The 117,500-nt window shown below is 43.7% G+C and overlaps 3 protein-coding genes across 9 annotated transcripts; 2 read left to right on the plus strand and 1 right to left on the minus strand.

The window, feature by feature from the left end:
• Positions 1 to 20,128: 20,128 nt before the first annotated feature.
• LOC123758598 (uncharacterized) lies at positions 20,129 to 47,115 on the plus strand. 3 transcript variants are annotated; one of them, XM_045743043.2, is made up of 4 exons: positions 20,129 to 20,306; positions 26,158 to 26,242; positions 29,913 to 30,064; positions 34,024 to 47,115. In XM_045743043.2, exons 2-4 carry the CDS (start codon positions 26,158 to 26,160, stop codon positions 34,663 to 34,665), a joined length of 879 nt encoding a protein of 292 aa, XP_045598999.2. In that variant the 5' UTR covers positions 20,129 to 20,306; the 3' UTR covers positions 34,666 to 47,115. The 3 variants fall into 3 exon arrangements, with proteins under 3 accessions (XP_045598999.2, XP_045599009.2, XP_069184898.1); XM_045743053.2 differs by lacking the exon at positions 20,129 to 20,306 and adding an exon at positions 20,323 to 20,461; XM_069328797.1 differs by lacking the exon at positions 20,129 to 20,306 and adding an exon at positions 20,370 to 20,389.
• Positions 47,116 to 54,316: 7,201 nt separating this feature from the next.
• Positions 54,317 to 58,858, minus strand: LOC123758611 (uncharacterized). The gene is made up of 2 exons (XM_045743065.2): positions 57,780 to 58,858; positions 54,317 to 55,686 (listed from the first exon to the last, which is right to left on the minus strand). The coding sequence occupies exon 2, from the start codon at positions 55,673 to 55,675 to the stop codon at positions 54,794 to 54,796; it is 882 nt and encodes a 293-aa protein (XP_045599021.2). The 5' UTR covers positions 55,676 to 55,686; positions 57,780 to 58,858; the 3' UTR covers positions 54,317 to 54,793.
• Positions 58,859 to 59,050: 192 nt separating this feature from the next.
• Positions 59,051 to 72,842, plus strand: LOC123758616 (phytanoyl-CoA dioxygenase, peroxisomal). Of its 5 annotated transcripts, none has more exons than XM_045743087.2 (5): positions 59,051 to 59,269; positions 66,713 to 66,915; positions 68,957 to 69,133; positions 70,273 to 70,488; positions 72,554 to 72,842. In XM_045743087.2, the coding sequence occupies exons 2-5, from the start codon at positions 66,730 to 66,732 to the stop codon at positions 72,785 to 72,787; spliced, it is 813 nt and encodes a 270-aa protein (XP_045599043.2). In that variant the 5' UTR covers positions 59,051 to 59,269; positions 66,713 to 66,729; the 3' UTR covers positions 72,788 to 72,842. The 5 variants fall into 5 exon arrangements, with proteins under 5 accessions (XP_045599043.2, XP_045599061.2, XP_045599032.2 ...); XM_045743105.2 differs by having other exon boundaries at positions 66,719 to 66,915; XM_045743076.2 differs by lacking the exon at positions 59,051 to 59,269 and adding an exon at positions 59,333 to 59,490.
• Positions 72,843 to 117,500: the final 44,658 nt, after the last annotated feature.

Genomic DNA, 117,500 nt, shown 5'->3' on the forward strand with positions numbered 1-117,500 from the left:
CTAGCAGAATTAATAAAATAATAACAGATACATTGCAAGAAAAAAATGAAATGAGAGAGATTAGTAGGTATATTAAAGCACATTGGTATATTACAGCTCTGATTGATTACATTGACAGCTTGATTGGTAATTTAAAGAAAGATTAGTAGGCACCATACAGCAAATTCATAGCACATATAAGAAGACAGCAATGATCACAATGGTAAAGTTGTTTGGATTGGGTACATAAAGATTGGGAGATTGGGTAGCACTAGATACAGTGCAATTTTAAAGCAACACGATAGAAAACTATGAAGATGAAATTAGGTACTTTTAGTTTTGTTTTTGAATGACGCAAAAGTTGGACAGCTTTTCAATTAATTAGGGAGAGAGTTCCATAGACTGGGTCCCTTTATTTGCATAGAGTGTTTACACAGATTAAGTTTAACTCTGGGGATATCAAAGAGATATTTATTTCTGGTGTGGTGATAATGGGTCCTATTACATCTGTCCAGGGAGAGTTTCAGAGCAGGATTTGCATTTAAGAAGAGGGTTTTGTAAATGTAGTTGACACAAGAGAATGTGTGGAGTGAGATTATGTTTAGCATGTTTAGGGAGTTAAACAAGGGGGGCTGAGTGTTGTCTGAAAGCAGAATTTGTTATTATTCTGATAGCAGATTTTTGCTGGGTGATGATGGACCTGAGGTGGTTTGCAGTGGTTGAAACCTATGCACAGATACCATAATTAAGATATGGATAGATTAGTGTATAATATAGTGAGATGAGAGCATAGTTAGGCACATAATATCTGATTTTGGAGAGTATACCAACTGTTTTAGAGACTTTCTGAGTTATGTGTTGTATGTGGGTGCTGAAGTTGAGTCTCTTGTCTAGGAATAGGCCAAGAAACTTCCCATCATTTTTATTGCTAATGTTTACATTGTCTATCTGAAGCTGAATTGCATTTGTAGATTTGCCTCCAAATAAGATGCAGTAGGTCTTTCCTATGTTAAGTGTTAGTTTGTTGGTTGACATCCATAAGTGGAGTTTTTTTAGCTCATTATTAACAACATTATTTAGTGTATGTGGGTTGGGGGTTAGAGTAGATGAGGGTAGTATCATTAGCAAACAATATAGGTTTAAGAATATTAGAGACATTAGGCAGATCATTGATGTATATAAGAAATAGGAGAGGTCCCAAGATGCTGCCCTGTGGCACTCCAACGGTTATTGGTAGAAGGGGAGAGGTTATATCATTGATGGCTACACATTGGTGTCTGTCACTAAGATAAGATTGGATATAGTCCAGGGCATGGCCTCGGATTCCATAATGATGGAGTTTACGTAAGAGGTAATTGTGATTAACAGTATCAAAGCCCTTTCTCAGGTCAATGAAGAGTTCAATCGGAAACTCATTTTAGTCAAGGGCTGAGTAAATTATATCAAGGAGACTAATAATTGCATCGTTGGTACTCTTTTGGGAGCGGAAGTCAAACTGACAGGGGCTGAGTATGTCGAATTTTACGAGGTAGGAGTAGAGCTGCTTGTAGATATTTTTTTTCCAATGTTTTTGATAGCATGGGTAGGTTTGATATTGGTCTATAATTGTTTGTCTGCCGGATTGCTTCCTTTATGAACTGGCGTTACTCTTGCTTTTTTTTTAGGGATATCAGGGAAGGTATGACACTCTAGGGATTTGTTGAACAGCAGAGCTATGGGTGGCGCAAGGGCATTGGAGGCGCTCTTGTATACAATGGATGGGATTTCACTGATGTTCCCAGCTTTGGTTTTTAGTGAATGATGGACACAACATCTGCTGGGCTGACTGGTGAGAGGAGAAGAGAGTTTGGATAGCTGCCTGAGAGATATGTGTTGATATGTGTCTGAGTCTGTGGGATTTTACTGGCAAGGTTAGCACCAACCGATGAAAAGAAGCTATTAAATTCATTTGCCATTTCTAAATCAGTTGACGGTGTATAGCCATCCTTAGAGAGTGTTATCTGGTTGTGGGAGTGTTGTTTAGTTCCTAGGACATAAGAGATGGTTTTCCATGTGCTTTTCATGTTGCCTTTTACTTCTCTGAATTTAGTCTCATTATATGAAAGTTTAGCTTTTCTTATGATACTGGTAAGCACTGATGAGTACCTTTTAACTACTTCCTTCGTAATTAGACCAATCCTAAATTTCTTTTCATATTCATGTTTTTTGTTGATTGATTTGAGTATGCCACTTGTGAGCCACGGATTGTTTATTGTTTTGTCAGTTACTTGTTTGGTAAGGAGGGGACAATGAGTGTTGTAGAGGCTTAGAATTTTGGAGAGAAAGAGGTTAGTTAATGACTTTATATCCTGTGTATTATTGAATTCAGATTCCCAGTTAATATTGTGAAGTGCATTTGAGAGATTACCTAAAGCTGATTCACTGTGTAACCTAAATGAGAGTTTCTTGCTTTCTGGTGCTGTTATGTCCATGTTTGCTATGAGAAAGGTAGGATAGTGGTCAGTTGTTCTGTCATAGATTACCCCAGATGTAAGGGGAGCTGTTGTATTAGTCCATAAGTGGTCCAAGGTAGTGGCAGATGTTTGAGTGACTCGGGTGGGCTTGGTGATTGTGGGGATTAGCATACAGGAGTTCATGCTGTTACGGAAATAGTCAACTTGAGGGTTATTTTGTAGACCCAGGTCAATATTGAAATCACCTCCTAGAATGATGTGATTTTTGTTGAGATTGTTACTTATGGTAAGATTCCTTAGGTTATTTGGGAATGAAGCTATGTTGGTATTGGGAAATCTATAGATGGCACTGATAGTCAAGGAGGATTTAAGGGATTTACTGGAGAACTTGGCAAAGGTATATTCACATTAGTCGTCTCTATCACTAATGATATTACAGTTGTGAGTGGTTGTTGGAGTGTGGCGGCCGTGTGGGTGCTATAGTGCACTTGTTGTCGCGCTCTTCACTGTGGCAGCCGTGTGGGTGCTATAGTGCGCTTGTTGCCACACTCCTCTTCACTGTAGCGGCCGTGTGGGTGCTATAGTGCACTTGTTGCCGCGCTCTTCACTGTAGCGGCCGTGTGGGTGCTATAGTGCACTTGTTGCCGCGCTCTTCACTGTAGCGGCCGTGAGGGTGCTATAGTGCGCTTGTTGTCGCGCTCTTCACTGTAGCGGCCGTGTGGGTGCTATAGTGCGCTTGTTGCCACACTCCTCCTCACTGTGGCAGCCGTGTGGGTGCTATAGTGCACTTGTTGCCGCGCTCTTCACTGTAGCGGCCGTGTGGGTGCTATAGTGCGCTTGTTGCCACACTCCTCCTCACTGTGGCAGCCGTGTGGGTGCTATAGTGCGCTTGTTGTCGCGCTCTTCACTGTAGCGGCCGTGTGGGTGCTATAGTGCACTTGTTGCCGCGCTCTTCACTGTAGCGACCGTCATCGTCTCATCACTCAACAAAACACGACCGACATGCGTTCATATATGCTCCTGGTGACGTTTGTTCTGGGAAAATTTTATTTGACCACCACAACCTGTATATCCTGTTTGAATACCAGCTCTCCTGCCTGCCTGCCTGCCTGCCTGCCTGTCTGTCCTCCTCACTGCCTGCCTGCCTGCCTGTCTGTCCTCCTCACTGCCTGCCTGCCTGCCCTCCTCACTGCCTGCCTGAATGCCCTCCTCACTGCCTGCCGGCCTGCCCTTCTCACTGCCTGCCCTCCTCACTGCCTGCCTGCCCTCCTCACTGCCTGCCTGCCCTCCTCACTGCCTGCCTGCCTGCCTGTATGCCTGTCCTCCTCACTGTCTGCCCGCCAGTGTTGACCTTTGGCCAGGAAGGATCGCCAGGTCAATAACATGGCCGTGTAGGCTTTCTTCATTGTTCATAGACAGGAAGATTGACAGATAAATACAGAGATGGAGAGAGTGACAGAGAGAGACAGGTAGGCAGGCAGACTGATTGACTGACTGACTGACAGACAGACAGACAGACAGACAGACAGACAGACAGACAGACAGACAGACAGACAGACAGACAGACAGACAGACAGAACAATAGAGAAAGGCCCACCAGGCTGTCTTTACTACACTGACTCTGCCGACAAATCACACATCCTGGTTTTGGGACAAATGGGAGACCTTCCGGAAAGTTGGAAGACAGCTAATGTAGTCCCAATATACAAAAAGGGTGACAGACAAGAGGCACTGAACTACAGGCCAGTTTCCTTATCTTGTATACCATGCAAGGTGCTGGAGAAGATCGTGAGGAAAAGGCTCGTAGAGCATTTGGAGGGTAATAACTTTGTAACACACCACCAACATGGGTTCAGAGATGGTAAATCGTGCCTCACAGACCTAATAGAATTTTATGACCAAGCAACACAAATTAGGCAGGAAAGAGAAGGGCGGGCAGACTGCATTTTCTTGGACTGTCAGAAAGCCTTTGACACAGTACCTCACAAAAGGCTGTTACAAAAGTTGGAGCAGCAGGCAGGAGTAAAAGGTAAGATGCTCCAGTGGATAAGGGAGTATCTAAGCAATAGGAAACAGCGAGAGTAACGGTGAGGGGGGGGGAGGCATCAGAGTGGCGAAATGTCACCAGCGGAGTCCCACAGGGCTCTGTACTCGGACCCATCCTGTTTCTAGTATATGTAAACGACCTTCCAGAGGGTATAGACTCATTCCTCTCAATGTTTGCTGACGATGCAAAAATTATGAGAAGAATCAAAACAGATGAAGATAGACCGAAACTACAGGATGACCTGGACAAACTGGAGGAATGGTCTAGAAAATGGCTGCTAAAGTTCTACTCAGGAAAGTGTAAAGTAATGAAATTAGGCGAAGGGAGCAGAAGGCTGAACACAAGGTACCATCTGGGAGGTGAAATCCTACAAGAGTCAAATAGAGAGAAAGATATGGGGGTTGATATCACACAGAACCTGTCCGCAGAGGCCCACATCAAAAGGATATCATCAGCGGCATATGCTAGACTGGCCAATATAAGAATTGTCTTTAGAAACTTGTGTAAGGAATCGTTCAGGACCCTGTATACCACTTATGTAAGACCAATCGTGGAGTATGCAGCTCCAGCCTGGAGTCCATACCTAGTTAAACACAAGACAAAGTTAGAGAAGATTCAGAGGTATGCCACCAGATTGGTCCCGGAACTGAGAGGAATGAGTTACGAGGAAAGGCTAAGGGAGCTGAACCTCACAACCCTGGAAAACAGAAGAGTAAGGGGAGACATGATAACCACCTACAAAATTCTCAGGGGAATTAACAGGGTGGACAAAGACATACTCTTTAGCGCGGGTGGAACATGAACAAGGGGACACAGGTGGAAACTTAGTACCCAAATGAGCCACAGAGATGTTAGAAATAATTTTTTCAGTGTCAGAGTAGTTAACAAATGGAATGCATTAAGTAGTGATATGGTGGAGGGTGACTCCATACACCGTTTCAAATGTAGATATGATAGAGGCTCAGGATAGGCTCAGGAATCTGTACACCAGTTGATTGACAATTGAGAGGCGGGACCAAAGAGCCAGAGCTCAACCCCCGCAAACACAACTAGGTGAGTACAACTAGGGGAGTACAAGGGGAACTGGTCAGCCCTCCGCTCACAGCTATGAGCAACTGAATGGAATTCTTTGCTCCTGGGGGCTGAGGGTGCGGGGGAGGTCGTGTACAGCCAAAGTAAACCCCGTATCCAGCCGCTTACTGGACACCAGCATAAGTATATAACTTGATCGGCAGTGTGTGACCAAGCCTTCTGCTCCGTCGTCGTTTAGTTATCGTTGCCGAGTTTGAATTTAAATTTGAATTTGAAACATTTGAGTGGCAGTTGAAGCAGAACACAATAAATGAAAGACATTTAAAAGTCATCCTTCGGCTCAGAAGAGGGACACTCGGAGGCGGTCTTGTCATGACATGAAAGAGGTTCAGAAGTGGGTCATATCAAGATAGGGGAATCAGAAATTGGAAGAAGACTTGCACCAGGTACAACTGATCCAAGCTCTGGTGGTCTCTGGTTGATGATTGACAAGGATACTCACCTGAGGACACAATCCCACCACTAAACCAAGAAGATGGATCTGTTGCAACCACCAATCAGGAAACAGGCTGACGTACTGGAAACCATTTTGGTGTCAAGATGCTGGGCCCTGATCCCGAATGATGAGCTTCACATCTGTATTCGCTGACTGGATCGAATTTGTCTCACGTTGTTATTCAAGATGCTGCAGTTGTTATTCAAGATGCTGTAGTTGTTATTCAAGATGCTGCAGTTGTTATTCAAGATGCTGCAGTTGTTATTCAAGATGCTGCAGTTGTTATTCAAGATGCTGCAGATGTTATTCAAGATGCTGTAGTTGTTATTCAAGATGCTGCAGATGTTATTCAAGATGCTGCAGATGTTATTCAAGATGCTGCAGTTGTTATTCAAGATGCTGCAGTTGTTATTCAAGATGCTGCAGATGTTATTCAAGATGCTGTAGTTGTTATTCAAGATGCTGCAGATGTTATTCAAGATGCTGTAGTTGTTATTCAAGATGCTGTAGTTGTTATTCAAGATGCTGTAGTTGTTATTCAAGATACTGTAGTTGTTATTCAAGATGCTGTAGGTGTTATTCAAGATGCTGTAGTTGTTATTCAAGATGCTGTAGTTGTTATTCAAGATGCTGTAGTTGTTATTCAAGATGCTGTAGGTGTTATTCAAGATGCTGTAGGTGTTATTCAAGATGCTGTAGTTGTTATTCAAGATGCTGTAGTTGTTATTCAAGATGCTGTAGTTGTTATTCAAGATACTGTAGTTGTTATTCAACATGCAGCAGTTGACCATGTCCGTAAAACATTCAACAAAGGCACGGCTGTGGGGCCGGATAAGATATATTTATTCATTTATTTGATTTATTTATATACAATAAGATACATCAGGTTTGTGAGAGTACATAACACTGACGTTCTTACATTCTTGTCAAGCCACCAACACTCAAACAGAGCAACAGAATGACCAGTTCTAACAGTTCAGTTCACCAGTTAGGAAAGATGAGCCCAAGACTGTAACGTAGTTGTGCTGACGTGTTGGCTCCACCTCTCACGTGCCTCTACCATCCCTGCCTTGCTCCAGGAATGTGGCTCCTTATGGAAGAAGGCAGGTCTTAGTTCCGCAAAAACAAGAGCCGTTCAGTGGTTGGTAACTACAGACCAGTGTCGCTGCTCTCCAGTAACTGGTATAATTTCTATGACACTAATCCATCGGCAAATGATATATTTTTGACCATCATCGGCTACTCTGTGAGCTATAGTATGTTGTTAGTAAAGGCCGATCTGCTGCTGATCTCTGGCTAAACCTTTTCACTAAGAGGTATCAGTCATTGGATGAGTCCAAGATCAGCTGTGTTGTTATACTGGACTTTGCAGGCGCCTTTGATCGGGTCTGACACTCCGGAATACTAGCCAAGCTTCAAGCTACTAGGTATCTCAGGCTCTCTTGATATTGTAAGACCTATATGAAGTACAAGTTTGTTCCCATCTTGAGTATGCAGTCTTTTGGACTGCTTGCCCCCACAGTTCCACAGTTCATCAGAAGTTTGGACAACGTGAAGAACCATGCAAAAAGGCTCATCTCTAAGTCCCGAAACTATCTCAAGATAACCTCAATATCTAGTCTTGACCAAGTCTGGTTGGACTGATCTGAACATCAGAGCCTTCAACACCAGGGAGATGTTGGTGAACTTGCTGTAATTCATAAGGCTAAAATTCATAAAGTTTCTCACCTGGCCAAACTTCATGCACAAAAAGAAGTCCGCACCAATAACACAAGGCGCTCAACCATCAACAGCCTCATGCTGGTAATGCCTTTCTTAAGAAGATTATTATATCAGCGATCATTCATTCCTAGGCTGATGTGCACCTAGACTTTACCTGCTCAACACGTTGATACGCAAGAAATCCGGTGCAGCGACCATATGAAGGCTCTGGCACACACCTGGCTCCTGGCTCATCCTGCTCCTTATAATATAGTTGCTTAGCATTACCTTTAGATTATTCTAATGAATATAAATAGTAATCTCATCACATATATGATATCTAAGCGCAGGGGCGGGGGGGGGGGTACACCGGGGGGGGGGGGTTACACCGGGGGGGGGGGGGTAAACCGGGGGAGGGGGTACACCGGGGCGGGGTACACAGGAGCGGCGTACACCGGGGCGGCGTACACCGGGGCGGGGTACACCGGGGCGGGGTACACCGGGGCGGGGTACACCGGGGCGGGGTACACAGGGGCGGGGTACACCGGGGCGGGGTACACAGGGGCGGGGTACACAGGGGCGGGGTACACAGGGGCGGGGTACACCGGGGCGGGGTACACCGGGGCGGGGTACACAGGGGCGGGGTACACAGGGGCGGGGTACACCGGGGCGGGGTACACCGGGGCGGGGTACACCGGGGCGGCGTACACCGGGGGAGGGGTACACCGGGGCGGGGTACACCGGGGCGGGGTACACCGGGGCGGGGTACACCGGGGCGGGGTACACAGGGGCGGGGTACACCTGGGCGGGGTACACCGGGGCGGCGTACACCGGGGCGGGGTACACCGGGGGGGGGGTACACCGGGGCGGGGTACACCGGGGCGGCATACACCGGGGGAGGGGTACACCGGGGCGGGGTACACCGGGGCGGGGTACACCGGGGGGGGGGGGTACACCGGGGCGGGGTACACAGGGGCGGGGTACACCGGGGCGGGGTACACCGGGGCGGGGTACACAGGGGCGGGGTACACCGGGGCGGGGTACACCGGGGCGGCGTACACCGGGGCGGGGTACACCGGGGCGGGGTACACCGGGGCGGGGTACACAGGAGCGGGGTACACAGGGGCGGGGTACACCGGGGCGGGGTACACCGGGGCGGGGTACACAGGGGCGGGGTACACCGGGGCGGGGTACACCGGGGCGGGGTACACCGGGGCGGGGTACACCGGGGCGGGGTACACAGGAGCGGGGTACACAGGGGCGGGGTACACCGGGGCGGGGTACACCGGGGCGGGGTACACAGGGGCGGGGTACACAGGGGCGGGGTACACCGGGGCGGGGTACACCGGGGGGGGGGTACACCGGGGCGGGGTACACAGGGGCGGGGTACACAGGGGCGGGGTACACAGGGGCGGGGTACACCGGGGCGGGGTACACCGGGGCGGGGTACACCGGGGGGGGGGGGTACACCGGGGCGGGGTACACCGGGGCGGGGTACACCGGGGGGGGTACACCGGGGCGGGGTACACAGGGGCGGGGTACACAGGGGCGGGGTACACCGGGGCGGGGGTACACCGGGGGGGTACACCGGGGCGGGGTACACCGGGGCGGGGTACACCGGGGCGGGGTACACCGGGGCGGGGTACACCGGGGGGGGTACACCGGGGCGGGGTACACCGGGGGGGGGTACACCGGGGCGGGGTACACCGGGGCGGGGTACACCGGGGCGGGGTACACAGGGGCGGGGTACACAGGGGCGGGGTACACAGGGGCGGGGTACACAGGGGCGGGGTACACCGGGGCGGGGTACACCGGGGCGGGGTACACAGGGGGGGGGTACACCGGGGCGGCGTACACCGGGGGGGGTACACCGGGGCGGGGTACACAGGGGCGGGGTACACAGGGGCGGGGTACACCGGGGCGGGGTACACCGGGGCGGGGTACACAGGGGGGGGGTACACCGGGGCGGCGTACACCGGGGGGGGGTACACCGGGGCGGCGTACACCAGGGGGGGTACACCGGGGCGGCGTACACCGGGGGGGGGTACACCGGGGCGGGGTACACAGGGGCGGGGTACACCGGGGCGGGGTACACAGGGGCGGGGTACACCGGGGCGGGGTACACCGGGGCGGGGTACACAGGGGCGGGGTACACAGGAGCGGGGTACACCGGGGCGGCGTACACCGGGGCGGCGTACACCGGGGGGGGTACACCGGGGCGGCGTACACCGGGGGGGGGGGTACACCGGGGCGGCGTACACCGGGGCGGCGTACACCGGGGCGGGGTACACCGGGGCGGCGTACACCGGGGGGGGTACACCGGGGCGGCGTACACCGGGGGGGGGTACACCGGGGCGGCGTACACCGGGGGGGGTACACCGGGGCGGCGTACACCGGGGCGGCGTACACCGGGGGGGGTACACCGGGGCGGCGTACACCGGGGCGGGGTACACCGGGGGGGGTACACCGGGGGGGGTACACCGGGGCGGCGTACACCGGGGGGGGGGTACACCGGGGCGGCGTACACCGGGGGGGGTACACCGGGGCGGCGTACACCGGGGGGGGTACACCGGGGCGGCGTACACCGGGGGGGTACACCGGGGGGGTTACACCGGGGCGGCGTACACCGGGGCGGCGTACACCGGGGCGGCGTACACCGGGGCGGCGTACACCGGGGCGGCGTACACCGGGGCGGCGTACACCGGGGCGGGGTACACCGGGGGGGGTACACCGGGGCGGGGTGGGGGTACACCGGGGCGGGGGTACACCGGGGCGGGGTACACCGGGGGGGGGTACACCGGGGCGGGGTGGGGGTACACCGGGGCGGGGGTACACCGGGGCGGGGTACACCGGGGCGGCGTACACCGGGGCGGGGTACACCGGGGCGGGGTACACCGGGGCGGGGTACACCGGGGCGGGGTACACCGGGGGAGGGGTACACCGGGGCGGGGTACACCGGGGCGGGGTACACCGGGGCGGGGGTACACCGGGGCGGGGTACACCGGGGCGGCGTACACCGGGGCGGGGTACACCGGGGCGGGGTACACCGGGGCGGGGTACACCGGGGCAGGGTACACCGGGGGAGGGGTACACCGGGGCGGGGTACACCGGGGCGGGGTACACCGGGGCGGGGTACACCGGGGCGGGGTACATGATAACGTCAGTGGGACGGGACCGGAGGCCGGCCGCCCCACTTGGCCCTTGGTACCAAAACCTGTTCTCTGCCCTGCAAGACGGGTACGTGTTGAAGTACCGCGTCACAACATGCTCCATGCTGAGGCTGGGCTGGTGCAGGAGGTGGGGCTGGTGCAGGAGGTGGGGCTGGTGCAGGAGGCTGGGCTGGTGCAGGAGGTGGGGCTGGTGCAGGAGGTGGGGCTGGTGCAGGAGGCTGGGCTGGTGCAGGAGGTGGGGCTGGTGCAGGAGGCTGGGCTGGTGCAGGAGGTGGGGCTGGTGCAGGAGGTGGGGCTGGTGCAGGAGGCTGGGCTGGTGCAGGAGGTGGGGCTGGTGCAGGAGGTGGGGCTGGTGCAGGAGGTGGGGCTGGTGCAGGAGGTGGGGCTGGTGCAGGAGGCTGGGCTGGTGCAGGAGGCTGGGCTGGTGCAGGAGGTGGGGCTGGTGCAGGAGGTGGGGCTGGTACAGGAGGTGGGGCTGGTGCAGGAGGCTGGGCTGGTGCAGGAGGTGGGGCTGGTGCAGGAGGCTGGGCTGGTGCAGGAGGCTGGGCTGGTGCAGGAGGCTGGGCTGGTGCAGGAGGTGGGGCTGGTGCAGGAGGTGGGGCTGGTGCAGGAGGCTGGGCTGGTGCAGGAGGCTAGGCTGGTGCAGGAGGCTGGGCTGGTGCAGGAGGTGGGGCTGGTGCAGGAGGTGGGGCTGGTGCAGGAGGTGGGGCTGGTGCAGGAGGTGGGGCTGGTGCAGGAGGCTGGGCTGGTGCAGGAGGCTGGGCTGGTGCAGGAGGTGGGACTGGTGCAGGAGGTGGGGCTGGTGCAGGAGGTGGGGCTGGTGCAGGAGGCTGGGCTGGTGCAGGAGGCTGGGCTAGTGCAGGAGGTGGGGCTGGTGCAGGAGGTGGGGCTGGTGCAGGAGGTGGGGCTGGTGCAGGAGGTGGGGCTGGTGCAGGAGGTGGGGCTGGTGCAGGAGGCTGGGCTGGTGCAGGAGGTGGGGCTGGTGCAGGAGGCTGGGCTGGTGCAGGAGGTGGGGCTGGTGCAGGAGGCTGGGCTGGTGCAGGAGGCTGGGCTGGTGCAGGAGGTGGGGCTGGTGCAGGAGGTGGGGCTGGTGCAGGAGGTGGGGCTGGTGCAGGAGGCTGGGCTGGTGCAGGAGGTGGGGCTGGTGCAGGAGGCTGGGCTGGTGCAGGAGGCTGGGCTGGTGCAGGAGGTTGGGCTGGTGCAGGAGGCTGGGCTGGTGCAGGAGGTGGGGCTGGTGCAGGAGGTGGGGCTGGTGCAGGAGGTGGGGCTGGTGCAGGAGGCTGGGCTGGTGCAGGAGGTGGGGCTGGTGCAGGAGGTGGGGCTGGTGCAGGAGGCTGGGCTGGTGCAGGAGGTAGGGCTGGTGCAGGAGGCTGGGCTAGTGCAGGAGGTGGGGCTGGTGCAGGAGGTGGGGCTGGTGCAGGAGGCTGGGCTGGTGCAGGAGGTAGGGCTGGTGCAGGAGGCTGGGCTAGTGCAGGAGGTGGGGCTGGTGCAGGAGGCTGGGCTGGTGCAGGAGGCTGGGCTGGTGCAGGAGGCTGGGCTGGTGCAGGAGGTGGGGCTGGTGCAGGAGGTGGGGCTGGTGCAGGAGGTGGGGCTGGTGCAGGAGGCTGGGCTGGTGCAGGAGGTGGGGCTGGTGCAGGAGGTTGGGCTGGTGCAGGAGGCTGGGCTGGTGCAGGAGGCTGGGCTGGTGCAGGAGGCAGGGCTGGTGCAGGAGGTGGGGCTGGTGCAGGAGGTGGGGCTGGTGCAGGAGGTGGGGCTGGTGCAGGAGGCTGGGCTGGTGCAGGAGGCTGGGCTGGTGCAGGAGGTGGGGCTGGTGCAGGAGGTGGGGCTGGTGCAGGAGGCTGGGCTGGTGCAGGAGGTAGGGCTGGTGCAGGAGGTGGGGCTGGTGCAGGAGGCTGGGCTGGTGCAGGAGGCTGGGCTGGTGCAGGAGGTGGGGCTGGTGCAGGAGGTGGGGCTGGTGCAGGAGGCTGGGCTGGTGCAGGAGGCTGGGCTGGTGCAGGAGGTGGGGCTGGTGCAGGAGGCTGGGCTGGTGCAGGAGGCTGGGCTGGTGCAGGAGGCTGGGCTGGTGCAGGAGGTTGGGCTGGTGCAGGAGGTGGGGCTGGTGCAGGAGGTGGGGCTAGTGCAGGAGGCTGGGCTGGTACAGGAGGCTGGGCTGGTGCAGGAGGCTGGGCTGGTGCAGGAGGTTGGGCTGGTGCAGGAGGTGGGGCTGGTGCAGGAGGCTGGGCTGGTACAGGAGGCTGGGCTAGTGCAGGAGGTGGGGCTAGTGCAGGAGGCTGGGCTGGTACAGGAGGCTGGGCTAGTGCAGGAGGTGGGGCTGGTGCAGGAGGTGGGGCTGGTGCAGGAGGTGGGGCTGGTGCAGGAGGTGGGGCTGGTGCAGGAGGTGGGGCTGGTGCAGGAGGTGGGGCTGGTGCAGGAAGCTGGGCTGGTGCAGGAGGTGAGGCTGGTGCAGGAGGCTGGGCTGGTGCAGGAGGTGGGGCTGGTGCAGGAGGCTGGGCTGGTGCAGGAAGTGGGGCTGGTGCAGGAGGTGGGGCTGGTGCAGGAGGTGGGGCTGGTGCAGGAGGTGGGGCTGGTGCAGGAGGCTGGGCTGGTGCAGGAGGCTGGGCTGGTGCAGGAGGTGGGGCTGGTGCAGGAGGCTGGGCTGGTGCAGGAGGTGGGGCTGGTGCAGGAGGTGGGGCTGGTGCAGGAGGCTGGGCTGGTGCAGGAGGTGGGGCTGGTGCAGGAGGCTGGGCTGGTGCAGGAGGTGGGGCTGGTGCAGGAGGCTGGGCTGGTGCAGGATGCTGGGCTAGTGCAGGAGGCTGGGCTGGTGCAGGAGGCTGGGCTGGTGCAGGAGGCTGGGCTGGTGCAGGAGGCTGGGCTGGTGCAGGAGGCTGGGCTGGTGCAGGAGGCTGGGCTGGTGCTGGAGATGGGGCTGGTGCAGGAGGTGGGGCTGGTGCAGGAGGTGGGGCTGGTGCAGGAGGTGCGGCTGGTGCAGGAGGCTGGGTTGGTGCAGGAGGTGGGGCTGGTGCAGGAGGCTGGGCTGGTGCAGGAGGTGGGGCTGGTGCAGGAGGTGGGGCTGATGCAGGAGGTGGGGCTGGTGCAGGAGGTGGGGCTGGTGCAGGAGGTGGGGCTGGTGCAGGAGGTGGGGCTGGTGCAGGAGGCTGGGCTGGTGCAGGAGGTGGGGCTGGTGCAGGAGGTGGGGCTGGTGCAGGAGGCTGGGCTGGTGCAGGAGGTGGGGCTGGTGCAGGAGGTGGGGCTGGTGCATGAGGTGGGGCTGGTGCAGGAGGTGGGGCTGGTGCAGGAGGTGGGGCTGGTGCAGGAGGCTAGAAACAGTGGACGCAGGAGACTGTGCACGGTGGCACGGTGCATTAGAGCTACAAGGGTACAACTGTAATAAGGTTGTGGGATGTTTACATCACCTGGAAGAGAGCGGCAAGATCCGGTTATTGCGAGCGTCTGTCAGTCACCAGGCAGGAGGAGCTGCTTATTAAGGTCATAGAAATATAACACATTTGTATTTTGTTTATGTTAATTGACAGAATTTGTTGCCAATGTGAAGGACAAGGAACTTTCCTTCTGCTCTGCTCTCAATTTGAGTATTGTTTATTCTTAATTCAATTTGATTGGTTGACTTGTTTCCAAATACGTTTTTTTCAATTTATTTGGATTTTTTTTATTTGTTACTAATTACCTACATGTGGACTTTTTTGCAGTTAACTGTAGAAACAATAAGACAAAGAATTCTCACAGCGTCAGAATAAGAGGGTTAACATCTGAGAAAATGATGGTTGTGCCGTTAGCAAATGTTTCAGGTGTTGATTGTCATGTGGTGAACCAGGTATATGGTGCAACATACTAGCTGAAGATGGTAGCTAACTGACAGTAGGAGTATGCTACAGGGCTGACACAGCAGCAGCAGCACAGCAACCTGCACATCTTCATAATTTGAATTTTTTTATTAACAAGCTTAGGTATACACAGCAGTGTGCTTCTACCCTACTCTACGAGAAAGATTATACAGTGTATATAAAAAACTATCTGTAAGTTCATCTAATATTCTCATCTCGCAGGATGGTTCGTCATGCATGGAATTAGGGGAGAAAATACCAGCCTCAATACAAGAACAGATCAACTCTGCCTGAACAGCATCTTCACGATTTTCTGGATGAGCTACAACCTCGTCCAACTTCCCACCTCACAGGACGACCAGTCATACATGGAATCAGGAGAGAACAAGAAATGTGAGGCTGATCTATTAGCCTCCACTATCAACATCTGGGTACAGCACAAGAATATCTTCCAATATTCCTGACTGTATGAAGTAATTATAGAGCTCCAAGTGATCAGTGCTGGAGCTATAGGCGAATCTTTTATAATGGGGGACTTTAATCACGAAGAATAGATTGAGACTCTAACATCACAAGTGGAAGGAGAACAATATCTTGACTTACAACAAGACTTTTTCTCATGCATCAATGTGACAGAACCCACCCCTTGTAACATGAACCTAGATCACTCAAGATCTGGTTGTGGAGAACTGTCTCTGTCTGTCTGAGTGCAGAGGCAGGGATTATTAGGTGAAAGCACTAAGCCATTACGACTATATAAGACTTGGAAGGGGTCAGGATAAAGACTTGGGATGGTTGTGGAGAAGCTCACAACTTATGAGACCACAATATTCTAAGGTGGAATACAATTCCAGAAACACACATAAGGTCCAGGACGATAACTTTCCTGACTATCTTCAAGGAGACTATCATAGAATGAGAGAGGAGTTGCAAATTATCGTCTGGAGGGAGTTAATATGGAAGATGTTGGTCCAGAAAACTTCTTCAGAAGGTCATATTTATTTATTTATATATACAAGAGTTCTTACACTCCTACACAGAGGTGTTGTTGAGAGGCGGGACCAAAGAGCCAAAGCTCAACCCCCGCAAGCACAATTAGGTGAGTACAGCCCCCAGCACGCGTAGCGTTACGGGCAAGTCCTTAATCATATGGTCCCCGGAATACGACCCGCCAAATCATTTTAACAACCAGATACTCATTTTACTGCTGGGTAAACAGAGGCTAAAGTTAAGGACTGACGCTCAGTAAATCCTCCCCGGTCAGGATACGAACCCAGGGCAAAACGCTTGTGAAACGCCAGACGAGTGTCATACCACTACTCCACTTATCGGTACTATAACTTGCTCATGTGTCTCTATAACATTTTTAATTTACCGCCCACAGGATGGGTATGGGGTCCACTACCGCCCATATGATGGGTATGGGGTCCACTACCGCCCACATGATGGGTATGGGGTCCACTACCGCCCATATGATGGGTATGGGGTCCACTACCGCCCACACGATGGGTATGGGGACCACTACCTCTCACAGGATGGGTATGGGGTCCACTACCGCTCACAGGATGGGTATGGGGACCACTACCTCTCACAGGATGGGTATGGGGTCCACTACCGCTCACAGGATGGGTATGGGGACCACTACCTCTCACAGCATGGGTATGGGGTCCACTACCGCTCACAGGATGGGTATGGGCACCACTACCGCCCCCATGATGGGTATTGGGTCCAATACCGCCCACATGATGGATATGGGGTCAACTACCGCCCACACGATGGGTATGGGGTCCACTACCACCCACAGGATGGGTGTGGGGTCCACTACCGCCCACAGGATGGGTGTGGGGTCCACTGCCGCCCACAGTATGAGTATGGGGTCCACTACCGCCCACAGAATGAATATGGGGTCCACTACCGCCCACAGGATGGGTATGGGGTTCACTACCGCCCACAGTTTGAGTATGGGGTCCACTACCACCCACAGGAGAAGTATGGGGTCCACTACCGCCCACAGGAGAAGTATGGGGTCCACTACCGCCTACAGTATGAGTATGGGGTCCACTACCGCCCACAGGATGGGTGTGGGGTCAACTACCGCCCACGCGATGGGTATGGGGTCCACTACCGCCCACAGGATGAATATGGGGTCCACTACCGCCCACAGGATGGGTATGGGGTTCACTACCGCCCACAGTTTGAGTATGGGGTCCACTACCACCCACAGTTTGAGTATGGGGTCCACTACCACCCACAGGAGAAGTATGGGGTCCACTACCACCCACAGGAGAAGTATGGGGTCCACTACCGCCCACAGGAGAAGTATGGGGTCCACTACCGCCCACAGGAGAAGTATGGGGTCCACTACCACCCACAGGAGAAGTATGGGGTCCACTACCACCCACAGGAGAAGTATGGGGTCCACTACCGCCCACAGGAGAAGTATGGGGTCCACTACCGCCCATGGTCCAAGTAAGGACAGTAGACAGTAGAACTTCTGGTTACAATTATTTTACCATGTCGTAGCGCAGTCGATTAAGGCAGCGTCTGGGATGCTCTCGGACGTAAGTTCGAACCCTCATCACGGCCCTTGTGGATTTGTTCATAACTACCAAATTAACAACATTACCTTGCGGCAAAGTGATGAAGATAAGGACCTCGGAGTCAGAATCTGTCATTCACTGAAAGTCACACACGTGAACAGTAAAAGTGCCAAGCCCTAGGAAAACACTACATACCAGACATGACACGGCTAATTTCATCGAAACTTTTAAAATATTGAACAGTTTGGAGGATACTGACCCATGCAATTTCTTCAAAAGGTCAGATGTAACACAAACAAGGAGCAAAGGTTTCAAGTTCAACAAACCACAATGTAGGACTGAGAACAGGAGTTGCTTTTTCACCCACAGGGTCATAAAAATCCCAAACTCTGTTAAATTTTAAAATCCAGTTAGAAAACATCCTCAGGACAAATGGGGAGATCTTTGGCAAGCTGCTGGCGTCTTGTCCTCATCATAGCCATTAGTGTTAGTGGCTCTCAGGGAAATTCAGGTAAATAATCAAGTCCTCCGCCTGGAAAATTGGTGCTGTTAAATGGGTTTGTACCAAAACCTGTCATTCTGAGTTTTTTTTCTGAGGTATTTTACAAACATTGAACCATTTGTTTCGTTTATCAGCCCCTAAATTTTTCTTCAAAATAAATTTAAAAAATGGTATCTGCCCGAAACGGTATATGCGTGTTAGTTACTTTGCGTGAAAGTAAAATACCAGTCTTATGTAATCTCACCAACCCATATGTACCTTCTTGCAAATAGAAATTATTATTATTATTGTTGTTATTATTATTATTATTATTATTATTATTATTATTATTATTATTATTATTATTATTATTATTATAAATTAATTTGACATGCGTTGAAGTCACCCATTATGATGACTTCATTATAATAAAAAGTCGTTTCAGAGTCACGTTGATTTGGAGAAGAGATGTCTCCATCATTCTGTCGCACCTCACATAGGTGTTGCAGGGGAAGGAAGAGCCAGTCTCTGTGGACATCTGAAACTGCTGATAATAGCTAGCGTCTTTACTCTTATGATTTTGAATACAGTGTGTTTACAAACTAGATCCCATTGACATATGTCAGTATGCCTGGGGGAGGTATAAGAAGTATGGGGGGGGGTATAAGATACCCCAGGGGGTCTAGGTGGTGTCTTGGTTAAGGTGCAAGATGTATGTGGTTCTTGCAGGCGCACCCCATCAGAACCATCGTTACAAACATACATGAGAATATATGCGTCTCTTGCGCACACTACGCACATCCCAAGACAGGAATGTGAAGGTCGTTGTTGTGCTAGTCATGTTGGCCATTCTGCTTCTGAGTTCGGTCTCTGACTACACGTGTGAGACAGAGTAACTGGCTCCACACATACAGAAGTAGTTGCACTACAACTTGCCACTAACGCACTGAAGAACAGTGCAGGAGTAATTTTCTGTGATTCAAAGGCAGCTTTTCAAACACTTAAAAACCCAACTTACAAAATAGATACTAGGAACGTTGTAACATCCATTATAAACAACATTACTAATGCAAAGATAAAAAAGTTTCAGCGTCTCATTTGTATGGATACCATCTCACATAGATGTTGTCCAGCATGATGACACAAAGAACAGCTAAACTACATGTGATAAGCCTGAAATTGAGTTAGACCTGGGCATTCCAATCTCTCTTGTAAAAGCGGTAGTATTTCAGGAAATCAGGGATGACAGAAATGCAGTCACTGACATTCAAATGCCAGAAAGCACGAATATAAGAGCTATGATAGGTTTAGAACTGAGAATTATATGTATGGACGGCACAAAACATCCACTAGATTTAGACTTTGTAAATTACCAGAATTAGGCTAGGATATCGATATCCATGGCAGGAAGCTGCAGGTTCTCCAATGGTGAACATTTCAATTGTAAACTACGTGAACAAGAGCTGGAACATTCTCTCCAACACTATATCTAGGATTGCCTTGTTAGTAATGATTTCAGACCAAATAATTTGAGGTACTTTGAGCTCTGTAACTACTTCATTCACTCACGAACAGTGGAAGATATTCTTGTGCTCTTCACAAAGTTTGCTAGCGGAGGCTAATAGGAGACCTGACATTTCATGGGCTCTTCTGCATTCCATGTATGACTAATCATCCTGTGAGATGGGGGATATTAGATGAACTTTTTGTTCTAAGAGTTTATCGTATTATCGGCAGCAAACAAAAGGTCTTTATTGTTTCATCTCGTATTCTTCCAGACATCTTGCATATATTACTGTTATTATTATTATTTTTAAGGGTCCTAGCAGTACAGTCAGTTTCGTTCTCGACTTACAATCAAGAATTCTGGGTTCAATTTCCGGTCGGGACATAAATATGGTTGGGTGCATTTCCTATCACCTAATGCTCCTGTTTACCTGGCAGTAAATAGGTACCCAGGAGTTAGTCAACTTGTTGTGGGGGTTTCATCATGGGAAGGATCAGTAGCTCGACCCTGGTGGGGCCTTAATATAAGTTTTTTTAGGTTTAGTTCATTTATTATGCATCCCATACCCATAAGCCTAACATGCACATGTACTCAGGCTTCCTGTTCTCCGAGTCCAACCACTTGGGCTGGACGGTAGAGCGACGGTCTCGCTTCATGCAGGTCGGCGTTCAATCCCCGACCGTCCAAGTGGTTGGGCATAATTCCTTCCCTCCGTCCCATCCCAAATCCTTATCCTGACCCATTCCAAGTGCTATATAGTTGTAATGGCTTGGAGCTTTTCCCCTGATAATCCCCTTCCCTTCCTGTTCTCCGAAACCCTGATGTATTATTATTATTATTGTCTGCCTTAAGATGGGCGGGTTGGTCAGTTTTCTATGAGTGTAGACCAGTAGCAACATTGGCCCGAGTTTTTAGCCCAGTGTTAACGAGAACAACGACCACTGGCCCAGTGTTTACCCCAGTATTACCAAGGACGCCGACCACTGCCCCATGCATACCACACCAGCGAGCATGAGACAATTATCCCCTGGCAGTTAGCGCTCGCTGGAGCCTGTAACAACGGGCACTCCTCGTGCAAGGTTGTAATACTTCTTACTTGTGCTTCACAACCCTTTTCTCTTGGTACCATCGTCTCCGTCTTCACATACCTGGTCTCAAAATAGTAATGCCTCTGGTGTTATTTGATTCCACAACGATTGATGTTAATATCTGGATTCAGCTTTGTTAACTACTGGTAATGTATGGTATTGTGAGGGAGGGCATGGAGGTGTGTGTGCCCCTCGGGGTCAATGGTGGAGAGAAGCTAGTCCAGACAGACGGGCCGCGTCGTACCCAAAACAGCTACCCAATGGATTTTAAAGTCTACCTAACCTTTCCCAGCCTATCAAATTGAATTTAAACCAACCTAACCCAACTGAGCTTAACAGACCCACATAAACTAATACATCCTAACCTAGCTATACCGTTTTAAGAAACAAAATGAACTTTGTTGACTTTTGTGCGATTTGACCGTATCCGTCCCGATTGGCACGAGTCACTTTGTACCGGAGACGATTTGTCAACAGATTTTAAAACCTACCTAGCCTTACCCAAACCAATCTGACCCAATCCACCCTAGCCCAACATAACCCTACCTAACAATGCCTAACCCAATCATACATTTTTTTTACGATTATAAAGAAAACTGCGAAATATGTGCATGACTTAACTGTACCCCTGTCTAGTCAAGTTGTATTTGGGCATTTTGACGAAGCTCATTTTCCAATCTTAAAACTTATAAATTTCATGTTAGGCTGTGTATTTCTGGGTTTACCTGCAGAGGGTTTCGAGAGTTCTTCTACTCTCCGAGCCAGGCCTCAGGCCAGGTTCGGGTTTGGTTGGGTTGATTTTAAAATGTGTTTGCTAACCATCATGGATTATAGTTTTCTGATGTCCAGGACAAGATTCCTGTACTTAGGCTTATCAAGTTCCTCCTAGGCCAACAACTGACCTTCCTCTGGGATAAAAACCCAAATTCCAAGATATCGGTTTACAGCTACGTGAATAGAAGCATCAGGCGAGAGAGAACACTGCCCATAGGCTTCTGGTCTGCTATGGGAAGTGAACCCACGACCCTTAGTTATGAGCATTGATGCGGATCTTTATTTTAAAGTGATGTATGAACCTAAGTAATTCTGTCTAATCTAAGGGTTATAAGGATATTAAGGACTATCAGAACTATAAAAAACTGTCTTCACTTCAGACAGTACACAGCCCCCTGTTTAAATCCCTAAACATGATGAGCATACACTCCACACATTTTTAGTTCTTTTATTTTATTTGTTTTATTTATATATATATATAAAGAGTTCTTACGTTCTTGCAAAGCCACTATCACACATAGCATTTCGAGCAGGTCCTGAATCTTAATTTTCCATGAAATACGACCCGCCCAATCATTTAACAACCAGGTACCCATACCTCTCCCTGCCCCTAGTACTGTAATTGCATTTTTCTCATTTATCCATATGTCACCTGTGGTATCTGTGCCTGGGGATGTACCACTCTTAATCACCTCTGACTGCTAATTGCCCATCATTAATCAGCAATTAGAACAATGACAAAATCCAGTCCCCACACAGCATTATACTCAATTACTGAAATCTTTGAACATGTTAGATATCATCAACTTTCACAAAACTCTGTTCTTCTTTAATATCCATTGTCCAACGCTAACTAAACCAGTCAAAACTAAAAGGTTAAACAAGCCATGACTTACTAAGGGTATACTTAAATCTAATAATAAAAAATATGACCATGAGAAGAAGTATAGGTTAGGGGTAATCTCTAAAGAAGTTTCAAGGAGATACTGTACTTATCAATGCTGTTCAAAGGGAAGGAGGGTGCCAGGGAGCTTCCGGGGCTCACCCAGAAAATGTGTTTCATTGCATTCAGTGCTGCTTTTCTGTGGGAAGCCCCTTTGGCACCCTTGAGCTACATCAACAAAGATAAGTAGAAGAAGGACTTACCCGCGAGGCGGCCACAGTGCGTGCATCAACTTGAAGACAAGACAACTGGCTACATCCTGTGACCCAAAGCCACACACGAATTACTGGGACCAGGAACATTCACCAAATAATGGGCAGCCAGGAACCCTGTTCAGCCTCCACAACCACCATGCCCGAATGTCAGCCCAAGCTGTGATTCTTCCCCTGCTGTGATTCATTCTCGTCCCCCCCCCCCTTCCCTTGCTTCCAGGGTTTAGAGGATTCTGAGACTTGGGCAATTTCGGGGGTTGCCCCTTCTGGGGTGGCGACAGAGGCATTCGAGTCAGTTCCTACGGCTGTGGTGACAGGGTCTGCCCAGTGGGCCCCTTTTCTTCCTGCCTTTCCGGCTGCCCCGGCTTTTTCTTGTGAGGCCGGGACTTTGGAGGATGACTCTTCCCTGGGGCCTGATGTGGAAGGTCCCAGGGTTGGGAAGGGGCTGACTTGTGGGCCTTGGGCCCTGCTAAACCTTGTCTTGAGTTTTCCAACCCTCAGAGCAGGACTTTTTGTTACATGGAGTGGGGTTTTCCTTTCCCCCCTTCTGCGCACAAGTTGGATTTGGATTCAGCCCCTCCATGGGTTCAGTTCCTTATCCCTTCGGGTCCTTCGGTTCTGTCCTTCAGGAGGTTTTCGACTTCCCGTGTCTCTCCTACTGAGGTGCGGGCGGCCATTGCGGTTTACCTCCTGCGCGACCCAGAATTTGCCTCTATAATGGATCCGTTATCCTTCATGTTTGGCTCTTCGTCTCCATACTCGGTTCGTTTATGAGGTTCCGGAGTCGTCCTAACAATGTATGCCTTTGTTCATCATGTCATCTAATTAATGTGTCTTTTTGTGTAAAATTATTTACACATTCATGTATGTTATCTTACTTTTAAAGTGTTTACCCCATTAAACCTTTCAATTTTAATAATTTGCTCTGTTATTCTGTGTTCAATAAATTTAACTAAATACACCTGTATATTTCCTTGCTGCTATTAATATTGCTCCAATCATGTTTTTGATGATTTTTATAGATGGCATTACAAGTTGCAGCCTTGGGGAAGCTACTGAGGTTATTTAAAACCAAATCTTATGATTTGTTTTCATTTTGAGTTGGCAAGGTTTTCATTTGGTCAGGTATGGCACTGCTACTTTTGAAAATGAGTTTTGAGGTCGAGGATGTGAGAAATACGCTAGGTGTGTTTACATTTTTTTGCAGACATGTCCATTTGGTAGTTGTCAATTAAAATATATTTTGAAATTAAAATTTTGCTTAGTGAAATTAGCCCATAAGGTATGGAAAATGCATCCTGGAGGCATCTTTAGTTACAAGGATTCCCTCACTGGAACAAATTGATGTTGGTCTCGTATAGTTATAAATAAATAAATAAAATAAAATGTTTATTCAGGTAAGGTACATACATACAAGAGATTTTACATAATTTGATCGATTTATAGATGGAGTTAGTACATACAATGCCTAAAGCCACTATTACGCAAAGCGTTTCGGGCAGGAAAAACATTAATGACTAAAACTTAATACTAATTGAGTATAAAGAATAAAATGTGTTGAGAACAAATAAAAATAAAGATAAAAAAGGGGGAAAACATGGCTGAAAACGCAGCACAAATACAATTAGGTCGACAAACAGCGTTGTTTAAGAAAACAGACATGGGTTGACAATAGGGGGGTAAGGTAGGTTACAGGGAATTTATTAGGTAGTGCTTCGTTTTTATCTTAAACTGGTTGAGAGAGGTACAGTCTTTAACATGGTTGGGAAGGTCATTCCACATTCTGGGTCCCTTGATTTGTAGAGCATTTCTAGTTTGGTTAAGTTGTACTCTTGGAATATCAAAACTGAATTTATTTCTGGTGTGGTGCTCATGGGATCTGTTACAACCTTCAATGAAGCTTTTGAGGTCAGGATTGGCATTTCAGTTCAGCATTTTATATATGTATAATACACATGTGAGAATGTGCAGTGACTTAATATCTAACATATTCAGAGATTTGAGTAGGGGTACCCAGTGATGTCTGGGGCCAGAGTTGGATATTGTCCTAATAGCAGCTTTGTGTTGAGTAATTAGAGGACGTAAATGATTTTGGGTAGTAGAACCCCAAGCACAAATACCATAGTTGAGATATGGATAGATGAGGGAGTAATAGAGCGTAACCAGGGCATGGCGGGGGACATAATATCTGATCTTAGAAAGAATGCCAACAGTTTTTTAAACTTTTTTTGATATACAGGCATACCTCAGAATAAGAGTTTAATCCGTTCCTGGAGACGCCTCGCCTTCCGAAATTAATTTCCCCATAAGAAATAAAGGGAAATGAATTAATCCGTTCCTGACTACCCCAAAAACCCCACATCAAACTAAATTTTTATACCTAATTTACCTAATTCATCTAAATAAACCTACAAAACTGTGTTCCAGTTATTACTTACCTTGCTGTCGAGTGCTGTAGGCGTATGGAAGATGGTGAGGAGGGGGGAGGAGGAGAGGAGTTACTGTTTGGAAGGGGAGTTCCCTTCCATAATCACATCACATAACCCCATGCCTTGTAACACTATGGATACCACTTCTCTTTCTAAATTTTTCAAACCAGCCCCTGCTTGCCTTAAACTCTTTCTTATCTGCATCACTCGTTGCAGGGGTATTCTTTAGAAGGTCTTCGTGCAACACCCTGGCTTTCTCACAAATAATGGCCTCCGAAACACTATCACCCCTCAACTCCTTGTCGTGTATCCAAATTAATAACAACTTTTCCACTTCTTCAAGTATTTGTGGTCTTTGTGCCGTTAATGTTCTTACTCCTTTTGCCACTTTAGCACCCATAATCTTATTTTTCTTCTTAAGTATAGTGCATATTGTTGATGTGGCTTTGTTGTACTGCCTACAAAGTTCAACAACACGTGTACCGTTCTCATGCTTCCGAATGATCTCTTGTTTCTCCTCTATTGTCATCCTCACATGAGCTTTCTGGCCTTTATCCTTACCACTGGCTTTCTTGGGACCCATGGTGAGATATATAATAACAAATTGTATAGACAAATCACCAAAAATCCAACAAAACACAAAAATCCGCGAGAAGAATTGATGTGGGGGTAGTCACTGAGCGCGAGACAATGGTAAACTGAGGGGCGGAGGGGCGACGATCGCCGAACCACCACGCGCTAGGTCGGCCTGTACGCGTATCAACAAACTCGCGTCCCGAAGTAACCCTCGCCTTCTGAGACAAATTTTTGGAGTAAATACTGCTCGTCTTCCGAAAACCTCGCATACAGGGACAATCGCATTCCGAGGTACCACTGTATTTAGAATGTGTCCCTGGAAATTCAGCTTGTGGTCAATGAGAACGCCAAGGAATTTGCCATCTAATTTGTTACAAATTTGGGTATTGTTTATTCAGAGATTTATTTGATTAGAGGATTTATTGCCAAACAGAATATAGAAAGTTTTGTCAATATTAAGGGCGAGTTTGTTGGCCGTTAGCCAAAGATGGACTTTATTTAGCTCAGTATTTACTGTGGCATTTAGAGCAAGGGGGTCTGGACTGGAGTAAATGAAGGTTGTGTCATCAGCAAATAGAATTGGTTTGAGGTGTTGGGAGGCATTTGGAAGGTCATTAATGTAGATGAGAAAGAGGAGAGGGCCAAGTATGCTGCCTTGAGGAACACCGATGTTCATTGAACTGATGTTGTACTACTACTGTTGTTTGCTTATTTTTCTGCTGAAGAAGCTTGACACTGTCAAGCCGTCAATAGACAAATTATAATTTTTCGGGAATAGCCTAGTAGCTCTAATTATTATTTGTTTTATCTTTCAATTATGATATTTGCTTGAGGTTAGAAATTGCCTGTGCTATGTTTTCTTTAAAATTCCATGGATATTGCCATACTAATATTGTATGTTATTTCAGATGTCCACACCAATGCAACGCATCTGCAACTTTCCAAATTTTACACAACATGCCTATAGATATGGAATTGCACTTTCCTGCATTGGTAAGTTAATTCATAAATTGTTGATGTAGTCATTTTTGTTATTATGTATAGTTATCAACGTATATTGCAGCTGTCATGTTTTTCTACTCAACCCATTACCTCTAAACCAGCTCTCCCCCCCCCCCCCCCCCCTTCACTTACACACACACACACACACACACACACACATACATGGCAGTGAGAAGAGAAGCAAAAAGAAAGGATAAAATTCAGAGGTTGAAAATGAGGAAAAAGATTCAAGGAGAATGAAAAGGAAATTTGTGAAACACTTAATGAACAGTTCCAAAGTGTGCTTGTGCAAAATAAAGTCTTCAGATAACTGGACACAATACAAATTTCAGAAAATAATGTAAAGTAAAGATGTCTCAAGACAAAGTGGGTAAAATGCTCAGGTAGCTAAGTAGGAACAAAGCAGTTGGCCCAGATGAAGCTTCACCTTGGGTTCCGAGAGAATGCGCTTCTGATCTCGGCACTCCACTTGGATTGATTTTTCAGTCATTTTTCAGTTTATCCCATTATTTTCCATCATATGTCTTGGCAGATATATGGAAAATGGCTAACTTAGTTCCAATCTACATAAATGGTATCAGGGAATACCTTTTTAATTATAGTCCTGTATCATGACAAGCAAAGTAATCAAAACATTAGGAAAAATAATTAAAGCCAAATGGGCAGAACACCTGGAGAGAAATAATATAATAAGACAGTATGGTTTTCGATCAGGAAGATACTGTGTAACATGTCGACTCTGTTTCTATGATAAAGCCAGAGATTTTATAGGAAAGATTTGGTTAGTTGACTGCATTTATATGGGCCAAAAAAAAGGCTTTCAACAGAGTCCCACATAAGAGGTTGTTTTAGAAATTGAAACATATTGAAGTAATGACAGGGGGAGGCTTCTGACATCGATGAAAAATTTTCTGACAGAAAATAAGGGCAGTAATCAGAAGTCATGTATTAGACTGTAGAAATGTTACTAGTAGAGTACCACAAGATTCAGTTGTAGCACCAGTTATGTTTGTCTATATAAACAATCTACCAGAAAGAATACAGAATTATATGAACATGTGTGCTAATGCCAAGCTACTAGGGAAGATAAGAAACTTGGATGATTGTCATGTCCTTCAAGAAGATCTGGACTAAAGTGTATGGAGCAACATTTGGCAAATAGAATTTAATGTGAATAAGTGTCATTATAGAATGTGAAAAGGAGAAAATAAGCCATACACAACCTACAAATTATGTGAAAATGTTTAAGGAACTATGATAAAGAAAGAGATCTAGGGGTGGGCTTGGACAGAAAACTGTCACCTGAGGATGATATAAAGATCATTGTGTGAAGAGTTTATGCTCTGCTTTCCAGCTTCAGAATCACTTTTAAATATATGGATGATGAAATATTAAAGAGATTCTTCTTGATCTTTGTGAAACCAAAATTGGAATATGTAGCAATTGTATAGTGCCTATAAAATTGTGGTGCTTGCCACCCAGAGATCTCCAAAGTTGGCTAGGCATTGCCTCTGAGCGTTCCACCACACTTCAATGTTTATACTCTTTTCAGTTTTCTGACCTTTTTTTTTGTGCTATGTTGTTTATTTTAGTATCAAGTTGTTCGCGATAGAATGGTGTGCATTTTGAAACAAGTCCCATAATAATCGGACAATAAATGGATTTTTGGCATAATTTTATTTCAATGATGGCGGTAACCTCATTGGTCAGAATACTTGAGTTTTTTAAATGACTGTGAGAATCTCATTGACCTGAGAAAGTACTTTGACCTGCCTATCGAGCCCATCATTACTTACTCCTGTGTACCTGGGAACCATTTAAACTGATCACCACTTGAGCTGTCACCACTTTGTTGTTATTACAGGCTTCAGGAATGCTATACTGTATGTGACACTTGTGGATTTAGTTTTTAATAAATTCTATTGTGCCATTAAGCTGGGGAACTAGTTAGGCTTGTGTTTTGGCTTCAACCATCATTTACACCAGACTTAATATGGCACCTCACCATTTACTACCACTTACCGAGGAGTTACAACTTCACCTCTAGTTGCTGGACACTCGTGCAGCAGTTGACTACCTCAGTTATTTTGGAACAGTAACATATAACTCAGGGAGGAGGATTTGACAATTAAACCAAACAATAAGATAACAGAATGATAATTGGTTATAGCTAGCATATATGTTTTCCAAATAGGGTGGTAATTAATACAGTAATTAATTTGCTCTCACAAGTCAAGCCTGGCCTCGGCCCGGGCTTGGGGAGTAGAAGAACTCTCAGAACCCCATCAAGCAAGTACTCTTATGTACAAGTTTATTTACTAATATGAATTTTATTAATCAAATTTAAAACATCCTGGGTATATGTCCCTACCAAGGCAATGATTGCAATATGTCAATGAATCTATGTCAACTTGAAATTTATGTCAATTATCCGAGATCATTTTTTTATTTTTTGACAAGCTATACACTATTATTGGGGGAGATCACTCATGAGCATTACATTCCTGGGCTGACCTCGGCCTCTCTTGGCTAGAGAGCTTGGCTTGCACAAACAATTTTAATGACTATTATCTAGAGCCAACTTATTCACCAGGACAGTGATGAATACATTAACCATTGTCATAATTAAACTGTTTCAACAATAGCTCTATGTGGATGTGCAGTAATGAAGTTAAGAGAAGTTACCATAATGTATACTAGTTAGGTATGTAGTAAGAGTTTACAGTTAGCAATTCCATAATAGTTTCCAGTTTGCAGACGATGAGTCACGTTAACGTGGCTGAAGAAATGACGACCAAACCACAACTCATAAGATGGATGAGCGACAATGTTAGGTTATCAGCATCGTCGTTTCGCCATCTTCTGAGTTGTGGTTTGGTCATCAGTTTTCAGTTTTATGTAGTAAAAGTTTCCTAAAAGTGGAAAAAAAGTCTTTTAGTCTCCTAAGTTTCCTAAATGTTAGGCATACCTAAATGTTAGGCATACCTAAATATTAGGCATACCTAAATGTTAGGCATACCTAATTGTTAGGCATACCTAATTGTTAGGCATACCTAAATGTTACGCATACCTAAATGTTTGGCATACCTAAAATTAGGCATACCTAAAGGTTAGGCATACCTAAAAATTAGGCATACCTAAAGGTTAGGCATACCTAAAGGTTAGGCATACCTAAGTGTTAGGCATACCTAAATGTTAGGCATACCTAAATGTTAGGCATACCAAAACATTAGGCATACCTAAATGTTAGGCATACCTAAAGGTTGGGCATACCTAAAGGTTAGGCATACCTAAAGGTTGGGCATACCTAAAAGTTGGGCATACCTAAAAATTAGGCATACTTAAAGGTTAGGCATACCTAAAGGTTAGGCATACCTAAGTGTTAGGCATACCTAAGTGTTAGGCATACCTAAATGTTAGGCATACCTAAATGTTAGGCATACCTAAATGTTAGGCATACCTAAACGTTAGGCATACCTAAATGTTAGGCATACCTAAATGTTGGGCATACCTAAAAGTTGGGCATACCTAAAAATTAGGCATACCTAAAGGTTAGGCATACCTAAAAGTTAGGTAAGCAGTAATAGTTTCCAGATAAGTATGTAGTTTCCAAACTGATATAATGACATTATCTGATTGTGGGTATTGTATGTTGCGACAGGTGTTTTATTAAACTGGCTGGGTGTTGCCCAGGCACATATCGAGTCTGTCCGATACTTAGGGGTTGGATTAGTAATCATCGGATCCTTCCTTATCATTGCCGCTATGTGCCGCTGGATGTTCCTCTTACCTCAACCTAGTGCCGTCCATGAGGTAAGGAAGTTTGAAGTACTTTATCACATTTTATGTGCATAGGGGTTATATGGGGAATTGTAGAACAGTGGAAGAAAGTATAAAACATGCCTAAGTTATCCTAATGTATCCTTATGTCAAGACTTTAGATTTTGAATTTAGTGTTTAAGGTTTGTTAAGGAAATGTTGTTGAGCAAATTTGCATCCAAACAAACTACTTTTCTAGTTCGGGTGCCCCGACCCCCTGGTGACTTCCTGAAGCTATCTTACTGAGATTGCTCCATACTAAGGGTTCACATCAATCATAGAAGTTCTGTTGGCCTACCAGGGACCAGAGCCAGATCCTAGCAACCCCCTCCCCTCACAGAGGTGCAGGTGGCTTGTGACAATCTGCTACCTCCACTGGAAAAAAGCCTCCAGAAAGTCGGCAAAGCATTGTAGACAACTGGAGAGTTCACAAAAAATGAAACCTTGAATCGCCAAACAACTCCAGTGGTAGCACACTTGCCTCGTGCTTCACAAGCAATTTTGCCCAGGTTCCTATCCTGGCTGGGGAGGATTCATTAGGCACCAACACTTAATTTTATACCGCTGTTCATCCAGCAGTGATTGGGTACCTGGTTGTTAAACGATTGGCAGGTCATACTCCAGGGAAACTGTTGGGTAAGACTTACCATAAGGTTCGGGAAGGGAAGGCTCTAAAGACCTGCTAACAAGAGTCAGCAGTTGTGCAGTCATCTGTTCTTGCACCCACCTGTGAAAAAAAAGGGATTCACTTAAACTAGCTAGTTAACAAAGTAACTAATCGTTAGTACTGTATTGATTACTGCCACTAGATGCCCTGGCCCCAGCCTTCAATCGACTCCCCACCTTGAATTATGTTGCAGGTGCTGTGCCGACTGTTGGTGCTAATAGTGCTTCCAGTCCATCAGAGACAAGCCCCGCTGCTTCAAGCTATGTGTTGACCATCCATGGATACTCTTATCCTGCGGGGATCATTTGCTTTGTGTATTGTTTTTTACTTTAGTATAAGTTTCACATGAGTGTTTTGGTTCCAGCTTGTAGTGTGGGCTTGGCTCTTCTGGTATGTAGGGTTGCATGTGCTCAGGGTTTTCTTCCTTGTGTGCCTGCTAATCCTGCACTTGCACAGTCGGTTCCCTTCTCTGGTGTGTTCGGGAGTTTGCCCCTGAGAGGCCTGACCACTGTGATGGAGAGTCTCATCCTGGGTTATTTAAGGGGTCTTTGATTCATTTGTTTTGGCCCTTGGCTGGGAGTGTTTTGGTTGTACTGGGGGTGCATTAAGGTTTGTGCACTTGTTTATGCTGCACACCACAGTTGCAGCCTAGTAGTTTTGGTTGCAGTTAGTGTTTGTTCTTCTGGAGAGTGGCCCTAGTGCCTGGGGTGTCTGTTTGGTTAACATCCTTCAGGCCCTGGAAGTCCCCAGTAGATCTCGGGTGTGGTCTGTATGGATCAGCTTGTCGGGCCTGCTCTCACTGAGTGTGAGTTTAAGGGGTGTTAATCTTTGCTACTTGACGATCATTATTTCTGCCCCTGCCATGCTACTTGTTGGATCAGTGGCACATACGACCCCGAGTCCTGTAAGGTGTGCTCTTACTGGGTCTCTGCATTCATGGATTCCACTGCCCAGTTGGATACATTTCAGGCAGCTGCCACTTTGTGAGCTAGGTTTGCTGGAGATAGGCATTCATGGCATGTTGATTGGCTGGATGCCCCAGAATTGAAAGTGTTGGTAAACTTCACCTGGACTAAGTCGAGGCCTCTTTTTCCTTTCTCTGTGGGTGTGGTTCACCTTGTTTTGGCTCCGAAGCATCTGAAGGTTTTGGAGTTGGGTCAGATTTAGTTTGGAGTGTACTTTGGTCTTCTCCAAGTGTGGTCCTGTCAACGATGGAGGTAGTCAAGCCTTCTAGTACCACCGGGGTTTTGTGGTGCTCGCCTTTACAACCACCCCCTTGCCCCAAGCCTTCTCCATGGGAGGACACCTTTCTGTCTGAGGTGTTGAGTAAGGACTTCAGTTCTGCCCCAGAGCCTTTGTGGCAGGTTTCTGGGGTTGAGGGGGAGCCCAAGGAGTGTTCTTGGGCAACTTTCTGCCCTTTGTGGAACTTGGTCCCCTCCACGGAAGATCTTTTGTTGTAGGGGGGAATAATTTTTCATATCCTCTATGTACGAGTTGGATCGCTCGGCTGCTCCCTTTTAGATTTGTCATTTATCCGGAGGGTTCTGTCCTCCCATGCTGCATCAGCTGTGGTCTTATGTGGATTTGCTTCAGTATCCTCTGAGGACCTCTTCTCCATGATGGACCCAGCCTCTTCTAAATACGGATCTGTCTTTGTTTATTGGTTGTAGTATGAGGTCTAGGGTTCATCCAGGCTAACTGACAACTCTCTCTTTTCCTAAAGCTTGGCTGGGTTTCTGTCAGACCTGCATGCATGATTAGCAGGAGGTGAGTTCTGTCTTTCAGGTGTTACTGGCTAAGGATGCCTTTGCTCCACTCCTGAGCTGTGTGTTTGCTCCAGGACTTTCCGAAGATGTGTGCATCTGGTTGTGCTGTCCAGGGGCCCCGTATTACAACGTACCCCAAGGAACAGAGCCGGCCGCTGTGATAGGTGATAACTAGCTGCACAGCACCCTACCAGTGCGAAAACTGCCTCTTACCCTAAGGTTAACTAGGGAAGACAAAACTCCCAATTACCCAAAGAGCGGCCGAGAAACTGAGCAGTAAAACGGACACATGGAGGCAGACCCTGAGGAACTTGTGGAAGGTAACCCCAAGCTCCAAGGGCAGTACTTACAAGGCACCAAGGGAAGGGAACCCTAGGCGCATGCAGCCTGATTACTGAGGAATAACTCCTGGCTCTCGCACCCCTGGAGAACAGCAGCCACACACAAGGCACAGTGCCGCAAAAAGACTGGAGCCAGAGCACACAACTGAGCCGATAGCATCAGCCTCAAGAACTGGAGTGTGGATCGCCGGCGCGGTAGGTCTGAGGCTGCCCCTTCCCCCTCCCGGGGAGGGGGGCTGTGCAGACAGCAGCGCGATGACGTGTGACGTCATACTAATTTGCTCGTTTTTGTTTGGGGAGTTCTATCCACTCGTTCGACTTTTGGTTGCAATTTTCACCAGAAGAGGGGTTTGTTTTGGGACGCCTACCTTTCTGGGTGCCTAACCCGATCGATGGCAGACATAAAATGCTTCCAATTACACAGCGGTTTCTATAGGCCTTTGCTCCCCTTGCCTCTCTAGATGGGGCCAGGTTCTGGCTCGTGGTCCCCGGTAGGCCCATTAGAACTCCATACACATGACTGATGCCAAAGTCTGACATTAGCATATCAGCCTAGTAAGCTCCAGGGAGCCCCCGGGACTCGCCCAGAAAATGGCGTTTCATTACATTCAACGCTGTTTTTCTTTTTGGTGGGGTGGTGGATTGTCACCCCACTCCCTGCACCTGTGTTCGTTTAATGTAACGAAATGCCCTTTTTCTGGTGGGTCCCCAAGCTTCTCATTCATTCCCTGTTCCTTTATTACCTGTGGAGTTGTTGAGTTGAATGAGGGGGCAGGCTGGCTGAAACCCCAGGGTTTTCTGGGCTACCATCTGCTGGCAGACAAGGGCATCACAGTTAATGAATGTTCCCTACAACACTGATCATAGGCTTTGTTTATGTAGTGGTACCTAATTTTTTTCAGCAGCTGCTTCTTTTATTGTACCTATTCTCTCTGGTGGATTCTATGGAAAAATAATGTAAATTGGACATTTACAAAAATCAGGAATTTTGTAAAAGTTGAAAGTGGCCTAATGTTATACTATAGTTTGGAATTTTGAAGTTACACTGTATTCTTGAGAAGGTCAGATCCCAACAAAATTAAAAAAATAAGGTTTCTAACCTATATGAGGCCTTTTTATTCTATAAATTCAGTTGTATTAAAAAACATAAATTGTAACAGATGTATTTTATTCCATAAGGTAAACTCTGATAGAGTGAGTGACCTGCATGTGATCACCGTCCCCATGGGTCGCTCACAAGGCCGCTCTTGCACTCCAGGAACCTCAACAGCATCCCAGGGAAAACCACCAGACTATTTCTTAGTTACTGAAAAGCCGCCAAGCTATGAGGAAGCTATGTCCATGTTGCCCCCATACTCCACTGCACAAACGGGCTCTTTACAGTTGAATACAGAAGGTGGCTTGGGAGATTTTTTGGCTCCTCATCAAGTACCTGAAAGCCATCTTGAAGGTGCCACTGGTATATCTTTACAGCATTCAGATAACAGAGTGGAGACTGGTAGTTTTGAAGGGTCTGAATGCTCAGTTGGCCCAATACCACCACCTCCTGCATATTCCAGCCAAATGTCACTGTGTGCCTCGCTCTCCACAGGTGCAAGCAGTGATAACATGTGCCCACCCCTAGAAGACAATACATGCTGCCATGACATAAGCAACTACACACAGGTGCCCCCTACACAGGATCCTGGGCATTGCATGCTCTCGGTAGTTAATCCATCCATAAACACAAATGAACAAACTCCTGAATCTATTGAACCTCCTGAAAAATGTCAGAAGACTAGTCACACATCATCCTCAGTAGATGCTGGTGTTGAGAAATAGATCAACTGAATGTACATGCACTGAACACTTAATTCAAAAGATGCACATTACACAATGCAGTTGCAAAATTTTAGTGTGATTGTGAAGTGCAGAGAATAAGTCACAGTATCATGGGTGAAACAAGTAACTTGACCCCACAAATATGAAATGTAATGAAAGTAGCAATATTTCAGTCTGACCTCTGATAAAGGTCCAGGACGGACTGAAACTTTGTCACATTTATTTAATTTCATATGTGGAATGTGTTATTTGTTTGTGAAATGTTTAAAAGTAGGTTCACAGGGGGAAGTATTCCAAACAAACTACAGCATACACTTTTCTCAAGAATACGAAATAGGTTAGTTAATACATGCAGAAATCACAATAGCATGATAGTTTGAGTTATCGATATCGAATAGCGGTAATATTAAGTTCAAACTTTCATCACAGCCCTTGTGGATTTGTTCATTTACTAGTTAATGTAAATTTAATTTATAGTTTATTTTGTTTAAAGATTTCATATATGTAGCCATTATATATCTGAAAATATATCTTAATATATTAGGTTTTCATTAAGTTTAAATATTAAGCTTTATGATTTTGGTGCTAATTATACCATAGTATATTTCGGTTCTGAGTAGGATACAAACACGTAGCCAACTCTTATAAATATATCTTATATTTTTATTATAGAATACCTCAGGAAAATATATTGTTTCCTTAAGTCAGCATTTAACAAAAGGTTTATTTTGAAATTTAGGCCTAAAATTCATCTTCACTTAGTCAGATTTGTTATGGAATTATGCTAAATAGCATCATAACCTCTGTTGCTTAAAGTTTATTGTTTGAAGGCTTTGGTTCAGCCTGGTGACCCCTGAGCTGGTTAAGGGTCCTTGTTCATCCTGGTGACCCCAGCCCTGAGCTGGTTAAGGGTCCTTGTTCATCCTGGTGACCCCAGCCCTGAGCTGGTTGAAAGTCAGTGACCAGCCCTAAGGGATTGGGGGTCGTGGTTCAACAGTGACCAGCCCTGACCTGGTTGAGGGTCAGTAACCAGCTCTGGGCTGGTCCTAAAACAGCAACTAATCCTGCAAACTAATTCACTGCCAATTATTCTCCTCAACTAAATCAATCCTGTTCCTGAAAGTAGAAAATAAACACAGTGCCCTTAATTTATGGTCTCTTAGTTACTGTATTTAGTGTTAAAAAGAATCATATTTGTTTAATAAATCACTTTGAAATCTGTTAAAAGTTCACCATTACATATCAGGCGATGAACAGCCAAATACACTTATTCACACTCATCTCTCACTTACATGTTTCGTAATTTTGTTACATTTGCTATATCACATCCATTGCATACCCACTAATACCACCGCACCATCATGCCACCTCATCATTGCATGTTCTTTCGAGTGTGTTGCAACTGCATGAATGCTTCTCATCTACTCATTTCTCTCTGAGTTTTGTGATTATTATTGATGGAGTATTATATTCCTTGTGTATTATTATTATCCCTCTGATATTTTATCCCTGTCTCTATCTGTCTGTCTCTCTCTCAGACCACGAAACCTTCGGACTGATGAGTGTGGCTCCCACGGGCCACACGAAACAGCTGTATCCGAGTTTTTTTTTTAAATACTGTAGGTACTTCGTAGAAAAGTGATACAAAAAACCACGGGAATAGTGTTCAGTTACTTGCGTGTGTTGGAGAAAAACTCAGTCCACGAGTGAGACGACCCACTCCCTAAAGTGTTGTGATCGAAACCTAAAAAAACCGCCACCCCGAGTTTTATAAAAAAAGCTGTTTCCTTCACCCATACTGACATACATTTTCTCCAGAACCCACCGCATCGGCAACAAGAACTAACCCACGGAATAAACCTAACTTCTCCAATACCAGAAAAAACCGTGTACAACAAAAAACTGAGGTAAGTCAAGGGGGACATGCAAGGTCACAATAGGGCAAGTGAACATAACACACACACCCCAGAACAAACAGACCAAGTGCAAAATTCCCAGGGTTTCTCATTGGGTATAGACATGAACCCTTACCCGAATCCACAACGCCCAGTCACACAGGCAACAAGCAGGGAACCAGCGGGACAAACCCCCCCCCCCCTAGACTCATCCCTCTCCTCCCTACAAATAATCCCCTCACTCACTCCATTTCTCCCCCCCCCCCCCCCTCACACCAGGGACAAATCCAGGTCCAAACCCAAATGCAAACTGAGCCCCATGCCTGCCAGGATACCATCTCACCCAATGGCCTGGTTGACGACCTGACGGCATAATCAGCAGACGCATGGGCAGACCTGATAAAAGACCTGCAGAGGAACCCCACAGTCGGCCCACCATTGGCAGCACTACCTAGCCTATGGGCGGAGGCTCGAGTATGAGGAGGAGCAGGGGGAAAAATCCTACAATCCCTCCCATTTACCAGATCCGCACCAGACATTTTGCCTGAGTGTCAAACATTAAGGAAATGGTTGAGAACTCTTCCTTTCGGAATGACCCTTTGTAGACATTGAACTGTCGGGGAAGGAACAGGGGGTGACGGAAATCCTGCGTCCAGTCTTCTCTACGCTTGACCACCTGAGAGAAAGACTGTGCCAGATACAGAGAACGGCCATTAGGAACAAAGCCCCGGTCTTCCTGACTCCGGCACACACTTTTCCTTTTTTCTCAGTGGACATGCCCCTTCCCCCCGCCTTGGAAAAATACATAGAGATTTTCTTTGACAGGCACGCAAGGGAATCGGCAGCCCTGTTTACCCTTATTTTAAAAGCATCCATAACAAGGGAGCATACCAGAAAAGAGGAGATAGTCATGTGCCTCCTAGAGGAAGGGTATCCTCAAGAGAGGATAGGGGCAATTCTCTGGTCAGCATACAATAGGTGTACAAAAGCTACCTGCACAGCACCCCCAGACCCTTTCTCAGGGAAAATGCTGGTAAAAACTAACAAACGTACGGTGCCATACAGTGAGTTTAGGAAAATCCCCCAGACTGACACGCATCTAACCCTAAGGGAATCAGTGTTCAAAATAATTGCACCAGGGGTTCCCAAGATTGGAGAGGGGATGTCGAACCCCTCAGTCTGGGATCTGACCCTAGACACTGACGAATCCATAATAAACCCACAAATACCCCAACCACAAACCGTGAAAACACAAGGGCAAGGGCACCGACAACGGTCAAAAAGCCGGAGTAGGAAACCCCACAACCCGCCACCACAAGCAAAACGGCCAGGTAAAAAAACGAAAAAGGTAAGCATCCCCGAAGACGACTCCCCTACCAGACGGGACGCAAACCCAGCACCACCCAAGAAACCAAAAAACAGGGAACACACTCCTAATAATAGGAGCAACACACCCACAAGCAGGGGGACATCACACAGCCCCCACAGACAGAAACCCCCGTCCTCAAAAGAGCGTCCCCGGACATCCAGCAGGGGGCGCCCCTGATCCAACACCAGGGGTAAGCGAGGTTCGGGCGACATGAACTCCCGGACACCCCCCCCCCCCCCCCCGATCAAACAGGGGAAAACAGAAAGCGACTCGCTCACCTGACAGGCGTCCTCAAAAAAACGGAGGAAAAGGGAAAGGGTGGAAAGATGGTGGAAGAAGCAGGTCGAGAAACGGAAAAAAAAAAAGGAAACGGAAGGAGCTGGTAAGACGCTCAGTAGTTTCCGAGGTCCACATCTCAGACCACGAAAGAGAACTTCTGGGCAAAGGCCTTACCTTTGTCCCGGGCTCTCTGCCCAGGCACAAACGCTTAGGGTTCGTGAGAGCCGCCATGGGATCCCTAGAGGACCAGATCAATGAAACCTGGTCCATGCTCAGAGTGACAGAACAAAGGGTAAATACACCTATCACCCCACGGACACACCGTTCTAGGACACCTAGGTCACTCTCAGTAAGGTACATGAACCCTCCCCTCCAAAAAACCCAAACCCTATTCAAACTGAATGGCCTGAGTGATTGCATGGACCACTTGACTTCTTCCCTCATAAAACAGGTAGACGAAAGACGACAATATAACCTCCAACCGGAGCTTCGTTCAGCCCTGCGCCATCTGGAAGAAAGGCGAGATGTCGTCATCAAACCGGCCGACAAGGGTGGAACAGTAGTGCTCTGGGAAAAAGAAAACTACTGTCGCGAAATGGGTAGATACCTGATGGACGAAACAACCTACCAACAGGTGTCAAACAGAGAAACGGCACTCAGGAACGCCCAAACAAGAAGCAAATCCCTCTTGCTCTCATTTTTCAGGAACGAAGGCAAAGGGGGCATCCTGAGAGCGTCAGCCAGAGACATTTTTCTGGCCTTCCAATCGGAGCTCCCAAAGATCTATCTGCTTCCTAAAATACATAAAGGAGTAGACCCGATAACAGGAACCTGGCCGGGGCGCCCAGTCCTGAGCAGCTGCAGAGCCCCAACCAGACCTATAGACAGGATATGCACGGCCCTTCTTAACCCGCTTCTCCGCCTTCTAGAGGAGCGGTTAGTGGACACCACAGACCTCCTGATTAAGCTAAACAAAGTAGACAAGGAATGGGGTCCAGTCCCGGAAGGAGCGACACTTTTCTCCTTGGACATAGTGTCATTATACCTGAGCATACCCCAACATCACAGAGGGAGGCGGCTACATAACCTAACTACATAACCTAAGCTACAGCATAGGATCAGTAGAGACCTGAGAGATGCAGGAATCTACACACCTCCATCAAGAGATCTCCTCATCGAAGCAATCCTCCATGTCATGAGGGACACCATCCTAACGTTCAATAATAAAACCTATAGACAGATAAGGGGACAGCGATAGGAGCCTCCAGCAGCGTGGCCATCGCAGAGATCTTCGTCCATGAGGTTTTCGAATCCAGGAGAATAAACCTTCAGATGAAACCAAGAATCTACTACAGGTACATCAACGATATCTTCGGCATCATGCTGGGACTAAAAGAAAACCTGGACGCCTTCCATACATGGGCGAACTCGGTCCATCCCAACTTGAGATTTACGACAGAAAGAAGCACAAAGGAACTTAACTTCCTCAACACAACTATCTACGTAAACCCGGAGACAAAGGCCTTCTATAAACCAACAAATCTCCATACGTATCTACAGTACGATTCGAGCCACCCAAAACCTCTTAAAGAATTTGCTCCCGTACTCTTTGGGCCTGAGACTGAAGAGGATTAACAGTAATCCCAGGTCCCTACACTCACAATTAGAAGACCTCTGGGATTTCTTCAGGAACAGGGACTACCCGGAAGAAGTACTTGAGGCAGCAGCACAGAAACTGAAGCAGAAAACGAGGGAAGAACTTCTGGCACAACCAACAGAGAAGAACCAGGACAGAGATATCCTGATAGCAACATTTTTCGAAGGCTTCAAAAAGCCTCTAAAAAACACAATGAGACAACTATGGAATTGGTTAGAGGACAGGTTCGGGGACCACCCCTCATGGGAGAGTTTCCCCAAAAACCCGCCAATGCTAGCCTGGAAGAGGAACAAATCCCTAAAGGATAAATTAGTCTCGGCAGCACTTAGAGACAATTGACCCATAAGGGAATACTAGGAAACCCACTTGTACACTAAGGAACCCAGTAGCCGGAGTCATTACAAAGCAATTAAAAAGACATTACCCGCACACTTGCTGGGGATAAGAATCCAGCGGTTAAACGAATAAACAGGAAGACTAAAGGGAACAAAATGGCAACATGACACGAGGTTGGGTTGAGGCTCATCAATGTAAAGTGTCTGTCTCTCTCTCTCTGCCTGCTCAATTAAAAATCCATTAATATTAATCAGGGCATCAGCCTTTGAAGTACCCATAGCCTGTGCAATGTTACACTACACACACATGCCAGTATTCTGAGTGAAGGACAGTAATGACAATATTACACTGAAATGTTCATAAAACATGAGGGAACGATTCAAATTCGGGTATACCAAAATCTCATATTTTTATTTCGTTTAGGGATTTCATCCTATTTATCAATTCCTCAGGGCATCGGATGCCTTAGCTTCTCAGTCTCCCCATCCACTTAACTTTTATTGTTGCCACCTGCAATTTCCTAATTTGTTTGCAACTAAACATAATTGCAATCCAAACTGCCTAATCATCTCTAGAGTTGGAGAAGATACAGTACTTTACTCCCATCTTTCATATTTGCCTTAGGTGCCCATTTCAAAATGGTATAATCAAATTCTCGTAACATTTAGTCCTATTGGGTACATTGCCAAGATTTTATCTTGTGTTTTGTTAGACATATTCATCTACATGTGACCAAATGAAAGATGCTCAGTTTTTTGCATGTTGTTTAGGTAAAGTATGTTAGAGTAGCAGAGTTTGTGTTCATGGTGCATGTCATCTTACTCTCTAGAAATGTACCTGGTTAGCTCATATTATATATTGCTTACTTGGAAAATATTTATGTATGTATGCTTGTGTGTGTTTTCATTAGTTGAATGGTTGAGACCATTTCTTGTACGTTTCTAATTATATTTTTTTATAGAAAACTATTTGTTTTGAAGTGAAGTGCTAACAGTTTTCAGGAAGGGTATCATGCATCTAAGTTTTGGAAGAATAGCAGGGCAGGACAGGGCAGGGCAAGGCATGGCACAGGAGAGGACAGGGCAAGGCACAGCACAGCAGAGGACAGGGCAAGGCACAGCACAGCAGAGGACAGGGCAAGGCACAGCACAGCAGAGGGCAGGGCAGGGCACAGCAGAGGGCAGGACAGGGCACAGCAGAGGGCAGGACAGGGCACAGCAAAGGGCAGGACAGGGGCACAGCAGAGGGCAGGGCAGGGCACAGCAGAGGGCAGGACAGGGCACAGCAGAGGGCAGGACAGGGCACAGCAAAGGGCAGGACAGGGGCACAGCAGAGGGCAGGGCAGGGCACAGCAGAAGCCAGGGCAGGACAGGGCAAAGCAGAGGGCAGGAAAGGGCACAGCAGAGGGCAGGGCACAACAGAGGGCAGGATAGGGCACAGCAGAGGGCATGGCACGGCACAACAGAGGGCAGGATGGCACAGCAGAGGGCAGGACGGCACAGCAGAGGGCGGGACAGGGCACAGCAGAGGTGAGGGTAAATACAGTACAACTGTACATCACTTGGAAGGGATATGAGGAAAAGGAGCTGGGATATGAAGACAGTGTAAAAGAATGCTACCCAACCACTTGGACCATCAAGGATGAATATTAACCCTGCAAAAAAACAAGAATGGTGCACTATCAATCTGTTCAAGTAGCAGCTCCGTGCAAAGCAGGGTGGCGTGTCATATCTTCTTGAGACAGTGGCATTATCATTGACAAAGTCTTAGCATCCAGGTTCTCAGAACCCTGGATTATACTATGAACCTATACTATTTTCCACTACTTCCTTATACTGTGCTGTGGTTTACTTTGATCGAAGACTGTTTTTGCAGTTATGATAATTTTGTTTCCACATTCAATACACTAGCATATTGTTGTTTATATTTTAACATGTAGGTACAGCATATCAAAATTTATACAAGGTTGTGCATACTTTATGCAATATTTATTTAAAAACAGTTACTTGTCATCTGTAATACTGTATCTTGTCTTTCATGGACTAAATAATCATGGATATTGTTTTCTCTTCCTTACCTCTCCCTAATATACTCCATAGTTTTAGTCACTTCATACTAACTAACCTTGTTCCATGTATACCCCAGACTTTACCTCCCATTCACATTTGTTCTTGTCCACAGCTTTGTAAATACTGTATGCATTGTGTCTGTATTTAGTCCCATTATTCCATCCAGCTGCCCAAGCCATACATATACATATTCCATCCTTTAATTGATTAATTATTTTTTGACATTTATATTTGCTTACTGTTCCTCACCCAACATGTAGTCATTTCGTTGTGAAACTATTTGCTTGCTGTATGGAAGCTGTCATATACACCACTGATACGTGTTTGGCGAATCACATTCTGTAATTAGCATGGCTGAATTTTGCCAAGATCTGCATCTTAAATATTTTATAATTCCTTACTCTGCTTCATATTCTCTGAAAATTTTCTTTCAGTTACATTCATTTAAACTGACAGTGCCATTATTAAGTACTGTATTAATAATATAAATGTACTTAAAAATATCCAGCAATAACTTATCCTGTCATGGAGTGTTTACTAAACCCTTGCTATCCATGCAAGTCCAATGCTCTTGTCTGACTTTGTACTGCTGTAAAACATTTGTGTATGTAATTAGTGAATGCATTTTGCACAATTTAATTACAATTGTGTGTAATGAATGCAAGCAGTGTAATACTATTCTGCTTTGCACCTTGATTCAATTTCACTGAGAGTTGGAATTGATGCAGCAAATGCCAGATGATCAGATACTTTAAGAATATTCTTTTGTAGTTTAACATAAAACTGCACCTCTACATATGCAGTATAATTATAATAACAAATTTAATAAAAGATGCATAATGGATGTACAGACTTTTTAGAACTTTCTTTTTAAATGTTACTAAAATGTTACTGTTAGGCCTGCAAACATAATTAATTCATGGATCTGCAACAAAGATTTTTTTTTGTTCTAATACATGGTTTTATTCATTCAAAGATGCAATGCACCTTGTGTGTGCAGAGCAAAAATATCAAACCAAGGTAATTATTAGGCGTGCTAAACCAGTATGACTATAGCAGGGGCAGCAAAACTTGCTTACTGTAAGAGCCACAAGTAGTAAGCTCAGGTGTTTGAGAGCCTCACGACATGAACAAAATTTACACTTACGGTATGTTTTTATTGTTATATACATGTTTTGTTACAAAAATTGTATATAAATTAAAAAAATGCATATTAAATGTAATAATATTTATTCATGCTTGCAGTTTTTAAACTGTTGCTGGTATTCCATCTGTTGTAGCACTGACGAGTTTATTCAGTTGAATATTGGCATTTTTTAAGGTTCTGTCAAGTGCATTTTTAATGTCTTTAGCACCAGTTTCTTCTTGTAATGCCACTAAGTCCAACATCTCTTCTTTCACATTTACTTCAGAGGAAACGACAAACAAATATTGCCAGTTGCAGTTTGTCTTGTATGACTGTTGATTCCTCAAGACCTAAGCTGAATGCAAGATAATTTTTTTAATAATTTTGCTTCCAACATGAGCACCGAGAGATACGCTTCTCTGTAGTGTGGCGTGAAGCTGGGGTTTGTGCTGTCCTCTGTAGTGTGGCGTGAAGCTGGGGTTTGTGCTGTCCTCTGTAGTGTGGCGTGAAACTGGCATTTGTGCTATTAGTTGCTGAAGTTTTGTGTTATTTAGGTCTAACACTGTCTGCTGGCTATTTATTGATGATTTTAAATCATTTAACTGATTTTTTCCTTAGTCTGATTTAGGCAAGTAATAATATTAACATTTTTTGTGATTACTTTCATAGTGGCATTTCAAGTTACTGGCTTTGTAATGACTGAGTGGCACTTGGTAGAGAACGCACAAAGATTTAGGCTTACCTCGTTTAACTGTGAATGCAAACTCTTCCTCCCACTCTGGCTGAAAATTTATGTTTTCATCTTCAAATTTTAATTTCTTACAATTTATTGAAGAACGTTTTCTTCCTTCACAAAGTTTTCAGAGACAATTTAAATAAGATTTATATATGAAGTGTACCAGCTAGGTCTGCACAGTTAACGTCTGCACTTGTACTGTACTCCCTCCCATAGATATCACAACTCTTTATATTACCACACGTTTCTTGCTCTGGATTCGAGTTATAATTTCTAGAATATTCGAATTCCCTAGACTTTTTCATGAGCTGCATATTGTGAGAAATATCAGGTCAAAGAGCCACATGCAGTTCGCAAGATGCGGTTTGGCCACCCCTACTATGTAGCATTTGGAAGGGCTGTAAGACAAGGAGCTAAAGTAGGAGAAAGGAGTGAAGGAACTGTGCCAACCACTTGGACCATCAGGGATCAGATGCTGCCCTTCAAGCAGCAATGCTGTCGCTGTACCATCCGGTCCAAGTGGATGGATTTTATCATACCAAATAAATAAATTATTGCTTTCTGGAGAATGTCACAATGTGGATGAAATAAACAACCCAACCCCTGCAAACATGAAATGAAAGTGATGACATCACAGCCAGTCTTGAATTCTTGTCATGTTATGTCATGTCATGACTTGATAAAGGCCCAAGACAGACCACACATCATTATTTCCATTTCATATGTGTGGGCTGCATTATTTATAAGTCATGATTCCATACAATAAATTTAGCTGCATATACCATCACACAGGCACTTGCCCTATCCTAGGAACATCATTGAATGGCCTGTTTACTCAGTGTCTATATCCATGTATTAATGAAAGTGAATTTTCCATTTGATGTATTAAACCTTTGCTGCAAGGATATTGTAAATCTTCAGTGAAGATGTTACTGATTGTTGTTCGAGTTGGCTCGAATTAATAAGTAACAAATGGCAACAAAGTTTAGATATGTATCATAATGTACTAGTTACTCTAGAAAAATGTAGATGCAGTTTGGTGAAATGGAACAAAAGACATTTTTGTTGACTGAAAGACTTCGAGTGCCATTGTTGCCTAGAACACTATTAATCAAACTTTTAATAAGTCTGAAGTAGCATCTTGCTTGTATATATTGATTCTAATCATTGTGATAATGATGTCACTTTACTAACATTAGATGTAGGGTTGAAAATACCAAGATAGACATCAACTGGTTTCAAGATGACAATTTTTGCTAGTAAACTTTTTTTCAACCATTAGCAGCAAGCCGACTTGTTAAGATTTTTAAAACTCTCATGTGCACACTATTACCTTGACATTGTCTTATTCTCAGCTTAGTGTTTTCAAGCCTAACATACATAACAAACATGTTGTGGTCAGCTAGAGGTGATACACAGCTTAGCTATGTAAGTATTGATTAGTGTTTGCAATATGCATTGCTTAAGATGGTCATTAATGCAATAATCAAATAATTAGCATCGAAGAATGCTATTTGTATCACAGTTTTAATATAAAAATGTAAGTGATAATTAGACAAGCTTTTGATGTGTAGCATTGTTGAGATCAAATGTTATATGCAGTACTGTATACTTTTGTGCAGAATAACCACAGCCTTGGCTTAACATGTACGAACTCTAATTGCTTCTTTTACTTGATTATAATGTACTACACAAACTCATGTTGAAATTTCCTACATCGTTGTTCTGCATCTTGAAGGTCATATATTTTGTGATTTCCCTGCACAATTGATATATTATACAATGTGTGTGTATATAATAATAATTTTATAGTGTATTGCTTTGTAAATACACTATACTGCATCATAAATTATTTGTGATGTTGCTAAGTAGATATGCTAAAGTGAGCAAATTAAATACTGGTTTAAAAAATCTTTGAATTGTGGCTGTTTTATATTGTATTTTATCCGAGTTCTCCAGAACTTTTAATAATATCAGGAGTCATAATACTGTTCAATCTAAGTTGTATCAATATTTGCTCTAATCACATTACAAACCCCAAATCTAACAAGACAATTATTTTTGTTTAATAAAATAGTTTTTTTAATTATGGATGGCATCTTGGTGCCTTTTGATCCTTTAACTGTGAATCCAATTTGTTGATATATTAGTTAGTGTTAAACAAGAAATGACCCACCGGTTTGAATAATGAAAAGTGTTCTTTAAAGTAGATTAGTATAGAAGTGTTAAGGTTTAGCACAATCAGTGTACTTGTTACACTTAGATACCTTCAGCAATGATGCAATATGTCTTCCTTCTCCTAGTGTCTCTGTTCTCTCTAGTGGGTGCCTGTAGGGCAGTAGTGTGAGCTTGTTGTGTGGACAGAGGTGGGGAAGCCTTAATCAATCATCGTTTGCTGTGCCTTCATTCCTAGTTAAGATTTTCTTGTTGTTTGCATCAGCAGTATTCCAAACCAACATTGTGCACCTCCTGTCTTATTTATTGTGCCTTTGACCCCACAAATCCTGCAGTTACTGCGAGTTTTTAACTGAAGAAGAGATATGTTCTATCTTCTCATAGATGTAGCACTTTCAAGACTTTTGTTTCAAGAATTCTTTATTATGTACTATACTAGGAATGGTTATTGTGTCAACCTGTTCTCTCGCCTAATATATCTCGGCTTTCACGGAATTGGCCTATCTGTTCAAAATGAGATGTATAGTATTACTATATTAGAACTCTGCAATATTAACATTATCTTTTTGTTGTGTGCATTGCCTCAATAGCTTAGGTTGGTTGCTTGGGTTCATATGTTTTTGGTTAGATAAAACGATTATATTTTTCAGAGTGGCAAATTAAGAGAACAGGCCAACTCTGTGCCATGAAATTAAGACTAGTTTCAGGTATATCTACTGAGTTCAAGAGAATTTGCACAAACTTCTTAATTATTTGTCTGCAAGTGTGTGTGTGCAGTATTACATATTGAAATAAATATCACATTACAGATAGTAGTTTTCTTGGATATACAGTATAATATGGTTTGTATTAAAAAAAAAAAAAAATTGTGTGTGCATGTAAAAATGGTATAACTCGAGGCTTAATCTTTTTCAACAATAATAGTGGAAGGATACACAGTACTCACCTAGATGTGCTTGCGAGGATTGAGCTTTGGCTCTTTGGTCCCGCCTCTCAACTGTCAGTCAACTGGGGTACAGATTTTTGAGCTTATTATTATTACTGTATAATCAAATCTACATTTGAAACTGTGTATGGAGTCTGCCTCAACCACATCACTGCTTAATGCATTCCATTTGTTAACTACTTTGTTGACAACACAACAGTGTGTGTTGTCATGTGGTGAAGGAAATATCCATCAAGGAGAAGCCTTTATTATATAACATGTTTTCTGTAATAAAACCCTACTTGGTGCATTACTTCAATACTTGTACAGCAGATGTTAATGATAAGATGAAATGAGAGGTCTCATTATTGTTCTAGCGAGTCCGAAATCTTAAGATAAATGTATATGTGCTCAAGTTATGACTAAAAACACAATAATGGCTTTAATGTTATTTAAGCTATATACAGGGTATATTGCTTAATATATTCTGACCCCAGCCCAATATTCTGACACCAGCGGTATAAACACCAGTGACATAACTAGTTGGAGAGAAGGGAATGTGAGTATGGGCATCTGCCCGACATTATCTCTTCCATTGCACCCCAGACTTCATTGCTAATATATAACTGATGATCTACCTACCTACCTGTTTTTGTTGGTAGGTAGACTTACCTGATAATTTCGAGGATCAAGAGAGACTGGACGTCCTGGTTGCTGGTCTGATCAACCAGGCTGTTTGATGCAGCTGCTCACAGTCTGATTGATCAGGTATTCTTTGAATGTGCTTGTCGAGTTCTCTTTTGAACACTGCAAGATGTCGGCCAGTTATACCCCCATATGTGTAGGGAAAGTGTGTTGAAAAAGTCTTGGGCCTTTGATGATGATTGAGTTCTCTCTCAGCATGCCTATTGTACCTCAGCTTTTTAGTGGGGCTATTTTACATATCCTGTCATGCTTTTTTTTTTTTTTTTTTTTTTTTTTTTTTTTGTAGATTTGGAACCAGTTCTCCTAATATTATTCAAGTGTAAATTATTATGTATTTCTCCCAGCTGCACTTTATGGAATACAAATTTAAAAATTTTAGTCCCAATAATTTAGATGTTTTATTGAGTGGATTTTAACAGTAAAAGATCACATCAATTTCTTCAGCTTTGAATGGGGTTGTTAGTGTGCAACAATATTCCACTGTAGAGAGCACTAATGTCTTAAAAAGTATAATTGGCATGGCATCTCTTGTTTGGAAGGTCCTTTGCCCTCCCTATCCAGCCCGTTGTCGTCGTGAGGGGGCCTGGTAGGCGGCTGCCGGAGTGTGATGCTCCATGGGTCAGTCCTCTGTCCTTTTGAGGCCTTATGCTCCTGCTGCTGTCTTCTCCAATTGTGCTGGATATCTTTTCCTTTTCCTTGTGTTTCACTTTTCTCCCCCCCCCCCCTTCTCTTCTCCTTTCTAATTGTCATTTCCCACCAACCTTTTGCCAGTCTTGATTATTCTTTCGGACTACTTCTGTTTTGACACCCGGGTGTTTGGGGAGGCATACTCTCACCCGTAGAATTGTGGTACCCAATGTCGCGAGCGAGGGGACCCTTTTATTGTCAATCCTCCTTTCGTCACTGAACCTAATCTCGATCTCGACATTGGCCGTTTCTTATCTCTAATAGATTTAAGACAGTTGAGTTTTGCTGGGTTCCCAGCCATATTGGTCTCTCTTTAAATGAGCGTGCGGATGCTGCTGCTAGGGAAGCTATCCACACTTATCCCATCTCCAGTAAAGGTATTCGTTATTCTGACTTTTACCCATTTATTCATTCCTCCATCCTTGTCCATTGGCAGGGTTGTTGGTCTTCAGTTACTGGTAACAAACTGCGTATTCTTAAAGAGTAGTGTGTCCCTGTGGCCTTCTTCCTACCACCATGACTGGTGGTGGGAAACGGCTTTGGCAATGTTGCGTATTGCCCACGCGCGCTTAACGCGCAAACGCTTAATGGAGCGCCATCCTGCTCCTTATTGTCCTAACTGCATTGTCCCTTTTACAGGTGTGCAATATCCTTGTTGAATAGCCTGACTTTTAGGACGAGCGTGTGTCTTACTTCCCGACCGCCCCTCGCGGCCACTTGTTCCTCAATAGAATTCTTGGTGAATCGGATACTTTTGATATCGTTCACTTTATGCGTTTCAGTTCTCATATTGGCATCCTCAGTGATATTTAGCGCCCTCTGATTATCCCGCACATTTGATGGCAGCTACATAGCCTTCCCGGCTTGGTGCCTTCTATCATAATTACTTACTTGGAAGGTCCTGTTTATTGAACCTGTAATTTTTGTGACAGTAACGTTGTTCTTTAAAAGTGAGGTCTTCTGACATGATTACTCCTTAATCTTTTACATTAGTTTTTATTTCAATGGTGTAGTTTGACTGTACAGTGGGGCCACGATTTACAATGGTAATCCATTCCCAGGCATATCGTAATTCAAAAAGATTTTTCCCATAAGAAATAAAAGTAATTGAATTCGTTCCACACCCTTAAAAATACATTTTATACTGAATACAATTTTTTCCCTAACTACAATACAGTACATATGTTTATCTTACCTTTATGGAGGACTCTTGATGGTGTATGGAAGATGGTGAGGAAGGGGAGGAGGAGAGGTGTTATTGTTTGGAAGGGGAGTCCCCTTCCATTATAACATCAGGCAGTGAGGACTTCTCTGGGGTACACACTCTGGCACGTTTTGCCTGCATACCACTAGGGCCTGCTTCTGGCTCACTGCTTGATTTTCTCGCTAGAAATCGTTCCATTGGAGATTGTTTTTCCCTTCTTTGCAACACTTGTCTGTAGTGAGACATTACATTGTCATTAAAAAGAGCAATGCAATGCAGGGGATGAGTCACAATAACGTGGCTGAAGAATGTTGACAAGACCACACACTAGAAGGTGAAGGGACGACGTTTCGGTCCGTCCTGGACCATTCTCAAGTCGATTGTGACTTGAGAATGGTCCAGGACGGACCGAAACGTCGTTGTCCCTTCACCTTCACCCTTGAATAGGATAATATTCAGAGATTGAAAATGGGAAATAGATTCACGGAAGATGAAAAGGAAATGTGTGAAACACTAAACGAAAAGTTCCAAAGTGTGTTTGTACAAAATGAAATCTTTAGGGAACCAGATACAATAAGAATTCCAGAGAACAACATAGAACACATAGAGGTGTCTAGAGACGAAGTGGAAAAAATGCTCAAGGAGCTCGGTAAGAACAAAGCAGCTGGCCCAGATGGCGTTTCACCATGGGTTCTGAGAGAATGTGCATCTGAGCTCAGCATTCCACTTCACCTGATCTTTCAGGCATCCCTGTGTACAGGAATCGTAGCAGACGGGTGGAAACAGGCTAACATAGTTCCAATCTACAAAAGTGGCAGCAGGGAAGACCCCCTCAATTATAGACCTGTATCATTGACAAGTGTAATAGTGAAAGTATTGGAAAAACTAATCAAAACTAAATGGGTAGAACACCTAGAGAGAAATGATATAATATCAGACAGACAGTATGGTTTTCGATCTGGAAGATCCTGTGTATCGAATTTACTCAGTTTCTATGATCGAGCCACAGAGATATTACAAGAAAGAGATGGTTGGGTTGACTGCATCTATCTGGACCTAAAAAAGGCTTTCGACAGAGTTCCACATAAGAGGTTGTTCTGGAAACTGGAAAATATTGGAGGGGTGACAGGTAAGCTTCTATCATGGATGAAAAATTTTCTGACTGATAGAAAAATGAGGGCAGTAATCAGAGGCAATGTATCAGAATGGAGAAATGTCACAAGTGGAGTACCACAGGGTTCAGTTCTTGCACCAGTGATGTTTATTGTGTACATAAATGATCTACCAGTTGGTATACAGAATTATATGAACATGTTTGCTGATGATGCTAAGATAATAGGAAGGATAAGAAATTTAGATGACTGTCATGCCCTTCAAAAAGACCTGGACAAAATAAGTATATGGAGCACCACTTGGCAAATGGAATTTAATGTTAATAAATGTCATGTTATGGAATGTGGAATAGGAGAACATAGACCCCACACAACCTATATATTATGTGAGAAATCTTTAAAGAATTCTGATAAAGAAAGAGATCTAGGAGTGGTTCTAGGTAGAAAACTATCACCTGAGGACCACATAAAGAATATTGTGCAAGGAGCCTATGCTATGCTTTCTAACTTCAGAATTGCATTTAAATACATGGATGGCGATATACTAAAGAAATTGTTCATGACTTTTGTTAGGCCAAAGCTAGAATATGCAGCTGTTGTGTGGTGCCCATATCTTAAGAAGCACATCAACAAACTGGAAAAGGTGCAAAGACATGCTACTAAGTGGCTCCCAGAACTGAAGGGCAAGAGCTACGAGGAGAGGTTAGAAGCATTAAATATGCCAAAACTAGAAGACAGAAGAAAAAGAGGTGATATGATCACTACATACAAAATAGTAACAGGAATTGACAAAATCGACAGGGAAGACTTCCTGAGACCTGGAACTTCAAGAACAAGAGGTCATAGATTTAAACTAGCTAAACACAGATGCCGAAGAAATATAAGAAAATTCACCTTCGCAAATAGAGTGGTAGACGGTTGGAACAAGTTAAGTGAGAAGGTGGTGGAGGCCAAGACCGTCAGTAGTTTCAAAGCGTTATATGACAAAGAGTGCTGGGAAGACGGGACACCACGAGCGTAGCTCTCATCCTGTAACTACACTTAGGTAATTACACTTAGGTAATTACCTAGTGTGTGGTCTAGTCAACATCAATGCAATGGCCTGTTACAGCTTTATCTGGGTGATTCTTTTCAGCAAAACTTTGCAGTTCTTCCCGTACTGCACACATTTTCTCAATTAACGAGGAAGAGATATCCTCTAATGCCGCCGCCGCCTCCTCCTCTGAAGATTTGTTGTACTGCCTAGCTTGTTCAACAACACGAGTATCATTTTCATGTTTACGAATTTGACATTTGAAACTGACATTTGCTAAAGACAGGTCCAAATAGGGAGGTACTGTACTGGACAGTGATCTTGCCAAACAGACCTGAAACCCAAACAACTTCCGACTTCTCAGCTAGCTAAGCTTTCTTTCATAGATCATGTTATTCCCAACTGGTATATATATCCCATTGTTCTGGATAAAGTAAAAGAATGATATAGCAATGTTTACAAAAACAACATTCTGGAACAGTTATTATGAAGAAGTGTAGTATGTCATCATCTGCTGGAAAAGCAAGTTCATCTACTACAGTCCCAGCTGAAAGATGTAGCTGCCCTAAGCGTGTACCTTATAATAAAGATGTCTGCATCTTTTGCCAGGAAACAAAATCAAAGATCCTTCATGAAGTTTGGACATTAATGCAGTAGCATATGATATGAAGTATCATCTTTCATGTTGGGTTCTGCTACAGTAAGGAGCTGAAAATGTAAGGAGAAATTTGAAAGTTCCTCACGTGAACTTGGCAGGGTAATTGCAGAATATAATGCAAAACTTCTCTACATTATTCAGAATCAGGAATTATGGACATGAAACGGTTAAACAAACCATGATACACTTATACCACACACATCAAGAGCACATTATGTGAATGATATGAGTTTATGCTGATGCTCCAGCCAGAATATAAGTTCCCAACCAAGTATGGGTGGAAGGAGGAAGAGTGAAGGCTGTCACCCATATAGTGCCTTGATCCTCCTACACTACAACCTATCCTATTGCTGATAAAATGCTCATGTCAGAAGGGAAGCACCACTGGGAGATGTAGCTGCCTCAGTGGAAATTTACCATACCTTGAGGTGCTTCCGGGGCTTAGCATCCCCGCGGCCCGGTCGACGCCCATGCCCACAACCTGTGTCGTTGTGGTGAATGTGGTAACAGCAGAGGATATAAAACGCCAGACAGTGTAGGTACAGACTAAGAGAATGTGTCTGATGAAAACAGTCACTAGTAATATGTTAAAGGCATTCTTACAAAGAAAGCAATCTTCATAATTAACATGTATGTTATTCTACTTTCATAATGTTCTGAACTGCTGTATTTTTTAATGTGGCCACATATGTTCTTTTTGGTGCAAATGAAGACCAAAAGAATGACTTAAAAGTATAATTAAAATTTTGCTTCCATATTATCATAAAAATCGGCATTAATTTAAATGAAAAATTCTGTTAAAGGTCCACAATTCATATAAATACTCATGTTTCATAAAAAAATGCTACCTGCATATGGATCCTTTGGATGCCTAAAATAATACTACATATTGTAACTTCCTTTGTTGTCATTTTTGTGCCTATACTTAGCCATATTTGATGCTTTTTGGCAAAAATCTAATTTATTATTACATAAAAATCTTACAAAAAAAAATGCCAAACCCATTGGTCCTCTTTAGAACATCATTCTCTACAACACCAAAACAATAGTGTAACTTTTAACGCTTTGTGCGCACAGAATTACATATCGACCCCCACTATCTTCCCTGCCAAGGAACTGACTGGAAAATAGAGATCAGCAGCAGGGTGAACCAAAGATGATGGGTGTGGGGCCCACCACAGCTGGAGCTATGGACCACAATCTTCCATCACACTGACTCAAGGACATGGTCAAACATGGACCCAAGTTTTAGAAATGAGTTCATTTACAATATGCATTGTCCATTAATGATTGGGGGCCCTGGAGCAAAGGAATACCACCTACCAGGGCAATGAGACAGGCTGAGTGCTAGCCGGTTCAGGTAAGGGTGTGTCGTTCCAAGTGGGGCTCCCTCTTTTCAGCAGGGAAGTCCTGTATTAATCATTCTCCAACACTGGTGCAAATACCTTTTCCTCCCTTGTCCCAACCAGGCCACCCAAACCTATCTTTGAGATCAGCCCCACATGGGATACCCCTCCAGTAGGTAGTCCTATGTCCAAAACAGATACCTTATATGGTTTATTTGCAATGTAAATTGCAGAGAGGGGGCCAAGGTAACCCCACCAACCCCCAGGGAGTTGTGTGTGAGCTCCCTCCCAACAAGGTGAAACCCTTAAGGGAGCAACTCCACCAAGGTAAGTTAAAAATTTTCTTAACCTTTCTATTTTATTTCTGTGAAGATGCTGTCATAAGGAATTTTTTTATTGTATGTGGAAATATGAATTAGGTTACTTGTGGTACAAGAAAATGGTAAGTTTTTAAAACAAAATTGTCATGAATTATAAGAAATTTAGCTAATTCAAATGTCCACATGATTAAGGTTACTTGAATTAGCAAGTTGCAACACAATTTACAGTAAAGTGCATTTCCACCAATGCCTATTTGATTCCTCACATTTAGTGATATGCTCAAGGCCACTGTTATTCTTTCCCTCTAAATACTTGTGCTCTCACATTACAATTCAAATAAATAACCCAACCCATACGTCACATTCCTGAACTATTAAGCTGTGACTTGGTAAGGGTCCAGGATGGGACAAAATGATGTAATTTTCATTTCTTTTCATAGTTTGGATTGGTTTATTTATTTTCAGCCATGTTATTATGATATTCTCTGCCTACAGTTTAATCTTCACTAGAGGTGTCATTTTGCTCCATTCTCTTCCAAACGGTGACATGAGCATTTCCAATTTCTGCAAATCGGCGACACCGTGGAACATAATATGACATATTTCTTTCTTCTTCTAGTGTCCAAAATGGTTCCAAGCATTTTTTTAATAAAGAAGGAGTCAAACATTCTCCCTCTCCTCCCAGGAATTCTTCTGGCCCATTCCTCCAATTATATACATCTGATATTACCAATAACCCTCCACTGCCTACATAATGTCCAATTTCTTCCAAAAATCTTTTTGGGTTATGCATGTCTGTAAGAACATTTGAGACTACAACACAATTAAATTGGCCACAGTTATATGAGAGAGTACAAGCATCCTCATCCCAGAATATTACACGTTCCCTAGAAGCCGTGTCTGGCACTCTTATGCAGTGGAAAGAGATGTGTTTTCCGCCTTCACTTGGGAATGGAGACCCAATCTCTCCGAACTGCTTCAACTGTTGCGCAGCTATAGTCATGGAATAGCTCACATCTGTTCCCACCACTTCCCTGAAATGGCTACTGAGGTGAAATGAGAGGGCACCCGGCCCACTGCCAACATCCATGACACGTCCTTTTGTCACTTGGTACTTGTCACATACATCACTGCAGAAATGAGCCAACCGCAGGTGGTAGTTCTCGGCATCCTTTGAAATAATTTCCTTTAGCAACGGTAATTCTTCTAAGCTTTCATAATGATGAATCAGTTGTTGCTGAACTTCCTTTAGTTGATTGTATCGATCTGTGTAGGTCTTCATGATTTCTTGAGCATGATGCCATTTGTACAAGGCCCAAACAGCAATGCCAGAAGTGATTACCGCTGCACCTGACAGCATGCCCAGTGTTAGTGCCATCGCTGATGATTCTGAAATAAGTTCAGATACAACTACCTGTTCATTATGTTTGTAAAGCTGCCTACAAACTACAGTACTTGCTAATGAATGCAATATTTTTGGTATGAAATTTATGAACAAAAATTGCCATGCCTCTAATACAGTATATCAAGATTGGAGCTAGTGTCATAGATGTGAAGTCCCTAGTTAGTACTGTACTGTATAATGAAACACTCAAATTTTTCTTCACAAAATATTCATGTAATTAGGTAATTATCAGGAGAAAGCACTAAGCCATTATGACTATATTAGAAATACTGTATTCTTGTAAAATAGGGGTGTCTTTTGTAAAGGTTCATTTTATATTACAGCAAATATGGTACTGTATGTGGAATTCAAAATATGAAATGCTTTTTAAATATTAACAATATATTTTAATGCGTATTAAAAACAAATAAATCCATCACCATAAAAAAGTCATAAACCAAAGTTGTTCTTTAAGACATTTTCTTACATCTCGTGCCTCTGTTCATCTTACAGTAAATAAGTGCCTGGGAGTCGGGGGCAACTGTGGTAGCTTGGGCCTAGTGGCGATGTTTTTAAACCTAACAGGCTACATGTCCTTGACTATGGGAAATCATTACAGGCATTTCTGGATGTGGTAGCTGGATACCAGTGACTACCCTATTAGGTTAACTGACTCTACCCTACTCGGTTAGATAAGCTTAGAATGTGGGGCAAGGATTGATTAGGTTAAATAGATTAAACTATTTCTATAAAATATAAAAATGACAAGATCTTAACAGAAGCTGGAAGGTGTACATTTTCCTTAAATTTGTGGAAGAAAACATATACAGTACACTATTACTATAAGCCCATAGCAGGCCAGTTAATCCAGAAATTGGTAATAACTATACCCACTGGTTTCTCAAATCAACCATTTTTAAGTGACAACTCTGAGGAAGCACTTTAGTCACACAAATTAGTAGATAGGTAAGGTTGATAATTAGGAGAACACATTAAGCTAGTGTGACAGCATTGGAAAGGATATGAGGATAATGAGCTGGGATATGAAGACGGAGTCAAGAAATAGTGCTCAACCACTTGGGCCATTTAGAGATTGAGTGCTAACCCTGCAAGAAGTGAGTCTATTCCTCTACTGATCAAAGTAAACAGTGGGACACTAATGTGGATGTTTCCCTTTTATTTTAGTGCCAATTGTAATACATGATATTTGGCAGTAAGAAGTGGTGAATAGGCAAGTGTCTTTTTAATATCCTTTGTGGGGGAACAGGATTAACACTATCACAAACCAGATATGATGGGGCTCATCTCATTGAGACCTTTAAAATACTGTACTGAAATTTGATGATATTAATCCAGACTACTTTAAAAGGTCAAAAGTAATACATACAAGGGGTAATAGCTTAAAGCTCAACAAGCCACAATGTAAGACAAAACAGGAATTGCTTTTTCACTAATAGAATATTATATCTGGATTCTACTACCTGCCAAAGCTATAAATACTAAGACATTACTTCAGTTAAATATTAAAGTAGAAAAAATCCTTTGGAAACAATGAAGTGATCTTTGACAAGTCATCAGCTTCCTATCACCACCGAAGCCACTAAAAATTATAGCCCTCGGTAAATTCGCGTAAGAGTAACTAACGTTCTTTCACTATACTGTATTGCTCTTATATTTTCTCCAGGCTCCAGCCTCCAACACCATGAAAGCAGAAAATCTGTTAATAATGACTATCAAATGTTTTTATTTAAATTATGTTATTCAGTAATAGGATATCCCCATTTGTTTTTTAGGGAGAACAGTGAAACTCTGTAATACAGTAATAGGGAAATCTTTGACAAGCTGAAAGCTTACTGTCCTTGCTGAGACCACTAGAGATGGTGATCCTCAGGTAAATTTAAGTAAGTAATTTGTTAAAATTGCATTGGTAGGATAAAAATAAAACATACAAAATAATTATAATATCAATTATTTTAGTATGTTCTTTACTGGTATTCAATATATTTACCTAAGGATTGACGGGTTCTTTTGAATCAAGATTAATTTATGCAAATCTACTAAAATTTGGATAATTTATGACATATACAGACAAACTTACACTTCTTCGCAAAATGATGTGTAGCGTAGCTTAATTGATGTTCTTATGCTTTATTCTTCTCAATGGTACAATATATGCAATTTCTATCATCAGCTCCTTTATGATTATGCTCACACATACAACAGGAAAGTCTTTTTTCTTATGATGAACCCATATGTGCAGCTGGAAGGTTCACTTCCTGATGGAGTGACACAAGCCAGCTGATTATGTGAACATTTAGCAGTGATGGATGGACATTGTGCTGATGATGGCTAACAATCAATGGCAGGAGTTGATTGATAGCAGTTAATAATCTCACCAACCCATTATACCTTCTTGCAAATAAATTATTTATTATTATTCTACATTGGCAGTAGTTGGTCACGTTTTAGTGGATGTTTGGAGTTGACAACTGACAGTTGATAATTCTTGTTTGTAAGGACTAATGGAGTTTGTTGATTTAGAGGCTTGTTGTAGGCGGTATTGATTTAACAAGTACTGGATGTGCCCCGGTGTTCCCTTGTAGGGTCAAATTCAAACACTTGCATTTACATACTTGTCACCTATCGATATATACTTAACGTGTCATATGACAGATAAACACTTGTAGGCAGATGCTTAGTGAGCTAATGGCGTCGCCTGTGAAGGCGAGCAACACAAAGCCACCCCGCACACAAAACTAACGCAGGTGTCTAATGATGTCCAATTGGAAAACAATTTTTTTTTCCGACAAAGCAGGAACCAGAGGCCCGCCACGCCCTGAGAGTACAACAGTTCACCAAGACCTTCCAACTTCCGGTACCCTTCGGCCAACCTGGCGCCGTACACAATCTCAGCCCAAAAATACAGTTATCGCTTCCCAGTGATCTCGGGCGATAAATGTACCAGGCGTCGTATCAATCCGGCCCTTTAAAAAGGAATATTTGACGACAGTATCGAGACCCACTGGTCTAAATCGCATCACTTGTTCTGGTGGTCCCAAGCTCAGCAGGCGTCCAGACACCCGCACGTCGTCAAGGTTGTATTCAGCTGAGGGGCGCCGCGACGGCTGCAGTGTTGATAGTCACTTCAACTCCCGGGTCTGGCGTCCCGGTTTCTATGATGTCTGACGGTTCAAAAAAAATAAAAATGTGTAAATTTATTTAAATATATTGACAAATATGAACATTATATAATTATAATGATATTATATACCAAAACACATAATACAACTTCACCTATTAACATTTTTAGAGTTTGCAAAATAGACAATAACAAATGTGTCGCCACCTGACTGACGCCCCTAAATCAACACAACAATTTTAGTTGGATGGAATATTGATTTACATCTTTTTTAACATTAGTAATAGAATTGTCACTAATTTCTGAAGAGTAGCAAATAATGTTATTTTAGCGTCACAAAATCTCATCGTACATAACTAATTTATTCGGCCTTAGGATGGGTATTTATTCATCTGTGGTCCGAACTCCGCCCCTAAAAGATTGAAGAATTATTTCATCATGTGTCCAAGGTATTTTAAGTTCTGTATATTTACTCAAATGACTACTCAAGTGTGTAGTCTGTTATAGTAATACTTTAAATTACAAGGATAATGGTAAACTTTATCCTCTGACAAGAATTGGTAATTAAGAGAAGCAGTAAATGGCATCTCACCAGTACGAAGGTCACCAATATAATGGCTGATTATATTCTGGCTCTCCACCACTCCTGGCACTCATACTGCACTTACAAGTGAGATATTACATATTACTAATTATATATTACGATAATTAACATACTCTTGTTCAACACAATCTGACAACACAGGACCTCTCGGTCAACTATATTGTCCAGCCTGTCTCTTAGCATACATGATAGAAGCTCAATAATTACCCTTTTGGGGAAAGCAAGCCTGTCAGGCCTAGCGAGGTACCCTTAAGCGAACCACCCCAAGCTGCAACCCACAGCAGTTGCCCAACTCCCAGGTATCTATTTACTGATAGGTAAACAGTGTCATTAGGTGCAAGGTCTTCCCTATGCTAACTACTGACCTTTCCCAGGACGCCACCCACAGCAGTTGCCTAATTCATGGTCTCCAATTTTTCTGCTTTGTGACAGGAAATGTGCACAACCATTTCTGGCTTGCCTTGGGACAGAACCCGGGTACCTGGGTTGTGAACCGAGGATGCAGTCACCATGGCGCAGTGGTAAAACACTTGCCCGGCACTTTGCAAATGCTTTGGCCTGGGTTCATATCGTGACCGGGGAGGATTAACAGGTGTCAATCTTAACTGTAGCCTCTGTTTACTCGGCAGTGAATGAGTACCTGGTTGTTAAATTATTTGGCGGGTCATATTCCAGGGAAAATGTGGATTAAAAACCTGCCTGAAATACTATGCGTGCTAGTGGTTGTAGAAGAATGCAACAACTCTTGTATATAAGAATAAATAAATATACTGTATGTAGAGCAGTGAGTTGCAGGCAGCACAGATACAGTATTTGCCACATATTTTAAATATACTGTAGTGACCATTTTAGGAAATATGCAATGCTTACCGAGGAATACCTCAAGAATCAATAATGAACCTCGTGTTATTTATATAAATTACATTGTATACCTATGAATACTCCACTGTATCATATTTCAAATGTATTTAATATAAAATTAAAATTGTATTTAATGTAAAAATTATTAGTATTGATTTTATTATATTACATGCAAGCACATAAGGAATTTTACAATAATTTTATTCCATTTCCAAAATACTTAGTGACCCAAAGTCCTATATCAAACATATATGCACAGTCCTTAAAGTTTGGTAATAGTAATTCATTACTCAAAGGCTTCTCCTCTTACTGTTGAAGACCTGACAAAAGCTTGACCTGTCTATAATAATATTTCATTTTGTCAGGGAACAGGTAGCCAGTGTATAATTATACATAATGTTAGGATTATATCGAGGACCTCCCCCATCCCCCCTCCCGGGTCAAACTACTGATCCTTCCCAGGATGCAACCCCACAAAAAGCTGACTAACTCCTGGGTACCTATTTACTGCTAGGTGAACAGATGCATTAGTTGATTGGAAACATGCCCAACAATTTCTCCCCTGCTCAGGATTTGATCTTGGAATTCCTGATTGTGAGTCGTGAGTCAAGATTGAACCTGACTGTACTACCATGATCCAAATGTCATCACTACTCTTTAAACAATCCTAACCTAATGCAACCTATCCCAATCAAACCAAACCAAACTTTACCTAGCAAAAATAAGAGATAACATTTTGTATTTTATATATAGTATGTATTAAATGGGTGACTATCACAATGACATCATAATTTTAATACGGCATATGTTTTGGATACTTCTAAATTAGACTAAAACTGTAAAAGTGCTGCATTTTCTATGATATGATCTGCTCTCCAAGATGCACAGAGCAGGTACCCTCCATCTTAGGCAAAGATCCAATTGTGAGGCACTGACCTATTAGGATACAAGTCACACAAGTTGTACAGTTGCACAACAGGTATGAGCAGCAGTCAAGAAAGCTAACCAAACAGTTGGAATGATCAAGCATACCTTTGCCTTTAAGGAAAAGAAGGTAGTGATTCAATTGTTTAAATCTCTGGTGTACCCTCATTTGAATTACTGTATCCAAGCCTAGAGACCACATCTTCAGAAGAACATAGATACTCTGGAGAAAGTGCAGCACCAGGCAACAAAAATCATTCCAGAGCTGAGTCAACTCACATATTAGGAACAGTTGACAGTCACAGGGCTAACAACACTGCAAACCAGGCATGACAGGGCAGATCTTATTGAAACTTTTAAAATACTGAGCAATTTGGAGGATATTGGTCCAGATTTTTGTTTCAAATGGTCAGATGTAATACAAACAAGGAGCAATGGTTGCAAGTTCAACAAGCAACAATGTAGGACTGAGGATAGGAGATGCTTTTTAACACACAGGAATATAAACCCATGGAACTGCTTACCTGCTAAAGCCATAAATGCCAAAATGCTGTTAAATTTTAAAATCCAGCTGGAAAAGATCATCAGGGCAAGTGGGGGGACCTTTGACAAATTGCCAGCTTCCTGTCATCGAAGCCACTTGTGTTAGTGGCCCTCTGGTAAGTTTAGGTAAGTCCAAGGGAAGCTGTTCTATTTGGATACTTAACTTTACTGAATAGACTTGTTTCATAGAACTCCATATACAGTAATGTAATGTTGATTTAGTTGAAAAATTATGTAATAAGAAAGACCTCTGTAATTATAAAATGGTTAGTTTTTATGTAACTACTTTATTCACTAACATTCCAGTTGATGACTTACTAAGATTTTCATCTGATGAGCTGTTAACATATAAGGCCTTCCAGTTCCTATATTAATAGAATTGATAAAACTGTGTGTTATTAGCTCTAATTATTATTTTAAAAATTAATTCTATTGTAAAAAAATTGTAGTGGCTACGGGTAACCATCTTTCTCCAGTTTTAAGCAATGTATACTGGTATATGGAATTCTATTAAATTAAGACTTAGGTAAAAATTTTGCCTCCTAATGTTACATGGTTCCATTATATTGATGATGTGTTTTGCTTATGACCTAAGAATAGAAACCTGGACACATTTTTATTATAATTTAATAATGTAGCCCCATCCATTAAGTGTACAATGGAAATGGAACAAGACAACTCTTTACCATTCTTAAGTGTGCTAACTTATGAATGTAAAATAATTTCAACTTTTCTGTATATAGAAAACCAACAACTGTTGGGTCTTATGTACAATTTTACTCATCATCAAAGAGTAAAACAAGCCTTATTTTCTTCTATGTTCTTGAGGGCTCTAAGGATATGTAATCAGTCAATTGATGATGAAATTAGTGCAAATATAGTCTAGGTTTCAATTTAAAATACTCTTAAGTCATTTACTGCTATGCCTGTTAGTGGCTTAGCTAGCATGTAAGAACACCAATGTTATGTACTCTCAAACCCAGTGTACCTTCTTGTACTGTATATAAAGAAATAAATAAACAAAATATTGTTAAAGCCAGCCAAATTGCTCATAACACTTTTTTTTTAGTTTAAAAAGGAAAGAAGAATTCAGTCTTAAGGATACAATAATTCTGCCATTTCATGATAATTTAAATGAAATCTCTAAATTACTAAACCTATTTAATATCAGTGTAGCATTTAGGAATCTTGATATAATAAAAAACACTTATTAAAAATTCCCTGGCAAGGTTGGTGAAACCATGGGTTTATTACCCAGTGGGTGTATAAGCATCTGTTTTCTGCCTTATATTGTGGCTTGTTAAACTTGAAGCTGTTACCCCTTGTGAGAGTTACATTGCAACTGAGTTAAGCTTGAAGTTGTTGCCCCCCCTGTGTGAATTACATTGTGGCTTATTTAAGCTAGAAGCTGATACCCCTTGCATGAGTTACATTGTATCTTGTTAAGCTTAATGCTGTTGCCCTTTTTTGTGAGTTACATTGTATCTTCTTAAGCTTAATGCTGTTGCCTCTTGTGTGAGTTACATTGTATCTTGTTGAGGTTAATGCTGTTGCCCCTTGTGATAGTTACAATGTGGCTTGTTGAGCTTAATGCTGTTGCCCCGTGTGTGAGTTACAATGTGGCTTGTTGAGCTTAATGCTGTTGCCCCGTGTGTGAGTTACAATGTATCTTGTTGAGCTTAATGCTGTTGCCCCTTGTGTGAGTTACAATGTGGCTTGTTGAACTTAATGCTGTTGCCCCTTGTGTGAATTACAATGTGGCTTGTTGAGCTTTGTTACCGTTGCCCCCCTTGTGTGAAATACAGTAATCATGATGCAATTCCCTATCTTTGTTGCCTCTCATTGACTGTTTACCCCTCAAATTTCTCCCAATAATATTGCATATATCATATCTTCTCTCTTTTTTTTATACTAATTATCTATAAATTTAATACATAGTTTGGATTTTTCAACTTTTTGGCTATGCCTCAGCATGTTGCCAATCAAACTTGTAAAACAATCATAACCTTTTTATATATTTTAAATTTGTGATTTTTGTAAATGTAATTTTTCACATACACAACACCAAGTCTTTTGTTTCCTTTGGTCCATGTATATTTTGGTGGGAAAACAGTGAATGATTTTCCCATTGTGTGACAGTTGTTTTGTTATCAGAAAGATGCACTTGCCCATGACACATGCTGCTGTAGTTTCAATTCTCACTACATATACTTTATGAGCTGCACTTGGCTTTCCATTTGTTCAGTTTTTTAACATTCACTCAGTACTTCCAACTTTATTAGTACTGTAGTGGTGTTCATTCTCAACTCACAGTTTCGGATCATGGGCTCGATCCCCAGATAGGACAGAAATAATTGGGCACGTTTCTTTTCACCTGAGGCTTTTGTTCACCTAGCCATGTATCCAGGCGTTAGGCAATAGCTGTGGGTTGCATCCTGGGGAAGGTTATTAATAATAATTCATTGTGTCGGGGGACAGGCATCTAGTTTATACTCACAGTATTTGTTAGGCTTATATCGAGGTACCCCTCCCCCAGGGTTGAATTACTGACCCTCCCCAGAATGCAACCCCTCAACAAGCTGACTTATTTCTGGGTACCTATTTACTTCTAGGTGGACAGGGACATTAGGTGATAGATAACGCGTCCAACCATTTCTGTCCTGCCCAGGATTCAAATTTGGAATTCTTGATTGTGAGTCAAAAATGAACCCGATTGTACTACCAGGACCCTTAATTCTACCTAGGAGGGGGTTCCTCCTAGGTACAATACAAGCCTAACTGCTGTTCACGCTTCCTATCCCGAACAACTTGAATTACTGTACCATAAGTGCTCTAACTAAAGTGCTGAAATTATTAACAGTGAAGCATTACAAGGTTCAGTGCATCCTGTGTTTCTCTATAGTTTGTATAATAATATGTATGAATGGTAAAATTAAGAAAATTAATGGAATTAAGAATAACGAATGGGATTAAGAATAAAGAATGGAATAAATAACAACTAATGTAGTTAAGAACAACTAATAATTAAGAATAATTAATATTTAAGAACATCTAATTGAATTAAGAAGATCTAATGGAATTATGTGTAAGAGAAATAAGTAAAACAGAAAAAAATGTATAACTGATAGAACTACATAAGACTGTTGGTGTTAATGATGTAAATGCTGCATTAAACTGTACGACCAGAGCTTTCTAGAAAATGTTGTCAGCTGTGGAGATGAGCACAATATTCCCATCATTATACAGTATCTGTTTCAAGGCCAAACTGCTACACTACTATCTTATCAATGGCAAATATGCATTTTCTACTCTGGCTCCTCAGTAGCTCCAGTTAACCATCGAGGGGTCTCACCAGAATGAGACGTATCATTACATTCAATGCTGGATTTTTCTCAAACTGGTTCTCGGAGATGCTGCAAATCATCTTCCAGGGAAACCTAGTAGGGTAGGGCCTAAAATAATCTGTGTAAAGGAGAGCATCAAGCCTGCTAATAATGGTCAATCTTGTCCCCAACTTTGTTAAAAGAAGGTATCATATCATCATCTGAAATCTTAACAATACAGTACCTGCAAAATTAGGTCAATACAACCCATACTTATAATTGCAAAAAACAAGTCGATACCACTCATACCAATAACTGAAAAAACAGGTTGATACCACTTATACCAATACTGTAACTGGAAAAATTGGTCAATACCAGTACTGTAACAAACTGCAAAACAGGTCAATACTACCAATACTGATAACTGCAAAAAATAGGGCAATACTACTAATATTGATAACAATAAAGATAAGTTGATACCACTGATACAGTACCAATAACTGCAAATGTAGGCTGATACCACCAATGACAATAATTGTAAAAGTAGGTCAATACCACTAATGCTGATATAGTAACTGCCATTCTAGGTCGATACTACCAATATCTCTTAAGTGCAAATAAGTTGATACCACCATAACAGTGCAGTACAGTACAGTAATTGCAAAAATAGGTCAATAACACTGATACTAATAACTGCAAAGATATATCAGTACCATTGATACTGATAAAGTAACTGTAAAAAGAGGTCTATAATTATACCAATACCACAACATCAGTACACCTCTACACTGCACTCCCTTAAGTTATTACACTTTCTGCACCTTCAGTAGGGACTCGGAAGTACATATTTTGAACATATTTTGTTGAAAACGACAAAGTTTTAGATTTAAGATTCTGGCACGAATCTTCTTGATATTACTTATGTTTTTCTTCACTGAAGCAGGAAGTTGAAAAATTAACTCTCCAAAGTTCATTTTTACCTGCTATTTGGGCCTGACGCCTAATGATGCGTTTCGTAAGGTCTCACCTCACATTCTCAAAGACAAATTCTACTGTGTTAGCACCTGGTTATATACTCTTATGGTGAGGTGGCAAGGTGACATATGGATGAATGACAGTACATGGGTATTAATAAGGTATTCACTGTATCAGCATAGAGTGTGACATGTTGGCAGCTTATGTTCTTCTGGTTGTTACGTTCCTGTTGCAGGGTCATTCGGTTCAGCTTCTATATTAGTATAATATCTAGCAGTATTATAAAGACTGCTAGAACAGTTTAGAAGACTACTAGGATGACTTAAGAGGAAGACCAAGAGCATGGCTAAAATAAGAAGAGGGTGTTTAACGGAGTAGTCATAATTTTAACCCTTACACTACTCCAATCATCTGCAATTACCTCCTGTGCACACTTCACCATATGTGAATTTTTACACTTGATTTGTTGACTATTTTTTGTCATGTGTGCCATAATATAGTACAGTACTGTACTGTACTGTACTTTTAAGCAGCTGAGCAATTAGCTGTTTAAAAGAACAGTATTGTACAGTATTTCAAACAGTACTATTTGAAAGAACAGAACAGTATACTGTTCTGTATGGAATGAACAGTTTTGCATGATTGATGACAACTTTTATTAGTTTCAGAGCAGGCAGCTATGAAGTTCTTAACTCCTGAACAAAAAAAGTTTTATGATGACAATGGGTATGTGGTAATAAATGTTTTATCCGAAGAGGAAAAAGATGAGCTTAGTACGGAATATGACAGACTTTTCGAGTCAAAAAGGGAATATGAGTTGGAAGCTTCATGGCAGGGGGACTGGAACACCAAGAAAGAAAAAATGGTAAGTAAAGATTTTAAAAGTTGTTTTCTGGGTAGATCAACACATCTAGTATGCCAGAGACCATCATGTTACTTACATAAGTCAGAGTTTTCAAGTGTTGCTTCTTGGTTGTTTTTTTTCTGTAGCAACTACAGTACATTAGAAATAATGTAGTAGCTACTTAAACATTCAAGGACTCCTACATACTACAAATAACATCAGCATTTATTCCCCAAGAATTCCACGTGATACAAATGACATTTCCAAAGAATTCCATGTGCTACAAATGAAATCAAGGACTTTCCCATCAACCAATTAACCCCCAAGCTGCTAAGGGCTATTTGGCCTTTGTCACCCACAGGTGCATAAAAAGAAAAAAGAAAAAAAAATTCTTCTCTTATAAACCTGTTAATTTGTGTTCCCTGATCATGGGATAAATAATAAAAAAATCGTAAATGGTATATTTTGGCTGCAATAGGGCAGGGAAGTCTGGCAAAAAAGAGGCGCTGACAGATCATGCATCGGAGGCGGTCTGATCAACCCCAGCTGTCAGGCGGGTGTTGCCACAAAGATATAATTACCTAATTATTTCAATGTCTCTGATTAATTTTTTTCTAAATTTTTTGCTGTAATATTATTCAATAGTGTGTAGTGTGATATATTTATATAATAAAATGTGTGAATCATCACTGTACTCAAAATTATGGTGTGCATATTATTGTGTTCATAAAACAATAAACAAATACAGTACTTTGTCGGTTATTACACAATATACACAGGTTATATATAAGTATCTGCATGTTTTTTTCACCATAACGAACCACTAAGTTCATATTGCGAGTCAAAAAGCAACGAGGAGTGGCCACCATATCTGCCAGCCAACCTCTCACCGCCACTCCCTCCCCTCAATGACTCCTCACTCGCCCACATCCCCCTCCCACCATACTGGTTTTTCTTTTATTCACTATATACAGACGTTATATATAAGTATCTACATGTTCTGTTCACCATAACTGTTCATCTAAGCTGGTATAGTGCACAAAGAGCATAGTGGCCACCCTTACACAGCATGACAAGTCAGGAAGATGATGCCGCCTCCCTCACCAAAATGGCTTCTCCCAACACTCCTTTTGCTGTTATTACACTATATGTACATGTTATATATAAGTATCTACATTTGTGTTCACCATAGCGAACCACTATCTTGTATAGTGACGGCAGACAGTAACAGGTGGCCACACACAATTAATGCTCCCTCCCTCCCTCCCTCCCTGGTTCAAAGCCAGAGGCACTAACATTCCTCCTTCAAGTATACTGTTTGTGGTGTTATTACCCTATATACAGATGTTATATATAAGTATCTACATGTGCTGTTCACCATAACTGTTCATCTAAGCTGGTATAGTGCCCAAAGAGCATAGTGGCCACCCTTACTCAGCATGACAAATCATGCAGATGTTGCCACCTCCCTCACCAAAATGGCTTCTCCCAACACTCCTTTTGCTGTTATTATACTATATATACACACGTTATATATAAGTATCTACATTTGTGTTCACCATAACGAACCACTAAGTTGGTATGCTGAGTGGCAGTGGCAGTCAGTGGCAGTGGCAGTCTGTGGCAGCTCGCCACAGGAGTCCATGTACACTACATCTACTGGCAGTCCTTTGTCTGTAGTTGGTTACTGTTTCTAAAAACATGGGCAGGTTAGGCAGGATTTGTTTATTCCAAGATTGTGCAATGTCAGATAGCGACTGGTTTCCTCCCTTAGGATTTTCTCCATGAGCCTGTAATACATGAGCTCAGTAGTCCTGTATGTTTTGAGTCTGAAATTTTAGTATCAGCACATCTTTACTTTGGCCATCAGATTTCCATATCAGTCTTGATTTGGGTTTTAAAGATAACTGTTTATGCTTATATTGGTATCAGGTTTTATTGGTGTTGAATAAATTTAGGCTTATTTTGTGTCATATTAATGAATTTGTAGCCATTTAGTACATATGGTTCTATAAGTACTTTTAAACGGAATTATATTAAAATGATTTCATATTTTAAATAGGAAGTGAAGTCTATCCATGGACTTCAGATGCACTCAAGTGTCTTTACACATTTGCTACTGAACAAGAAAATGTTGGATGCCTGTGAAGATTTGATGGAAACTCCAAATATTTTGTTGCACCATACCAAGGCTCATACCAAGCCACCTGGTACTGGCTCACCCTTTCCCATGCATCAGGTAAGCCCATTTTAAGCTTACATCAAGCTTCTTGTCTCCAGCTACCCTTCCCTGCAAATCCAATAGGTCTTAACTATGCCCCCTCTAGCACTAACTTTCTCAATTTACCTTTCTCAATGATCTAAATAAACAAATATGCACAGAGTGAATTGCCATATGTTTATTAATTCATCATCCACAGATTTGCACTTTTGCTCTCAAAGTATATTGGCTATTTGGTCTATTGATATACCAGATCTCAAAATTGTGTTACTGCTTGCCTATATACAGGATTATGTAGCAGAAATACAATGAAAAAATTAAAATATTTGCCCGAAATGCTATGCGTACTAGTGGCTTTAGGTATTGTATGTACTACCTCTATCTTTAAATCTAACAGAATGTTTGTACTGTAACTCTGCAACTATGTATGTACTGTTCCTAAATAAATTATTATTATTATTATTATTATAAAATTAATTAAAGGCTAATTGTAAGCATAAACACAATACATTACATAATTTTTAGTTCCTTAGTGTAGTTTAGTGTAAGGTTTCCTTAGGCTAACTGCTGATCTAACACAAGATGCAACCCACAACAATTGTCTATCTCCTGGATACCTAGTTGCTGCTAGGTGAAAGGAAAGTCTTCGTGGCGTAGTGTTAAGACACTCGCCTGGCGTTCCGCAAGCGCTTTGTCCTGGGTTCGTATACTGGCCGGGGAGGATTTACTGGGTGCAAATCCTTAACTGTAGCCTCTGTTTAACTCAACAGTAAAATAGGTGCTTGGTTGTAAAAACGATTCTTCGCGGGGGTCGTATTCTAGGGAACATAGGATTAAGTAATTGCCCAAAACGCTATGCGTACTAGTGGCTGTACAAAAATGTAACAACTCTTGTATATGTAAATAAAAAAAAAAAAGTCATACTGACAAGAGCTAAGCATATCATGTTTAATTAGGCAGGAGAAATTGTCTTTTTACATCAGTTTCTTAAATATTTTAGATAATACTGTATGTGGTTGTTTGAATTTTGTCTATAAGGTACTGTATTGTAATTACACTTAGGTAACTATATCTAGGTAATCACATGTACACAATTAGTTGTTTTATCGTGTACTGTATTACTATATACATGAAACCGTTTTATGGTTTCGTTGCAGGATTACCATTATTTTCCCTTTGAGAAGGACTCTATGATAGCAGTATTCATCAGCTTGGATGCAGCAGATCCGGACAATGGTGGTCTGTGCGTGTACCCTGGTTCTCACAAGCTAGGACCCCAGGAGGACATTAGCACTGCTCCAGGATATCATTACCTGAACCAGGACAAATTCTCCATCGACAAGGCCACCCCACTCACACTAGAGAGAGGACAAGTACTTCATATTCTCATGTTCTTTATTTAAGAGGGCATATTTTTGTTGCAGATGATAGCAACATTACTGGGAGGGATACTAATTAGTATTTAAAGGGTGCTATTTTTTGTCAGGTACCTATTTACTGCTATGTAGACAGAAGAATTAGGTGAAAGGAAAAATGCTCCCAAAGGGGCTGAGCTAGCCCCTTTAGAAGCTTCTCATTGTCTCCTTCCTGCAGTGCTTTACTGTACACAGATATACATATTGGATGACTTATCCAAGGAAGCAGCAGCCAGAAGAGTTGGACCCAGGACAGCAGATTCCAATCGGAAGTTATACATCCAAAAGCCACACATTGCAATAGGAATGAAGAAGGTCTGGATAATAGCTAGAGGTAAAAGTATGATTTGACCTCCACAAACCTCTGGCCTAAATGTTGGCCATTGGCATAGCATAAAGAAGGCCAACAAAGCTGCATTCTACCTTATAACATTAATATAATTATTATTTAATTATTATGATTAATAAATATTGATCATTATATATATTTTTTGTATTCAGTGGTGACACTGAAAAAAATCAGACAATTTTCTTAATACGGGTGTAAAGAAAATTATGAAAATAAAATAAAAAAAATTTAGGCCCATATACAGTATTATACTGTAGATAGAAAATAAAGATACTGTATAGAGCTATAATGGAAGTGTTGCAGTGAACTGCTTAATCACTTGATGAACGATGTGAGATTGTCTAGTCTTAATGTTGGTAGCAATGTCTAAGGATTAATAACTAGAACAGGCTAGTTACAACACTTGTTAGCCCATGCATAACAGTGGACTGCAGCAACTGAAGATTGGGTTACAGATGTTAGGACAAGCAAACAAGACCTCCACTAAAAAAGAACCTTGGCAGAAAGCTGATGACTCGTTCTTAACCCTGTCCACCTCTCAGTCCATCAAAATTTGACAGAAATGGGAGATATACTCCAAATGTGAATGGCATTAAAGATTAAACCTTTAGAAAACAGAATCCAACACCAAAGAGGAAAAGAATAAGTGAAACCTTCCCTGTTCAGGCAGTGAACATTGGGAATTAGTCTAATTGGAGACATTGCTAAGCCCCATGAAACTGGGGCCTGGCACAACTGCTACTCAACTTCACAACTGAAAAGCAGTTGTGTATTCTCAGACACAACTGCTTCTGTGCAATTCTGTGTCTGAGAACTACACAGAAGCACCATCCAGGCTTCCACCAACTCCCTCACAATACTATGGGCACACCACAGTGTCGGAGACCCCATTGACCATGTCCGGCACAGCCCAGGGCCAACATGTCCATGACCAGCTCAAAGGACATATCTAAGGAACCACCACATACCCGAACCCCCAAAAAAATCTGAAGAAAATGCCAAAACAAGAGAGCCTGAAAAAGGATCATTACTCACACATGACACTGATACATCAGCACCACTTCCTCCTGTAGCCCCAGAATCCTCTAAGAGACCATACTCGATGGAGACCAGGCAAGTTGGGTTAATCAAAGTGACATTATGTAGTTATTTATCTACTATACCAAGTACAAGTGTAGTATTAATCTCACATATTTCTTCATACTAATTAAGCCAATCATGTATGTTGTCATCGTTAGTATCGAGTATTGTGAATGATTCTATTTATTTTATTTATGTATAATAGTTGTCAGTAAAGCTACAGAATCTAAAATAAAGTAGTTTACACCTTTAGCATTATCTCTCTAGAGATGTTAACATATTCTCATAATATTAAGTACTGTACTGTATTACTCTAAATCTGTAATATTTAATGCATATTAATCATAAGGTGTGCCCAAAATGCTATACATAATTAGTGGCTTAATTAAATATATAAATATCTACTAATTATTGTAACCTGATCCTTTGTAATTTTTTAAAAATAATATTTTTATTATTAGAGAAATTATTATTTGTATATTGCAAACAATTGAATCATCTTTGCAGTGTTTGGATACAATGTCATATGTACTCTTATTATATCAAATATAAACAAGTCCTTACATTAGATGCAGTATTCTTTCTCTGTAATAGGTTGTGATCTTCTCGTACCTTCTGGTGCATGGCTCATATAACAATACAAGTGACCGAGTCCGGCGGATGTTCCTCATACAGTTAATGTCTGCTGATGATGTTCCTTCAAAACAAGTTCACCTTTCTGACTGTCAGGGAATGGTCCTTCGTGGACGATGCTCATCCAGGGAGGCAGACATCAAGAGTCGTCACAGGAAGTATATGGAGCAAGAAGAAAAAGCTAATAAGATGTAAATAAACAACTTGCATTGTTTTCTTCAGAATATTACATATTATAATTTTAAAACTTTATTGACTATTATTTACCTGAATTTATATGAGAGCCATCACCTCTTAGTGCCCTCAAGGATGAAGAAAAGGACCTTTGAGTGAGAATCCATAAATCACTGAAAGTTTCACAAGTGGGAGCTGCCTTAAAAATAGCCAACCAAATCCTAGAGATTTGGTTGCCTAGAGAACAAGATTCAAATCTAAAGGATAGTCAAATCCTTTGATTTCAGGGAAAAGAGGGTAATTATTCAACTGTATAAATTTCTTGTGAACCTATTCCACATGATTTACCTGAGGGGCCACTAACCCTAGTAGTCTCAATGAGGACAGGAAGCCAGTGGCTTGTCAAAGGTCCTTCCATTTGCCTTGATGATCTTTTCCAGGTATATTTTGAAATTCAACATAGTTTTGGCAGGTAGGCCGTTCCATGGGTTAATAACCCTGTGAGTGAAAAAGCATCTCCTGTTTTCTGTCCTACATTGCGGCTTGTTGAGCTTAAACCCGTTGCTCCTAGTTTGTGTTACATTTGACCTGAAGAAAATATCTGGATCAACATCATCTAACTTGTTCAGTATTTTAAAAGTTTCAATGAGATCCACCCTATCATGCAGTGTTGTTAAGCCCTAGTGTAGTTTAGTGTAAGGTCCCCCTAGGCTAACTGCTGATCTAACATAAGATGCAACCCACAACAAGGCTGTGGCCTTTAAGCGTTCCTGATACGAGAGATGACTTAGCTCTGGAATGACTTGTTGCCCCGGTGTTGCACCTTCTCCAGAGCAGCTATGTCCTGAAAATGAGGTCTCTATGCTTGGATACAGTAATCTAAGTGAAAAAGCACCAGAGATTTATACAGTTAAACCATTACCTTCATTTCCTTATGGTCAAAAGTACGCTTGATTATCCCAAGAGTTTCGTTAGCTTTTCTGACTGCTGCACCCACCTGTTGTGTAACTTTTAATGAGTGGTGGATCATGACTCAAGGTCCCTTTCTTCATCAATCTTTAATGTAATGCTATTAATTAGGTAGTCATGGCATGGGTTGTTATGCCCCACATGGAGGGGTCTTGCATTTGCTGATATTAAAAATCATTTGCCAGTCTTCTGACCATTTGTGGAGTTCATGTGGATCTCTTTGTAAGGCTTCAGTATTGTTATCACTTCCTACATTACCATAAATCTTTGTGTCATCTGCAAATTTGATGATGTGGTTTGTAATATTCCCGTTTATGTTATTATTATACAAATGACAAAAATGGTAGGTCCCAAAATGGACCCTTGTGGCACCTCACTTAACACATTTTTCCATTCCGATTCGTTTACATTTAGCAGCCCCCTTTTTCTTCTTTCCTTCAACCACGGTTTTATCCATTCTAACATTTTACCATTTTTTTACCATTTTTACCATGGGCCTGTAATTTCCTTGCCAGTCTTTCATATGGTACCTTATCAAAAGCTTTAGCAAAATCCATGGATACGATACTACATCCACCAGAAGGGCTTTGAGTAGGAGATTACCTTTTCCAAAAATGTAAGCAAATTTGTTAGGATGATCTGTTTTTAATAAATTCACGTTGTGATGATTGTACAAGGTTGTTCACTGAAAGATGGTGAATGACTCCCTCCCTGAGGATTCTCTCTATGAGCTTGCAGATGTGGGATGTCAAGCTGATCGGCCGGTAGTTTTCTGCTGAACTCTTTCTGCCTTTTTTGAAGACGGGTAACATTTGCATATTTCCAATCTAGAGGCATTACCCCTTGGTCCAGGGATTTTGTGAAAAGTAGTTTCTGTGGTAGTAATAGTTCTTCTGCCAATTCCTTTAAGACTTTGGTCTTAAAGAATTGGATTCCATCCACACCTGGGGCTTTAGAGTCTTTTAGTTTGTCAATGCTCTTTCTTATTATTTTGCAAGTTACAGGTATATCCCTAAATTCATTCTCCTCCCCTCCTTCAATTTTTTTTTTTTTTTTTTAGATATATGCTAGAGTTGTTACATTTTTGTACAGCCACTAGTACGCATAGAGTTTCAGGCAAGTCCCTGGAATACGATCCCCGCCGTGAAGAATAGTTTTTACAACCAAGTACACCTTTTACTGTTGAGTTAAACAGGCTACAGCTAAGGATTTGCGCCCAGTAAATTCTCCCCGGCCTGGATACGAACCCATGACAAAGCGCTCGAGGAACGCCAGGCGAGTGTCTTACCACTACATCACGGAGACTGAAGACATCAAATTTGCATTATTATATCCAAGCATGGAGACTTCATCTTCATAAGTCATATATGCTTTAGAGAAAGTCCAACACCAGGTGACATGAATCATTCCTGAACAAAGTCAACTCCCATACCAGGAGCGATTAAGGGCCTCAGGACTAACAACACTGCAAATCAGACATGACAAGGATGATTACATCAAAAATTTTAAAATATTGAATAACTTACAATAATAATTTTTATTTGCAAGAAGTATAATGGGTTGGTGAGATTACATAAGACTGGTATATTTACACTCATGAAATTAGGTACTTTTTGGTTTTACCTTTGAACAGTGGATGGGTTGTACAATGTTTTAATTCATCAGGGAGTGAGTTCCAAAGACTGGGCCCTTTTATTTGCAGGGAGTGTTTGCACAGATTTAGTCTGACTGGGGATATCAAAGAAATATTTATTTCTGGTGTGGTGCACATGAGTTCTGTTACACCTATGAAGGAAAAGTTTCAGTTCAAGATTAGCATTTAGGAACAAGGTTTTGTACATGTAGATAGCACATAAGAATATGTGGAGCGAGTGTATATTTAGCATGTTAACCCTTTAACTGCGCGGCCTATAAATATGACCCCCCCCCCCCCCCCAGTGCGCAGGAAATGAAACCTCGGGAAAAAATTATTTTTTCTTCTGAAAGTGTCAAAAACCCCTCCCTGTATATGGGTATAGCAACGGAAGTTCGAAATTCTACTTACTTTGGCTGCTATGGGGTCCGAAAGGTGGGGCGTGACCTCATCATTCCCCGTGCGCCAGAGCAGTATGCTCCCGGGGCCGGTGGGGCGCGCGAGTTGCCGCAAATATATTTTTGTTCATTTTTTGTGCACAGTTCCAAATACATTTTATTTGTTTTTACGTGCTAATCCTATGTATAATGAACACGTACACTACATGCAGTAAAACATCCGTACTGTCTGAGGACACTGTTACATGCATGACACTTGTATACACATATGTTGCACATATTTACCATGAATCATGCTAATTTATGTATATATACAATCTATTTACAGACTATACACTGTCACACACTATATATATTCACCATCAACACACTCAGAACACCGCGAGTGTGAGCAGCCACACCCAGACAGCCCTCCCTCACTCCAACATCTTATACTCGCCAAAATTGCTCCTCCCACCATTCTGTTATTGTTCTTATTACACTAATTACACATGTTTTATATACCTATCTACATGTTCTATTTACCAGAACTATGCAAGTAAGCCAGTATTATGTCCAAACAGTACAGTGGCCACCATACACTGCATGACAAATCACACAGCAGACAGCAGACGACGCCACAATTACGACGTCACCTCTCTCACCAAAATAGCTCCTCACAACATACTCCTGGTGCTGTTATTACACTATTCACATACACTGTATATACCCATGTACATGTGTGTTCCCCATAGCGAACCACGAAGCTAGTACGGTGAGCAAAACAAGAGTTACTGCCACACAGTGAGGCTACCTCAATTCAGATTCAGATTCAGATTCAGATGTTTATTCAGGTAAGGTATATACATACAAGTGATGTTACATTAATGGATTGATATATAGATAGAGCTAGTACATACAATGCCTAAATTCTCTCCCTTCCTCCCTCCCTCACCAAAATTCCTCCTTCCTATACGCACAACGCTAATTATAACCACAATTCTGGTCACTAATACCTGTAAATGAATAATTGACCACAAGTTTATTTTGAAAAGGAACCTAAAAAGTCGTTTGAAGATTCCTAGATGGACGAAATAATGCTGTGGCGCTGTGAACTTCGTGAACAGCATTGAATCACTGATATTTGAACATTGTACCCAGTCATTATCACACTCGGGCTCTTATATAATATTATCATGGCTAAATAAAACAGATTATATATATATTTTGACAATATTAGGCGATGCTGTGGTCACACGCTCAACAGCAGTGCTGTGCGCTCATGCTGTGAGCGCCAGCCTTGGTTGCTCACTCACTACTTGAGGCTCTGACACCCTGCAATGTGGACCATGATTTTTTTTTAAGATGGCGTCTGTTGTTGTTGTGTTGATTTAGGGGCGACGACGATCGAATGGCGTCTGTTTACAAGAGCCCTGAGGAAGCTGATGTGAACTCCATGTAGCCGCGGGAGATTTGAATGGAACGTGAAAAATAAAAACACCCGGAGGCGCGTTGCGCACCCGAAGCCTGGGCCTGCAGGCGCATTGCCCAGTTAAAGGGTTAAGGGACTTAACAGAGAGGCTGTGTGTTGTCTGAAGACAGAGATTGTTATACTGTAGTTCTGATAGATTTTTTGCTGAGTGATGAGAGGCTTGAGGTAATTTGCAGTGATTGAACCCCCTGCACAGATACCGTATGTAAGATAAGAGGATATTAATCTTGGATATTGATATTGAAAACTTGGAGGAAATTGATCCAGATCACTTATTCAAAAGTTCAGATGTAACAAGGACAAGGGGCAATGGATTTAAGTTCAACAAGCCACAATGTTGGACAGAAAATGGGAGATCCTTTTTGTTATGTAGTTCAGGCTAAAGGGACCCCATATGTAGCCTGGTGGAACGAGTCTACCCAGTGAGAATTATTCTGCTTTCCGGACCCAAGATTGAAAAGTCAGAGTAAAGATGTATATATTAAATAATTGAATAAACGTCATTGAGTAATCTAAGAATACGAGCAGAGGATGAGCGTCTGATTAAAAATGACATGAAATGACATCTCGATACTTTATGACGTTACATGATGCTAGCAGGACATCGTGACCTTACTCGAGTTACAGCAGTCGTCAGAGATAGTCGTATTTGTTGATCTCCTGGAAGAAGGAAGAATAGTGCCCTGTGTTAGAGGTGAAGTGAAGGCTACTTGTTTGCAAGTGTGATGAAGCTGTTGGGGACATAGTGCATCATTTCTCTGTGATTTGGATATATTAGTGGCGGCCTGGAAGTGAGTGTTTGGTCATGCCTTTGTGGAACTCTAATTGTGTGTTTCTTCAAGAAGAAGGAAATATGCAGGCGTTTATGTATGGAGCCTGCCGGACGACTCCGTGTACTCAAGTCAGGACTGGAGGAAGCCTTGTGAAACAGTCCTATAGCGATTCTTGTGGGCGGTCTGAGCGCCATGTTGAGTGCAAGGAGAGAGCACCCCACGTCATAGACTCTTGCGGTAAGCTTGTTTAATCAGTTGTTAGATTAGCTACCAGTGTTTGATCGTGTGCACAGTGATCATAGTGAACATATGTATATGTGTATATATATATATATATATATATATATTATATATATATATATACACATATATAATATACATATATATATACATAAGAATAGAGCGACCTACCATGAACACCCAAATCACGGAACTATTTACTCTACCCACCATGAGAGTAAGGACAAGACAAGAACATATCGATGCCAACACAGAAGACAATATTATATATATATATATATATATATATATATATATATATATATATATATATATATATATATATATATATATATATATATATATATATATAGAGAGAGAGAGAGAGAGAGAGAGAGAGAGAGAGAGAGAGAGAGAGAGAGAGAGAGAGAGAGAGAGAGAGAGAGAGGGGTAGAGATTTTATTGAGCCATTGAGCTGAAATAAGGAGTTAAAGTTAAGAGGACATGCTGGAGGGAGCAGTGATACGTCTACTCTCGATGGAGGTCAAGGGGTGACTTAGGAGCGGCTGACACCAGCGGCGCGGATGGGGCGGAAGGTATATGTTCCCAGCTTGGACTCATCCAGGATGGGGGAATACCCACCACAGTTGGACGGTGCAGTGCAGCGTTGGGGGGCGAAATTTAATGCTAGGATATAGGTTTATTACTTATGTTTTGTTGGGAAAACATTTTTATTGGTATGGTAATGAAATTGCAGGTTTGTTTGGGAAGAAGTTAATGGAGGAACTTCGAGGCTGGAGAAGAAGGTAATGGAGGAACTTCAAGGCTGGAGAAGAAGGTAATGGAGGAACTTCAAGGCTGGAGAAGGTAATGGAGGAACTTCAAGGCTGGAGAAGAAGGTAATGGAGGAACTTCAAGGCTGGAGAAGAAGGTAATGGAGTAACTTCAAGGCTGGAGAAGAAGGTAATGGAGGAACTTCAAGGCTGGAGAAGGTAATGGAGGAACTTCAAGGCTGGAGAAGAAGGTAATGGAGGAACTTCAAGGCTGGAGAAGAAGGTAATGGAGTAACTTCAAGGCTGGAGAAGAAGGTAATGGAGTAACTTCGAGGCTGGAGAAGAAGGTAATGGAGGAACTTCAAGGCTGGAGAAAAGGTATAATGGAGGAACTTCGAGGCTGGAGAAGAAGGTAATGGAGGAACTTCAAGGCTGGAGAAGAAGACGTGCATGCTAAACGCTGAGGTAGAGTTGGACTCCAGGTGTGGAGTTGAACTTCAAGCAGTCTAGGGGAGCTACATGTTTCTTTGTGGAACCAGTGAGGGAGCGTCACTGATGTTGGAGTAGGACTTCGTTGTGCAGCAGATTGGGAGAACCGCAGAAGTGCCTTTCCTGATTTTTGGAGGACCCAGATATATGCATTGATAATGAGCCTCTAGGAGCAGAACAGAGGATCTTTGTGAACTCATTATTGTATAAGGGGGGGGTGCTTGAATGCTTATTGGCATGTAAGACGCATTGTAAGGTGAGAGATCGATTTCTTCTTTTGTTGGGGGATACCTATGTAGATGTTCCAGGTATTTCAGGCCCCCAGCAGAGTTTCATATATACTTTTATGGTCGGGTACCTTGGGGGTACCTTGACACACATGACTAAGGCCTTTTACCTCTCCTACAGTTCTGAAACGTCTTTTCCTTGCTCACGTTTCTTCACACTCCCGCTCCATCTTTGTCTGCACGGATGGGTTTAAGTCTGCTGACGGTGTAGGCTATTCCGTTGTGTTTCCTGGCTGCACCTATGTGTGTCGCCTGCCTCCAGAAACTAGCATCTTCACGGCTGAACTTTATGCAATTTTGTTTGCTCTTCATCAACTGCTTCCTCGATGTAATTCTTCCTTGGTTGTTATAGTTGATTCTCGCAGTACCCTCGTGGCTCTGGAGTCCTTTAATCCTGTCCCTCCTGTGGTCGTTGAAATTCAGTATTGGCTTATCTCCAGCAGATTTTAGACAGTCGAGTTTTGCTGGGTTTCCAGCCATATTAGTGTTAACTTAAATTTAACAAGCGTGCGGATGCTGCCGTGAAGGAGGCTATCCCCACTTGTCCCATTTCCCGCAAAGGTGTTCCTTATTTCGACTTCATTCCTCGATGGATCCATGCCCATTGGCAAGATCGCTGGTCTTCTGTTACTGGTAACAAGCTGCGTGCTCTTGAGGCTAGTGTGTCCCCATGGCCTTCCTCCTACCACCGTAACTGGCGGTGGGAAACGGCTCTGGTGAGGTTACGTATTGGCCATATACGTTTAACTCACAGGCATTTAATGAAGCGCGGATCTGCTCCTTATTGTCCGAACTACATTGTCCCTGTTTCGGTCGTTGAGTGATGTGAGGTGTCGACTATGTTAGACGTTTCTGGGAGGCTCTTCTTTTCTGTCCCTCAATGAATACTGCTCTTTCTCAAGACGTGGGTTTCGTGCACCTCCATGCCAGTGTTCCCTTATTGTCGGCAGCACTTTTGGCAAATGACCTTCAGGTCAGTCTGTATTTGGGTTCCATCGTGCGTTTCCTAGCTGAAACCTGGAGCTTCATTCTGACTGTGCGAGAACGGTTTCTTTCAGCTAAACTTGCATCCATGGCTGCTGAGAAACTTTGCACAGGCCGTGCATTGAGCATTGGTTTCGCCTATCTATGGATACATACCGTCGTGTTGGGTGTCTATGGATCGGGAATTGTGCCAGCAGTTTAGAATTCATGTGCTTGTTGACACGCAATGCCTGCTTATACTAGGAAGGTAGTTGTACAACTAGCCTGAATGTTTATGGATGCGGGAATCCCCCTCCCCCCCCCCCAAGTGTCGCTGTGGATTCTAGCAGGCAACCCCTTCCTTGGGCTCCCGTGGGTTCAACCGCAAGGCAACTTTCGCTGTACGCCTGTTTCCCGTCTTCTGTCGTCCCCACTTGAGTAGCATTCAGCGCTCACCCAACCAGGAGGCCTATGGCAGGAATCCTTGACGGGTGACACTGGCACTGCAACAGAAAATTCGTGTTAATTTCGTCTCCACCCAACACTGCATGGCCTAACTGTTGCCAGCAAGAGCTAAAGTACATAGAGACTTAATATGCCATAACTCACAGCGAACCTCAACAGTAATCAACCACAATTAACCAATTTTCATTGTGCCTGCCTATCGACGACCCTGCTGCCAAACTCAAATTCAAAATTCAAATGTTTATTCAGGTAAAGTACATACATACAAGGTGTGATACAAACATTGATGGATTTATAGATAGAGTTAGTTCAGTTCATTTATTATGCACCCCATACCCATCTTGTGGGCGGTAGTGGAAAGGGTTACAGAGGCACATAATGGGCTCAGGGACTGAACCCCACAATTCATTTAGCTAAGCAAGTTACAATCTTGATGAGCTAGTTACAAAATTCAGTATAAGTCGTCAGATCAACAACGGGTTCGAGATCGACCACAAGTGCAGTTTCTAAATTAAGCAGCTGACATATGTGGAGAGATAGTGTCAAAATTGATATGTTTGTCCTGCACACCGCCCCCCATCCTGTGGGCAGCGGTGGATAGGTTACAATCAGTTCGTTACTACCTACAGTTAGCAAACTGGGGATATTTGGCTAGAATTTCTGGTAGCAGATCATTTTGAATGAAATATTTACACATCGTTGGAACATTGGTTATAGAATTGTCTCTAAATTCACGTACCTTCGCACTCCATCACATAGTGACGGAGTGCGTCACTCCATCACATAGTGACGGAGGGTGTGCGAATAACTTTATTGACACAGTTTACATTTGGTCAGGTCTACATCAGCAGATAATGAGAATTCCCAGAGATACTTGTAACCGAGTCTAAGCCGAGCAGTAGTAACATCTAGAAGTCGGCTGATTTTATTGGAAGAACCATAGATGTGTGGCTCCTCTTGCATGATAGTATGATGATAGATGGAATTACTGGTGTCAATTTCACTTTGATTCAGATCTACAAGATCTTGTTGAAGTTCTCGGTGTACTGCTGCTCTCAGATTGCTCATTGACAGTCCAAGGTTACACTAACGGCTCCTTTAAAGGCAGATTCTTTGGCTAACTTATCAGCTCTATCATGCATTCGGAGGCCAACATGAGATGGAGACCACATGAAATGGACTCTGTTACCATCCTTAATAATTTTGTTGTATTTGTGTCTAGCTTCGGACACGAGCATGTTACAGTTATGTCTTAAAGAGTTGAGAACAATTAAGGATGATAAGGAGTCACTTACAATTAATGTATCAAGTTTTAAGACTTGTACACATTTCAGTGCAAGGAGCGTGGCAAATAGTTCGGTCTGAAGGGTAGAGGCCCAGTTGTTTATACGGACTCCCCACTCAAAGTACAAGCCATCGCCCATTGTCAGGACAACTGCACTTCCAGCTGCACCCGTGGTGCGGTGTAGGGAACCATCAGTGTATATGATTTGAGAGAGATAATGTTCTGTGGACAGAGCATTAATATGGCTTAAGATGTTGAGCTTTGCCTCAAGACGAAGCTTGGGCTGATCTCTAATTTGCTTCTTGGGTGGAAAGGGAGGGATTATAACTGGAAAGGGTGTAATCTCCCACGGTGCAGGAAAGTGCCGTTGTTGTTTCTCTTACAAATACAAATATTTATTCAGGTAAAGTACATACATACAAGGTAAGATACAAAAGTTGATGGATTTACAGATAGAGTTAGTACATACAATGCCTAAAGCCACTATTACGCAAAGCGTTTCGGGCAGGAAAAACACTAAGACTAAAATTTAATACTAATTGAGATTAAAGTATAAATTGTGTTGAGAAAAAAAAAGAAAAAATGGAAAAAGGCGGGGGGGGGGGAACATGGCAGAAAAAGGCAAAAATACAATTTGGTCAACAAACAGCATTGTTTAAAATAGAAGACATAGGTTGACATTTTGGCGGTGAGGTAGGTTACATTGAATTAATTAGGTAGTACTTAGTTTTTATCTTGAACTGGTTGGGAGAGGTACAGTCTTTAACATAACTGGGAAGGTCATTCCACATTCGAGGTCCCTTGATTTGTAAAGCATTTCTAGTTTGACTAAGTCGTACACTTGGAATATCAAATAGGTATTTGTTTCTGGTGTGGTGCTCATGGGATCTGTTACAACCTTCTAGGAAGCTTTTGTGGTCAGGATTGACATTACAGTTCAGCGTTTTATATATATAAAATACACATGAGAGGATGTGCAGGGACTTAATATCTAACATATTCAGAGATTTGAGTAAGGGTACCGAGTGATGTCTGGGGCCAGAGTTAGATATTGTCCTAATAGCAGCTTTGTATTGAGTAATTAGAGGACGTAAATGATTTTGGGTAGTAGAAGAAATTCTGGAGGGCTTCTGTGCATGGTTTAGGATGAGTTAGCCTAAGCATTTTTATACCAATTTGACAGTTAATTTCAGTAACACGATCAACAACGCTTGGAATGTTAAGTTCCTTTCTCATATTAAGTATCTTTGTGTTGCGAGGGCACCCAAGGATTATCCTCAAGGCTTCGTTCTGCAATTTTTCAAGCCCTCCAAGCTTTCTTTCAGGCATCAAAACAAGCAGAGGTGCAGCATAATCCACTAAAGATCTGATGTATGCAAGGTACATTGTTTTGACAATTCTGACATTGGCACCATAGCCTGAGTGATAACCTGCAACAGCCTTGAGAGCTCGGAGCCTGTCTTTATACTGACGACAGAGTCTGAATACAACAGGACCATACAGTGGCACCTCAAGGCTTAAGGTATTTGAATCTGTTTACATAGTCAAGCTGGGAGCCATCAGACAGTTGCATCTTGCGAACAGCTCCTCCCTGCCTGGGTGGGCGCCGATTTAGTATCTGTTTTCTCTGCTGAGATAATTAAACCTAGGTCCTGACATGAGTCTAATACAGAGTTAAGAGCCTTCTGCGTGTTAGCATACCCAGTGGTGTGTGTCATTATATCATCAGCATAGCTAATGATGTGGACGTTGGGTTTGCTCGGTACTGAGTTTAACAGCGTGTTTATTAAGATATTAAATAAGGTAGGACTGAGGACACCTCCCTGCGGGGTACCTAGTTCAAAGTCTCTTGTTACACTCCTATGCCCCTGGAAAAATACAGATGACTTCCTGTTGGATAAGTAACCCCTGGTCCAAGAAAGAAGCCGACCACCAATATTCATTCTTGCAAGCTCACTCAAGATAACATGTCTATTTGCAATATCAAAGGCAGACTTGAGATCTAGGAAGGTGGTATATGATTTTTCAGTGTGCAGGGTAAGAAAGGTGGTGATGCAATGATGCACACTCCTTCCATGCATGAAGCCATATATCTGGGGGATAGCATAGTTCTGATTCTATGGAGGACACGGTTTAGGACCATTCTCTCGAATGTTTTTCAAATGCAGCTAGTAAGGGAAATTGGGCGGAAAGCATTCTCTTGATTTGGCTTAGGAATTGGAATGATTATACTGTTGGTCCAAGAGATAGGAAGTTCCCCAGTAACATAGCTCATATTATACAGCTCAAGCAGGGGATTCCCTGGTACTAAAGGGAGCAGACGCAATATGTCATAAGTGATACCATCTTCACCGGGAGATGTGGCTTTACCTTTGTTTAGGGCCGCGAGTAATTCATACTCAGTAAATGGCACGTTGCATTCATCTTCCTTGTGGAGCATGAAGTCAACGAGCCTTTTTCGATCTCCGTAACCAGCATTTAATCTGAACTGTATGTCTGGTGGAAGATTATTAAAGCTAGAGTTGGTTGCCCAAGTATCGACTAACTCGTTTGCTCTGTGTAGAGGGTGAGGGTGTGACACTTGGCCGATCTTATCGCCTTTAATTCTTTTAATATCCTTCCATGCCTGACTGACGGGGTGTGAGAGTTGAGACTTAACAAAAGTTTCCCAGTTATCTTGCCTGAGCTCTGTCATGCGCTCCCTCGCCTTGGCTAGGGCTTTCTGAAAGAGCTTGAGCATTGCTGGCGTACGTGTTTCCCTATATGCAAGCTCAACTCGTCTGGCAGTGCGTTTCAAAGTACGTAGTTTGGGGTCATTGTAATAGGCATGGTGTTTATTGCCTTTCATATCATTCCGACTATTGGATGGTGCAGGGGGGCCGACCTAAAGGGTCAGCAAACATCTGAATGCTCTGTACTAGACCGTCGTTAAATGTCTGGACTGTGGAGGAACCATAAGTACTGTACAACTCTGACACATGAGCAACAAAGTCTTCACGTCGAGCAGGAGGAACACTGAGCCGTTTGCGTTTGAAAGTTCCACCGGGCAGGATGGTATTTCCTAAACATAGAGTAGTCAATCTAGGGTGATGATCTGACAACAAATCTGTTACAATAGATGATGTGCACGAGACGTGAACATATAGGGAGCCGCCTAACGCAACACCACCACTCATATAACTACATATATTTCATATAAAGGAAGAAATGATTATACATTATAGAGCACTGACAAGGATAACCAAATTAATTCCAATGACATTGGGACCTCGTGTAGGGGAAGACTCGAACTCTGAGAGGGCAGAGGTCTAGAATACCTCCACAAATATGCGTGGGTTTAAGGTCACCCACAATAGAGGCTAAAGAAGCTAAGGATCACGAGGCTAAATAGGTTACACACAAAGATTAATCAAGCGTGGTGGGCGCTGTTTGTCGAGCAGTGTCTTCTATGTTGGCATCTTCACGTTCTGGTCTTGTTCTTACTCTCATGTTGGGTAGAGTGAATAGTTTCGTAATTTGAGTATTTATGGTAGGTTGTTCTATTTTTATGTCGATTGCTTCAAGAATTTGTAATCTTCTTACATCTTGGGTTTTGTCTATTATACAAGTGTTTTTATTCAACATTTCCTTTTTTTTTTTTTTTTTTTTTTTTTTTTTTAGATATATACAAGAGTTGTTACATTCTTGTACAGCCACTAGTACGCGTAGCGTTTCGGGCAGGTCCCTGGAATACGATCCCCTGCCGCGTAGAATCGTTTTTTCATCCAAGTACACATTTTACTGTTGCGTTAAACAGAGGCTACAGTTAAGGATTTGCGCCCAGTAAATCCTCCCCGGCCAGGATACGAACCCATGACATAGCGCTCGCGGAACGCCAGGCGAGTGTCTTACCACTACACCACGGAGACTGTAATTAATCTTGTTAGGGTGATGTCATGGGCTTGTCTCATGTGATTTTTGGGGGCACGAGATTGAAGATGACAGGTCAAACGCCTCGTCAGCTTGGTCGACGTCATACCTATGTACTTAGATTGAAGGTTACATCCTTCGTGGGGGCTGGTGTACATGTATACAACGCTTGACTGCTGTAAAGGGTTCTCCGTCGGCTTCGAGCTTGTGGGAACCGACCTGTGAGATTTATATTTATTTAATTTATATGAATTTATATTTACGTTAATTTGTATACTTCGATAGCAATTTGTATGATGTTAAGTGGACTGTATTTCTGCAATAATCTCATAATCTCACAAATCGATCCTCTACACATTAGGAGGGGTTTATATTAATTTATATATATGCAGCCAATCAAACTACAGTATTAACTACATACATTGAAATGGTTCCTTATCTTATAGTACAGCAGGTTAGTCCACCAGGTATAACTAGGGTGTAGACACCAAATTATCCTCTTTGAGGTAGCTTCCATCACTCAGTAACTGGTGCACAAAGTCTTGCTTCCTCGTCTTGACCTGTCAAAAGGGCGCTAGCTGTAAAGCCAGATTCCTATATATGACAGGTATATCAGAGAAAATAATGTACATGGAACAATGAAGACCTGGCTTAATTACCTTTAGTATGAGGCGATTTCGTGATCTAACCGGATCACCCTACCCAATGACATTAATGGCCACTAATGATAGATAAACGGGTTTCGGAAAGACGCTTAACTTGAATTTGTTGACAGCGTGTGATAATGGTGCACCTTTGGTTTCCATAACACTTCGTCCAAGTAAAATTAACAGGAGCCGAATTGCTCCCTGCGCCTCTGGTCTAGTATAAACAATGGCTGCCCCTCCTCCCTCACTGACGCCTGGCCTACATTGTCCAGATGTCAGAAAGTGATAGAAGGGTCACATTTACTCTACTTTAATATTGATAATTAAGTTAATTTATATGAGATGTTTTTATGATGGTAAAGTCCTAAGACTAATGTATTTAAGAATAATTCCCAGCAGAATAGCTGGTGAATTATAATAGTATGTGGTGATGATATCCCGTTTTCTTTAGACGGTAATTCCACTACAAGTTACGTTTTCTATGGGTTAACTTGTTTATACAACACAGCTATTATTATCTGTCTGTATGATATTAAATGCTGTCGGATTTTCCGACAGAGCTATTTTTGATAAGGAGGTCAGTAGTCTTCTTTGTTTTGTAGAATATGATCAGGTCTATATTTTGGTTAGGCGTAATGCTTTTTACTCCTTTACGGATTATTTCTTTCATTATTCTTTTTTTCTTTTTTATGTTCACTGTGCATAGTTGATTTATAATATAATTTTATTGGAGGTGTGGTAGTTTCTGTTCTAGGTTCAGGATTGTACCATCGGTCCAAGTGTCTGGTGTTATGTAAATAAGTTCGCCCCAATAAATTGGTGGATTTTATTTAGACTCACTTTACCCTAGACCTATTTACACTGAAATATGAGGTCAGGTGCCTCACTGAATATTGAAGGAAAGTTCTATTCCACGAGCCTTACTCTGGATCGTGACACGATAAACCACAGGGTTATAAATTCCATGGAACTGCCTACCCGCCGAAAATGCTAAAGCAATACTGCAATTTAATATCCAAACACTTAAAATCATCAGGACAAATAGGGGGACTTTCGACAAGCCGTCGGCTTCCTGTCCTCGCCGAGGCTACTAGTGATAGTCGTCATTAGGTAAATTTAGGCAAAAACGTCGTACTGCCCTTACAAGCAATGATTAATGAACCTGTCGTGTTTGTACTCAAAAACATTCATTCTAAATTCTTGGACTCCGTAGTACAGTTGGGTTCGTTGTTGACTCACAATCGCGAACCCCGGGTTCAAGTCCCAGGCGGGACAGAAACGGTTGGGCACGTTTCTTTTCCCCTGATGCCCCTTCGCCTAACAGTGAACTAGTATCCGGCAGTTAGCTTGTTGTGGGGTTGCATCATGGGGAGGGTCAGTAGTTAGACCTTAAGGAGGGAGGGAACTTCGATGTAAGCCTGAAGTATATATATACACAAGCTGCCTGTCCCCAACTATGAATTATATCAGTCAATTATAATAGTAATATAAAGTGTATAGCAAAGTTACAGGTGTGTGATCTATTTTTTTATTTATAATATTAAAATTTTATTTACAAGTACAATGGGTTGGTGAGATACGTTAGTGATATTTTTTATTCGTGCAAAGTTACTAACACGCTTGGCGTTGCGGACACGTCCTTAATCTAACACATCAGGTAAGATGAAAAGGTACTTTGTAGTAAGGGTTTATATCAACAAATAACAACAATGTAAGTTAACAGAAGTGATTACACTGGTAAGGATATTTGTCTTAAGTACTAATATTGGAGAAGTGGGTAGTACAAGATACAGTGTAAGTTTGAGGCACAAGGTAGGAAACTATGAAGATGAAATTAGGTACTTTTTGGTTTTACTTTTAAACAGAGCATGGGTTGGATAATGATTCATCAGGGAGAGTTCCAAAGACTGAGCCCTTTTATTTGCATGGAGTGTTTGCACAGATTTAGTCTGACAAAATCAAATATGAGATATTTATTTCTGGTATATTTAGTATATTAGCATTTGTAGTATATGTGTATCAGAATTTTTACATTCTTGTAAAACCACTAACACACATAATGTTTTGGTCAGGTCCTTAATCTTTATTTTCTATTTTGATGGGATGAGTAACAGTGTATACGATATATGGGGACGAGTGAAAGGAATATTTAATAAACCGGGTAAGGGGCCTATCGTTTTCTGACGTGTTGGAGGCAGTGAAGGGGTACCTACCTATATATATCAGTGTCTATATCTACAACTAGCCTTGTTATACCTGTTACATTGTAATGGAACTATTTTGACTTTCAAATTCTTTGTCCAATTTGGCCTTAAAGTTGTGGATAGAAGTGTGGTGGTGGTGGTGAAGGTGGATGTGGTGGTGGTGGGCGTTGGATCAATGGCTTCCTCCGCCAGTCGCCCCGCACCGCTAGACCGGCCCACACGCCGAACACAACTCTACGCACGTTACAACCCAATTTCTACGGTCGTCGACGTTGTCGTGCACCAGCCGTGATGGCAGCTGTGAGTACCCCATACCCAGCTGCTGCTGATGCCAGTGTGTGGCTCAAGGGATTCCGGGTGAGGGAGATACGGCGGTAATGAGGAGGAGTGTGTGAAGGATGTTGTGTTGGCCGAGGCTGTCAACACCACCTATAACCAAGTTATATCGGCGAGGGCACAGCTAAAGTGCTGCGGGTTCCTTGTGGGAAGTGTTGAGCTGAGTGAGGAGGTGGAGGGCGTGAGGGGTCGGGATGTGTGCGTGTTGTGGTGTCCATAGAGAGGTGGTAGCGAGCCCTGGCAAGTGGTTATCAGCGTGCGAGGGAGGCTGCATCACCACGGTGGCCCGCTGCGGTGCTCCCTGTGGCCGCACTCCTGTGGCACTGCTCACTCACCGACCCATTGTGGCCACCTAGTGGCCCATATACATTACTGACCAACCCATTGTGGCCACCTGGCCCATATACGTACACGAATTACAAGTATTGTCAACCACAAAATTCGTTCCAACTGATAATCGTCGTCGACTCACAATCAGGGATCCTGGGTTCAATCTCCTAAGCGGGACAGAAACGGTTGAGCAAATTTCTTTTCACCTGATGTTCACCTAGGCTGTAAATAGGTACCCGAGAGTTAGATAATTGTTGTAGGTTGTATCCTGGGAGAGACCATTGGCTGCCCTGGGAGTGGGGGGGAGCCTCGATAAGCCTAAGTACAGACGTCTTGTAACAGACAACGGAATTAAAGTTTTTAGTTGAGATTGACAAGGCGATTAAGGGTCATCCAGTGTAGTTCTTGCGGCGGCTCTATTGTCAACCCAACCCCAGGACCGGTCGAGGGCCACACTATGTAATATCTCCATTGGTCAAACTATTATGTATTAGCGATAAGACTTACCATTGATGTATAATGACTTACTGTAAATATATAGCTCTTGAAATAGCACTTTCACTGTAACTAGCTGACATTGTAGCTATAAGGTGTGAAGGATAGATGAAATTGTTTATGTAATAATCTAAGATGAGGTCTGATAAAGCCCTTTTGTGCCCTCTGTAATGTTTTTTTGCGCTACCGCTCACAGGATGAGTATGGGGTGCACAATAAACTAGTCGCCTCCGGCGACAACAATCAAAATCAAAACCACACCATTACCAGCACTGCAAACCGGACATGACAAGGCTGACCTCATAGTGATTTTCAAACACTTAAGTTGGAGAATATTAATCCAGTCCAAATCTTTAAAATGACATATACAATCAATACAAGGGGGCGACTGCGTCAAGCTCAACAAGTACCATAGCTTTATAAACACGTAGTACCTGAGGGCCGTTAAATCCACTTGGAAAAAATCCTCTAGATAATGGGGGACCTTTGGCAAGTCGCCGGCTTCCTGTCTCAATCGAGACCACTAGAGAGACGGTGGCCCTTGGATAAATTTAGGTAAAAGACAGTCAAGTCACTGCTCGACCCTACTATCGCCCCAAGGACAGGAAACAATACTTACCATCATTGTATAACGTAATTCATTCATCACACGATATATGGCGTCAAGTTCAAGTTTATTGTTCATTTATTATTAACCCTATACCCATCGTATGAGGGTGTACTGGACCCCCATACCCATCCTGTGGGAGGTACCATGACCGGTACATCCTATACCCATCCTGTGAATTGTAATCGACGCCGCTTAATTCAAAATGTGTAACTTAAAGGCCCGACCTCACGCACCGACCTCACACACCGACCTCACGCACCGACCTCACGCACCGACCTCACGCACCGACCTCACACACCGACCTCACGCACCGACCTCACGCCATAAACCCCTCAAGAAGTCGACATAATTCTTTGGTTACGTCGCTTAACACCAGATGGCGACCATTCCGGTGACAGGACGATGTTATGTAGACTCTATTGAATGTAACGTTATCGAGTAAGAACTTTATTTGAGGTAACGTTAGCTAATAAGGACTTTATTGAATGAAACATTACTTAGTAAGGACTTAATTCGACGTAACGTTTGCTAGTAAGGACTTTATTGGAGGTAACGTTAGCTAGTAAGGACTTAATTGGAGGTAACGTTAGCTAGTAAGGACTTAATTGGAGGTAACGTTTGTTAGTAAGGACTTAATTCGACGTAACGTTTGTTAGTAAGGACTTAATTCGACGTAACGTTTGCTAGTAAGGACTTTATTGGAGGTAACGTTTGTTAGTAAGGACTTTATTGGAGGTAACGTTTGTTAGTAAGGACTTTATTGGAGGTAACGTTTGTTAGTAAGGACTTAATTCGACGTAACGTTTGTTAGTAAGGACTTAATTCGACGTAACGTTTGCTAGTAAGGACTTTATTGGAGGTAACGTTAGCTAGTAAGGACTTAATTGGACGTAACGTTTGTTAGTAAGGACTTTATTGGAGGTAACGTTTGCTAGTAAGGACTTAATTGGACGTAACGTTTGCTAGTAAGGACTTTATTGGAGGTAACGTTTGTTAGTAAGGATTTTATTGGAGGTAACGTTTGTTAGTAAGGACTTAATTGGAGGTAACGTTTGTTAGTAAGGACTTTATTGGAGGTAACGTTTGTTAGTAAGGACTTTATTGGAGGTAACGTTTGTTAGTAAGGACTTTATTGGAGGTAACGTTTGTTAGTAAGGACTTTATTGGAGGTAACGTTTGTTAGTAAGGACTTTATTGGAGGTAACGTTTGTTAGTAAGGACTTTATTGGAGGTAACGTTTGCTAGTAAGGACTTAATTGGACGTAACGTTTGCTAGTAAGGACTTAATTGGACGTAACGTTTGCTAGTAAGGACTTTATTGGAGGTAACGTTTGTTAGTAAGGACTTTATTGGAGGTAACGTTTGTTAGTAAGGACTTTATTGGAGGTAACGTTTGTTAGTAAGGACTTTATTGGAGGTAACGTTTGTTAGTAAGGACTTTATTGGAGGTAACGTTTGCTAGTAAGGACTTAATTGGACGTAACGTTTGCTAGTAAGGACTTTATTGGAGGTAACGTTTGTTAGTAAGGACTTTATTGGAGGAAACGTTTGCTAGTAAAAACTTTATTGAATGTTATCTAGTAAGCACTTTATTGGAGATAACGTTAGCTAGTAAAAACTTTATTAAATGTAACGTTAGCTTGTAATGACTTTATTGAATGAAACGTTAGCTTGTAAGGACTTTATTGTACGTATCGTTAGCTAGTAAGGACTTTCTTGAATTAAACATTAGCTAGTAAGGACTTTATGGAATGTAACGTTAGCTAGTAAGGATTTTATTGGAAGTAACGTTAGCTAGTAAAGATTTATTAAAGGTAAAATATCTGCTGTACCTGACTCGGTCTAGTCTTAATTCAGAGTGTTCAACAGCATTATGGGCGAGGAGGGTGATCCACTCGACTGTGTGTGTAAGCAGTGTTGACTCCGGCCATACTGGCGGATGAATAGAGACAAACATGGTTATGTACACAGAGAAGTTTACTCTCTTTCTGGGCGTGTATACCTGAGTTTACTCCTGGACCGCCCTGAGGACTACAGTATACCTGCTGGCTGGTCGGTCAAGTCCTGCCGGCTGGTCGGTCAAGTCCTGTGGTGGACTTGGTGACCCTCCACAGGTGGCGACGCCTCAAGTCCAACAGCAGTGAGTGGAGCAGGTTAGGCATAGGAGCCAAGCCTGGAAATACTATAGGCTATCTCATATCTACATTTGAAATTGTGTATGGAGTCGGCCTCCACTACCATGTGTACTCACCTAGTTGTGCTTGCGGGGGTTGAGCTCTGGCTCTTTTGGGCCCGTCTCTCGGCTTTCAATCAAATGATTTTTTTTTCTGACACACACACACGCGCGCGCAAACACACACACACACACACACAGGTTTCTCAATGAAACTAAAATGTAAGGGAGGAGTTCTTATGGTGAAAATTCAAATTTTTCAGAGTTCAGTTTTAAGAAAATATTTTAGTTTCAAATAATCATAGAAGTTCATTTATATGTTTATGACCAAATTTTGTAAAAAGACCATTTTTAGAGAATATTGTCTTAGACATTTTGTTAAAGAAAACAGACATCTTAGTCGAGACTTTAAGTTTTATAACCATTTACGGCTGTTTCACCTGTAAAGACCCCGAAAAATAGCCAGAGACAGTTTAAAGCTCAAATTTCATCAGAGTCCAATTTATGCCTGAAAATATCAGTCAAGTTTTACCCTGATTTTTTTTTCGGGAAAAAGTGCCGCTGGAGCTTCAGGGGTTTCAGGGGAATTTGGGCAGTCACTGATTTGGAATTAAGGAATTCTTATGAGAAAATAATTTCTGATATTTTAGAAGTTTGTTAGGAGTTCTTATGATAAAAATAAGTTCATAGAAGTTTGTTAAGAGTTCTTATAGGAGAAATTCCAATTTTTCAGAGTTCTTACCAATAATAAACAGATATTTAGGCTGTATATGTTTAAGTAGAAATTCTTACTTAGACATGAGTACAACTATATAACTAAACTGATGTCTGGTTCCCTGAAGATTTCATTTTGTACAAACACACTTTGGAACTTTTTGTTTAATGTTTCACACATTTCCTTTTCATTTTCCGTGAATCTGTTTCCCATTTTCAACCTCTGAATATTATCCTTTACCTGCAATTTGTTGTTTATGAATTTATAGAATAGACCTGGTTCTGTTTTACATTTGTCCGCAATTCCTTTTTCAAAATTTCTTTCTGCCTCTCTCCTCACTGCCGTGTAGTTGTTTCTCGCATCTTTGTATCGCTGGTATGTTTGGGGGGTTCGGCCTCTTCCTGTATTGATTTCATTTTTTGTCTTTTGGTCTCTGGCCCTCTCGCACTTTCTGTTGAACCAATCCTGTTTCCTAGTTCTGTATCTCTGTTTTGGTATATTTTTTTTGTGCCTTTATCATATATTTCACAAAACTTGACATACATTTCATTTACTTCCTTGCCTAGCAACAAGTCTGTCCAATTATACTCATTAAAAAAATTCTAAGGTCGCCATAATGTCCTCTCCTGAATTCAGTTTTTTCAACTGCTTCAACCTCCTTATTTTCTTCCAGATTATAACGCATTATATACTTTATTCCCAAAAAGACATGGTCACTTTTACCTAAGGGAGGAAGGTACTGAATGTCAAATATTTCTTCCTCCTTCCTGGTAAATATCTAATCTAGCATGGAGGGAACGTCCCCTTCCCTCATCCTCGTAGCTTGTTTAACATGTTGATACAAGAATGTTTCCAGGATGAGGGCTACAAATTTACAGGTCCAGAAATCTTCTGTTTTAGCTTCACATGTTTCCCAGTCTATGGATTTCAAGTTGAAATCGCCGACTATCAACAGTCTTGATCTATCGTTATCCGCTCTCGCTATAATCTCTCTCATTATTGTTATAAGACCTTCTCGTTTACTGTCTAGCTCCTCCTTTGTCCATGTGTTGTTTGGCGGTGGACTATATGCATTTATGATCATTAGTTTATTATCCTCATGGCAGATCTCTGGTGCTATTACGTCAACTTCTCCTGGATTGGCAGTCATTATTTCGTTCACCTTTAGGTGTTCTTTCACCAGCACAGTAACGCCACCGCCTTTCCTAATTTTTCTCTCCCGTCTCCAAATTGAGTAGCCCCTTGGGAATATGACCTCATTTACAATAACATCTTCAAGTTTTGTCTCCGTGAGTGCAACAATGTCTGGTGTCTGCAGCTGTTTTACATCACTTAACTCCAGTATCTTCGATCTCACTCCATCTACATTGGTGTATACAATCTTCAGGAACATGTTCCCCCTCTCCTTATTCTTCACTACCCATCTCTTTAGCAATTTTGTTGGTTTGCCTTTTTGTACCATTTTACAGGCCTGCCTACCCCTATCACTTTGTAGAAAAAAGAATTGATTTCTTCTTCGTTTCTGCTCTCATTTAAATGTTATGCCTCTACGAGGTTTAGTTTTAGCTTCTCTCTGTCTTCTCTTGAAATATCTCGTCTTAACGACCACACTTTCCCATCCTCATCACTTTGTAATTTTCTAGCATTCCTTAGTACTTCTTCCATCTGTTTGGCACCGTTTAGGGTGATCCTCAAAGGTCGATCTTTCCCTTTTACGTACCTGCCTATTCTCCTGTAGTCGCACACATTCTCTATGGTTGTAAGACCTTCCACGAGGCCAACAATTTTATCTACTACTTTCGCTTCTTCTACAGCTCTTTCTGACCTAGATGTTATCGCCTTTTCTTTGCAGCCAAAAATGATCAGGGACTTACTCCGATTAACTGTGTTTTGCACTAACTTCGGGTTAGATGCCAATTCCTTTCTCACTTCCAGCCTAATGTTTGTTTTATCTTGGTTGCTGCAGTGTTTGACTTCCTTTACTGCTTCTTCAATTTTTTCCTTCTCCTTGGCCACTTGTGCATATCTTTCTTGCACTGTTCTATTCCCTGTGTAACTTTCTCCATCTGTGCTGACAAAATGTTTTTTCTCCTGTTGAATTTCCTTACCTAACCTATTGTAGTCATTTATGTTTAAATTTACTTTAACTTCTTCCAAAGCTATTCTTAAGAGTTTATTTTCTTCCATGGCTTTGCAATTTGTTTCCAATTGATTCTTGTCCTTGCACAAGTCTTTCACTAAACCCTCAAGACAAAACTTTGCTATACAAATGGTCATTACTTTCTTTCAATTTACTGATTATTTCTACATGAGAGTTCACTATAGTATCTAATTTTGCCAACTTGTTGTGCAGACTGCTTACATCAATGCTTTCTTCATTGAATCCACAAAAATCAAACTCTGTTTTGTTTTCCCTCTTGCCGGCGGCCATCTTGACTGTTCTTGTCTGCACTGGAACACTACCTTGAGGTTACCTTGAGGTGCTTCCGGGGCTTAGCGTCCCCGCGGCCCGGTCGTCGACCAGGCCTCCTGGTTGCCGGACTGATCAACCAGGCTGTTGGACGCGGCTGCTCGCAGCCTGACGTATGAGTCACAGCCTGGTTGATCAGGTATCCTTTGGAGGTGCTTATCCAGTTCTCTCTTGAACACTGTGAGGGGTCGGCCAGTTATGCCCCTTATGTGTAGCGGAAGCGTGTTGAACAGTCTCGGGCCTCTGATGTTGATAGAGTTCTCTCTCAGAGTACCTGTTGCACCTTTGCTTTTCAACGGGGGTATTCTGCACATCCTGCCATGTCTTCTGGTCTCTAGGGCAACTTTTTCTCATCCATTTTTTTTTCACTTCCCTTAGCACATTCCTGTTATCTCACCTATTTTTCAAAAGCCTTTATGTTCTCTGGGACACCGCTCACTATCATCATCCTGTACTACAATACTGTACTTAGGATTGTTGAAATATGCTGGAGCTCCTCTGATGCAAGTGTTGACCCTAGGGGTGTCACCTTTTGAATCAATCATCTTTTGTGTATGTGTGTGCGTGTGTGTGTGCGTGTGTGCGTGTGTGTGTGTGTGTGTGTGTGCGTGTGCGTGTGTGTGAGTGTGTCTGCGTGTGCATGTGCGCGTGTGTGTCTGCGTGTGCATGTGCGTGTTTGCGTGCGTGTGTGTGTGCGCGCACCAACAAGTTATAGGGTTTCACTACAGGTCGAAAATCTCCACCACCTCACCAGCTACAGTCCCAGCAAGGCTTACCCAGTTTACATGTCTGAATAAACTTACCCAGTTTACATATCTGAATAAACTTACCCAGTTTACATGTCTGAATAAACTTACCCAGTTTACATGTCTGAATAAACTTACCCAGTTTACATGTCTGAATAAACTTACCCAGTTTACATGTCTGAATAAACTTACCCAGATTACATGTCTGAATAAACTTACCCAGTTTACATGTCTGAATAAACTTACCCAGTTTACATGTCTGAATAAACTTACCCAGTTTACATGTCTGAATAAACTTACCCAGTTTACATGTCTGAATAAACTTACCCAGTTTACATGTCTGAATAAACTTACCCAGTTTACATGTCGGAGTAACCGTACCCAGTTTACATGTCTGAGTAAACTTACCCAGTTTACATGTCTGAATAACCTTACCAAGTTTACATGTCTGAATAACCTTACCCAGTTTACATGTCTGAGTAACCTTACCAAGTTTACATGTCTGAGTAACCTTACCAAGTTTACATGTCTGAGTAAACTTACCCAGTTTACATGTCAGAGTAACCTTACCCAGTTTACATATCTGAGTAAACTTACCCAGTTTACATGTCTGAGTAACTTTACCCAGTTTACATGTCTGAGTAACTTTACCCAGTTTACATGTCTGAGTAAACTTACCCCAATTTACATATTCGAGAACAGTTTATACATATGAACAAACCTCCACAGTCTTTAATTAACTCTACCCCGGTTTACACGTCTGAAGAAACCTGTACAGTTTAAACGGTTCCGTTTATCTATCCTAATCTAATCCTTATCTAATAATAATAATAATAATAACAACATCGGTAGGAGCCGTGGGGAGGATTCGAACCTGTGTTCTGGGTACTGACAAGTAAGCCCAGTACCCAGAGCCGAGGTTGGGATCCCGGTTACAGCCCGTACTGATTGTCTCATTGATGCCTCATGTTAATGGGATTTCTTTGTGCATTATTTTTTAATATAGATGAAGATTATAGCAATAAAATTTGTGAATAGCTCAATGGTTAACATTATTTATATATATGGTAATTAGAATGTTGTATAATCATAATTATTATATAGCATGAATATAATGGTTATATAATGATCATGTTGAGTAGTTATCATTCATATATATATATATATATATATATATATATATGTATATATATATATATATATATATATATATATATATATATATAAATATATATATATATATATATAAATATATATATATATATATATATATATATATATATATATATATATATATATATATATATATATATATATATATATATATATATAATGTGACAGGTGACGAACGCAGCCGTCAGGACCCTTGGGTAATGCGTATACTTGTGCGAGGTGTTCACTCTCTCTACTCCAGCCCAAGTGTATTGTTAGTGTATGTTACAATATTGACTCACGTATAATGTTTCTTGAGTCGTCTTGCTATGTGTGGGTGGTTGACACACACTTCTACCTGACGATGTTTTTCAAGGAGCGAAAGCACATATATTATTTTCACATTTGACTGTGTTGCCCCGAGGCCAGTTATACTGACCTTCTCCAGGATGCTACCCACAACAGTTGCCTTACTCCCGTGTGCCTGGTTAGTGCTGGGTGAACAGTGGGTGGGTGTGACCCCTGGGGTCCCCCCCCATCATACAGCCCCCCACGCCCCCTCCTACCAACCCTCTGCCTCCCCGCCAAGAATGACGTCAGGGCCAGAAGGTTCTAGGTCATCCCTGGCCAATAATGTGACAAGTAATATTGTCATGAGGTCTAAAACACTGCAACATTGTACTTGTTTATATTATGTCTTTAGTTTGGAGCGTACATCATAATTCTTAGTGTGTATTCTGAGGCTGCGAACTCCCTCCCATTGTCTATATTCAAGCCTTGCTTGTCCTAATATAAGAATATATACTATAATAGTGTATGTGTCGGTTTGTCCAACTTTGGGGTCAACCCTTACCCAACTTTGCAGGTGGAAAGGTCTGGGGTACGGGATGGACATAGGCTGGTTGTGGTTGGTGTAAGTTAAATACTTTAAAAAATATTAGCCTGTAACCTCCACCGCCATCCCCCCTCCCCCACCGCCACCACCTCCACCACTTCCTATGAGATTTTCATAATGTCTGAAATTAAATCGCTGATGCGTTCTCCGTAGAGTTTACCGCGCAGTTACATGATTTACTTGTAAACAATGAACTAAAATCATTCAGGTACCTTGCCAGGCTTACACCTCGACACCCGTTTGTGTCTATTAGTCATGTTACTGTCTCTCCCCGCCCCCCCCCCCCTTTTGCTGTGTGTAGGGGGGGAGGGGGGTAGTGTCATGATGAACACCCCAGCTGGTGTTCTTCCTGGTGTAGGGTGTTGAACAACCACAGCCGCCACACATATATGAACACTTACACTGTATGATACCAAGACACACTCAAGTGTCCCCACCATACACTCATTATAGACCACCAGGACACACTCAAGTGTCCCCACCATACACTCATTATAGACCACCAGGACACACTCAAGTGTCCCCACCATACACTCATTATAGACCACCAGGACACACTCAAGTGTCCCCACCATACACTCATTATAGACCACCAGGACACACTCAAGTGTCCCCACCATACACTTCCTCAAAGAACACTCATCTATAGGAAGCCCGAGGTGATCGACTGATAGAAATTAAGCCACCCAAGAGGTGGCACGGGCATGAATAGCCCGTAAGTGGTAGTTTTTTGGAGTGAATGTGGTCATAAAAGAACATACTGCGTGCTGTGATAGTATTTAGATCGTCAGTCCTTACCATGTGGCTGCTATGGTGGGGGAGGACACTGCTGGACAGTATTTATGACCTTTTTTGACCAGAAGAGTGGCAGTGTTGACGGCTTCAGGCTGGTTACTGCAACATTCAGGGACTCTTAAAGCTCTCCTAAGGTCGTTAGTTGTTCCACATTCCAGGAGATAGTGAAGTAGTGGCTTTTCTATGACAGTTTGGCAGATGATGCATTCTCTCTGTTGCGGTTCACCAATCTCCCAGTTGCATATGTAACCTATATATCCGAACTGCTATTTCTCTTTGGGATATTTAACCTGTCTAACTTGGTGGCCTGAAGATACCATATTGTAGAGGGCGAACCTTCAGTTACTCTCTGGTGTAGATGGGCTTTGTTGAGGTGTGAGAGGTTATTGGTGATGATGATGTTTATGTTCTCTAGGCTGGGGTGGCTTGTTTTGCGGGTCACTGGATGACGACTTGTCAATTTAGCAGTTTCATCTGCTTTCTGATTTATTGGGATTCCAACATGGGATGGGATCCAATTTAAGGTTATGTTGAGTCTTTTGCCTTTAACTACTGCTCCTAGTTACAAAATTGTGGTAATTATTTCCACGTTGTCTTTCCAAAGTTTTTTCCTAATATTTGAAGTGCAGCTTTTGAGTGTGTGTGTATGACTGCGTCGTCCGAGGTAGTGGTTCTGTTATAGATTCAGCCGCTCAGAACGAAGTGTCCATATAGCACGGGCTATAGTGAGCCCGTAATTGAGTTCGGTTATTCACGATAACCTTGTTACTGTGATATTTGGGTCAAAGTTTTAAATGGAGGTGGCGTGTACTCCCTTTTTCCCTTGTTTCTTTTTCGCTTTTGTTTTAGCACACTGGTTTTAGTCTGGTTTTAATAGCGTTATCTTGGTGGCGGATATAGATGCACAATGTTCACTAGTGTGTTCCATTCTTCAACTCCTTCTCTAATCATTGTAATCGCTGGGGACTTTACCTGTAATGCAGCTGTTCTCGTTGCATTATGAGGCATTGTTGTTATAGATTCAGCTACTGGGAACAGAACGGTCCAAGTAGCACCGGGTATGGTGAGCCCTAGAGGACTTAAACCTGTAGTGACAAAAAAAGAGGTACTGTGTACCAGTTGTTATATAACGCTTGTGTGCGGGTGTGAGGAGGTGGTGAGGCGTGAGGAGGTGGTGAGGCGTGAGGGACTAGTGAGGTGAGGAGATAATGAAGAAGGTAATCCAATAACAGCAGGTGAGGGAGGGAGGGAAGCCTTGGTGAGGCCTCAGTAACAGCCCAACCACCTCTACCAGCACCACTCATGGCCCTCGGTGTCCTCACAGGTCAGTCCTCACCACTCATGGCCCTCGGTGTCCTCACAGGTCAGTCCTCGTCACTCATGGCCCTCAGTGTCCTCACAGGTCAGTCCTCGTCACTCATGGCCCTCAGTGTCCTCACAGGTCAGTCCTCGTCACTCATGGCCCTCAGTGTCCTCACAGGTTAGTCCTCGTCACTCATGGCCCTCAGTGTCCTCACAGGTCAGTCCTCGTCACTCATGGCCCTCAGTGTCCTCACAGGTCAGTCCTCACCACTCATGGCCCTCACAGGTCAGTCCTCACCACTCATGGCCCTCACAGGTCAGTCCTCACCACTCATGGCCCTCGGTGTCCTCACAGGTCAGTCCTCGTCACTCATGGCCCTCAGTGTCCTCACAGGTCAGTCCTCACCACTCATGGCCCTCACAGGTCAGTCCTCTCCACTCATGCCCCTCAGTGTCCCTCACAGGTCAGTCCTCATCACTCATGGCCCTCAGTGTCCCTCACAGGTCAGTCCTCACCACTCATGCCCCTCAGTGTCCCTCACAGGTCAGTCCTCATCACTCATGGCCCTCAGTGTCCCTCACAGGTCAGTCCTCACCACTCATGGCCCTCAGCGTCCCTCACAGGTCAGTCCTCATCACTCATGGCCCTCAGTGTCCCTCACAGGTCAGTCCTCATCACTCATGGCCCTCAGTGTCCCTCACAGGTCAGTCCTCACCACTCATGGCCCTCAGTGTCCCTCACAGGTCAGTCCTCACCACTCATGCCCCTCAGTGTCCCTCACAGGTCAGTCCTCATCACTCATGGCCCTCAGTGTCCCTCACAGGTCAGTCCTCACCACTCATGCCCCTCAGTGTCCCTCACAGGTCAGTCCTCATCACTCATGGCCCTCAGTGTCCCTCACAGGTCAGTCCTCACCACTCATGCCCCTCAGTGTCCCTCACAGGTCAGTCCTCATCACTCATGGCCCTCAGTGTCCCTCACAGGTCAGTCCTCATCACTCATGGCCCTCAGTGTCCCTCACAAGTCAGTCCTCAACACTCATGGCCCTCAGTGTCCCTCACAGGTCAGTCCTCACCACTCATGCCCCTCAGTGTCCCTCACAGGTCAGTCCTCATCACTCATGGCCCTCAGTGTCCCTCACAGGTCAGTCCTCATCACTCATGGCCCTCAGTGTCCCTCACAGGTCAGTCCTCATCACTCATGGCCCTCAGTGTCCCTCACAGGTCAGTCCTCACCACTCATGCCCCTCAGTGTCCCTCACAGGTCAGTCCTCATCACTCATGCCCCTCAGTGTCCCTCACAGGTCAGTCCTCATCACTCATGGCCCTCAGTGTCCCTCACAGGTCAGTCCTCATCACTCATGGCCCTCAGTGTCCCTCACAGGTCAGTCCTCATCACTCATGGCCCTCAGTGTCCCTCACAGGTCAGTCCTCACCACTCATGGCCCTCAGTGTCCCTCACAGGTCAGTCCTCACCACTCATGGCCCTCACAGGTCAGTCCTCACCACTCATGGCCCTCAGTGTCCATCACAGGTCAGTCCTCATCACTCATGGCCCTCAGTGTCCCTCACAGGTCAGTCCTCATCACTCATGGCCCTCAGTGTCCCTCACAGGTCAGTCCTCACCGCTCATGGCCCTCAGTGTCCCTCGCAGGTCAGTCCTCACCACTCATGGCCCTCACAGGTCAGTCCTCACCACTCATGGCCCTCACAGGTCAGTCCTCATCACTCATGGCCCTCAGTGTCCCTCACAGGTCAGTCCTCATCACTCATGGCCCTCAGTGTCCCTCACAGGTCAGTCTTCACCACTCATGGCCCTCAGTGTCCCTCACAGGTCAGTCCTCACCACTCATGGCCCTCAGTGTCCCTCACAGGTCAGTCCTCACCACTCATGCCCCTCAGTGTCCCTCACAGGTCAGTCCTCACCACTCATGGCCCTCAGTGTCCCTCACAGGTCAGTCCTCACCACTCATGCCCCTCAGTGTCCCTCACAGGTCAGGCCTCACCACTCATGGCCCTCAGTGTCCCTCACAGGTCGGTCCTCACCACTCATGCCCCTCAGTGTCCTCACAGGGACACTGATTGACCCTCCAACTGGGAGAGGGTCAGCAGTTGACCTGAGGGGAGGGAATTCTTGTGAAAACCCATCAAGGTGTATTCAATTATACCTGGAGTATACCTGAAGTATACCTGGAGTATACCTGGAGTATCAGGTCAGAGAGTCCTGAGGTGGGTCAGAGTGTGTGTGTGTGTGTACTCACCTATTTGTACTCACCTAGTTGTGCTTGCGGGGGTTGAGCTTTGGCTCTTTGGTCCTGCCTCTCAACTGTCAATCAACAGGTGTACAGGTTCCTGAGCCTACTGGGCTCTATCATATCTACATTTGAAACTGTGTATGGAGTCAGCCTCCACTACATCACTTCCTAAGTGTGCGCAAGTGTGTGTGTGTGTGAGTGTCACTAAGCTGACCAGGCTGAGGTCTGAGGGATGAGGCTGTAACTACTGGCTTCCCGTGGCACATGTGAGGGGGGGGGGGGAGGTCTGGAGAGAATGGTGATAGAACATGAGACACGAGAGAAGAACCACAGGAGAGTGAAGGTGGAGAGTGACCAAATGACAGGAAGTTACCATCAATACTCTCTCTCTCTCTCTCTCTCTCTCTCTCTCTCTCTCTCTCTCTCTCTCTCTCTCTCTCTCTCTCTCTCTCTCTCTCTCTCTCTCTCTCTCTTTCTCTCTCTCTCTTTCTCTCTCTCTCTTTCTCTCTCTCTCTCTTTCTCTCTTTCTCTCTCTTTCTCTCTCTCTCTCTCTCTCTCTCTCTCTCTCTCTCTCTCTCTCTCTCTCTCTCTCTCTCTCTCTCTTTCTCTCTCTCTCTTTCTCTCTCTCTCTTTCTCTCTTTCTCTCTCTCTCTTTCTCTCTCTCTCTTTCTCTCTTTCTCTCTTTCTCTCTCTCTCTTTCTCTCTCTCTTTCTCTCTCTCTCTTTCTCTCTCTCTCTTTCTCTCTCTCTCTTTCTCTCTTTCTCTCTCTCTCTTTCTCTCTCTCTCTCTCTCTCTCTCTCTCTCTCTCTCTCTCTCTCTCTCTCTCTCTCTCTCTCTCTCTCTCTCTCTCTCTCTCTCTCTCTCTCTCTCTCTCTTTTCCATCTGTACTTCCATGCTCTCTTACTCTCCTACCTCCCTCTATATCCAATCTATCACAGTACCTAAACAATATGTCAGCGCAACAATGACGTATTCCCACTTGTCAGAACAGTGTACCACAAGACCAATACAGTGTGTCAATACAGCAGCTGAAATGGTCAATTTTGCAGTCCAGCTGCTAATCTATTTTAAATTGGTAATACCATGTTAAATTAGCGACGATGACATTTGTTTTGTAATGTGAATAGCGTGTGGCCGTGTGGTACCCTATGGTGTGGTCCGGGTCATGGTGTGGTCTCTATGGTCTGGTCCGAGTCATGTGGTGGTCTCTGTGGTCTGGTCTGGGTCATGGGGTGGTCCCTATGGTCTGGTCCGGGCCATGTGGTGGTCCCTATGGTCTGGTCCGGGTCATGGGGTGGTCCCTATTTGTTCTGGTCCGGGTCATGGGGTGGTCCCTATTTGTTCTGGTCCGGGTCATGGGGTGGTCCCTATGGTCTGGTCCGGGTCATGTGGTGGTCCCTATGGTCTGGTCCGGGTCGTGGGGTGGTCCCTATGGTGTGGTCCGGGTCATGGGGTGGTCCCTATGGTGTGGTCCGGGTCATGGGGTGGTCCCTATGGTCTGGTCCGGGTCATGTGGTGGTCCCTATGGTCTGGTCCGGGTCGTGGGGTGGTCCCTATGGTGTGGTCCGGGTCATGGGGTGGTCCCTATGGTGTGGTCCGGGTCGTGGGGTGGTCCCTATGGTGTGGTCCGGGTCATGGGGTGGTCCCTATGGTGTGGTCCGGGTCATGGGGTGGTCCCTATGGTGTGGTCCGGGTCATGGGGTGGTCCCTATGGTGTGGTCCGGGTCATGGGGTGGTCGCTATGGTGTGGTCCGGGTCATGGGGTGGTTCCTATGGTGTGGTCCGGGTCATGGGGTGGTCCCTATGGTCTGGTTTGGGTCAGGGGTGGTCCCTATGGTCTGGTTCGGGTCATGGGGTGGTCGCTATGGTCTGGTTCGGGTCATGGGGTGGTCCCTATGGTGTGGTCCGGGTCATGGGGTGGTCCCTATGGTGTGGTCCGGGTCATGGGGTGGTCCCTATGGTCTGGTTCGGGTCATGGGGTGGTCCCTATGGTCTGGTTCGGGTCATGGGGTGGTCGCTATGGTCTGGTTCGGGTCATGGGGTGGTCCCTATGGTCTGGTTCGGGTCATGGGGTGGTCCCTATGGTGTGGTCCGGGTCATGGGGTGGTCCCTATGGTGTGGTCCGGGTCATGGGGGGGTCCCTATGGTGTGGTCCGGGTCATGGGGTGGTCGCTATGGTCTGGTTCGGGTCATGGGGTGGTCCCTATGGTCTGGTTCGGGTCATGGGGTGGTCCCTATGGTGTGGTCCGGGTCATGGGGTGGTCCCTATGGTGTGGTCCGGGTCATGGAGTGGTCCTTATGGTGTGGTCCGGGTCATGGGGTGGTCGCTATGGTCTGGTTCGGGTCATGGGGTGGTCCCTATGGTCTGGTCCGGGTCATAGGGTGTGAGCGTGGCTGGAGGCCGGGTGCCAGTCAGACCACTACTGATGGCAACAGTCAGCTAACAGTGACATCTTTCCCTTTAACTCTACATTATTGAGACTTCACAGCGCCCAGGTCAGAGGTCAACTGGCCGCCAGCTGGAGGATAATTAGGTCACATGGGAGAGGGGGGGATATTGACGGTAATTAGCGGGGGTTAATAGTGTTTATGTGGCCAGTAGCGGGAGTTTAATTATGTTAAGGTCAACCCTTGAGTGGAAGTTGTAATGAGATACTGCCTTCAGTCGTGTTTGTTACGGTATCGACCACTGTTAACATTGTGACGTATTAGTCTAAATTAAAGCCCCGTAATATTACGCTGCAATAGTAAATATTAACTGTATTGTTACTAATATAGCGGGTTGAGATCGTAATTTTTTGGTTTGGCAAAACAGTTGCATATTTTACGTTTGTGAATAGGGACACCGTTACCTTTTTTACGGAGAGGCAAATTTAGAGAACGGGCTTAGCTGTTACGTGATTTATATTATTATTATTGTTATTATTATTATTATTATTATTATTATTATTATTATTATTATTATTATTATTATTATTATTATTATTTTATTTAAGTAACAGTAGAGGGATAGGAGGAGAGTGTTGGAGTGGTGGTAGAGGGAAGCAGTGTGTCTGAAGCCTCCAGTACACAGAGCATCCCGGGCTCTACCTTGACTGTTGGTGACGTGGGATAAGATAGTAAGAAACGCTGAAGTATACGACGCTACAAGAGAGGAGACATGATAGAGACATATACAATACTTAAGGAGATTATAAGGATACTGTTAGAACATGAAGAGAAACTTCAAACACGGAATGTATTATAGTTAGCGTAAGAGTAGTGAGAAAGAGAATGAACTAAACAAACAGGTTGTGGAAGCCTATACTCCATTCATAATCTCCACGGCAGACGTGATTAGTGAAATGTTTGGTCAGGAATTATTGCATCAAACAAACCATTGTCGGTGATGTGTGTCCAAGAGCTGAAACTCGCTGCTGCAGGTGGACATAGTTGGGAAGAGGGCAGTACTCTGTACACCTCGATACAACGACCATTATATCCCTGGCAGAGAGTAATAGCTATGATGACGTCATATTGTTTACGTCCCCCGCACCCGTCCTCACTACGATGACTAATGACAAAATTTAGCCGCCTGAAAAAAAAGTTCCCCATATTTTTGTACGAAAAAATTATATATATTTCATTCTCTTGCATCATCGGAGATTCGAACTCGGGCCTTCAAAGTACGAGACTTGTCCTACCAACGAACCCGTTACTTAATTGTGCTCCAGGAAATGTTTAAAGTCTCAGTTAGTTATTTTGAAATGGTTCCTTATTGTGGTGTGGTCGGCAGGGGTACAGTCTCCTGCTTTTGAGCAACTCTTCCTCCGAGTAGACAGTACGTTTTAATATTAAATATAATAAGTACATTCCTGACTGTCTGCATAGTACAAAAGTACACTCAATTGTGCCGTTACAGTTACCTCCCCTATATTCTCCTCATTTTTTTGTTAAGACACTAAAAATTTTAATATTAAGTTTTCATGTTCAATTGTATACACACAAGTTTTAATAAGCAAATTAGCATAAATAAATACATTAATTATAAGACAATGATGGACATACATTGCTCGCTAAATACAATTTAAAGTTTGTTACAAGATGTTAAGAAGATAATTCTTAGCCTGTCTTAAACTGGTTGGGAGATGTACAGCTTCAAATTACGCTCGAAACGTTATGGCTTTAGTGGCTTTACAAGAATGTAAAATCATCATCATTACTATGTACTCTCTTAACCCCCAATGTACCTTCTTGAATATAAATAAATAAATAAATTACAGTTGGGAGGTCATTACACAATTTGAGACCCTTGATTTGTATACCATTTCTCCTTTGGTAGGACTATAAAAAATGTATTTCTTTGTGTGGTGACCGTGAGTGGTGTTACAACCCTCTAGGAAGCACTTAAGGTCAGGATTAGCATTGTAGTTTACAGCTTATAGATATAAACAACGCTTTAGAGAGTGTGCTGCAACTTGATATTTAACACGTTCAAAGATTTCAGTAAGGGAGCAGAGTGCTGTCTGAGACTTGAGTTTGTTCTAATTGCTGATTTTTTGAGTAATTAAGAGGCGGAAGTTAAGGGTGGTGATCCCCAGGCACAGATACTACAGGTGAGCTATAGATACATGGGCGAATAATAATTATCAGGGCGGGGCAAGGAACGTAATACCTCATTTTGGAGAGAGTGTCTACCATTTCAGAAACTAAGCCTCGTCCGACCGTTGGAGAGGGCGGTCGTTGTTACTGTGCGCTCCAGTCATAGCCAGCCCGGGGTTTTGAGCGGTCGTTGGTGGTGACCGTTGCGGGTCTTGCGGCCGTGCAGGCCAGCGGGAAGGGGCTGCCCGTACCACCTGTTAACCGGGTTTTGACAGTGGGCTTGGAGTTCTCCGGGAAGGTGGATTAGCTGGCGGTGGAAGTGGTGTTAGCTGCTGTCATGCGGGTTGATGTGGCGGTTGACAGGGGCATGCAGATCATCTCCGGTAACCAGGCAGTGGTCAAGTTGAGTTCTCCTGCTGTCTTCAGGGATTTAATGACTGCTATGACAAGCGTTCCTTCCAGTTGATTGGGGATGTAGGGTCCGTGACCATCTCGGATCATAGTGGCTCGTCCATGTGAGTGTTCACGGTGTGCATTTCAGTGCCCGGATGACTTGCTGTGGCGATACTTTAGCAGATTTGGGGATGTGCTGAACGTCCGTATGAACGTGATTTTGTCTGGCAGGCTGAAGGGCGTTCTGAACGGGACCAGGACGTTGACTATGCGTCTTTAGGCTCCCATCCCGTCCTCCGTCATGCTAATAGTATTCTACATTCGGATCTTCTATGCTGGCCAGCCCTGTACTTGCTTCCAGTACGGTTTGTCAGGGCACCAGGGTGCCATGCTGGCGTGTGGGCCATGTAAACTTCCGGGAGGAGGACATTCCCCTTCTGGAGGTCCTGGAGCACTTTGATGATGCTGATGTGGACGTGGGAGATGTTACCTGGGCGGTGTGCACCATTAGTGCTTGAGTATGTGCATGCACTCACCTAGTTGTACCTGCGAGCGTTGAGCTTTGGCTCTTTGGTCCCGCCTCTCAACTGTCAATCAACTGGTGTACACATTCCTGAGCCTACTGGGTTCTATCATATCTACATTTGAAACTGTGTATGGAGTCAGCCTCCACCACATCACTTCCTAATGCATTCCATCTGTTAACTTCTTCACTGAAAAAGTTCTTTCAAACGTCTCTGTGGCTCATTTGGGTACTCAGTTTCCACCTATGTCCCCTTGTTCGTGTTCCACCCATGCTAAATAGTTTGTCTTTGTCTATCCTGTCAGTTCCCCTGAAAATTTTGTAGGTGGTTATCATGTCTCCCCTTACACTTGTGTCTTTCAGGGATGTGAGGTTTAGCACCCGTAGTCTTTCCTCGTAGCTCATGCCTTTCAGTTCTGAGACTAGTCTGGTGGCATACCTCTGAATCTTCTCTAACTTTGTCTTGTATTTAACTAGGTATGGACTCCAGGTTGGAGCTGCATACTTTAGGATTAATCTGACATAAGTGGTTTACAAGGTCCTGAACGATTCCTTACCTAAGTTTCTGAAGACAGTTCTTATGTTGGCCAGTCTAGCATATGCCACTGACGATATCCTTTTGATGTGGGCCTCTGGGGACAGGTTCGGGTTGATATCAACCCCCAGACCTTTCTCTCTATTTGACTCTGGCAGGATTTCACCTCCCAGATGGTACCTTGTGTTTAGCCGCCTGCTCCCATCACCTAATTTCATTACTTTACACTTTCCTGAGATAAACTTTAGTAGCCATTTACTAGAGTGTGTGCATGTGTGCACATGTACTTACCTAGTTGTGCTTGTGAGGGTTGAGTGTGTGTATGTGTGTGTGCGTGCTTGAGTGCGGGTATAGTGTGTGGCCACAATATACCCGCACTACAGTAACCTCAAGGAAGCCCACATCAAGGCTGGCGTCATAATACCCGCACCAATTACCTCTACACGATCATCCCCGGGGCGGGTGGGCGGGTAGCGTTGGCAGCCTTGACTGGGGTGGGCGGGTAGTGTTGGTAGCCTTGACTGGGGTGGGCGGGTAGTGTTGGTAGCCTTGACTGGGGTGGGCGGGTAGCGTTGGTAGCCTTGACTGGGGTGGGCGGGATGTGTTGGTAGCCTTGACTGGGGTGGGCGGGTAGCGTTGGCAGCCTTGACTGGGGTGGGCGGGTAGCGTTGGCAGCCTTGACTGGGGTGGGCGGGTAGTGTTGGCAGCCTTGACTGGGGTGGGCGGGTAGTGTTGGCAGCCTTGACTGGGGTGGGCGGGTAGTGTTGGCAGCCTTGACTAGGGTGGGCGGGTAGTGTTGGCAGCCTTGACTGGGGTGGGCGGACAGTGTTGGCAGCTTTGACTGGGGTGGGCGGGTAGTGTTGGCAGCCTTGACTGGGATGGGCGGGTAGTGTTGGCAGCTTTGACTGGGGTGGGCGGACAGTGTTGGCAGCCTTGACTGGGGTGGGCGGACAGTGTTGGCAGCTTTGATTGGGGTCGGCGGGTAGTGTTGGCAGCCTTGACTGGGGTGGGCGGACAGTGTTGGCAGCTTTGACTGGGGTGGGCGGGTAGTGTTGGCAGCCTTGACTGGGGTGGGCGGGTAGTGTTGGCAGCCTTGACTGGGGTGGGCGGGTGGTGTTGGTAGCCTTGACTGGGGTGGACCGGACAGTGTTGGCAGCCTTGACTGGGGTGGGCAGGTAGTGTTGGCAGCCTTGACTGGGGTGGGTGGGTAGTGTTGGCAGCCTTGACTGGGGTGGACCGGACAGTGTTGGCAGCCTTGACTGGGGTGGGCGGACAGTGTTGGCAGCCTTGACTGGGGTGGGCAGGTAGTGTTGGCAGCCTTGACTGGGGTGGGTGGGTAGTGTTGGCAGCCTTGACTGGGGTGGACCGGACAGTGTTGGCAGCCTTGACTGGGGTGGGCGGACAGTGTTGGCAGCCTTGACTGGGGTGGGCGGACAGTGTTGGCAGCCTTGACTGAGGTGGACCGGACAGTGTTGGCAGCCATGACTGGGGTGGACCGGACAGTGTTGGCAGCCATGACTGGGGTGGGCGGACAGTGTTGGTAGCCTTGACTGGGGTGGACCGGACAGTGTTGGCAGCCTTGACTGGGGTGGGCGGGTAGTGTTGGCAGCCTTGACTGGGGTGGACCGGACAGTGTTGGCAGCCATGACTGGGGTGGACCGGACAGTGTTGGCAGCCATGACTGGGGTGGGCGGACAGTGTTGGCAGCCTTGACTGGGGTGGACCGGACAGTGTTGCCAGCCTTGACTGGGGTGGGCGGGTAGTGTTGGCAGCCTTGACTGGGGTGGGCGGACAGTGTTGGCAGCCTTGACTGGGATGGGCGGGTAGTGTTGGCAGCCTTGACTGATCATCGTGCCGGAAAGTCATTATTCTCGACTTAAACTGTCCTCTCACCCCGATACGTCGCATTATTTTTTTGCGGAATCGAGCAATGCGTTAAAAATACGTCGTGTTATTCAAACTTAAAGCACCGTAATATTGATGCTTTCGTCATCGGCCTCGATAAGTCAAGCGGTTTTGGCTTCATCCGTTTCAGGCTAGGCAAAACCGTTGCATTTTTTACGGATTGGCGAATTGAGGACACGAGCTGGCTGATTGGTCGAAAATGTCATAGTATTAAATTTGATTTTAAATAAACAATTAACATTAGAGGCGGAGACAAGGCCGCGAGAAGCATTGTTACAGCACTTAGCCCAGCTGCTGACTCACGCTCCTCCCCTCCCAGCTGGGGCAGGTGCCCACCTGGGGGAGGTGCCTAGCTGGGGAAGGTGACCACCTTGAGGAGGTGCCCCAGCTGGGGGAGGTGCCCACCTTGGGGAGGTGCCCCAGCTGGGGATGATGCCCAGTGTTTATATTTCACGTTTTCTGTTGCTAACCAATGTTTACGACTTTCGTTTTCTGTTGCTAACCAATGTTTACGACTTTCGTTTTCTGTTATTTCACGTCTTCCAGTTTCTGTTGGTAAGCAGTGTTTACATCTTCCGTTTTCTGTTGCAGGTATGTGACACCCCGAGCTGACGGGAAACACAAGTACAGTAAGTCTGGTCCTGTGTATTATTCACTGTTATTAATACATATATATAACATAACACGGGGGGACGCCTCGTCAGTTAAGCATTGTTGAGCTGAGTTAATACTAAATAGGTGACCGCTTAGCCATCCTCGCCTTTTTCTTTAATCTGTATATATTAGATAATGTCTGTTTGCCTGTCTGTGTCCATGTGTCCAAAGTTGGATGCTGAAATTTTCTGGGGAATGGTCAGGGGTGCGGAACAGACTTAGACTGAGTGGGGTAGGCTTCAGGTAAATACTTTGAGAAACATTAGCAATTATAAACAGCCCTAGGCCGTGTTAATGGGGGTCTGTCATGGAGTCAAGTGTGAAATAAGGCGTGTCCTTAACGTGGAGTTGTTACTGAAGAGAAACAAGGAAAAGCCAATCATCTGAGACCCATACATTTGTTTCAGTGCTTCTAGATGGGATGCAAGGGGGAGGGGAGGTCGGGAGGGGGTAAGAGATTTGTTAAACAGTTAAGGAATTTAGTGAACAATCAACCACAGAAGGTGATTGTAGTGCCTTTACAATGCTAATCTAACCTACATATACAAATACATAAATACACACTTCAGTCTGTCCAACATAAATTGTTCGGGTATCTTTTACATAGTGTCAATAATATGTATTTACAAAGGTGAAGTGCAATTCTGACCAACTTACACACATCCTGTATACACATATATATTTATGTCTCCTACTTTGACAGGGGTAAGATAGTCGCTGTAGGAACTAGTGTGTTATTAAGCACTTAACCCACTGAAGGTGATAATGATACTTTTACAAGCTCAGGTTATAGTTATATTTACAAGCTCAGGTTATAGTTATATCACTTCCAGTGTATAATTGATGTATTACATAGTCAATCATGGGTACAAGTCCAATATATCAAGTGTTCCAGTACTCATATAGTAGTTACAGAGTTCAGCATACATCAGCCCAGGAGGGCGAAAGTCAGTCAATATGGGACATTCTACAATATAATGTTCAAGTGAGTGCATGTTTTCTCTTTCACAAAGTTGACACATTGTGTACTCGACACTTTCACAAAGTTGACACGTGGTGTACTCGACACTTTCACAAAGTTGACACATTGTGTACTCGACACTTTCACAAAGTTGACACATTGTGTACTCGACACTTTCACAAAGTTGACACGTGGTGTACTCGACACTTTCACAAAGTTGACACGTGGTGTACTCGACACTTTCACAAAGTTGACACATGGTGTACTCAACACTTTCACAAAGTTGACACGTGGTGTACTCGACACTTTCACAAAGTTGACACGTGGTGTACTCGACACTTTCACAAAGTTGACACGTGGTGTACTCGACACTTTCACAAAGTTGACACGTGGTGTACTCGACACTTTCACAAAGTTGACACATGGTGTACTCGACACTTTCACAAAGTTGACACGTGGTGTACTCGACACTTTCACAAAGTTGACACGTGGTGTACTCGACACTTTCACAAAGTAGACACGTGGTGTACTCGACACTTTCACAAAGTTGACACATAGTGTACTCGACACTTTCACAAAGTTGACACATGGTGTACTCGACACTTTCACAAAGTAGACACATGGTGTACTCGACACTTTCACAAAGTTGACACGTGGTGTACTCGACACTTTCACAAAGTTGACACATGGTGTACTCGACACTTTCACAAAGTTGACACATGGTGTACTCGACACTTTCACAAAGTTGACACGTGGTGTACTCGACATTTGAATTTTGAGAAAGCTGCCAGATACGTCTATATCCCAGGCGTATTCTGGCCACTACAACATCACATTACCGAGTTCTTGCTCTATTAGTCCCACATGTGAATGTCTCCTCGCGATACTTGTCATAGACCCAACGTGATGAGTGACACAACGAAGGGGAGATGGAAGAGGCAGAGACGGCAGGAAGTGAAAGGTAGGAAGGCAGTGGAAGGGTTGTATACTGCAGATTATAATGACAGTACCGGGGATCCGGTATGGACTGGTACTGGGGGTGAGGGATGGTAATGAGGGAGAGGTGAAGGTCGTCACCTACTATCCCCCCGCCGCCCCCCCCCCCGCCCCCCCCCCGCCCCCCCCCCCCCGCCCCCCCCCGCCGCCCCCCCCCCCCCCCCGCCCCCTGTGTAAACACAGTCGTGTGTGTGTGTGTGTAAACACAATTCCTCGACACGTTTTAAAATGCCGCGTGCTGGTACAAATTAAAGCACCGTAATATTGACGTTTTTTTCTGTGTAACGGCCTCGATAGGTTAGGTGGGTTGGTTGGGTTCGGGTTAGGTAAAACAGTTGTAATTTTTTGACGCTTCTGGTATAAGGACAAAATGGTTTGTATTTTTTACGGAGTGACAACTTGAGAGAACGAGCTGCCTTACCCCGCCAGTTTACCCCAGGCTGACCGTGTAATTGGCACCATTTCACCACATCCAGCTGTGTTATCCTATTACACTCCAATTATATTAATGGCAACGGTGACAGCGCTACGGGAGGGTGTAATTGGCTGTTTGTGGAATTATCGCGATAGTTGTTGAGCAGTTCATGCTCGAGTTATCCGCACTAACTACTGTCACTCAGTCATCTGATGGTCACAGTTAGTTTACACGGGACTGTGGTTTTAGTAGTCCTGGTGTACACGGGACTGTTGTCTTAGTAGCCCTGGTGTACACGGGACTGTTGACTTAGTAGCCCTGGTGTACACGGGACTGTTGTCTTAGTAGCCCTGGTGTACACGGGGCCTTAGTCCTGGCTCTGATGCTGTTGACCCTTCCCTTTCTCAGTACATACTCATATGACCCAACCTTCTTAACAAACGTGATCTGACTAAAGATTTAACCCTGTTTCTTATTCCTGTCCTTTTTCTTATTCTTAACTATCCTCTTATTCTTACCTTTCTCTTACCTACTCCTCTTATCTGATATATTTATCTGATGACATCTGATATCTCTCTTCATTCACTTGGATGTTCAGAGATTTGAACTCTGACTTCAATTGTCGGGTTGTCGAAGGCGTCTGTGGTGATCCAAGTGAATGAAGTGTTATTGTCTACGGTCTTGTGGAGTGCGTGTTCCACGCCGCACTCACTCACTCACTCACTCACGCCCTTCACTAATGACCACTAACCTCCACCACTTTCCAACGGCCCCCATCATCATATAATATGAAGGTAAATGGTCTCTGATGAGACGTGTGCAACACTTAGCAGAGATCAACAGTTAAGCTGATCAAGGTGTAAATTGCCACACGATTGCATGTGTTGATGGTTCTTCCTGTTCTTGTAGTTGTGTATTACATAAATGTGTGTTTTTCCAGCTTGGTTTATCATATTTCCTAAAATTTTATTTCACTCGTATGTATGTTTTTAATTTCTAAACAAATTTAACTGTTTCTAGCTTATTTCTTCTAAATTTCTATAACTAACTATGTTACACACGTGTATGAAACGTGTGAAATAATTCACAGTAATAATAATTTAATGTATGTATATATATATATATATATATATATATATATATATATATATATATATATATATATATATATATATATATATATATATATATATATATAAGCCTATACTTGCATAAACCACAAGTGAAGATAAACAATCTTTGGACAACACCCACCAGTGGGACTCGAACCCAGAAAGCACAACTACCTTCCAGTAGCTGGCATAACTAGTATGCTTTAACCCACTACGCCATCAGACCTTACAAAAGAAGTAGATAGTTCGAGATATATATATCTCAAACATCTCTACCTCCCGAAGGCACCAGATGAGTGAGGGGTCAGTCTGCATTTTTCGTCAAGCCACTGTCAATGTGAGAGAACTCGTGTCCAGCTTATAAGCCTATACTTGCATAAACCACAAGTGAAGATAAACAATCTTTGGACAACACCCACCAGTGGGACTCGAACCCAGAAAGCACAACTACCTTCCAGTAGCTGGCATAACTAGTATGCTTTAACCCACTACGCCATCAGACCTTACAAAAGAAGTAGATAGTTCGAGATATATATATCTCAAACATCTCTACCTCCCGAAGGCACCAGATGAGTGAGGGGTCAGTCTGCATTTTTCGTCAAGCCACTGTCAATGTGAGAGAACTCGTGTCCAGCTTATAAGCCTATACTTGCATAAACCACAAGTGAAGATAAACAATCTTTGGACAACACCCACCAGTGGGACTCGAACCCAGAAAGCACAACTACCTTCCAGTAGCTGGCATAACTAGTATGCTTTAACCCACTACGCCATCAGACCTTACAAAAGAAGTAGATAGTTCGAGATATATATATCTCAAACATCTCTACCTCCCGAAGGCACCAGATGAGTGAGGGGTCAGTCTGCATTTTTCGTCAAGCCACTGTCAATGTGAGAGAACTCGTGTCCAGCTTATAAGCCTATACTTGCATAAACCATAAGTGAAGATAAACAATCTTTGGACAACACCCACCAGTGGGACTCGAACCCAGAAAGCACAACTACCTTCCAGTAGCTGGCATAACTAGTATGCTTTAACCCACTACGCCATCAGACCTTACAAAAGAAGTAGATAGTTCGAGATATATATATCTCAAACATCTCTACCTCCCGAAGGCACCAGATGAGTGAGGGGTCAGTCTGCATTTTTCGTCAAGCCACTGTCAATGTGAGAGAACTCGTGTCCAGCTTATAAGCCTATACTTGCATAAACCACAAGTGAAGATAAACAATCTTTGGACAACACCCACCAGTGGGACTCGAACCCAGAAAGCACAACTACCTTCCAGTAGCTGGCATAACTAGTATGCTTTAACCCACTACGCCATCAGACCTTACAAAAGAAGTAGATAGTTCGAGATATATATATCTCAAACATCTCTACCTCCCGAAGGCACCAGATGAGTGAGGGGTCAGTCTGCATTTTTCGTCAAGCCACTGTCAATGTGAGAGAACTCGTGTCCAGCTTATAAGCCTATACTTGCATAAACCACAAGTGAAGATAAACAATCTTTGGACAACACCCACCAGTGGGACTCGAACCCAGAAAGCACAACTACCTTCCAGTAGCTGGCATAACTAGTATGCTTTAACCCACTACGCCATCAGACCTTACAAAAGAAGTAGATAGTTCGAGATATATATATCTCAAACATCTCTACCTCCCGAAGGCACCAGATGAGTGAGGGGTCAGTCTGCATTTTTCGTCAAGCCACTGTCAATGTGAGAGAACTCGTGTCCAGCTTATAAGCCTATACTTGCATAAACCACAAGTGAAGATAAACAATCTTTGGACAACACCCACCAGTGGGACTCGAACCCAGAAAGCACAACTACCTTCCAGTAGCTGGCATAACTAGTATGCTTTAACCCACTACGCCATCAGACCTTACAAAAGAAG

Source organism: Procambarus clarkii, chromosome 22 (genome assembly GCF_040958095.1).
Source record: "Procambarus clarkii isolate CNS0578487 chromosome 22, FALCON_Pclarkii_2.0, whole genome shotgun sequence".
Taxonomy (NCBI): Eukaryota; Metazoa; Arthropoda; class Malacostraca; order Decapoda; family Cambaridae; genus Procambarus; species Procambarus clarkii.

Bases quoted from the DNA above. Each gene is read 5' to 3' on its own strand.
- LOC123758611 (XM_045743065.2), bottom strand. From the start codon at position 55,675: ATGGCACTAACACTGGGCATGCTGTCAGGTGCAGCGGTAATCACTTCT.
- LOC123758616 (XM_045743087.2), top strand. From the start codon at position 66,730: ATGAAGTTCTTAACTCCTGAACAAAAAAAGTTTTATGATGACAATGGG. The intron at 66,916-68,956 runs GTAAGTAAAGAT...TATTTTAAATAG, and splicing joins ACACCAAGAAAGAAAAAATG to GAAGTGAAGTCTATCCATGG. The intron at 70,489-72,553 runs GTACTTCATATT...TCTCTGTAATAG, and splicing joins TCACACTAGAGAGAGGACAA to GTTGTGATCTTCTCGTACCT.
- LOC123758598 (XM_045743043.2), top strand. From the start codon at position 26,158: ATGTCCACACCAATGCAACGCATCTGCAACTTTCCAAATTTTACACAA. The intron at 26,243-29,912 runs GTAAGTTAATTC...ATGTTGCGACAG, and splicing joins AATTGCACTTTCCTGCATTG to GTGTTTTATTAAACTGGCTG. The intron at 30,065-34,023 runs GTAAGGAAGTTT...TTATTCCATAAG, and splicing joins AACCTAGTGCCGTCCATGAG to GTAAACTCTGATAGAGTGAG.